Source organism: Rattus norvegicus, chromosome 1 (genome assembly GCF_021556685.1).
Source record: "Rattus norvegicus strain SHRSP/BbbUtx chromosome 1, alternate assembly SHRSP_T2T, whole genome shotgun sequence".
Lineage (NCBI taxonomy): Eukaryota > Metazoa > Chordata > Mammalia > Rodentia > Muridae > Rattus > Rattus norvegicus.
The window spans coordinates 251,609,720-251,743,971 of NC_141534.1; the positions used below are offsets into that span (position 1 = coordinate 251,609,720).

Consider the following 134,252-nt stretch of genomic DNA (forward strand, 5'->3'; position numbering starts at 1 on the left):
AGAGTGAGTGGTAGAAAGGCTCTTTAGCAAAGTCTCACTAATAGTAACTGCAGTGTTAGATCAAAATAAGAAGGATGCTATAAAAGAACACACAGAAAGGGCCCAACATAGGGAGGATGGCACATTAACTGTCATGATTGCTCTCTCCTGTTTCTTTCTGCAGACCCTCACAGCTATGATTTTTCCTCTTAGCATAGGTTTCATTGTGTCCCATAAGTTTGGGTATGTTGTACCTTCATTTTCATTAAATTCTAAGAAGTCTTTAATTTCTTTCTTTATTTCTTCCTTGACCAGGTTATCATTGAGTAGAGCATCGTTCAACTTACATGTATATGTGGGCATTTTTCACTTATTGTTATTGAAGACCAGCTTTAGCCTGTGGTGGTCTGATAGGATACATGGGATTACTTCTATCGTTCTGTATCTGTTGAGGCCTGTTTTGTGACTGATTATATGGTCAATTTTGGAGAAAGTACCATGCGGTAGTAAGAAGAAGGTATATCTTTTTGTTTTAGGATAGAATATTCTATAAATATCTGTTAAGTCCATTTGGTTCATAACTTGTGGTAGTCTGTCTATGTCTCTGTTTAATTTCTGTTTCCATGATCTGTTCATTGATTTGAGTGGGGTTGTTGAAATCTCCTACTATTATTGTGTGAGGTGCAATGTGTGCTTTGAGATTTAGTAAGGTTTCTTTTATGTCTGTAGGTGCCCTCGTATTTGGAGCATAGATATTTAGGATTGAAAGTTCATCTTCGTGGATTTTTCCTTTGATGAATATGAAGTGTCCTTCCTCATCTTTTTTGATGGCTTTTGTTTGAAAATCGATTTTATTTGATATTAGAATGACTACTCCAGCTTGCTTCTTCAGACCATTTGCTTGGAAAGTTGTTTTACAGCCCTTTACACTGAGGTCATGTCTGTCTTTGTCTCACAGGTGTGTTTTTTGCATGCAGGAAAATTCTGGATCCTCATTGTGTATCCAGTTTGTTAATCTGTCTTTTTATTGTAGAATTTAGTCCATTGTTATTGAAAGATAATAAGGAACAGTAATTGTGACTTCTTGTTATCTTCATATTTGGAGGTGAAATTATGTTTGTGTGCTTCTCTTCTCTTTGCTTTTCAGAAAAAAGATTCGTTTCTTACTTTTTCTAGGGTGTAATTTGCCTCATTATGTTGGGGTTAACCATTTATTTTCATTTGTAGGGCTGGATTTGTAGAAAGATATTTTGTAAATTTGGTTTTATCATGGAATATCTTGGTTTCTCCATCTATGTTAATTGAGGTTTTTGCTGGATATAGTAATCTCGGCTGGCTTTTGTGTCCTCTTATGGTCTTTATGACATTTGTCTAGGACCTTCTGGCTTTTATAGACTCTGGTGAGAAGTCTGGTGTAATTCTGATAACTCTGCCTTTATACATTACTTGACCCTTTCCCCTTACTCCTTTTAATATTCTTTGTTTTGTGCATTTGGTGTTTTGACTATTATGTGACGGGAGGAGTTTCTTTTCTGGTCCAATCTATTTGGAGTTCTGTAGGCTTCTTGTATGTTTATGGGCATCTCTTTCTTTAGGTTAGGGAATTTTTTTTATGATTTTGTGAAGATATTTACTGGTCCTTTGAGTCAGGAGTCTTCACTCTTTTCTATACCTATTATCCTTTGACTTGATCTTCTCATTGTGTCCTGGATTTCCTGAATGTTTTGGGCTAGTAACCTTTTCTGTTTTACATTATCTTTGGTAGTTGTGTATGGAATCTTCTTCTCCTGAGATTCTTTCTTCTATCTCTTGTATTCTGTTGGTGATGCTCGCATCTCTGACTCCTTATCTCTTTCCTAGTTTTTCTATCTCCAGGGTTGTCTCCCTTTGTGCTTCCTTTATTGTTTCTATTTCCATTTTTAACTCCTGGATGGTTTTGTTCATTTCCTTCTCCTGTTTGTTTGTTTTTTCCCATAGTTTTTTAAGGGATTTTTGTGTTTCCTCTTCAAGGGCTTCTAGTCGTTTACTTTTGTTGCCCTGTGTTTCCTTAAGGGTTATTTATGACCTTAAAGTCCTCCATCATCATGATAAAATATGATTTGAAATCTAGTTCTTGCTTTTCTGGTGTGTTTGGATATTCAGTGTTTGCTTTGGTGGGAGAATTGGGCTCTGATGGTATCATCCAGTCTTGGTTTCTGTTGCTTGGGCTCCTGCACTTGCCTCTCGCCATCAGGTTGTCTCTGGTGTTACCTTGTATTGCTGTTTCTGACAATGGTTGTCCCTCCTGTAGGCATGTGCATTAGCCCTGACTGCTCCTGGATCCCTGTGTGCAGGGGGCCCAGATGGCACTAGGTGTTTTCCTCTAGAGTCAGAATTGTGGGCAGAGAGTAGTCTCCTCTGGTTTCTCTTTTATTGGATATTTTTAAATTTACATTTAAAATGTTATCCCCTTTCTCATTTCATAAAGCCCCTATTCCATTCCCCTCCCCTTCTTCTATGAGGATGTTCCCCCATCCACCTCTCACACCTTCCTACCTCCCTACCCTGACATTCCCTTACATTGGGGGATCCAACTTTGGCAGGGCCAAGGACTTCTCCTCTCATTGGCACCCAACAAGGCCATCCTCTCCTACATATGCAGCTGGAGCCATGGGTCTGTCCATGTATACTCTTTCGGTAGTAGTTTAGTCCCTGGGAACTCTGGTTGGTAGATATTGTTTTTCTTATGTGGTTGCAAACCTCTTCAGCTCCTTCGATTCTATTTCTAACTCCTCCAATGGGGACCCCATTCTCAGTTCAGTGGTTGGCTGTCAGCATTTGCCTCTGTATTTATCATACTCTGGCAGAGCATTGCAGGATACAGGTATATCAAGCTCCTGTCAGCATTCACTTCTTGGCATCAGCAATATTGTCTGGGTTTGATCAGCCTGTATTATTAACCACTGAGCATCACTCCAATTCAGTAATTGGCCTTTTGAAGTTCATTTCTCAAAGAATCTATTTGCCATTCTCTTTGTTAGAGCTGCAATCACACTGGTTGTTCCTGTCAAGTAGAAGGGGTTAATTGTATATTTTTTTTACAGGAAAATGGATTTGTGTAAGAGAGGATCTGGCTCAAATGACATTATTTTTATTCTGCCCTACTATTTTGAAGAACTTTAATTTAAAATCTCAAGTTAACCCAAAAGAACTAATATCACTGATTTATGTAAGATATTAATGCTTAGATGCATATATATCTGCACATATACATGGGTACATTTACAACTTACTTCCAACACATGCCATATATACATATGCATTTATATGGAATTAAATAAAATTCATTGTTAAATTGAACTCATATAGCTTGTACCTTGTATTTTGCTATTTTCTATGTAAATGTAACTTTTATTCATCAGATGTAATTGCTGTCTTGCATGCTTAATGTTGAAGACTCTTACGTTTCTAGTTTTCTCTGAATTCTGGCTGGCTGGTCCAATTCAGCTATTTTGACACAAAGTACTTTCCAAACTGATTGACTCAATCTGGCTTCCCTGAATTTCTTACTGAATGGCCCTGATTGGCCTGAAACTAATTCTGGAAATATGTTCTAATCATTTGGCTTCTCATTCTCTGGCTTCAAGTTCCTCTACTGACCTGCACTGAACTGCATGAACTTATAAATGAACTCAACTCCACTGCACTGCACTCGCTGCACTGCCTCCAAGCTCACTCAAATGCTCTACACAGAACTGACTGACTCTCCTTGCGCTACTCTTAAATAGCTTCTCTTTTCTGTCCTATTGTCATGAGAGTTGGGCACATCCTACCTGGCTCTTTCTCTATAAACTTTCTCTGTTGTATCATTTTGTCTGCACCTCAATTAGATGTCACTTTCAAATATGGCTGTTTCCTTCTGCCAACTAATTTTATCTTAAAGGTGCATACCAAACATGTATTACAGAAAATTTTAATCCCCATCTGGAATTTCTACCCAGCCTTGATCTTTCAGATCCTAGATAAAAGACAAGCAATTTTGATTATTTACAATGAACCTTAAACATCACAAGAGCTTGGTAGATATCTGCTGTCTATGCTATTAAAATTTATTTTCCTATGTATAACATTGAGAAATTACTTACTATACTTCAATCTGGGATGCTCTTAAGTCCAATTGGCCCAGATATATATTACTGTCAAAGGGGAAGGAAAGGAAATATAGTAGGAAATACTGGACCAAAGTTATACTAAAAACCTGCAGAGTAAACCCCAAATTCATCATTTCCATGTCTGATGTCAAAATATTCTTCATATTTCCAATTCCTTTTGGATTTGCTGACTGTAACATACTTCATCCACTTGGTCTGGTTCCACACCTGATCTGTAGCTTTCCTTGTTAGGTATCCTACAGTTCTGGTATCTCTTACTGGGTGTAGGGCTTGAGGTTTTTGAAAATCCAAGCCAGGCCCAATGGCCTTCTCATTCTTCTGCCTGTGAATCTGTATGTACATTCGTATATATAAAATAGTAACATCAGCAAAATAAAAGGATTCATAAAACATTAACTAAAAAAAAGTCCAATTGGTCAACCCTTAGGGCCACATTTTCATGACTCACCTTACCTATCATGGTTTCTCCATCAGGCCCTTCTTTCTCTTGTGGTTCTTCCCCCAATCCAAAGCCCTGGAATCCTCAACACTACCTATGTTTCTTCTGCCCAACTATTGGTAGTTGGCGTCTTTATTTACCAATCAGAAAAAACTTGGGAGTATGGTCACATAGTATCACTTTTGTTTATCTACGTGTGTACTCTTTTGTCTCTGGGGTAACCAGGTCTTGAGGAATCAGCATTAGGCCCACCCACTACACCTGTGTGTCTAAATTCCAACCAAAGGTATTAAAGATGTGTGGTGTGTCTGCATTCCAACTAGATCACACAACCTGGGTCATTGGACATGATCCCTTGCCAGAGTGACCATGTTGCCGGATTAAAATCCTCTATACTTCTATAAAGCAGTATTCCAGGAAAAGCCTCAGGATAACAGAATGATGATAAATGATCTCAAAATCCCTCCCCACTTATTTTTGTTTTGTTTTTTGTTGTTTTTTTTTTTGAGACAGGATTTCTATTTGTAAGTCTGGCTGTTCTGGAACACTTTCTGTAGACAAGACTGGCTTGGAATTCAGAAATCAACCTGCTTCTGCCTTTTGAATACAGGGATTAAAGGCATATGCCACCACCACCTGACTGGCATTTTACTTGTTAGAGCAGTTAATATCATTGACTTATTTTGCATTATTAAAAAGTATTTCTTGGGATCTCAGAGTCTTTTTTCAGCGTCTAATGTCATGCATGGTATGTCCTCACTGATGAGTAGATATTATTTTTAAGTAGAGCATACTCTTGATACACTCATAAGCTCAAAGAAGTTAAATGAGAAGGCCTGAGCAAGGATGCTTGAATCATACTTAGAAGGGGAAACCAAATAGTCACAGGGAGTAGAGGGAGGGAGGGAACTGGAGAAGAGAAGGAAGGGAAAGGGGGACTGGGAGACAGGATCAGGTATGGGGAGAGACAAGAGAGAGACCCAGAGGACTAGGAGAATGTATTGAAATCTCCAACTGCTGGGGTTGGGGAAAGGGGAGTGGAGAGGGGAGGGGAATCTCTAAGAAGTCCCAGAGACTTGGGATAGGGGAGGCTCCTAGGAGTCAATGTGGGTGACTTTAGCTGAGATACTAAATAATGGGGACATGGAAACAGAAGAGGCCACCTCATGTAGCTAAGTGATGGAGAGATGGAAGAGAAAAAGAAGTGGAAGGATGTGTTCACAATGTAAAGAGTTGGAACTGAAGACTTGAGAGTAGTGAGGAGCACCATGATATGAATAGACAGTGATACTGCCTAAGGACATTTTGAAGTCTTGGTCTATGCTGCCACCGAAGGCCATGTTTAGGTTCATGACCCTGAGACAGTGAGAGTCTATTATCACCAAAGACCAGGAGAATGTCCCTGACCTGGGCTGACATTTGGGGTCATATTGATATCTGCAGCCTGTGAAAAACTGCCTCATTATTTGCTGGGGCCTTGTGGAAGAGCTGGCCCCATTGCTCTCCAGCTGCAGCACCCTGAGAGTAGGCTCTGCAGCTCATCCTGAAAGTACAGTATAGCTATGCCTGGTTGCTTGTGAGTACATCAGCCTTGAGTGTGTGAGAGTGAGAAAGCTGGACTTGACACTTGCCTACCATGATGTGGGGTAGACACTAGAGAGATGCCCTCTCCACTATCATGGTTTGAAGAAATAGACATGGGGTCATGAAGGTAGAAGAACTGGCCCACCCTACCCTTGCTGCATCACTGGGAGGGAGGCCCTGCATTTTGCCTGGGTAGCACAGTAGATGATATAATGACATGATGACAATGGCATGGGTGAGCCAGCTTCTACAGTATGAAAGTGTAAGAGTTGGCCTCGTTCCTTGTTGATTACAGTTTTGTGTGAGATAGCAGGTGTAATGCTGGAGAGTTTGTCCTGGTGGTATGAGTTCAGGAGAGCTGGTGGAACCATCAATTTAGCTACCACACAGCCCTAAATACAGGGCTTTGAGTTGACCCATCCCTAACATCTACCTCATCTATGAACTGCTGTAGTGTGTAAAAGGGCAGGTCCTGCAGATCCAAAGCTAAAGGATCTCTATGACATATGCCAACATCAGGGTATGTGAGAGGAGTTCCTGTCAGGGTCTTTTATTGATGATGTAGTGGAAGCCAGAGATCATCAACCAGACCAATGACTCATTGCAATGAACATTTTCAAGTAAAAATATGTGAATAAAAGGGTGTATGGTGGGACACATAGTGGTAGACTACACATGTTCTACCACAGGATTTTCTGTTTTATTTTTATTTATTTTATTTTCTATTATTACTTTTATTTTTTTATAGTCCAGTCATTGCCCTCCTCCCTGGTCACCCTCTTACAGTTCCTTATCCCATTCATCTTATCATCTCCAAGAGGATGTTCCAACCTCATATGGCCAAGCCTCCACACTTCCTGAGGCCTCAACTCTCTCCAGGGTTAGGCACTTTTCCCATTGAGGCCAGACCAGGAAGTCTGCTGTATACATGTCAGGGGACCTCAGACCAGCTCATGTATGCTGCTTGGTTGGTGGTTTTGTGAAAGAAAGATCTCAGGGGTTCAGGTTAGTTGAGATTGATGATTTTTCTATGGGGTCACCCTCCTCCTCAGCTTCTTCCAGCTTTTCCCTAATTCAAACACAGGGGTCCTCAACTTCAGTCCACTGTTTAGGTGTAATTATTGCATCTATATCAGTTGTTTGTTGGATCTCTCAGATTAATGACATGCTAGGCTCCTGCCTATAACCACACCACAGCATAAGTAATAGGGTCAAGCCTTGGAACAACCACCTGAGCTGAATCCAAAGGTGGGCCAATCGCTGAACCTCCTTTCCCTCAGATTCTTCTTCATTTTTGTCCCTGAAGTTATTTTAAACAGGAACAATTCTGGGTCAGGGGTTTCACTGTGAGATGGCAACCCCAAATGTACACTTGATGCCCGGTCTTCCTATTTGAGGTATGCTGTACAAGATCCCTATCTCTACTGTAAGGCATTTTATTTAAGGGTTCTTCATTTGAATCCAGAAATTCTCTCACCTCCCAGATTTCTGGTTTTTAGAGGGTAACCCCAGATCCCAACCCCTGAGGTCACATAATTACATTTGTTATACTGGCCTTCAGAGTCTCTATCCTATCTCTCCACCCTGTATGCGACCCTGTTCCCCCTGGCCCTTTCCTGTATTCTTCCCAAACCCAAGTTCGTCCCTCCCTCTGGCTTCTGGGATTTTCATCTTATTCTTCCTGTTTTTTTTTCTTTTTTTCCTCATCTTTATTAAATTGGGAATTTCTTATTTACATTTCAAATGTTATTCCCTTTCCTGGTTTCCAGGCCAACATACCCCAACCCCTACCCCTCTTGTATCAGTCTGGAATCCCACCAACAATGGAGGAGTGTTCATCTTTCTCCACATCCTCACCAGCATCTGCTGTTGCTGAAGTTTTTTTTTTTTCCATCTTTATGAAATTGGGTATTTCTTATTTACCTTTCAATTGCTCTTCCCTTTCCTGGTTTCCAGGCCAACATACCCCTAACTGCTCCCACTCCCCTTCTATATTGGTGTTCCCCTTCCCATCCTCCCCCCATTACCGCCCTCCCCCCAACAATCCCGTTCAGTGGTGGTCCAGCCTTGGCAGGACCAAGGGCTTCCCCATCCACTGGTGCCCTTACTAAGCTATTCATTGCTACGTATGCAGTTGGAGCCCAGGGTCAGTCCATGTATAGTTTTTGTATAGTGGCTAAGTCACTGGAGGCTATGGTTGGTTGGCATTGTTGTTCATATGGGGTCTCAAGCCCCTTAAGTTCTTTCAGTCCTTTTCCTGATTCCTTCAACGGGGGTCCTCCTCTCAGTTCAGTGGTTTCCTGTTGGCATTTGTCTAAGTATTTGTGATATTCTGGCTGTGTCTCTCAGGAGAGATCTACATCTGGTTCCTGTCAGCATGCACTTCTTTGCTTCATCTATCTTATCTAGTTTGGTGGCTGTATATGTATGGGCCACATGTGGGGCAGGCTCTGAATAGGCGTTCCTTCAGCCTCTGTTCTAAACTTTGCCTCCCTATTCCCTCCCAAGGGTATTCTTGTTCCCCTTTTAAAGAAGGAATGAAGCATTCTCAATTTGTTCATCTTTCTTGAGTTTCATGTGCTCTGTGCAGCTAGGGTAATTCAAGCATTGGGCTAATATCCACTTATCAATGAGTACATACCATGTGTGTTTTTCTGTGATTGGGTTTCCTCAGTCTGGATCCCAATTTTCCAGTTCCATCCAATTGCATATGAATTTCATAAAGTTATTGTTTTTTTATAACTGAATAGTATTCCATTGTGTAGATGTACCACATTTTCTGTATCATTCCTCTGTTGAAGGGCATCTGGGTTCTTTCCAGATTCTGGCTATTATAAAGAAGGCTGCTATAAACATATTGGAGCATGTGCCTTTGTTATATGTTGGGGCATCTTTTGGGTATGTGCACAAGAGTGGTATGGCTGGGTCCTCACGTAGTTCAATGTCCAATTTTCTCAGGAACCTCCAGACTGATTTCCAGAATTGTTGAACCATTCTGTAATCCCACCAACAATGGGGGAGTGTTCCTCTTTCTCCACATCCTTTCCAGCATTTGCTGTCACCTGAGTTTTTGATCTTAGCCATTCTGACTGGTGTGAGGTAGAATCTCAGGGTTGTTGTGATTTGCATTTCCCTTATGACTAAAAATGTTGAACTTTTCTTTAGGTGCTTCTCAGCCATTTAGCATTCCTCAGCTGTGAATTCTTTGTTTACCTCTGAACCCTATTTTTAATAGGGTTATTTGCCGCCCTGCAGTCTACCTTTGTGAGTTCTTTGTATATTTTGGATATAAGCCCTCTATCAGTTGTGGGATTGGTAAAGATCTTTTCCCAATCTGTTGGTTGCTGTTTTTTCCTAACCACAGTGTCCTTTGCCTTACAGAAGCTTTGCAGTTTTATGAAATCCCATTTTTCGAATCTCGATCTTAGAGCATAAGCCATTGGTTTTTGTTCATGAAATTTTCTCCAGTGCCCAAATGTTTGAGATTCTTCCCCACTTTTTCTTATGTCTTTTTAAATTAACCCTGTTAACTCCATGAGATAGGATTTCAGGTCAGCATCATAATTTTCATTTGCTTTGGGGTATCCAAATGAGGTCTTATGGTGCCAGTGTACATTGGCTTTCATTAATTATGCTCTTGCACTTGCTTCTCAATATCTGGTTATCTCTATTGTTAACTGATTTATTTTTCTCTGTCTTGCACCTACCTCCTGCGTCAGTGGTTTGCTTCAGTATCCTTGGGAGATCTGTGGCCCTGGTTGGAGGTCTCCTGGGAATCCTTCAGACTGTGTGGTCTCTTGCCTTAGGTGTAGCAGCCCCCCTAGTAGGCCTTCTTACTGTGGGATCTTTTGCTCTGGGTTCAACAGATCTCCTTGGTGTCCTTCAGATTGTGGAATCATCAGAAGGGCAGATATGCTGATGATACATCCTGGCAGAAGATGCAGGCTTAAAGGGAGGTGGAGTTTGAATGGAGATATCCAATGGGTTCCTCAGGGGTCCTATGTGCTGTGGTTATTTGTGAGTGTTCTTTACCTGTTGCTATGGGTGTGCAGAAGTTCTTCTGGGATGCCTTCAGACTGTGGAGTCTTCTGAGGGACTGATATGCTGATGATCTGCCCATGCAGAAGGCACTGACCAGAATGGATGTACAGTTTGTGTAAATGAGATGGGTACCTAGTCCACTGGACTCCTTGGGGGGGCCAGCTACTGAAGTTATTTGGGAGGGTACCTTCTCTGTTGCCTTGGGTGCAGCAGATCTTCTTGGAGGACTTCAGGTTGTAGAGTCTTCAGAGGGGCACACCTGCCGATGACCTCTATTTTTTATTTTTTAATTATTCACTTTACATGTGGCCCACTTCCCCTCCCAGTCAACCCCCCTCACATACTCCTTCCCCAGTCCTCTCTTACTTTCTCCTTTCCGTGGTTGGGGGACTCCTGGATATTCCCCAATCCTACACTTCAAGTCTCTGCAAGAGTAGGTGCCTCCTCTCCCACTGAGTCCTGACAAGGCAGTACAGCTAGAATAACATATCCTACATGCATCAAACAGCTTTTGGAATAGCCTCAGTTTCATTTGTTCAGGTCTCAAATGAAGGCCAAGCTGTACATCTGCTATATATGTGCAAAGAGACCTAGGTCTAGCCGTTTTATGGTCTTTGGTTGGTGGTTAAGTCTCTGAAAGCCCCAATTGCCGAGGTCAGTTGATTCTGTTGTTCTTCTTGTGGAATTCCCATCTCTAAAAAGATATTCTGTTGGTCTTCTTGTCGATTTCCCCTCTCAAAAGAGAAAGGTCGCAATCCTTCTTCCTCTTCTTCCATAAAAGTCACCAAACTCCATCCATTGTTTGGCTGTGGATGTCTGCATCTGTCTGAGTCAGTTGGTTGTCTGAGCCTGTCTGAGGACAGCCATGCTAGACTCTTGTCTGCAGGCATAACAGAGTATTAGTAATAGTGTCAGGGTTTGGTGTTTGTCCTTGGGATGTGTCTCAAGTTGGGCTGGTTTTGTTTGGCCATTCCTCAGGCTCTACTCCATTTCCAAGCCCTGCATTTCCTGTAAACAGGAAAAGTTTTGTATCAAAATTTTTGGATGGGTTGGTTTTCCTATTGCTTAACCTGGGTTCCTGCCTTCCCAGGCTCCATATACCCAAAGCTGTGAGTCACAGGTAAGGATACAACTACTGATTCTTGGATGTCTCTCCTAAACCAGGTCTCTTTCTTTACCTGAAGTTGCCCTTCCCCCTGTTAGTTGCTGCTTTCCATTCATTCTCATGGCCATCCAGCCATCTCCCCTGTTCCTCCACACAACCAACACTGAATCTCCCACCACATTTCATGATCCTTTCTCCCAATCAGTTCCATATCCCCATCTGCCTTCCACAATTCTCTGTCCCCTTCCAAGTGATCACCAAACATCCTTGATTGTGCGCTCCTTCTGTTACAGTCTCCTGGAGTCTGTGGTAGCATGGATACCCTGTAATTTGTGGCTAATATACACTTACAAGAGCATGTCCTTTGGAGACTGGGTTAACTTAGGATAAAATTCTTAAGATCCATCCATTTGCCTGTAAAATTCATGAAATATTTGTTTTTTTATAGATGAAAGTATACTGTTGTATAGACATACCACATTTTCATTAACCATTCTTCAGTTGAGGGACATCTAGATTGTTTTCAGTTTCTGACAACTACAAATAAAGCTGCTATTACATAGTTGATTAACTGTCTTTGTGGTATTGTGGAGCATCTTTTGGATATGTGCCCAGGGAGTGATATATCTGGTTATTGAGGTAGAGCCATTCCTAGTTTTCTGTGAAAGCATCAAATTGATTTTCCAAGTGTTTGTAAAAGTTTGCACTCCTACCAGCGATGGAGCAGTGTTCCCTGTGCTCTACAACCTCATCAGTATGTGCTACCATTTGAGTTTTTGATCCTAGCCATTCTGACATATGTAAGATCAAATCTTAGAATTGTTTGATTTGCATTTTCCTGATGACTAAGGACTATGAACATTTCTTTAAGTGTTCTTCAGACAATTGAGATTTCTCTCTTTTCCTCTGTACCCCATTTTAAAATTGCATTGTGGGTGTCTAACTTCTTGAGTTCAAGGACCCAAAACCATCCAGTGGGAAAAATGATAGCATTTTCAACAAATATTGATGGTTCAACTGGTGGTCAGCATGTAGAAGAATGCAAATTGACCTATTTTTATCTCCTTGTATAAAGCTCAAGTCCAAGTGGATCAAGGACCTCCACATAAAACCAGATATGATAAATCTAATAGAAGAAAAAGTGGGAAAGAACCTCAAACACATTGGCACAGGGAAAATTTCTTGCATAGAACATCAATGGTTATGCTCTAAGATCAAGAATTGACAAGTGGGAACTCATAAAATTGCAAAGATTCTGTAAGGCAAAGCACATGGTCAATAGAACAAAATGGCAATGCAAAGATGAGTTGTCTTTAACAACCCTACATCTGATACTGGGTTAATATCCAAAATATACAAATGACTCAAGAAGTTAGACTCCAGAGAACCAAATAATCCTACTAAAATGGGGCACAGAGCTAAACAGAAAATTCTCAGTTCAGGAATCTCAAACAGCCAAGAATAGAAGCACCTAAAAATTTTCAACATCCTTCGTCATCAGGGAAATGCAAATCAAATCAACCCTGAGAATCCATCTCACACTAGTCAGAATGGCTAGGATCAAAAATTCAGATGCTGGTGAGGATGTGCAGAAAGAGAACACATCTCCATTTCTGGTGGGATTGCAAGCTGGTACAACCACTGTGGAAAACAGTCTGGCAGTACCTAAGAATGTTGGAATTAGTTCTACTTGAGTACCCAGCTGTACTTCTCCTGGGCATATACACAAAAATGCCCTAACATATAACAAGGACATATGCTCATCTATGTTCTTAACAGCCTTGTTTATATTAGCTAGTAGCTGGAAAGAATCAAGATGTCTCTCAACAGAAGAATGGATTTAGAAAACGTGGTACTTTTACACAACGAGTACTACTCAGTTATTAAAAACAATGAAATTCATAGGCAAATGGATGGAACTTGAAAATATCATCCTGAGTGAGTTAACCCAGTCATAAAAGAACACACATGTTATGTACTAATGATAAGTGGATATTAGCCAAAAAGAAACTTGGCATACATATGATGTGGCCCACAGACCATATGAAACTAAAAAAAAAAAAAAGGAGATCCACAAAGTGTGGATGCTGCAGTACTACTCAGTAGGGGGAAGAGAATAATCTCTGGAAAGTAGAGGGAGACAGGAATCTGGGAAGAAGAGAGAAGGTGGAGTGAAAAGGGGGTCAGTTCAAATATGGAAGGAGATGGTGGAGAAATAGAGAGGGTTAGGAATTTGAAAGTAGATGTGTAGCAAGTGGGGGAAGGGGAACTGTTGGTAGCCCCTAGAAATTCCCAGATGCTAGGGATCCATCCAATCTGATAACACCAAACAAAGACGCTATTGCTAATGCAAAGAAGTGCTTACTGAAAGGAGCCCAGTAGAGCTTTCCCCTGAGCGGATCTGCCAGATTCAAACCAATACAGATGTGGATGTACACAGCCAATCATTGGACAAAGCATGGGGACCTGGAAGGAAAAGGGAAAGGACTATAGCAACCTCATAGGAAGAACAACAATATCAACCAATCAGAGCCCCCAATGTTCCCAAGTACTAAGCCACCAACCAAAGAGTATACTGGGGTTCCCCATGCCTCCAGGTGGATATTTATGAGAGGATTGCCTTATATGGCATCACTGGAAAGGAAACCCCTTGGTCCTATACAGGCTTGATGACCCAGGATAGGAAAATGCTAGGCCACTGAGGCCATAGTGGGTGGGCAGGTGGGAAATAGGGGTAGGGGGAGTAAGGAGAGGATAGGGGGCTTGTGGAAGGAAAACTGGGAAGGGGCATAACATTTGAAATGTAAATGAATAAAAAACCAGTAAAAAATTTAAAAAATAAGTTTCAGATATTAGCCTTCTCTCATATGTAGGTATGTTCAGATCCTTTCAAAATCTGTAGGCTACCATTTTCCCTTATTCACAATATCCTTTGACTTACAGAAGCCTTTGAGTTTCACGAGGGCCCATTTATCAGTTGTTGATCCTCAAAACTGATCTGAGACACTGGTGTTCTGTTCAAGATATTGTCTCCTGTTCCAATGTGTTCATGGGTATTTCCCACTTTCTCTTCTATGATATTTAGTGTATCTGGTTTTAATTTGAAGTCCTTGATCTATTTGGACTTGAATTTTGTACAAGGTGATAAATATGGATCTATTTTCTTTCTTCTACATATTGTCTTCCAGTTAGATCAGTATCATTTGTTGAAGATCATTTCTTTTTTCCATTGTAGGCTTTTGGCATCTTTTTATTTTTTTATCTTTATTAACTTGAGCATTTCTTATTTACATTTCAATTGTTATTCCCCTTCCCGGTTTCCAGGTCAACATCCCCTAACCCCTCCCATGCCCCTTGTACATGAGTGTTCCCCTCCCCATCCTCTCCCCATTACCGCCTTCCCCCCAACAATCACATTCACTGGGGGTTCAGTATTGGCAGGACCAAGGGCTTCCCCTTCCACTGGTGCTATTACTAGGCTATTCATTGCTACCTATGAGGTTGGAGCCCATGGTCAGTTCATGTATAGTCTTTGGGTAGTGGCGTAGTCACTGGAAGCTCTGGTTGGTAGGCATTGTTGTTCACATGGTGTCTCGAGCCCCTTCAAGCTCTTCCAGTTCTTTCTCTGATTCCCTCAACGGGGGTCCCATTCCCAGTTCAGTGGTTTGCTGCTGGCATTCACCTATGTATTTGCTGTATTCTGGCTGTGTCTCTCAGGAGAGATCTACATCCGGTTCCTGTCGGCCTGCACTTCTTTGCTTCATCCATCTTATCTAGTTTGGTGGCTGTATATATATATGGGCCACATGTGGGGCGGGCTCTGAATAGGTGTTCATTCTGCCACTGTTCTAAACTTTGCCTTCCTATTTCCTGCCAAGGGTATTCTTGTTCCCCTTTTAAAGAAGGAGTGAAGCATTCGCATTTTGGTCATCCATCTTGAGTTTCGTTTGTTCTAGGGATCTAGGGTAATTCAAGCATTTGGGCTAATAGCCACTTATCAATGAGTGCATACCATGTATGTCTTTCTGTGATTGGGTTAGCTCACTCAGGATGATATTTTCCAGTTCCAACCATTTGCCTACGAATTTCATAAAGTCATTGTTTTTGATAGCTGAGTAATATTCCATTGTGTAGATGTACCACATTTTCTCTATCCATTCGTCTGTTGAAGGGCATCTGGTTTATTTCCAGCTTCTGGCTATTATAAATAAGGCTGCTATGAACATACTGGAGCATGTGTCTTTGTTATATGTTGGGGCATCATTTGGGTATATGCCTAAGAGAGGTATTGCTGGGTCCTCAGGTATTTCAATGTCCACTTTTCTGAGGAATCTCCAGACTGATTTCCAGAATGGTTGTACCAGTCTGCACTCCCACCAACAATGGAGAAGTGTTCCTCTTTCTCCACATCCTCACCAGCATTTGCTGTCACCTGAGTTTTTGATTTTAGCCATTCTCACTGGTGTGAGGTGAAATCTCAGGGTTGCTTTGATTTGCATTTCCCTTATGACTAAAGATGTTGAACATTTCTTTAGGTGTTTCTCAGCCATTAGGAATTCCTCACCTGTGAATTCTTTGTTTAGCTCTGAACCCCATTTTTAATAGGGTTATTTGTCTCCCTGCAGTCTAAATTCTTGAGTTCTTTGTATACTTTTGACATAAACCCTCTATCTGTTGTAGGATTGGTAAAGATCTTTTTCCAATTTGTTGGTTGTTGTTTCGTCCTAACAACAGTGTCCTTTGCCTTACAGAAACTTTGCAGTTTTATGAGATACCATTTGTCGATTTTTGATCTTAGAGCATAAGCTAGTGGTGTTTTGTTCAGGAAATATTTTCCAGTGCCTGTGTGTTCGAGATGCTTCCCCACATTTTCTTCTATTAGTTTGAGTGTATCTGGTTTGATGTGGAGGTCCTTGATCCATTTGGACTAAAGCTTTGTACAGGGTGATAAGCATGGATTGATCTGCATTCTTCTACATGGTGACCTCCAGTTGACCATTTGCTGAAAATGCTATCTTTTTTCCATTGGATGGTTTTGGCTCCTTTGTCAAAAATCAAGTGCCCATAGGTGTGTGGGTTCATTTCTGGGTCTTCAGTTCTATTCCACTGGTCTATCTGTCTGTCTCTGTACCAATAGCATGCAGTTTTTACCACTATTGTTCTGTAATACTGCTTGAGTTCAGAGATAGTGATTCCCCCAGAAGTCCTTTTACTGTTGAGGATAGTTTTAGCTATCGTGGGTTTTTTATTATTCCAGATGAATTTGCAAATTGTTCTGTATGATTCTCTGAAGAATTAGATTGGTATTTTGATGGGGATTGCATTGAATCTGCAGATTGCTTTTGGTAAAATGGCCATTTTTACTATATTAGTCCTGCCAATCCATAAGCAAGGGAGATCTTTCCATCTTCGGAGGTCTTCTTCAATTTCTTTCTTCAGAGGCTTGAAGTTCTTATCATACAGATCTTTCACTTGCTTGTTTCAATTCACACTGAGGTATTTTATATTATTTGGGACTATTATGAAGCATGTCTTTTCCCTAATTTCTTTCTCGACTTGTTTCTCTTTTGTGTAGAGGAAGGCTACTGATTTATTTGAGTTAATTTTGTACCCAGCCACTCTGCTGAAGGTGTTTATCCAGTTAAGTAGTTCTCTGGTGGAACTTTGGGGATCACGTAAATATACTATCATATCATATGCAAATAGTGATATTTTGACTTCTTCTTTTCCAATCTGTATCCCCTTGATCTCCTTTTGTTGTCTGATTGCTCTGACTAGAACTTCAAGAAGTATATTGAATAAGAAAGGAGAGAGTGGGCAGCCTTGTCTAGCCCCTGATTTTAGTGGGATTGCTTCAAGTTTCTCTTCATTTAGTTTAATGTTAGCAACTGGTTTGCTGTGTACGGTTTTTACTATGTTTAGGTATAGGCCTTGAATTCCAATTCTTTCCAGGACTTTTATCATGAAGGGCTGTTGAATTTTTCAAATGCTTTCTCAGCATCTAATGAAATGATCATGTGGTTTTCATATTTCAGTTTGTTTATATAATGGATTATGTTGATTGTTTTCTGTATATTAAACCATCCCTGCATGCCTGGGATGAAGCCTACTTGATCATGGTGGATGATTGTTTTGATGTGTTCTTGGATTCGGTTTGCCAGAATTTTATTGAGTATTTTTGCGTCGATATTCATAGGGGAAATTGGTCTGAAGTTCTCTTTCTTTGTTGGGTCTTTGTGTGGTTTAGGTATAAGAGTAATTGTGGCTTCATAGAAGGAATTCGGTAGTGCTCCATCTGTTTCAATTTTGTGGAATAGTTTGGATAGTATTGGTACGAGGTCTTCTATGAAGGTCTGATAGATCTCTGCACTAATCCAGTCTGGACCTGGACTCTTTTTGGTTGGGAGACCTTTAATGACTGCTTCTATTTCGTTAGGAATTATGGGACTGTTTAAATGGTTTATCTGTTCCTGATTTAACTTCAGTACCTGGTATCTGTCTAGGAAATTGTCCATTTCCTGAAGATTTTCAAGTTTTGTGGAATATAGGCTTTTGTAGTAGGATCTGATGATTTTTTGAATTTTCTCTGAATCTGTAGTTATGTATCCCTTTTCATTTCTGATTTTGTTAATTTGTACACACTCTCTGTGTCCTCTCATTAGTCTGGCTAAGGGTTTATCTTTCTTGTTGATTTTCTCAAAGAACCAACTTTTGGTTCTGTTGATTCTTTGTATGGTCCTTTTTGTTTCTACTTGGTTGATTTCAGCTCTGAGTTTGATTATTTCCTGCCTTCTGCTCCTCCTGGCTGTTTTTGCTTCTTTTTGTTCTAGAGCTTTTAGGTGTGCTGTCAAGCTGCTGACATATGCTTTCTCTTGTTTTTTTTTTTTTTTTTTTTTTTTTTTCGGAGCTGGGGACCGAACCCAGGGCCTTGCGCTTCCTAGGCAAGCGCTCTACCACTGAGCTAAATCCCCAACCCCATTTCTCTTGTTTCTTTCTGCTGACACTGAGACCTATGCGTTTTCCTCTTAGCACAGGTTTCATTGTGTCCCATAAGTTTGGAGATGTTGTTCCTTCATTTTTATTAAATTATAAAAAGTCTTTAATTTCTTTCTTTATTTCTTACCTCACTAGATTATCATTGAGTAGAGCATTGTTCAACTTCCATGTATATGTGGGCATCCTTCCCTTTCTGTTATTGAAGACCGGATTTAGCCCGTGATGGTCTGATAGGATGCATGGGAGTATTTCTGTCTTTCTATATCTATTGAGGCCTGTTTTATCACCAATTATATGGTCAATTTTGGAGAAAGTAACATGAGGTGGTGAGTAAAACGTATATCCTTTTGCTTTAGTGTAGGATGTTCTATAAATATCTGTTAAGTCCACTTGGTTCATGACTTCTCTTAGTCTGTGTATATCTCTATTTAATTTCTGTTTCCATGATCTGTCCATTGATAAGAGTGGGGTTTTGAAATCTCCTACTATTATTGTGTGATGTGCAATATATGCTTTGAGCTTTAGTAAGGTTCCTTTCATGTAGGTATGTGCCCTTATATTTGCAGCATAGATATTGAGGATTGAGAGTTCATCTAGGTGGATTTTTCCTTTGATGAATATGTAGTGTCCTTCCTTATCATTTTGATGACTTTAAGTTGAAGGTCGATTTTATTCAATATTAGAATGGCTACACAATCTTGCTTCTTCAGACCATTTGCTTGGAAATTCGTTTTCCAGCATTTCACTCTGAGGTAGTGTATGTTTTTGTGTGTTTCCTGTAGTCAGCAGAATGCAGGATCCTCATTGCATATCCAGTTTGTTAATCTATGTCTTTTTATTGGAGAGTTGAGACCATTGATGTTGAGAGATATTAATGAATAGTGATTATTGCATCCTGTTATATTTATATTTGCATGTGAGATTATGTTTGTGTGCTTTTCTGCTCTTTGATTTTTTGCCAAGATGATTAGTTTCTTGGTTTTTCTAGGGTCTAACTTGCCTCCTTATGTTGGGCTTTACCATAGATTTTCCTTTGTACTGCTGAATTTGTAGAAAGATATTGTGTAAATTTGGATTTGTCATGGAATATCTTGGTTTCTACATCTATGTTAATTGAGATTTTTTACAGGATACAGTAATCTGTGATGGCAATTGTGTTCTCTTAGGGTCAGTATGACATCTGTCCAGGTTCTTCTGACTTTCACAGTGTCTGGTGAGAAGTCTGGTGTGATGCTGACAGGTCTGCTTTTATAAGTTACTTGACCTTTTTCCCTTACTGCTTTTAATATTCTTTCTTTGTTTTGTGCATTTGCTGTTTTGACTATTATGTGACAGGAGGTGTTTCTTTTCTGGTCCAATCTATTTGGAATTCTGTAGTCTTCTTGTATGTTCATGGGCATCTCTTTCTTTAGGTTAGGGAAGTTTTCTTCTATGATTTTTTGAAGATATTTACTGGTCCTTTGAGCTAGGTGTCTTCACTCTCTTCTATACCTATTATCCTTAGGTTTGATCTTCTCATTGTGTCCCTGATTTCCTGTATGTTTTGAACCAGTAGCTCTTTCCGTTTTACATTATATTTGACAGTTGTGTCGATGATTTCTATGGAATCTTCTGTTCCTGAGATTCTCTCTTCTACCTCTTGTATTCTGTTTGTGATGCTTATATCTATGGCTCCTTGTCTCTTCCTTTGGTTTTCTATATCCAGGGTTGTTTCCCTGTGTTCTTTCTTCTTTGCTTCTATTTCCATTTTTAATTCCTTCAACAGTTTGATTGTGTTTTCCTGAAATTCTTTCATGGATTTTTTTGATTCCTCTCTATAGGCTTCTACTTGTTTATTTATGTTTTCCTGTGTTTCTCTAAGGAAGTTCTTCATGTCTTTCTTGAAGTCCTCCAGCATCATGATCAAATGTGTTTTTAAATCTAGATCTTGCTTTTCTTTTGTGTTTGGATATTCAGTGTTTGCTTTGGTGGGTGAATTGGGCTCTGATGATGCCATGTAGCCTTGGTTTCAGTTGCTTGGGTTCCTGTGCTTGCCTCTTGCCATCAGGTTGTCTCCGGTGTTACCTCGTTCTGCTATTTCTGACAGTGGCTAGACTGTCCTCTAAGCCTGTGTGTCAGGAGTGCTGTAGACCTGTTTTCCTGTTTCCTTTCATCCTGAAGCACCCACCTCGACCAGCAAGGAAGACACGACACCGTTGGGTTCTTCTCAACAGCCGTTATTGCAGGAACACCTCATTCTTGATACTTGGGACCCCGGGGATCAAAGACACTTGCCTTAAGTACAAAACAGACAGTGGCTGTAAACTTGTCCTCTGGGGATTGGTGGAGTATGAGATACCTTATTAGCATGCATATCACCCTGGCCTTGTAAATGCCAGAGGAAATGCCAAGGACACAGCTAAATGGTTGTAATACCACAAACGACCACTAGATGTCAGCGCCATATTTAACCACTCCCAACAACTCCCCCTTTATTGTATTATAAAATTGAAACCATTAGATGGAGGTAGTGGTCTGAGAGAGATCAGACATGTCTCACAGAGTGCCCACCTCGGCCATGGCAAGCCACTCTTGCAGTTAGGACTGCACCCCAATGGCTAGAGAGGATTTATGTTGTAACACACCGTTCTGGGCTATTCGTGTGTGTTTAATTTGGGGGAGAAACTGGGCAGAGGGGCATTTGACCAGCCCGAATGTTCAAACGGGGCGTAGCCACCTCTGTCTATGACTGGTCTAGATCAGGGTGTCATATCAATATTGTCATTGCTCCTGTCTTAGGTCGTTCCTCTCGACAGTTTGGCCTTACCCGTCGTTGGATAACCCTATCGTCACCGGGCTCCTTCCTTAGGTTGGTCCAAGCCCAAGGAAAGTTGCCCGTCTCTGGATACAATGGCTTCACATAACAGTGACAAAATACGATCTAGGGCAACCTCTTAATTTTTCAAAGAGGCCAGCCATATATTGGGAGAAACACCACTTTCAATGGCAACCATAGCCTGATAAACAATCGCTTTGTGTCTGGCATGCTCTCGTTGTAAATGGCAAAAGAGCCATAGACATAATCCGCATCCCAAGAGGACAATGGCCCCCCAGGCGAACATGCCAGCCCGTTCTTTAAAAAAGGAGAAAGCATTGGTAATCCCAATCTCCAAATGTGATCAGTTCCATTCTAGTTTTGTTAAGGACAGCAATCTGCATCAGCAATTGTCTCGATAATTGCTCCGCTTTCATGGACCAGTTTTCTTTCAAATAATTCGAGATTTCTTTGCTCTGCTGAGAATACTGAGAAAGGTTAGCTTGCAAAGGAGTAATACATAAGCCTCTAAGGGAGGAAACACAGGTCAGCTGTGTCATATGATATAATGCCTCAATTTGTTCTTGAATTAAATCAATTCGTTGGTTAGCTAATAGAAAGCCAGATGCCACGTGGGCATTAAATTCTTCTTGTATCTCTAATGCCACTGCGGTTCTTTCCACAATCTGATTGATAGTCTCAGCCGTCTGTACTTGATTAGTCATAGCAATCGCGGCTGTTGTTGCTGCAGCGGCTGATAGTATAATGGCTGAAATTATTGCTGCCATAATACCAAAATCCCTTTTGGTTCTTAGTAAATGAAGTATGGGGAAATTATCTGGATTTGCTTCCACAGGGATAGGCACAAAAGAAGGAATCTTGACCATCACTGTGGTATCATTGGTGCCATCCCAGCATTCAGCTAAATAATGGACTACATCAGAGTTATTACAATTTAAAGCATTATCGCTTACATTAGTGCTTATAAGAAAGAATAAAGGTGGTCTAACATATACTGAAGCAATGGCAGCATCATTTGCTAAAAGGCCATTAATCTTTACATTTACTAAACTGGTTTTGTTATTAGTTCTAGTGGCTGAAATATTATACAATGTAAATTCTTCACCTAATAATCGAGCAAAAGGAATTAGAGATGTGCATGCTCCCTGCTCATTTGATAATGCCCATTGATACCAAGGCCAAAAATTATGCTTGCCAGTCTTATTTTTTTCCATATCATACTGTACATTGCCAAGAGGAGGGGAAAATTCAAATCCCGGTAGGAATTGTTTTGCTCTATGGAATGGACTCTGACATGGGGTAAAATTAGGTGGAAAGGCTTGATATGGGGGGCAAGTAGGCAGGACTCTACTACAGGTAGAGTTATCCAGTGTGTGAATGCCTTGCCCTGAGGGTGATGGAAAACTACAATTATGCATCATAATTAAAGTTGTAATGTTCAACTTACCAGAATTATTGATTGATGTGTCCCCACTGCCTGAAGAGTCTCCTTGGGTAATTTGACTCAAGGCAGCCAGGATGGTTCCAGTGCCAATAGCACTATTACTTACAGGATCTAACCAATTTGCCAATGTTGTCCTTCGCAGCCATATGCAAGGCAGGGAGGAATTTTTAAGAGTGAAACATAATGTATGTAACAAAGAAAGATTAGTGGCAGTATACCGTTGGGGCAATTCTCCATTTGGCACTATACAAGGAACATCACGCAAACAGGATGTGGATAAAAAGGTTGGCAAAACAGTAGAATTGCTATGAACTGGCATAAGTACTGGCTAGGATCTGGCAATAGCCCACAGCATGAGTGAACCAACCTGGATTACCATTCCCAGTAGTAATAATAAGGTTCATAGTCTCATCTTCAGGAATAGCAGGAGGCAGTTTGCGAGTCAAACGTTCAGGCACCCAGATCGGATTGTCTTGATTCTGTGGAAAAACACAAACAGCTCCCCTAGATCTCGAAATTACGGGATCTGGGCCACACCATTCACCAGTTAAGACATCCTTCCACTTTACGTCTGCATTAGTCATAGGTTTAGTAGCAGCATGGCGATCCGCAGCAGAGCAGCCATGCGTGTCCAAAATTAAGAAATTCCGAGTAAAAAGAGCTAAAGACAACTGTTCTCTTGGTGTTCTGCCATAGACAATTCCCCTTTTTGTTTTTGTAAGAGCTCTTTTAAGGTATGATGTGCTTTTTCCACAATTCCTTGACCTTGGGGATTGTATGGCAATCCTGTAGTATGTTTGACCTGCATAGTTTGGCAAAATGCCCAAAAGGACTTTGCAGTGTAGGCAGGCCCGTTGTCTGTCTTGAGACTATCAGGCTTTCCCCAGGCTGCCCACGCCTCTAAGCAATGACTAATGGCATTACGAGCCTTTTCACAGTGATCAGAGTGGCATGTATAATACCGGAGCAGGTATCAACAGAAACATGAGCATATTTTAAATTTCCAAATTGAGATATGTGTGTGACATCCATCTGCCAAAGTCTTAGCAGAATCAGACCACGAGGGTCAATTCCCACCTGAGGAGGGGGGTGAAATTGAACACAATTCTGGCAACTTAGCACCACATTACGAGCTGCAGCTCTAGAGATTTTAAATTTTTGTTGAAGAGTGAAAGCAGGAACATGGAACTTTTGATGAAATTCTCTAGCGAGATCAACTGGAGCTGCATGAAAAATAAATTCTCTATGAGTACTACCATCCACCAGGGCATTATTACTGGCCCTGGGACCAGGCAAATTAGTATGAGCTCGATTATGTTGTATGAAAAATTTATTTTTTCTGGCCCAAATCAATTTTTGTAATTCTAAAAGAATTTGACATACAGTACTAGTCGACCTAATTGGCCATGCAATTTCAAGTGAGCGCACAGGGTTAACTACATAAGCAGAATCAGAAATTAAATTAAAAGAATCATGAAATCTTATAAAAACTTTCAATACAATTTTACATTCTGTAATTTGGGGGGTGCCTGGACTGTATTGAATTAATACTGGTTCTTGAGAATCAACCATATAGGCACCTACACCTGTCTTGGAGCCATCTGTATAAATATCTAACGCTCCAGACAAAGGCTCTGAGGCAGTGACTTTAGGAAAAATCACTGGATGTTCAGTAAAAATTGTAACAAAGGATCCTTAGGATAATGATTGTCAAACTCTCCATCAAAACTACAGCATAATATGGCCCAATCATCTATTAGGGCACACAGTGTTTCCACCTGTGTTGCAGTATATGGTATAATAATTTTCTTGGGTAAAATACCAAAATGCTGAATACAAGATTTAACACATAACATAGCAAGCTGTGCAACAGCAGAAGGATAATATTCAAGGGTCTTATTAGGGGAAATATGGGGATAAATCCACAGAAGTGGTCCTTGTTGCCATAGCACTCCTGTAGACTGATGAAAAGTTCTCAGTATACACAAAAGAAGATCCTCCTTTTCCCTGTACTTTCTTAGCATTGCCTTTTCCAGTCCTTCCTCTACTTTCCTTAAGGATAATCGTGCTTCCTTGGTTAAAGCACGGGGTGAAGTAAGCTGAGAATCTCCTTTCAGGATCTCATAGAGTGGCTGTAAATCTACATTAGGCATTTTACTATAGGGTCGAATCCAATTTATGCTTCCTAGTAACTTTTGAAAGTCATTTAATGTTTTTAAATGATCTTTTCGTAATTCAATTTTCTGAGGGGAAATACTATGAGGAGTAATCTTTGTTCCTAAATACTCTCCCTTTTTGCCCATTTGAACCTTTTCTGGTGCTATAAACAATTGATTGTTTTCAAGCACCTTAACCACTTTAGCATAGGCCGTTTCTAGGGTGCTACAATCTTTAGCGGAAAGCAATATATCATCCATAAAATGTATTATTCTTAATTTTGGGAATTGGTCACGTATAGGCTGTAGGGCTTGTCATACATACAGCTGACACATAGTAGGGCTATTCGCCATACCTTGAGGCAAGACCACCCACTGATAATGCTTATCAGGTTCTTCATTATTCATAGAGGGTAAAGTAAATGCAAATCGCACGCTATCTTGTGGGGCAAGAGGAATGGAATAAAAAGCAGTCTTTAATGTCAATAATAATAATAGGCCAATCATCAGGAATACTAGAGAGCAGTGGTAAACCTCTCTGTATGGGACCCACTATTTGCATCTGAGAATTGATAGCTCTTAAATCATGTCATAATTGCCACTTTTCTGATTTTTTCTTGATAACAAATATAGGTGTGTTCCAGGGTGGATGTGGCTGGCTGTATATGTCCCAAATGCAGCTGTTCAGACACTAATTCAGCAGCAGCAGTTAATTTTTCAGAGGATAAAGGCCATTGAGGAATCCACACATGTTCCTCTGTTTTCCATGTAATGGGTGTGCCTCCCTCAATGGCCCCTAGGAAAAACCCAGACCTGTCCTGTCCCTTTTAGAATTCAGCAGCACTGGGTCAGCTTGTCCTTGTAAATTTTTTCCTAGACCTTTTCTGGGCATGTAGCCCATTTTTGTCATCATATCCTTGGCCTGTGGGGAGTACTCATTAGTCAGTTTCATGTCTAAATTTATTAATACATCTCTGCCCCACAGTGTCACAGGAATGTCTATAATATATGGAGTAATCTTTCCTGACCTTCCTTCTGCATCATTCCATGTCAACTCCTTGGAGCTAAGTAAGGGAGCCATTTCATACCCTAGACCACATAGGGCCTGAGATGATGTTTGCGTAGGCCACCTGGGTGGCCAGTCATGAACAGAGATGATACTATGATCTGCTCCAGTGTCTCACAAACCAAGGAAAGAACATCCCTCCACAGTCAAAGTTAACATTGGACGATTACCCAGTTCTAACAAGATAAAGGCAAATCGGGAGCCTGTAGATCCTAAACTTCTGTCTCTTCTGACTCTATTTTCAGCAGGAAAATGCCTATGCAAGATAGGCAGAAGCAGCAGCTGGGCAATTCTGTCTCCAGGAGAAATAGCAGTAATTCCCTGGGGAGAGGTTACCAAGACTTTTACTGTGCCTAAATAATCAGGGTCAATTACTCCAGGTACAATCTGTAAACCTTTCAGGGCAGAGGAGGAGCGTCCCAACAACAGCCCAACTGTATCTTTAGGGAGAGGTCCTCTAAAATCTGTGTCTATAGGCTGTACTCCCACTTGGGGGGTCAGTATGAGTCTGGTGGTGGAGTGGAGGTCCAGTCCTGCGGAGCCTTTAGTGGCTTCCTTGGTCCTTTGGGTGGTGAAGAGAAGGCCAAGGCCTCTGTTTGTCTTGTCCCTGCCTGTCGTTCTGTAGAGCCCCATATATTTGAGGGCCCTGGGGACGTGGGCCCCTTTGTCCGTTTTTTGGCCGTGCACCAACATATCCTGTCGCTAGGGGGCGACCATCCAAGTCTTTTATAGATTGACATTCATTTGCCCAGTGGTTCCCTTTCTTACAGCAGGGGCACAATCTAGGTTGTGGAGGTCTGCTATTACTCTGTTCTCCACTTCTGTCTGGGCACTGACTTCTTTAGTGCCCTTTACGGCCACATCTGAAGCAAATCTCTGTAGTACCCTTCCTTTTTAATTGTACCATTGCTGCAGCTAGGCCAACATTAGTCAATGGCCCTCCTATCTCCCTGCAGACCTTCATCCAAATTCTTAACCATTATGTTTATACGGTGCTATAGCAGTCCTACAATCTTTTGTACATTGTTCATACACTAGCTGCTTAATAAGAGGCATAGCTCTGGTTGCTGCCGCTGTGGAGAGCTCATAGGCAGCACCCCACGAGCAAACTTGAGCCTTGGGACCACAGGTAAGACCAACTTTTCTGCTGCAAGTGACCTGCCTGGTGATCTCAGGACACACAGAGGCAAAATTCCTCTAGGACCGGGCACTTCCAGTATGTAGCAGGGGGAGTCACAAACTGGCGGATCCCTGCCCGCAGCAGCTCTCTGTTCCCAAACCCCATGGGAGAGAGACCTCACCGCCTGGTCAGGTGGGCACTCCTGAGGCTGCAGAGCAGAAGAGAAAACCAACACTGCCTACCCCTGCTCACATCCCTGGCCCAAGAGGAAACTGTATACGGCCTCTGGGTTCCCGTAGAGGAGGGCCCAGGAGCAGCAGATCCACTGTGTCTGAGACACCGCCAGAACCTGAGGGGACCGAGCAGATAAACAGTTCTCTGCACCCAAATCCCCAGGGAGGGAGAGTTAAACCTTCAGAGATGCAGACACGCCTGGGAAATCAGAAGAGACTGCACTCTGCACACATCTCTGATGCCAGAGGAAAACACCAAACACCATCTGGAACCCTGGTGCATGGAAGCTCCCAGAAAGGGCAGTGCAGATCTTCCTGGTTGCTGCCACCACGGAGAGCTCGTAGGCAGCACCCCACGAGCAAACTTGAGCCTCAGGACCACAGGTAAGACCAACTTTTCTGCTGCAAGTGACCTGCCTGGTGAACTCAAGACACAGGCCCACAGGAACAGCTGAAGACCTGTAGATAGGAAAAACTACACGCCCGAAAGCAGAACACTCTGTCCCTATAACTGGCTGAAAGAAAACAGGAAAACAGGTCTACAGCACTCCTGACATACAGGCTTATAGGACAGTCTAGCCACTGTCAGAAATAGCAGAACAACGTAACACTAGAGATGATCTGATGGCAAGAGGCAAGCTCAGGAACCCAAGCAACAGAAACCAAGACTACATGGCATCATCGGACCCAATTCTCCCACCAAAGCAAACACTGAATATCCAAACACACCAGAAAAGCAAGATCTAGTTTCAAAATCATATTTGATCATGATGCTGGAGGACTTCAAGAAAGATGTGAAGAACTCCCTTAGAGAACAAGTAGAAGCCTACAGAGAGGAATCGCAAAAATCCCTGAAAGAATTCCAGGAAAACATAAATAAACAAGTAGAAGCACATAGAGAGGAGTCAAAAAATCCCTGAAAGAATTCCAGGAAAACACAATCAAACAGTTGAAGGAATTAAAAATGGAAATAGAAGCAATCAAGAAAGAACACATGGAAACAACGCTGGATATAGAAAACCAAAAGAAGAGACAAGGAGCTATAGATATGGGATTCACTAACAGAATACAAGAGATGGAAGAAAGAATCTCAGGAGCAGAAGATACCATAGAAATCATTGAGTCAACTGTCAAAGATAATGTAAAGCGGAAAAAGCTATTGGTCCAAAACATACAGGAAATCCAGGACTCAATGAGAAGATACAACCTAAGGATAATAAGTATAGAAGAGAGTGAAGACTCCCACCTCAAAGGACCAGTAAATATCTTCAACAAAATCATAGAAGAAAACTTCCCTTACCTAAAAATAGAGATACCCATATGCATACAAGAAGCCTACAGAACTCCAAATAGATTGGACCAGAAAAGAAACACCTCCTGTCACATAAGAGTCAAAACACCAAACGCACAAAATAAAGACTATTAAAAGCAGTAAGGGAAAAAGGTCAAGTAACATATAAAGGCAGACCTATCAGAATCACACCACACTTTTCGCCAGAAACTATGAAAGCCAGAAGATCCTGGACAGATGTCATACAGACCCTAAGAGAACACAAATGCCAGTCTAGGTTACTGTATCCTGCAAAACTCTCAATTAACATAGATGGAGAAACCAAGATATTCCATGACAAAACCAAGTTTACACAATATCTTTCAACAAATCCAGCACTACAAAGGATAATAAATGGTAAAGCCCAACATAAGGAGGCAAGTTATACCCTAGAAGAAGCAAGAAACTAATCATCTTGGCAACAAAACAAAGAGAAGAAAAGCACACAAACATAACCTCATATCCAAATATATATATAACAGGAAGCAATAATCACTATTCCTTAATATCTTTCAACATCAATGGCCTAAACTCCCCGATTAAAAGACATAGATTAACAAACTGGATATGCAACGAGGACCCTACATTCTGCTCCCTACAGGAAACACACCTCAGAGACAAAGACAGACACTACCTCAGAGGGAAAGCCTAGAAAACAACGTTCCAAGTAAATGGTCAGAAGAAGAAAGCTGTAGTAGCCATTCTAATATAAAATAAAATCAATTCTCAACTAAAATTCATCAAAAAAGATGAGGAAGGACACTTCATATTCATCAAAGGAAAATTCCACCAAGATGAACTCTCAATCCTAAATATCTATGCCCCAAATAAAGGGCACCTACATACGTAAAAGAAACCTTACTAAAGCTCAAAACATACATTGCACCAAACACCATAATAGTAGGAGATTTCAACACCCCACTCTCATCAATGGACAGATCATGGAAACAGAAATTAAACAAAGATGTAGACAGACTAAGAGAAGTCATGATCCAAATGGACTTAACAGATATTTATAGAACATTCTATCCTAAAGCAAAAGGATATACCTTCTTCTCAGCTCCTCATGGTACTTTCTCCAAAATTGACCATATAATTGGTAAAAAAAACGGGCCACAACAGGTACAGAAAGATAGAAATAATCCCATGCATGCTATCAGACCACGACTGCCTAAAACTGGTCTTCAATAATAATAAGGGAAGAATGCCCACATATATGTGGAAATTGAACAATTCTCTACTCAACGATAACCTGATAAAGGAAGAAATAAAGAAAGAAATTAAAGACTTTTTAGAATTTAATGAAAATGAAGGTACAACATACCCAAACTTATAGGACACAATGAAAGCTGTGCTAAGAGGAAAACTCATAGCACTGAGTGCCTGCAGAAAAAAACAGGAAAGAGCATATGTCACCAGCTTAACAGAACACCTAAAACATCTAGAACAAAAAGAAGCAAGTACAGCCAGGAGGAGTAGAAGGCAGGAAATAATCAAACTCAGAGCTGCAATCAACCAAGTAGAAACAAAAAGGACCATAGAAAGAATCAACAGAACCAAAAGTTGGTTCTTTGAGAAAATCAACAAGATAGATAAACCCTTAGCCAGACTAAGGAGAGGACACAGAGAGTGTGTACAAATTAACAAAATCAGAAATGAAAAGGGAGACATAACTACAGATTCAGAGGAAATTCAAAAAATTATCAGGTCTTACTATAAAAACCTATATTCAACAAAACTTGAAAATCTGCAGGAAATGGACAATCTCCTAAACAGATAACAGGTACCGAAGTTAAACCAGGAACAGATAAACCAGTTAAACAACCCATAACTCCTAAGGAAATAGAAGCAGTCAGTAAAGGTCTCCCAACCAAAAGAGCCCAGATCCAGACGGGTTTAGTGCAGAATTCTATCAGACCTTCATAGAAGACCTCGTACCAATATTATCCAAACAATTCCACAAAATTGAAACAGATGGAGCACTACCGAATTCCTTCTATGAAGCCACAATTACTCTTATACCTAAACCACACAAATACCCAACAAAGAAAGACAACTTCAGACCAACTTCCCTTATGAATATCGATGCAAAAATACTCAATAAAATTCTGGCAAACCGAATCCAAGAGCACATCAAAATAATCATCCACCATGATCAAGTAGGCTTCATCCCAGGCATGCAGGGATGGTTTAATATACGGAAAACCATCAACGTGATCCATTATATAAACAAACTGAAAAAACAAAACCACATGATCATTTCATTAGGTGCTGAGAAAGCATTTGACAAAATTCAACACCCCTTCATGATAAAAGTCCTGGAAAGAATTGGAATTCAAGGCCCATAACTAAACATAGTAAAAGCCATATACAGCAAACCAGTTGCTAACATTAAACTAAATGGAGAGAAACTTGAAGCAATCCCTCTAAAATCAGGGACTAGACAAGGCTGCCCACTCTCTCCCTACTTATTCAATATAGTTCTTGAAGTTCTACCCAGAGAAATCAGACAACAAAAAGAGGTCAAGAGGATACAGATCGGAAAAGAAGAAGTCAAAATATCACTATTTGCAGATGATATGATAGTATATTTAAGTGATCCCAAAAGTTCCACCAGAGAACTACTAAAGCTGATAAACAACTTCAGCAAAGTGGCTGGGTATAAAATTAACTCAAATAAATCAGTAGCCTTCCTCTACACAAAAGAGAAACAAGCCGAGAAAGAAATTAGGGAAACGACACCCTTCATAATAGACCCAAAGAATATAAAGTACCTCGGTGTGACTTTAACCAAGCAAGTAAAAGATCTGTACAATAAGAACTTCAAGACTCTGAAGAAAGAAATTGAAGAAGACCTCAGAAGATGGAAAGATCACCCATGCTCATGGATTGGCAGGATTAATATAGTAAAAATGGCCGTTTTACCAAAAGCGATCTACAGATTCAATGCAATCCCCATCAAAATACCAATCCAATTCTTCAAAGAGCTAGACAGAACAATTTGCAAATTCATCTGGAATAACAAAAAACCCAGGATAGCTAAAACTATCCTCAATAATAAAAGGACTTCAGGGGGAATCACTATCCCTGAACTCAAGCAGTATTACAGAGCAATAGTGATAAAAACTGGGTAGTATTGGTACAGAGACAGACAGATTGATCAAAGGAACAGAATTGAAGACTCAGAAATGAACGCACACACCTATGGGCACTTGATTTTTGACAAAGGAGCCAAAACCATCAAATGGAAAAATGACAGCATTTTCAGCAAATGGTGCTGGTTCAACTGGAGATCAACATGTAGAAGAATGCAGATCGATCCATGCTTATCACCCTGTACTAAGCTTAAGTCCAAGTGGATCAAGGACCTCCACATCAAACCAGATACACTCAAACTAATAGAAGAAAAACTAGGAAGCATCTGGAACACATGGGCACTGGAAAAAATTTCCTGAACAAAACACCAATGGCTTATGCTCTAAGATCAAGAATCGACAAATGGGATCTCATAAAACTGCAAAGCTTTTGTAAGGCAAAGGACACTGTGGTTAGGACAAAACAGCAACCAACAGATTGGGAAAAGATCTTTACCAATCCTACAACAGACAGAGGCCTTATATCCAAAATATACAAAGAACTCAAGAAGTTAGACCGCAGGGAGACAAATAACCCTATTAAAAAATGGGGTTCAGAGCTAAACAAAGAATTCACAGCTGAGGAATGCCGAATGGCAGAGAAGCACCGAAAGAAATGTTCAACATCTTTAGTCATAAGGGAAATGCAAATCAAAACAACCCTGAGATTTCACCTCACACCAGTGAGAATGGCTAAGATCAAAAACTCAGGTGACAGCAGATGCTGGCGAGGATGCAGAGAAAGAGGAACACTCCTCCATTGTTTGTGGGATTGCAGACTGGTACAACCATTCTGGAAATCATTCTGGAGTTTCCTCAGAAAATTGGACATTGAACTGCCTGAGGATCCAACTATACCTCTCTTGGGTATATACCCAAAAGATGCCCCAACATATAAAAGAAACACATGCTCCACTATGTTCATCGCAGCCTTATTTATAATAGCCAGAAGCTGGAAAGAACCCAGATGCCCTACAACAGAGGAATGGATACAGAAAATGTGGTACATCTACACAATGGATTATTACTCAGCTATCAAAAACAATGACTTTATGAAATTCGTAGGCAAATGGCTGGGACTGGAAAATATCATCCTGAGTGAGGTAACCCCATCACAGAAAAACACACATGGTATACACTCATTGATAAGTGGCTATTAGCCCAAATGCTTGGATTACCCTAGATGCCTAGAACAAATGAAACTCAAGACGGATGATCAAAATGTGAATGCTTTACTCCTTCTTTAAAAGGGGAACAAGAATACCCTTGGCAGGGAATAGAGAGGCAAAGATTAAAACAGACACAGAAGGAACACCCATTCAGAGCCTGCCCCACATGTGGCCCATACATATACAGCCATCCAATTAGACAAGATGGATGAAGTAAAGAAGTGCAGGCCGACAGGAGCCGGATGTAGATCGCTCCTGAGAGACACAGCCAGAATACAGCAAACACAGACGCGAATGCCAGAAGCAAACCACTGAACTGAGAATAGCACCCCCGTTAAAGGAATCAGAGAAAGAACTGGAAGAGCTTGAAGGGGCTAGAGACCCCATATGTACTACAATGCCAAGCAACCAGAGCTTCCAGGGACTAAGCCACTACCTAAAGACTATACATGGACTGACCCTGGACTCTGATCTCATAGGTAGCAATGAATATCCTAGTAAGAGCACCAGTGGAAGGGGAAGCCCTGGGTCCTGCTAAGACTGAACCGCCAATGACCTAGATTGCTGGGGGGAGGGCGACAATGGGAGGACGTTGGGGAGGGGAACAGCCATAAGGAAGAGAAGGGGGGAGGGTGATGTTTGCCCGGAAACTGGGAAAGGGAATAACACTTGAAATGTATATAAGAAATACTTAAGTTAATAAAAAAAAAAATTAAGAGGCATGGGTGTATTGGGGTCTCCGAAGATCTTGGTAGTGGACTCCACAATGAGGGCTACAAAGTCTGTAAATGGCTCTGTGGGTCCTTGCAGAACCTTGGTAAGGTTCCTGAAGACTGCGCCTCTATTAGGCAATGCTTTCCAGGTTTTAATGGCTATTTCATTAATCTGGCTATAGACCTGATCTGGATAACCAGTCTGGTCCAGAGCAAATCTGCCTATTCCCAATAGCATGTCAGCGTCCCAATGTCTCTGAGGGTCTGCTCCTGAAGGCAAATTGATGGCAGCTTGAGTGTTAGCATTTTCATAAAGGAAAGATTTCCAATCCAAATATTGACCCGGAGAAAGACAAGCTCTGGATAAACTCCCCCAGTCTCCAGGGGTGAGACAGTATCTGCCAAGAGCCTCAATTTGAGCGATAACAAAAGCTGCCTTGACTCCATAGGTTTTGACTGACTCTGCTAATTGCTTTATTGTCTTAAAGTCAACAGGTTCATGATGTTGCTGCCCATTTACATCCAGGAAAACTGGAAAACTCAATCCTAACTCTTTCCATACTTCTGGGCAAAAAGAGTACCTCCTGCAGGCTTCACCATCCTTTGACATTGAAAGTTATACAGAGGTGCAGGGGGTGCCATTGGTATAATTGCTTTCTTATCTAATTCTTTGACTTGTTTCTGCATAGCATAGGCGTGTGGCCAGTCAGGATGATAAATCTCTTTCTCATACAGAGTGGCTTCTTCCTCAAGGTCAACTAAGTCATTATCACTAAGCTCTGAGTCACTAGACATTCCCAAGGTCAATGCCTTTAAGGAGGGATATATTTTCTTTGTCTCTAGGTCCTGATTATTACCTCTGTCTCTGTCTATCCTCTCCTTGGTCTTTTCTGTCTTTTCCTTTACTTCTTTTCCTCCTTTTCTTTTCTTTCCTTCCTTCAAAACTTTCTCTCCTTCTGACATACTCTCTTGTTGCTCTGTAAGGATTTTCTGACCTGTCCTAACAGCTTCTTCACATCGTTTATCTTCTAAACAGGCACAAACCATACACCAAAGCACCTTTTTCCCTGGTTTAAGCTTGCTGTCTGTAGTTTCCCAATACAGATCTTTTCCTCACTTGTCCCATGCTCTTAACTTGAGCGATCCTGACACTATAAAACACGGAGCACAATGGTTACATTCATCAAGAAAACTCAACAGGATTTTCTTTTCGATTTTAAGCTTACACTGACCAAGAAGCTCCTGAAGAGCTGACAGGAGTGGGGTGGAGTGTGAGTTTCCCATGCTTTTATGACCTTATTTATGATTGATTTACGAGCAGGGCGAGCTGGCATGTTTATTTACACATGATCTTGTGGCTCATCATTAGTGGGCTCTTCCCAGCAAATGCATTCGTGTCCTGGAAGATGGCAATTCAAACAGTAGCAACACCACAACACAAAAAGAGTATAAGGCAAAAGTGCTAGTCCAACCCACAAAGGATCAAATGAGAAAGACAACATTGCTGTGTTCCACAAACCCTTTTGCCTCTAAACCAAGGCTTTCATCGTCTCTGCTTACACCAGAGAACCTTACTTTGTAGCCTGTATACCAAAGCTTTCATCGTCTCTGCTTACTCCAGAAAACCTTATTGTCCCATTAGAGAAATTTTTTGATCCCTATTCCCTGGGAGCTTTATGGTCCCTTATTCAGAAGCTAATTGCCCCTTCTGGGAACTTACCGACTTTGCCTGTCCGGAAAACTAAAGACTTCTGAACTCACAAGAAAAGAGAATTTTCTCGGGTCCCCATACTTGGTCACCAGTTGAAGCACCCACCTCGACCAGCAAGGAAGATGCGACACCGTTGGATTCTTCTCAACAGCCTTTATTGCAGGAACACCTCATTCTTGATACGGGGGACCCCAGGGAACAAAGGCACTCGCCTTATGTACAAAACAGACAGTGGCTGTAAACTTGTCCTCTGGGGATTGGTGGAGTATGAGATACCTTATTAGCATGCTTATCACCCTGGCTTTGTAAATGCCAGAGGAAATGCCAAGGACACAGCTAATTGGTTGTAATACCACAAACGACCACTAGATGTCAGCGCCATCTTTAGCCGCTCCCAACATCAGCCAATTATGGGAACAGAGTGTTCTGCTTTCAGGCATGTAGTCTTTCCTGTCTACTGGTCTTCAGCTGTTCCTGTGGGCCTGTGTCCTGAGTCCACCAGGCAGGTTGCTTGGAGCAGAAAAGTTGGTCTTACCTGTGGTCCCACGGCTCAAGTTTGCTTGTGGGGGGATGCTTTTGAGCTCTCAGTGAGGGCGGCAACCAGGAGGGCCTGCACCGCCTTTTCTGGTAGCCCCCGTGCACTGGGGTCCCAGATGGCGTTAGGTATTTTCCTCTGGTGTCAGAAAGGTGGGCAGAGTGTATTCTCTTCTGGCTTCCCAGGCCTGTCTGCCCCTCTGAAGGTTTAGCTCTCCCTCCCATCGGATATGGGTGCAGAGAACTGTTGACTGCGTCCCTTCAGGTCTGGGCGGTGTCTCTGCTTTTGGCTTCTTTATTAAAAAACAAATCAAGTGTCCGTAGGTGTGCGTGTTCATTTCTGGATCTTTGATTTGATTCTATTGATCAGCTTGTCTCTTTCTTTACCAATACCATTTTTTCACTATTGCTGGGTAGTATACCTTGAGGTCAGGGATGGTGATTCCCCCAGAAGTTCTTTTATTGTTTGGGAATGTTTTGCTATCCTGGGTATATTATTTTTTCATATGTATTTTGAGAATTGCTCTTTCAAGATCTTTAAGAAGTCATGATTGTATTTTGATGGGGATTATATTCAATCTGTAGATTTCTTTTGGTAAGATGGCCATTTTCACTATGTTAATCCTACTTATCCTTGAGCATGGGAGATATTTCCATCCTCTGATAATTGTCTTCAATATCCTTTTTCAGACACTTAAAGTTCTTGTCATATAGACCTTTCAATTTCTTGGTTAGATTTACAAGATATTTTTATTATTCATGGTTATTGAAAAGTGTAGGAAATATCCTAAATTTCTTTCTTGGCCAGTTTATCACTTGTATAAAGAGTTCTTTGAGTTAAATTTGTATCCAGTCACTTTGTTGAAACTGTATGTCAGCTGTAGAAGTTCTCTGATAGAATTTTTGGGGTCACTTATGTATACTATAATATCATCCATAAATGATGACATCTTGAATTCTTCTTTTCCAAGTTGTATCCCCTTGATCTTCTTTAGCTGTCTTATTGCTCTGGATAGGAATACAAGTATTATATTGAATAAATAGTGAGGAGCCTTTCCTATTCCCTGATTAGTGGAACTGCTTTAATTTTTTCTCCATTTAGCTTGATATTGGCTATTGACTTGCTATATATACCTTAGATTATGTGTAGGTATGTGCCTTGTATCCCTGATCTCTCTAGTACTTAAAAAAATTTATTAGATATATTTCTTCACTTAAATTTCAAACGTTAGTCCCCTTCCTGGTTTCTTGTGCATAAGCCCCCATTCCCTCCCCTCCCCCATAAGGGTATTCCCCCTATAACTCCCCCATTTTGCCCCCCCCCCATATTCCTCTGCACTATGGGTTCAATCTTGGCAGGATCTGGTGCCCCAACAAAGCTATTCTCTGCTACGTATGCAGTTGGAACCCTGGTTCAGTCCATGTATAGTCTTTGTGTAGTGGTTTAGTCCCTGGAAGCTCTGGTTTGTTGGCATTGTTGTTTTTATGGGGCTGCAAGCTCCTTCACCTCTTTTAATACCTCCTCTAATTCCCCCCAAGGGGGGGTCCTAGTCTCAGTTCGGTGGTTTGCTGCTAGCACTGACTTCTCTGTTGGACATGCTCTGGATGTGTCTCTAAGGAGAGATCTATATTCAGTCCCTTTAAGCATGCACTTCTTAGCTTCGTCAATCTTATCTAGTTTTGGTGGATATATATATATATATATATATATATATATATATATATATATGGGCCACATGTGGGTCAGGCTCTGAATGGCCATTCGTTGGGTCGCTGCTCTAAACTTTGCTTCCATATCCCCTCCTATGGATATTTTTCCCCTTTTAAGAAGGAGGGGGAGCAGCCACATCATGAAGGGGAGTTGGATTTTCAAAGCACCTAAGGAGATGATTGTAAGAATTTTTTATACAGTTTGTTTATATTGTGAACTATATTGATGAATTTTGTTATATCAAGCAATCCCCAAATCCCAGGGATGAAGCCTACTGGATATATTGTTATTGTTATTATTATTATTATTATTGTACTATTATTATTTATTTTCCTTTTTAAAAAATATTGTATATTTCTTTATTTACATTTCAAATGTTATTCCATTTCCTGATTTCCTGTCCATAATCCATCTATCCCCTTCCACTCCCCTTCTTCTATAAGGGTGTTTCCCTCCCCATCCACCCTCACTTAACGCCACCCCAAAAGCCCCTAACACTGGGGATCCAACCTTGGCAGGACTAAGGGTTTCTCTTGCCATTGGCGCCCAACAAGGCCATTCTCTGTTACATATGCAGGTGGAGACATGGGTCAGTCCATGTGTAGTCTTTGTGTAGTGGTTTAGTCCCTGGAAGTACTGGTTGGTTGGCATTGCTCTTATGGGGTTGCAAGCCACTTCAGCTCTTTCAATCTAATTCCTTCCATGGGGGTCACATTCCCAGTTCAGTGGATTGTTGCTAGCATTCGCCTCTATATTTGACATGCTCTGGCTTTGTCTCTCAGGGAGGATCTATATCCGGTTCCTGTCAGATATATTTCTTCACTTAAATTTTAAACGTTAGTCCCCTTCCTGGTTTCTTGTGCATAAGCCCCCATTCCTTTCTTAGTTTCATGAATCTTTTCTAGTTTGGTTATATATATATATATATATATATATATATATATATATATATATATATATATATATATATATATATATATATATATTGGGCTATGAAAGGCTATTCCTTCAGTTTCTGCCTAAACTTTGCCTCCATATTTTTTGGTCATTATTTTTCTTGAGCTTCATGTGGTCCATGGATTGCATCTTGGGTAATTTGTGCTTTTGGGTTAATATCCACTTATCAATGAGTGCATACCAGGTGTGTATTGCTGTGGTTGGGTTACCTCACTCAGGATGATATTTTCTAGTTCAATCCATTAACCTATGAATTTAATAAAATCATTGTTTTTGATAGCTGAGTAACATTGCATTGTGTAGATGTACAAAACTTTCTGCATCCATTCCTCTTTTGAAGGACGTCTGGGCTCTTTCCAGCTTCTGGCTATTATAAATAAGGCAGCTGTGAACAGAGTGGAGCATGTGTCTTTGTTGAGTGTTGGAGCATCTTTGGGTATATGCCCAGTACTGGTATAGATGGGTCCTCTGGTAGTGAAATATCCAATTTTCTGAGGAACTTCCAGACTAATTTCCAGAGTGGTTGTACCAGTTTGCAATCCCACCAAAAATAGAGGAGTGTTCTCTATTTCCACATCCTCGCATCTGCTGTCACGTGAGGTTTTTATCTTAGCCATTCTGACTGGTGTGAGGTGGAACCTGAGTGTTGTTTGATTTGCATTTCCCTGATGACTAAGGATGTCAAACATTTCTTTAGGTGCTTCTCAGCCATTTGATACTCCTCAGCTGAGAATTCTTTGTTCAGCTTTCTACTCCATATTTTAATAGGGTTATTTGGCTCTGTGGAGTCTAAGTTCTTTAGTTCTTTTTATATATTGGATATTAGCCCTTTATCAGATGTAGGATTGGTAAGTATCTTTTTTACAACCTGTTGGTTGCTGTTTTATCCTAATGACAGTGTCCTTTGCCTTACAGAAGATTTGCAGTCCATGAGGTCCCATTTGTCAATTCTTGATCTTAGAGCATAAGCCATTGGTGTTTTGTTCAGGAAAATTTCCCCAGTGCTCATGTGTTTGAGACTCTCCCCCACTTTTTCTTCTATTAGTTTGAGTGTATCTGGTTTGATATGGAGGTCCTTGATTCACTTGGACTTAAGGTTTGTACAGGGTAATAAGAATGGATCAATCTGCATTCTTCTATATGCTGATCTCCAGTTGAACCAGCACCATTCGTTGAAAATGCTATTTTCTTTCCATTGGATGGTTTTAGTTACTTTTCAAAGATCAAGTGACTATAAGTGTGTAGGTTCATTTATAAGTCTTCAATTCTATTCCATAGATCTTCCTGCTGATCTCTTTATCAGTACCACACAGTTTTTACTACTATTGCTTTATAATAATTCTTGATGCTGGGGTGGTGATTCTCCCAGTTCTTTTATTGTTGAGTATAATTTTCACTATCTTGGGTGTTTTGTTATTACAAATGAATTTGCACATTGCTATTTCTGTCTCTGAAGAAATGAGTTGGGATTTTGATGGGGATTGCATTGAATATATAGTTGCCTTTGGCAAAATGGCCAATTTTGCTATATTAATCCTGTCAATGCATGAGCATGGGAGGTCTTTCCATCTTCTGAGATCTTTAATTTCTTTCTTCAGAGACTTGAAAGATCTTTTCATACAGATTTTTCACTTGCTTGGTTAAAGCCACACTGAGGTATTTTATATTATATGGGACTATTGTGAAGGATGTCATTTTTACTTATTTCTATATCAGCCTATTTTTCCTTGGAGTAGAGGAAATATACTGATTTGTTTGAGTTAATTTTATACCCAGTCATTTTACTGAAGTTGTTTAAGAGGCTTAGTATTTCTCTGGTGAAACTTTGGGGTCACTTAAGTATACTACCATATCATCTTCAAATAGTGATATTTTGACTTCTTCCCTTCCAATTTGTACCCCTTTGACCTCCTTTAATTGTTTGATTGCTCTGGTTAGGATTTTGAGTACTATATTGAATAAGTAGGGAGAGAGTGGGCAGCCCTGTCTAGTCCCTGATTTTAGTGGGATTGCTTCAAGTTTCTCTCCACATAGTTTGATGTTAACTACTGGTTTACTGTATATTGCTTTTCCTACGTTTAGGTATGGGCCTTGAATTCCTAATCTTTCCAGGACATTTAACATGAAGGGATGTTGAATTTTGTCAAATGCTTTTTCAGCATCTAAGGAAATGATCATGTGGTTATTATCCTTGAGTTTGTTTATACAGTGGATTATGTTGTGCTGCATTTCCACATATAGAACCATCCCTGCATCCCTGTGGTGAAGCCTACTTGATCATGATGGATGATGGTTTTGATGTGTACTTGGATTCGGTTTGCAAGAGTTTTTTTTTATTAGATATATTTATTTATTTACATTTCAAATGTTATTCCCTTTCCCATTTTTCTGTGCATAAGCCCACTTTGCTCCCCATGCATCTCCTTTATCCCCCCATTCCCCTGCACTGTGTTCCAACATTTGCAGGACCAAGGGTTTCCTCTTCCCCTAGTTCCTCAACAAGTCTATTTTCTGCTGCATATGAAGCTGGAGCCCTGGTTCAGTCCATGTATAGTCTTTGGGTAGTGGTTTAGTCCCTGCAAGCTCTGGTTGGTTGGCATTCTTGTTCTTATCGGGTTTTAAGACTTTTCAGCTCTTTGAATCCCTCCCCTGATTTCCCCAAAGGGGGTCCTGTTCTCAGTTCATTGATTTGCTGCTAGCATTGACCTTTGTATTTGACATGCTCTGGAAGTGTCTCTCAGTAGAGATCTATATCTTGTCCCTTTCCGCATGTACTTTTTAGCTTCATCAACCTTATCTAGTTTTGTTGGCTCTCTATATATGGGCCACATGTGGGACAGGCACTGAATGGCCGTTTCTTCATTCACTGCTCTTAACTTTGTCTCCATATCCCCTCATATGGATATTTTTGTTCCCCCATTAACATTTTGGTCATCCTTCTTCTTGAGCTTCCTGAGGTCTATGGATTGCATCCTGGGCAATTCGAGATTTTGGGCTAATATCCACTTATCAATTAGTGCATACCAAGTGTGTTTTTCTGTGATTGGGTAACGTCATTCAGGATGGTATTTTCTAATTCATTCCATTTGCGTATGAATTTCATGAAGTGATTTTTTCATAGGTATGTAATACTCCATTGTGTAGATGTATCACATTTTTTGCATCCATTCTTCTGTTGAAGGGCATCTGGACTTTTTTCTAATTCTTGCTATTATAAATAAGGCTGCTATGAACATAGTGGAGCATGTGTTTTTATTGTATTTTGGAGCATCTTTTGGGTATATGCCCAAAAGAGGTATAGCTGGGTCTCCAGGTATTTCAATGTCCAATTTTCTGAGCAACCTCCAGACTGATTTCCAGAGTAGCTGTACCAGTTTGCAGCCCCACCAACAATGGAAGAGTGTTCCTCTTTCTCTATATCCTCACCAACATCTCCTGTCACCTGAGGTTTTGATCTTAGCCATTCTGACTGGTGTGAGGTGGAATCTTAGGTTTGTTTTGATCAGTATTTACCTGTTGACTAAGGATGTTGAACATTTTTTTAGGTGCTTCTCAGCCATTCGGTATTCCTCAGCTGAGAATTTTTTGTTTAGCCTGTACCCCACTTTTAAATAGGGCTATTTAGCTCTCTGGAGTCTATCTTCTTGTGTTCTTTGTATATTTTGGATATTGGAGTTTTATTAGATGTAGGATTGGTAAAGATCTTTTCTTAGTCTGTTGCTTGCCATTTTGTCCTAATGACAGTGTCCTTTGCCTTACAGAAGCTTTGCAATTTTATGAGGCCCCATTTGTCGATTCTTGATCTTAGAGCATAAGCCATTGGTGTTCTGTTCAGGAAACTTTCCCCAGCCCCATGTTTATGAGGCTTTTCCCCAATTTTTTTCCTCTTAGTTTAGGTGTATCTTGTTTGATGTGGAAGTCCTTTATCCACTTGGATTTAAGCTTTTTACAGAGTGATAAGAATGTATTGATTTGCATTCTTTTTCATTCTCACCTCTACTTGAACTAGCACCATTTTGTTGAAAAAGCTATCATTTTTCCCATTGCATCATTTTAGCTCCTTTGTCAAAGATCAAGTTACCAAAGGTGTGGGGGATAATTTCTGGGTCTTCAATTCTATTCCAGTGATTTATCTGCCTGTCTCTGTACCAATAGCATACAGTTCTTACGACCACTGTTTTATAATAGTGCTTGAGGTCAGGGATGGTAATTCCCCCAGAAGGTCTTTTATTGTTGAGTATAGTTTTCTGATGTCCTGGGTTTTTTGTTATTCCAAATGAATTTGCCAATTCTTCTTTCTTTCTTTCTCTATGAAGAATTGAATAGGAATTATGATGGATATTGCATTGAATCTGTAGATTGCTTTCAGTAAAATTGTCTATAGTTTGGAAAGTATTGGTATGAAGTCTTCTGTGAAGGTTTGATAGAATTCTGCACTAAACCCATTTGGTCTTGGGCTCTTATTGGTTGGAAGACTTTTAATAACTGCTTCTATTTCTTTAGGAGTGATAGGATTGTTTAGATGGTTTAACTTTGGTACCTGGTATTTTTCTGGAAAATTGTCCCTTTCTTCCAGATATTCAAATTTTGTTGATTATTGGCTTTTGTAGTAGCATCTGATGATTTTTAATTTCTTTTTCAGATTCTGTTGTTATGTCTCTTTTTTTATTTCTGATTTTGTTAATTTGGATACACTCCTTGTGCCTTCTGGGTAGTCTGGCCAAGGGTTTATTTATCATGATGATTTTCTCAAAGAACCAGCTTCTAGTTTGGTTGATATTTTTGTATAGTCCTTTTTGTTTCTGCTTAGTTGATTTCAGCCCTGAGTTTGATTATTTCCTGCCTTCTACTCCTCTTGGGTATATTTACTTCTTTTTGTTCTAGAGCTTTTAGGTGTGCTCTCAAGCTGCTGATATATGCTCTTTCCTGTTTCTTTGTGCAGGCACTCAGAGCTATGATTTTTTTCCCCAACTTTTGGTATGTTGTACCTTCTTTTTCATTACATTCTTGGAAGTCTTTAATTTCTTTTTTATTTCTTCCTTAACCAAGTTATCATGGACTAGAGCATTGTTCAACTTCAATGTATATGTGGGCGTTTAGTCGTCATTGTTGTTATTGAAGACCAGCTTTAGTCTTTGGTGATCTGATAGCATGCACGAGATTATTTCTATCTTCCTGTATCTGTTGAGGCCTGTTTTGTGACCAATTGTATGGTCAATTTTGGAGAAGGTACCATGAGGTGCCTAGAAGAATGCATATCCTTTTGTTTTATGATGGAATCTTCTGTAAGTATAGTTTAAGTCCATTTGGTTCATAATTCTGTTAGTTTCTCTATGTTTCTTTTCTGTTTCCATGATCTATCCATTGATGAGAGTGGGATGTTGAAATCTCCTACTATTATTGTGTGAGGTGCAATGTGTGCTTTGATCTTTAGTAAGGTTTCTTTTATGTATGTAGGTGCTCTTGTATTTGGAGCATAGATATTTAGGATTGAGCGTTCATCTTGGTGGATTTTTCCTTTGATGAATATGAAGTGTCCTTCCTTATCTTTTTTGATGACTTTTGGTTGAATGTCGATTTTATTGGATATTTGAATGGCTACTCCAGCTTGCTTCGTCAGACCATTTGATTGGAAAATGATTTTCCAACCATTTTCTTTGAGGTAGTGTCTGTCTTTGTCTCTGAGGTGTGTTTCCTGTATGCACCAAAATGCTGGGTCTTCTTTATCTATCCAGTCTGTAAGTCTGTCTTTTTATTGGGGAGTTGAGTCCATTGATGTTGAGAGATATTAAGGAATAGTGATTGTTGTTTCCTGTTATTTTCCTACTTAGAGGTCGATTTATGTTTGTGGTCTCTCTGCTCATTTCATTGCAAGGAGATTACTTTCTTGCTTTTTCTGGGGTGTAGTTTCTCCCCCAATTTTGGGCTCTTCCATCTGTTGTTCTTTGAGTGCTGGACTCAAAGAATGATATTATGTAAATTTGTTTTTTTCATGGAGTACCTTGGTTTCTCCATCTATGTTAATTGATATAGTAGCCTGGACTTGCATTTTGCTGTTTTAGGGTCTGTATGACATCTGTCCAGTATCTTATGACTTTTATAGTCTCTGGTGAGAAGCCTGGTGTAATTCTGATAGGTCTGCCTTTATATGTTACGTGACCTTTCTCCCTGCTTTTAATATCCTTTTTTGTTTTGTGCATTTGGTGTTTTGCCTATCATGTGATGGGAGGAATTTCTTTTCTGGTCCAATCTATTTGGAGTTTTGTAGGCTCCTTTTTTGTTAATGGGCATCTCTTTCTTTACATTTGGGAAGGTTTATTTTCTATAATTTTGTTGAAAATATTTGCTGGCTTTTTAAGTTGGGATTCTTCATTCTTCATACCTATTATCCTTCGATTTGATCTTCTCATTGTATCCTGGATTTCCTGGATGTTTTGGGCCATTGTTTTTGGATTTCACATTATCTTTGATGGTTGTTTCGAGATTTTGTGTGGTATCTTCTGCCTCTGAGATCCTCTCTTCTATCTCTTGGTGATGCTTGCATCTATGACTCCTGATCTCTTCCCATGGTTTTCTATCGCTAGGGTTGTCTCTCTTTGTGCTTTCTTTATTGTTTCTATTTCCATCTTTAAATCTTGGACGATTTTGTTCAATTCCTCCACCTCTTTGGTTATATTTTCTTGTAATTCTTTAAGAGCTTCTTGTATTTCCTCTTTAAGTGCTTCTACTTGTTTACTTGTGTTGTTCTTTATTTCTTTAAGGGAATTTTTATGTCTTTCTTTAAGTCCTCCACCATCATCATCATCATCATCATCATCATCATCATCATCACCAAATGTTATTTTAAATCTAAATCTTGCTTTTCTGGTCTATTTGGATATCCAGTATTTGCTTTGGTGGGAGAACTGGTCTCTGATGATGCCAAGTAGTCTTGATTTCTGTCACTTAGGATCCTGCACTTCCCTCTCAAGATCAGGTTGCCTGTGGTGTTAGCTTTTCTTGCTGTTTCTGACAGTGGCTTGATCCTCCTGTAGGCCTTTGTGTCAGCACTCCTGTAGAGATGTTTTCCTGTCTTCTTTCAGTTTTTATTTGTTGAGGAATGCCATGATGGCAAAAGCAGAGAACATGTGTTGAATAAATATGTTTGAGTTTTCACTTGTTTGGGCTGTAGCCCATATGTGTATGGAACTATTGTAACTTTGACTACCAAAAAGTATGTTTGAGAAACATGGGTGACATCAATTTTCCATAAGGTGTTTTATTAGAGGCCTCTTGGGTTGGTGTCCACCATTTGTAAAGTGAGAATGGTTATAAAGGATGCACAGGAAGAGCATGTTTTCATTATCCTTTGGAGTTGAGCCGGGGTGATGTGGGGGAAGCTGGCATGAAGCCATTTTATATTTGTATGTATGCAAATAGAATTGGTCTGTTTGTTCAATGGAGGCCCCAATATTTAGTAGAACTCACTTCATGATGGAAGTACCATTTAGGACAAAAAACTCAGAACACAGACAATACTACCAGTCAAAATGAAAACAAAACAAACAAAAACTAAAAAACAAAAAACCAAAAAAGGCTTTAGTCATCAAAGTCCAGTTCTGGGGAAGTTTCTAAATGTACTATTCTTCCTTTTTGGCTTCCATAGTTCTGTTTCTAGCTAATCATTCTTGTTAAGTGAAGTATGTCAATATAGAATATGGTTTTTGTGCTGAAAAGTTTATCATGAGGAAGACTCAGGGCTACTTTGAGATTCCAAACAATTAAAGCAGTTAGCAGATGGCTAATAGGCTTACTGTTGGCTTAAACCTATGTCTAAGCAGTCTTCCTTGGTGGGTACCTTTATGACACCTTCCTTGATGTCTTTCCAAGAAAGACAATTACTCTTCACTGTACTTCCTGATGTTGGAGGATGGATAGTTTGGGCAGCCCTTTGAAAACTAATGCTGTTTATCTTATCCTATCCTGAAACCATAGCTCAGACCAGTTCTGAGATCAGTTCAGTAAAGGGGAAGGACCAAGGTGAGCTCATGCTGCTTATGTACTGATACCTCTGACAGTGATGTGTAGCTCAAGATTTTATTTGCTAACTACAATGATTTTGGTGCAAAATACAATCGGTTAGGACCTATGTCTCTAGCTGTTCCATATTCTTTGTCCTCAGCTAGTACCCTGAACATTGATGCCATTAGGATCTCATCAGTTTAAGAGCTTACCAATTTCCAATATAAATTCCAATATAAATTTGTATATAAAGTCTCATGTTTTTTAGTCTAGTAAATGGAACTTTGTTTCTTTGGGATTTTAGGTCAACATGGGTCAGGCAACAAATTCTGATTACCTTACGCAAGATAAAAGGACAAGATGACTTTTGGTAACCAAAGGTCTAAAGATTATTAAAATAGAACTTTTCTGACATCCATGTCAGAATACAATGATCTAATTATTAACTAGATTTGAAAGATGATAAGGATCAAACTTTTTTGATCTCAATGTCAAGTATTATGATGTAATTATTAACTAAGTTCATGTTTGTTTTAAATAGGATTTAATAAGGTTGATATTGAATCACAGTACACAGTCAGTAAAGGTTGGTAGATGCAATAGAACTGAATGTCTATATGGAGAAAAAAAAGGACAAGATAAGGACTCACACCCTGGCTCAACTACCTATAGTCTCTGTCTGCCTAGTCAATGGACAGAATCTCCAAGGCTTATCTTTTAGTCCCTGGTGGTAATAATTTTGGCCTAGAAAAAGAAAGTAGAAAAAATCAGAAGAAATACTGAAGTCAGAATATGCATAATATGATTTATGAAATACTGTATAACATAGTCTTAAAAGACAATTTCTGTTTCAAGAGAGCTTATCTATATCTTTTTAGTAATTTAGAACAAATATGATGCCATCTCTACAAATTAAGACTTTGCGTGAGCTTTGCCATTATACTTAGAAAAATAGCTCCAACATACAACAAAGACACATGCTCCACTATATTCAAAGCAGCCTTATTTATAATAGCCAGAAGCTAGAAAGAAGCCAGAGGCCCTTCAACAGAGGAATGAATACAGAAAATGTGGTACATCTACACAATGGAATACTACTCAGGTATCAAAAACAATGACTTTATGAAATTCATAGGCAAATGGATGGAGTTGGAAAATATCATCTGAAATGAGGTAACCAATCACAGAAAGACACACATGGTATGCACTCAATGATAAGTGAATATTAGCCCACATGCTCGAATTACCCAAGATGCACAGAACACAGGAAACTCAAGAAGGATGACCAAAATGTGGATGCTTCTCTCCTTCTTTAAAAGGGGGACAAGAATACCTTTAAGAGGGGATAGGGAGGCAAAGTTTAGAACAGAGACTGAGGAAACACTTATTCAGAGCCTGCCCCACATGTGGCCTATACATATACAGCCACCAAATTAGATAAAATGGATGAAGCAAAGAAGTACAGGTTAACAGGAACTGGATATAGATCTCTCCTCAGAGACACAGCCAGAATATGGCAAATACATAGTCGAATGCCGGCAGCAAACCACTGAACTGAGAACTGGAGCCCCGTTGAAGGAATCAGAGAAAGGACTGAAAAAGCTTATGGGGCTTGAGACCCCATATGAACAACAATGCCAACAAACCAGAGCTTCCAGGGACTAAGCCGATATCCAAAAACTTTACATGGACTCACCCTGGGCTCCAAATTCATAGGTAGCAATGAATAGCCTAGTAGAGGCACAAGTGGAAGGGGAATCCCTTGTTCCTGCCAGGGCTGAACCCCCACTTAAAGGGATTGTTTGTGGGGAGGGCATTAATGGGGGAAGGGGAACACCCATATAGAAGGGGAGGGGAGGGACCAGGGGGATGTTGGCCTGGAAAATGGGAAAGGGAATAACATTTGAAATGTAAATAAGAACTACCCAATTTAATAAAGTTGGAAGAAAATAATAATTAGAATAACACATATCATTCCACTTAATATTTGAATTTTTATGATTCTCTTCTGAATAGTCTGGTCATTTTAAACTATGATTTGTAACATCCTTGAGTACCTACAATTTATTAAAGTCAGAGGAAACTACTCTGTCTTCAACCTCATTATTTATTATGTAGTAATTTTTATTCTTATCAATTACAGAATTATGATGACAGTTTTATGTCAAGTTGACACAAGCTAGTGTCATTTTGAAAAAGTGAACCTCAATTGATAAAATGTCTCCCTAAGAACTGGCTATAGATATAGTTTTAATTAGATATTGATTGAATAGAACCCATCTCCTGATGGGTGGGGCCAACACAGGAGGGTGCTCCTGTGTTTTAGAAGAAAGCAGGATGAGCAAGCCTTGGGAAACAAGGCAGTAAGAGGCACCCTTCCATGACTTCTGTATCAAACTATACTTCCTGAACCCTACCCTGCCTGAGTTCTTGTTTTGACTTCTTCCAACGATGAACCATGATGTGGAATTGTAAACCAATTAAAGTCTTTCCTCTCTAATTTGCTTTTGGTTATGATATTTCATCACAGCAATATTAACTCTAATTTAGACAAGAATAAAAAATACAAAACACCTTTTCTTGGGGAGACAATATATTCAAGGACTCACAGTTCCTCAAGTACTTTCTGCTTAGTTATCAGATGTTTCTATGGTCAGTTATACTGAGCTAGTTTTACTTCTAGAGTGATGTGAAGGGTGCAATCGCAATACTTTTCTTACATAGTCATGTAGCTGATAGTGTGGTGATTTTGTGGAACTCCTAACTGATGTGATGGCTCTTTTGCCTGATCTTGAATCTCTTTTCCTTTCGACTCTGTTGTCTTATCCAGTCTCAATATGAGGGCCCTTGTGTTAATTTACTGTATCCTTATTTGCCCCATTTGACTGTCATCTCTTGAAGGCCTGCACGTTTCTGAACAGAAAAAAGTGGGGGAGTAAATCTGGGGGAAGAGGAGAGGTGGGTGGAAAATGCAGAAGTAGAGGCATGAGAGGCGTGGATGTACGGTATTAGACGAGAATCTATTTTAAATAAAAAGGTATAATAAAACTACAGTGAATAACTATGGCCATAAGAAAATCTCATTGAATTCATTTTTTATATAAATTTTGTGATACTGACAGTTCTTCTGTTTGTCTTTTCACCAGTAGAACAAATAACAAGTCTTTATTTTCCATGACTTGTATTATAGGACGGGATAATACATAACCTTTTATTAAAGATGTCTGAGTAACACTAGACATACTTTATTTACTTAGTTGTATTCTTCAGTCTTTTAAATACTTTTTTTTAAAAATTATTTATACTTTTTGATTTACACTCCAGATTATGTTTCCCTCTGGGTCCACCCTCTGACTGTTCCACATCCCATATCTCTTCCACCTCAACAACCTCACCATTTCCAAGAAGATTTCCACACCAACCACTTCACAAGACCTCTTAAATCCTTGAGGCTTCCAGTCTTGTGATGGTTAGGTGAATCTTCTCTGACTGAACACAGAGCCAGCAATCCTCTGCTGTATATGTGTTGGGAGCGCCATATCAGCTGGTGTATGCTGTCTGGTTGGCAGTTCAGTGTGTGAGAGATCTTGGAGGTCCAGTTTAATTGAGACTGCTGGTCTTCCTACAGGGTCACCCTCCTCCTCAGCCTCTACTAGCTTTCTCTAATTCAACCACAGGGGCCAGCAGCTTCTGTCCATTTGTTGGGTATAAATATTTGAATCTTACTCTTTCAGCTCCTTTTTGGATCTTTCAGAGTGCAGTCATGATAGGTCAGTTTTTGTGAACATTCCATGGCCTCAGTAATAGGGTCAGGCCTTGAGGCCTCCCCTTGAGCTAGATCCCACTTTGGGACACTGAATTTAATAGAAGAGAAAGTGAGAAAGGTTCTTGAACTTACTGGCATAGGGGGAATTTTCCTAAATTGAAATCCAATGACGTATACTCTAAGATCAAGAATTGACCTCACAAAACAGGAAAGCTTCTGTAAGGAAAAGGACATAGTCAACAGGGAAAATCAGAAACCTACAGCTTGGGGAAAGAAACTTCACTAACTTGACATCTGATAAAGGGCTAATATACAAAATCTATAAAGAATACAAGAAGCTAACCACCAAAGAACCCAAAAAACCCAATCAAAAAATGGTGTATTAAATGTGTATAAATCTACAGTTATTGAGAATGCTTGTGTAAATGTTTAAGATAACAAATATTTGAAGTTAAATACACAGTTAAGTATGCCATTAAACTTGGGCATGGTGGCTCATGTATACACTTCTAACCTTGGGAAGATAAAGCAGATGAGTAGATAGTTTGAGGTATATCATGAGATATTAAAGCATGAAGAACAGCTTATTTTTGTTATTGTCACTAGAATAAAGTCCATGTAAAAGAAAGATTATAGATCAGAAGCTAGCTGATTAGTCAATTATGCCATATTGATTCTGTAGCCACATGAAAAAAAGCTCTAAGCTACCTGATCAGAGCTGTGTCAGTAAAGAGAAACTCAATGGATCTGGTCATGTTGCTGGTGCTCACTCTCTCCTGTCTCATTCTCCTGTCTATCTGGAGTCAGAGTTCTGGGAGAGGAAAGCTTCCTCAGGCCCTACTCCTCTCCCAATTATTGGCAATTTCTTTCATCTAGATTTGAAGAACATCACCCAATCCTTAACCAGTGTAAGTATGCTCCTCTAGTACCTTGCAAAGAAAGGTGAATATAACTCTTTTTAAAAGTTTCTTTTCATTTTGATATTATAATTACATAGTTATTATTTTGAGATTGTAATATATTCTTCCTCTTTTCTCTTTCCAATCCTTCCCATATACTCCTTCTTGTTCTTTTATATAATCCATGGCCATTCTTTTATTATTGTTGTTACATGCATATAGATACATTTATATACATATATTCCTAAATATAACCTGTAAAGTCTGTATAACATTATTTTTGTGTACATTTTCAGGACTTGCCCAAACGGCATTGTAATCAATGATTATAAAGCTAAAAACCTGTAAAGGTCATTTTTATCCCCATCAGAAATTGAAGAAAAAGCAATTTCTATGGTGAATTAGAGAACTTTGGGTATTTGCATATTATAATGACATTTGGAAAATTGCAAAAACTATGTATACTTCTCATCTTTATTTTATTTCTGTTTCCATATTTTTTGCTAAGTCTCTGGAAAGGGACACATGATACCATCCACCAAGTCAGGCAGCACTTTAAATCTCTGTTTTTATTAGCATTTGGTGTTGAAGTTCTCTAAATAACTGATGTTTTATTAAAAGAAACTATCCGTAGATGACGCAAAACACAGGAAATAAGAGAACTAAATATATTTGATACTATCCAAATTGACTTTTCTTCTGTGCCTGGGACCATGAATGCCTCAGGGTGAATCTGTTCTCTTAGCAGATGCCCATGCTGTGTGCTGCTTCAGTGGTACACCGTCTCCACATCTCTAGTAATGATAGAATGAATTTGGAGTCCCCACTATGGATTTTCTCTCTTCTTCCTGGGGCTAAGCTGCACAGGAAAAGCCTTATAGGTGTTGCTGAAACCGTCATCTGAGCATTGATACTTATTTTATTATGAGTGAACATGGAATTAGATTGTCCAGGCATCAAGTGATAAAAATGCGTATTTTTAAATGTTGAGTACTTTTAGATTTTTAGTTTATTATTATTATTATTATTATTATTATTATTATTATTAAATTATTTACCTCCCAAATGTTGCCTATCACTCCCTTGAAGAGTTCTTCTTCATTCCATTTCCCTTTTGTTTCTGAGAGGGTGCCTCTTAGTCATCCCCCTTCCCTGGTATATAAAGTCTCTGTAGACTTAGGCTCATCCTTTCCCACTAAAGCCAGAGAAGGTAGTCCTCTGCTATACATGTGTGAGAAGCCTTGTACAAGTTTGTGTATGCTCTTTAGTTTGTGGCTTATTCTCTGGAAACTCCCAGTGGTCCAGGTTAGTTAACACTCTTTGTCTTCCTGTGGGGTTGCTATCCCCTTCAGTTTCTTCAATCCTCCCACTCTTCTTTACCCTTCTTATAGTCCAATGTTGAACTGTAAGTATATATCCTTTTCAGTCAGCTGCTTGTAGAGCCTCTCATTGGAAAGAAATGCTAGGTTTCTGTCTGTAAGCACAACATAGCATCAGTAATAGTGTCAGCATTTGGTGACTGCCCATGGGATAGAGTCTTTTATTCATGAGCAATTCATCCCCAAAATGAATTTGGAAAACTCTTGCTTCAAGTCCTTACTGAAACATGATCAAGAGACTTGCTGAATATTTTGATGTGACTCTTTATTGTAATCTAAATATCAACTGTCTGGGTCATCACATTGTGACAACACTGAAAAGTAACAATTACCCATTAGTATGCTTTTCAATTTCCAGTTCTCAAAAGTGAATGGCTCTGTGTTCACTCTGTACTTTGGCATGAAGCCCATTGTGATATTGCATGGATATGAAGCAATAAAATAAGGCTTGATTGATCACAGAGAGGAGTTTACTGAAAGAGGAAGCTTCCCAGTAGCTGAAAAAATTAATAAAGGCCTTGGTAAGTGTACATGTTTATGAGTGATCTGGGTAGCATTCACAAAGAGGAAGAAGATAGACAGCAAAGGCCAGACTTGATCCTGGGGCTCAGACTATGCCTCTCTAGGGTTGTGTCTTCGCCAATGCTCTCCTTCTTCCTGGGATCACATTGTACTTTCTATTCCCATTTGTTCAGGAATTGCTTTTAGCCATGGAAATAGATGGAAAGAAATAAGACGCTTTACACTCATGACCTTGCAGAATTTGGGCATGGGGAAAAAAGCATTGAGGACTGTGTTCAAGAGGAATCATGGTGCCTTGTGGAGGAACTGAGGAAAACCAAATGGTGATCATACTTTCCTGTTCTGACTTTTCCATCCTGATACAGGTTAGAGTCCAATGGATCTACTGGTATTATTCTATTCAAAATGATGTTTTCTCTGTTGCTTTTGAATCAGGTATCATGAACACAGCATTTATTTTAATTTTCTGATAAGTTACATCCTTAGAACAAACATACTTTATTTATTGCTAGTTGTTTTACCACAGATCAGTTAATTGGTGGCAGTGACTTCATCTACATTTAAAGATTCCAAACCAGATGTTATTTCTTTTCATTTTCTTGAACTACTTTCATCTCCCCAACTTCACTGATGTGGCAATATGTCTTGAATGCTCATTTTCATAGTCCTGGGTACTTATGAGTCAAAGTATATTTTCATTCCTTAGCTGTATTTAATAGAATTTTGTCATGATATGAAAAATTATCATAATTTCATTTTATGATGATTTGTATGCTTTAAGAATTTACACATGAAAGTATTAATCTTCAAACACAAAGAACTTAATAAAATGACTTGTTTAAGTAACCTTGAATTGTTTTCATTAACAACATCTCATTTTTGCTAAGTATATTACATATCTGTCTTCTGTTGTGTAAACCATTTCTCTCTGTATTCGCTGTTTTGGCTTAGGTGATGAACAGATCTTCAATTGCTATGTGAATGCTACTCACCCCTGAAATACCTTTCACAGAACAGTCAAGTTATCTGTTTAAATTATGAAGAAACTTGTCTTTAAGTACTTTCTCCAAAATAAAATGAAGACTGAAAATCATATTTTAGTGAAGTTTAAAATTTCTCCAGGGATTTTACCCATTAACAAAGATAAAGTGCCCTCTTGGTATATTTTAATAACATATTACAATTGTTTCCCATTCCTCAGGCTCACCCTGTGACCCTACCTTCATCTTGGGCTGTGCCCCTTGCAATGTCATCTGCTCCATTATTTTCCAGAATTCTTTTGATTATAAAGATCAAGATTTTCTTAGCTTGATGGAAAAGCTCAATGAGAACATCAAGATTGTGAGCAGTCCCTGGATATAGGTGAAGAAAATTCATCTCCTCCTGAAAGCAAAGTTATGATTATTCTTTTTCACAGATCAAATTGAAAGACCCCCAGACTTGGGGAGACTCTCGCTCCAGTCACGGGTTGGGGTACCCCCAGGAAACACGAGAAGCCGGTCTTGATGTAATCAGCAAGAGGCAGTTTTATTTATGAGATCTCGGGCTGACACGTATCTCACACAGGAGATTGAGTCAAGCCCCAAGCCTCTCTAGGCAGGAGCTTATATAGGGAAAACCAGGGGTTTCATGTTTATACACATAATTGGCTAATACAAAGGGTGCACAGTTATTTTTTTTGCGCGGAATTGTGTTAACAAAGCATTCTAGTATCTTAGCAATATGGGCAAGGTGGCTTATCTCGCTCAGCAAAGAGATGACTCATATTAGGGAGTGAATGAAGGGAAGGGGAAGAGAAGGGAGGTAGCTCCAGGGGTAGCTCAAGATGGCCAGTGTCCTTGGAGCCCTATCTCAGATTCTTTTAGGCATAGCCAGACATTGTTCATGACTAACTTTTAGAAATTTTAACCCTTCAAAATTACACGTGGACTAACAATGATGTAATGGTACCCATGCCCTGCCTAGAGTAGTATGAATGGGACCTCTGGAAGAGAGGTCTATGTCCTTCGCTAAACCAACAGATGAACAAAACACAAATGCCAAGATAGCTCAAGCTGCTTATCTTCCTATGTGATGTTATTTTTATTTGACACACAGAGAGGTTTTTCTACAAATTAATGCATTGATTTTTAGAAAGATATTCAGTCACTCATAGAAGAACATTCTTGAACTACTCACAAGTTCTTGTACTATCAATAATTAAAACCTACCCATTTATGTATTTGGCAAAAATACCTTAGTGTAGACAGAAAATATTCTTCTAAAGATATTTTGGATAATGATACAGGAAGCACTGAAACCACTGAAATGTTTGCTGCTTTATTTTGGATCCTCCATGACAAGGGAACAGGAAGAAATGATAATATGAATGGTGGATCACGAATATGTTCACAATCTTTCCCTGTGATGAATTAGATCTCCTGCTCTCTGCCTATATAGTAGTTATGGACCACAAAGAAGTAAATAATGGTGTGCAATTTTTGTCAAGGAATCTTTAGAGGCCCACACAATTCCAAATTCTCACTTCATGTCAGAGATTGACTGATTGAAAAGCTTTCTGCAGTAAATTATTTACCCTATTTTCTTAGCATGTACTAGCATCCAAAGTGTATGAATTACATTACTTCATATCATATGAAATTTAAGATTTATAGGCAAAATTGAATTATTACTGAATGTGAAAAAATTCCCTGTGAACCAGAATTATATGGGCAGAATTTTCTTCCTCAATTTTTATACTACATAGAATTTATATATAATTTTATTATGTATAAAATGGAGCAACTCTTCTTCAAGGTGAAAATAAATCATTTATGGGACTATAAATCAAAATCAGACTTGTTAGATTATAGTATGTATGTATTTCTTTATTGTACCTTATGCATTTAATAAATTCTTGGTGTTTTTCCTTGTAGTTCTGCAGTTCTTTCCCTGTTTTCATTGATTATTGTCCGGGAATTCATATGACATTAGCTAAAAAATGTGTATCATACTAGAAACTACATTCTGAAGAAAATAAAAGAACATCAAGAATCACTGGATGTTACAAATCCTCATGACTTTATTGATTATTACCTAATTAAGTGGAAGCAGGTAAAGTGTTGACATATACTCATTTATTTCATTTTTCAAGTATTTTCTCATTCACTGAATACTTAAATATTTGCCAGAGCTTTGTAAACACTCAGTTCAGTGTCATTTGAACACTAACTTGAATAGTTATTGGGTGTGTGAAAATACAATATGGATTCAGGAACACATAAGGAGAATTGGTTAATTAGAACACATTGCCATTTATCTTAGCACATAAAATAAATGAGTAGAAAGACAATGTGAAGTGCAGCAGAGATGGAAACCGACTCAAATCATGCCATAAAGTATAAGTTATTGTGACTGATAAACTTTGTATTTTTTGTTTTTCCCTGCTTTTCCAAATTCATGCCATTGTGTGATTTCATTTATTATTTATTCAATACATTGTGTAAGAAAGTATTCATTTGTAATTATCATTTTGTGCCTTAAGCATTTTTCAAACAGAAATGAGATTTTATTTTATTTTAATTTTTATGTTTTTTGTTCTATTCTTTATTTTTATGGTCCAGTCTTTATCCCTCTCTCAGTTCACTTTCTGATTGTTCTTCATCTTATTCTTCCTCACCACCCCTGTCTACAAAAGGTTGTCCCCACAAGCACTAGGCCACCAGACCTTCCCACTTCCTGGGGCCTCAATTCTCTGAAGGGTTAGGTGCATCTTCTCTCACTGAGGTCAGAGCAGGTAGTCCTCTGCTGTAGATGTGTTGGGGGCCTCATGTCAGCTGGTGTATGCTTCCTGGTTGGTGGCACAGGGTCTGAGAGATCTTGGGGATCCAGGAAGACTGCTGGTCTTCCTATGGGGTCACCCTTCTCCTTACCTTCTCCTAGTTTTACCCTAATTTAACCAAACGGGTCTGTAGCTTCTGTCCATTAGTTTCCTATAAGTATCTGCATCTGACTCTTTCAGCTGCTTGCTGAGCCTTGAATTGGATCCCAATTTGGGCCTGTCACTGGACCTCCTTTCCTTCAGTCTCTTCTCCATTTTTCTCCCTGCACTTCTTTCAGACAGGAACAAATCTGGGTCAGAGTTTTTGACTATGGGATGTCAACCCCATTCTTTCACTTGACAATCTGTCTTTCTACCAGTTCCCTCTCCTGACTGTAGGGCATTACTTTTTTTTAAATTTAATTTATCATTTTATTTATTTATATTTCAAATGTTATCTTCCTTCCCAATTTCCCCTCCAAAAGCACCCTATACCACCCTATTCCCCTGCTTGTATGAGGTAGCTCCCCTACACACCCACTCACTCCACATCACTGCCTTAGCATTTCCCTACACTGGGGCATCAAGCCTTCAAAGGACCAAGAGCCTCCCCTCCCATGGATGCCAAATAACTCTGTCCTCTGCTACTTCTGCAGCTGGAACCCTGGGTACTTCCATGCCTATTCTTCGGTTCGTGGTTTATTCCCTGGGAGCTCTGGGTGTCTGGTTGGTTTATATTGTTATTCTTTCTATGGGGTTGCAACTCCCCTCGGCTATCTCAGTCCTTTCTCAAACTCCCATGTGTGTCAGTCTCTGGATGGTCTGTCCTTCAGTCTCTGCTCCATTCTTTGTCCTTCTATTTCCTTTAGCCAGGAGCAATTCACGGTTAAATTTTTGAAGGGTGAATGGCCCTATCACCAACCAGGGGCTGTGCCTAATCTCTGGATGTGGTCTCTACAGGTTCCCCCTCCCCTTTGTTGGGTATTTCAACAAATATCATTCCTGTTGGGTCCTGGGAGCCTTTGCTTTCCTGGCATCTGGGTCTTTCTGTTGGCTTCTCCCTGTTCCCCGTCTTTCATCACTACACACCTCTGTTCAATTTCCTGACCATCTGAACATCTCCCCTGTCTCCTTCCACATCTGATCCTGGCCCCCTCTTTTGCCTCTATCCCTCCTCTCTTCCTCCTATGTCCCTCCCACTTATACCTCCTGTTGTTACTTTGCTGCCCTTTCTATGTAGGACTGAAGCATCCACACTTTGGTCTTTCTTCTTCTTGAGATTCTTATGGTCTCTGAGTTATAATGTCGGTATTCTAAGCTTTTGTACTAATATCCACATATCAATGAATACATACCATTTGTGTTCTTTTGTGATTGTGTTACCTCACTTAGGATGACATTTTATACTTTTGTGAGTTTCATTGTTTTAAATGGTGGTAAAGTACTCCATTTTGTAAATGTACCAACACTTTCTGTATCCATATTTCTGTTGAAGGACATTTGGTTTGTTTCCATTCTCTGGCTATTATAAATAAGGCTGCTATGAACATAGTGGAGCATGTGTCCTTGTTATATGTTGGAGCATCTTTCAGGTGTATGCCCAGGAGTGTATAGTTGGGTTCTCAGGTGGTACTATGTCCAATTTTCTGAGGGCATTTCTTCTGGAGTCCCTCCCTTTGTGTCCTGAGAATCTCTCACCTCCCAGGTCTCTGGTACCTTCTAGAGGGTTCATCTACAATCCATCTCCCAAGGTTGCCTGTTTTCACTTTTTTCAGCTGATCCTCAGGGCTTTAGTCCTGTTTACCCCCAATACCAGATAATGTTTCCTCTTTTGCCTGTCTTCTTTCCCACCCTAGTCCCTTCTTCCTTCTGCCCCTCATGATTGCTTTCTTCTCCCTGTCAAGTGGATTGAGGCATCCTCACTTGTGCCCTTTGACTTGTTAGCTTCCTTGAATTCTATGGACTGTATCCTGGGTATTCTGTACTTTTTTGGCTAATATGCACATATTAGTGAGTACATGCCATGCATGTCACTTTGAGTCAGAGTTACCTCACTTAGGATGACATTTTCTAGTTCCATCCATCTGCTGGCAAAACTCAGGATGTCCTTGTTGTCAATAGATAAATAGTATTTTTATGCAAATGAATCATGTTTTCCTTATCCATTCTTCCATCGTGGGACATGTGGGTTGTTTACAGCTTCTGGCTGTTACAAATAAAGCCACTATGAACAAGTGGAACACATACTCCTGTAGCACAGTGGGGCATCTTCTGGGTATATGCCCAGTAGAAGTATAGCTGGGTCTTCAGGTATATATATTTCCAATTTTCTGAGGAACCTGCAAACTGATTTCCAGAGTGGTTGCACCAGTTTGCAATCCCACCAGCAGTGGAGGAAAGTTCCTTTTCTCCACATCCTTGCCAACATGTGCTGTAATGTGAATTTTTGATCTTAGCCATTTTGATGGGCTAAGGTGGAATCATGGGGTCATTTTGATTTGCATTTTCCTGATCACTGAGGACTTTGATCATTTCTTTAAGTGATTCTCAGGTATTCGAGATTCCTCTTTTGTGAATTCTCTGTTCAGTTTTATACCTTATTTTTTCCATTATTTCCTGCATTCTACTCCTTTTGAGTGAATTTATTTCTCTTTGTTCTAGAACTTTGGTGTGCTGCCAATAGAGCAACATGAGTCAGGCAAAAGATTACTGCTAAGTGGGAGATGGGAATGCAGGGAATACCATGATGTATAAATAACATTGAAGACCTAAATATATCACATGCTTGAGCTATAGAACATGAAGAAATAAATCAGACATGATGATCTGTATGCCAGAAGATATCCATGGAGATCTGTGGGGGTGGGGGACAGCTGAAGCAAAAAACCATTACACTCTTTGAGGGGGAATGGGGAGCCATGTCAAGGTAGCCACTTTCTTTCACTGCTATAATGTTGCTGAAAGGCTAGCACAAGTAGGGAGTGGAATTGTATTTGAAGCTTCTGCTATGGTTGGCACAAAGTGGTGAAGCACTGGCAGGGGGCTAGGATACCAGGTAAAATGCAGTGGACAGGTTGGGGCTACTGGGTAGGAAGTGATTGTGGTGTGTTGCCAGGGCAGCATCTAGTGGCAGAATCTCTTGGAGAGAATTCTTCTCTACAGGAAGAATTACAGTTCTTATATGACAGCAGCTCTCAGAGCGATCCTTGATGGAGTAATTCTCACATTCTTATTCCTTCTTATACCTTATTGGTATAAGATATCATATGTATTTTGTCGTGGGTTGTGGTTTGACAGTAGAAGCTTTATATCTGCTTCGTCTGAGATATTAGGGATGTCTCATCTGCATGTGGAGGGTGTTAGCACACTGCCCTTACATGACTTATTGTCATAATCCTCCATGGAATACCACAGTCATGTGACAGGTATCTGGCCAGAGCACAGGTGAAGCACCTACCACCCTCTGGTATGAAGTTCCAGTGCTTCCAAACCCACTCAACATTACCAAGTTTCCAGGTATGGTTCACTTCCCCACAATTCCTCCTTTTGTTTTTTTATAAAGGAAAGATGTTAACAGAAGAACTGTCTTTTATATTGGGAAGAGTTTGATGTTGAACCAAACCTGATTAGTAGTGAGGTTTGTAATGTGAGTCAACAGTTATTTTATAAATTGGATAAGGTGGGTTGCAAAAAGAACCAAGGCTCATATGACTAGTATGGGGCTGATGAGAGGAAGGATCCAAGCTACCAAAAGTTTAGAGTGCTAAGAGGTAGTGGTGTTGGGAATTTAGCTTCCCTGGAGATTTCCCTGGAGCTCTTTTAGCATTTGTACATCTTTCTCTACTAGCCCAGATTTATTGACATAGAAACAACATTTCTTCCCCAGCAAAACTTACATTCCTCTCTGTCTAGTGGTCAGTTTGTCCAGGGCCCTTGAGTTTTGCAGAACAACTCCTGCTAAGGAGGTTATCTGGCACTGAAGGGCCTCAAGAGTGTCTGATGTGGAAGACATTGCCTGGTCTATCTTGTCCTCAAAGTCACTGGCCAGATGTTATGTTTGGACAAGGGCTGTTCCATTGTTTCTTGTCATACCTAGTGACAGTGAGGCCCAGTCCAATGATGAGAAGGATGAAGATATCTCTCTTCTTTTGGTTCCTCCTATCTGCAAGGAACAATTATCACAAGGATCTAGAAGCCCTGAAAATGAGGGTTAATATAGGAACCTATAGTGCCTTTGTACCAGACGATAGCAGGAGAGTTAATACATATTGATTTGGTGATGGTGACGTCATGGACATATGTAAGATGCAGTTTTATGAAGGGTCCTACAAGGCAAAAATGGAAGTGGTGGGAAAAAGAGAGGAAGGTCTTGTGTTTTCCTTGTGGGTAAGGGTCCATGAAATTCATGAAGAGAAATGCTAATGGGAACAGATGTTAATAGTGGTTGGGTGAGCAAAGCAAAGGAAAAACATTGGGGGGAGTTGGGATTGTTGGTTAAGGGAAGGAAGTCAGCTGTATATGGATGTATTGTAGCTAGAAGACAGTAGTTTGGAGTTCCTTCTGAGGTTGATTTTACTGATGAAGAATATTAACATGGGTAAAGACTGATTTGGAGATGGGAAAAAAACTCATGGAGACATGATTATTAGTTATGGGTTTTTGGCATAGCCATAATGGTAGAGTTTACTCATGACTCTGGTTCACCAATGTTCAACCCATGGGTCACTGATCGAAAGCTGAAAACAAGCTTTAACATTGGTAAATGTTGGATGGTGAATTTTAAACCTCTGTATGGTGAGACCTCATGGAGGTAGTCACCTGCACTTTGGTAAGGAAAGCAGAGAAATGGACTGGTGTGGGTTCACCTACAGCTCAGGAGGTTAAATTCTGGAAATTTGATTGCACAATATCCCACATGATCACCCATCGGTTGTGGCTGGGCTTCAAGGAATCTTGGAGACACTGCTCTATATGTGGAAAACTCAATCTGACAGGTGGGGAAGTCAAAGGTGGTTCAGGTGTCCTGGGCCTGCAATGAGTCCAGGGTCATGAGCTTCTCAGATTCTTGGAAATCCGTGCATCACTGAAAGTTGCAATGAGCTGAGAATGTAGTTGTGGCCCATAGGCTGAACACTGGTGTCTAGCCTGGGGCTGGGGGAAAGGGGAACTCTTGCTTTTTTCAGAGGTGATTGTCCTTAGTTTGGTCGTATTGTGGTTGGGAATTCAGAGAGGCCTTCTACAGGAGAATTAAGCTGTGACTTAAGAACGCCTTCTCCATGTCTCCCCACAGTGGCTCTTCATGAAAGAGACAGTCCACAGTTTTAACTGTTTATTGACTGTTCATGTGGAGAATAGTTGCATACTATACCAACTTCTCAGGGTGGAATGTCTGAGAAGGAGAGCTTATTGGCTAAGCTCTCATGGTCTCTAGGTACCTCATTAGCATGGAGAACTCTGTGCTGAGCCTATTTGACCAGAGGTCACATTTCCTTAAGTGGGGAGTGTGGCACATTTTCCATGGTGGGAATGGCAGGGAATGAAGAGTTAGGTAAAACTCAGGTGTTTGCACACCAAATCTTCAGTTCTCAAACCTGTTCTACATTACCAAACCTCCTGGCATGATTTTACCATCCCATCGTCTTGGAGAAGTGGAGATGGAATCTGGGTGTGTGGATATCTCAATCCTGATCCAGCAACCTTCAAGTGGGCAATCCTACATTCCTATGAATTTGTTATGTTCGTTGTAGGTTTCTCTAGCAAAGATACTCTAATGATAGGTCCTGGGAAGGATAGGGGTAGTCTGGACAGTAGCAGAGTTAGTATGAAGAATGATAAAAACACCCAAGAGAATGGAGGAGAGGGAAGCTTGTGGGAGTAACATGGCCTGGGCAGCATTCACCAGATCATGGATGTCCTTACAGGAGATCGTGCTTTTCCTCTGTGTTTGGAAATTCCTCCTCCTCCTCTTCCTCCTCCTCCTCTTCCTCCTCCTCCTCTTCCTCCTCCTCTTCCTCTTTCTCCTCCTCCTCCTCCTCCTCCTCCTTCTTTGCACTTGATCTGCCATATTCTTGGTTGATGGGGTGGTGTCAGGCATTTCTGTTAGGAACCAAGATAGGCTTAGGTTGATCCGGTGGGAAAACATAAGTGAACCACACCCAGTTGTAAGTTGAGGGTCTGGTCCCTTCCAAATTCCATCCAAAGGACCATGTCCATAAACTATGGCAGGGGAGATAAATTTGGTGTGTGTCAGTGGAGGAAGATAGGAGGGTGTTTGGAGTTTTTGTAGATGTTAAATTTGTTTAGTGTAGACAGAGCTATTATTAATTGTACATTAGGGGGTATGTGGTTGTCTTTTGTTTTTGAAATTGGATTTCAAGGCTTTGATGTACTTTTTATACTATTCCTTGAGGGAAATCCCTGTATGGTGAACAATTTCCCAACATGTGCAGAAGGTTTTGAAATGAGAGATAGTGAAGTCAGGGAAATTATCAGGTTTTATCTGTTGAGGAATGTCATGATGGAAAAGGTAGAGAGCATGTGGTGAATTAGCTGTTTTGACTTCTCACTTATTTGGGCTGTAACCCACATGACTATGTATCTACTGTAACAAAAGCATATGTTTGCCTAGCAAATTAAGAAACATAGATGACACCAATTTACCCTCAGGTGATTTATGAGAGAGCTCTGGGGTTGGGGTCCATCATTTTTAAAGCCGGGATGGTAATAATTGATGCACATGAGGAGCATGGTTTTATTATCCTTCAGATTTGAACCAGGGTGATGTGGGGGAAGCTGGCATGAAACCCTTTCATATTTGTGTGTATACAAATAAAATTTGTCTGTTCAATGGAGGCCCCCACAGCTTACTTCAACTGACTTCATGATGAACGTACCCTTAGGACATAAAACTCAGAGCACAGCCAATACTACTTGCCAAAATGAAAACAAAACAAACAAAAACAAAAACTGAAAAACTAAAAACAAAAAAAAACCCCTTAGTCATGAATGTCCAGTTCTGGGAAAGTCTCCCAATGTATTATTCTTACTTTTTGGCTTCTGTAGTTCAGCTTCTAGCTAATCATATTTTTAACTGAAGTATGTTAGCATAGAGTATGGTATTTGTGCTTAAAAGTTCATCATAAGAAATGCTCAGGGCTACATTGAGATCCAGAAAAACCAATGCTGTTACCAGCTGGCTAATAGGCTTACTGTTGGCTTAAACCTATGTCTGAGCAGTCTCCCTTTATGGGTACCTATAAGACACCTTCTTTTGTGTCTTTCCTATGAAGATAATTACTCTTCATTGTGCTTCCTGATGTTGGAAGAAGGATAGTATGGGCATCCCTTTGAAAACCAATGCTGTTTGTCATATCCCATCCTGAAACCATAGTTCAGACCAGTCCAGAGACAAGTTTAGTAAAGGCAAAGGACCAAGGTTAGGTCATGCTGCCTATGTATAGATACTTCAGATTGTGTTTTGTAGCTCAAGGTTTTATCAGCTACCCACAATGGTTCTAGTGGGAAATAAAACAGGTTAAGACATATTTCTCTAACTATTCCATAGGCTCTGACTTCAGCTAGTATCCTGGGCACTGAGGCCATTAGGATTACATCAATTTAAGAGCTTACTAATTTCCAATATAAATTCAAATATAAAGTTTTATGCTTTTTAGTCTAGCTTATGTCCAGTAAATGTAACTTTGTTTCTTTCGGATTTTAGTTCAATGTGAGTCAGGCAGCAAATTCTGCTTAATTTACACAAGATGACTTTTGGTCACCAAAAGTCTAAAGATTATTAACATAGCACTTTTCTGACCTCCATGTCAGAAAACAATGATCTAATTATTAACTAGATTTGAAAGATGATAAGGATCAAACTTTTTTGATCTCAATGTCAAGTATTATGATGTAATTATTAACTAAGTTCATGTTTGTTTTAAATAGGATTTAATAAGGTTGATATTGCATCACTGTACACAGTCAGTAAAGGTTGGTAGATGCAATAGAACTGAATGTCTATATGGAGAAAAAAAGGGCAAGATAAGGACTCACACTCTGGCTCAACTACCTATAGTCTCTGTCTGCCTAGGCAAAGGACAGGATCTCCAAGGCTTACCTTTTAATCCCTGGTGGAAATAATTTTGGCTTAGACAAAGACAATAGAGAAAACTCAAATGAAATACTGAAGTGAGCATTTTAAGAAAATACACAGAATATGTATAATATGATTTATGAAATACTGTATAACAGTTTTAAAAGACAATTTTCTGTGATAAGAGAGCTTAGCAATATCTTTTTAGCCAATTTAGAACAAGTATTATGTCACCTCTACAAGGATGCCATTGCGTGAGCTTTGCCATTAGAATAACATATATCATTCCATTAATATTTGAATTTTTATGATCCCATTCTGAATAGTCCGGTCATTTTAAACTATGATTTCTAACATCCTCAATTACCTATGATATATTAAAGCCAGAGGAAACTGCTCTGTTTTCAACTTTCATTATTTATTGTATAGTAATTTTTTCTTATCAATTACAGAATTATGATGACAGTTTTATGTCAAGTTGAAATAAGCTAGAGTCATTTTGAAAAAGTGAACCTCAATTGATAAAATGTTTCTCTCAAGGGTTGGGGATTTAGCTCAGTGGTAGAGTGCTTGCCTAGGAAGCGCAAGGCCCTGGGTTCGGTCCCCAGCTCCGGAAAAAAAAAAAAAAAAGAAAAAAAAATGTTTCTCTCAGTTCTGGCTATAGATATATTTTTAATTAGTGATTGATTGAAGAGGACCCAGTTCATGATGGGTGGGGCCATCTATAGGAGGGTGTTTCTGTGTTTTAGGAGAAAGCAGGATGAACAAGCCTTGGGAAACAAACCAGTAAAGTCATCTCTCCATGACTTCTGTATCAGCCTCTACTTCCTGAACTCACCTTGCTTGAGCTCTTGTTTTGACTTCCTCCAATTATGAACCATCCAGTAGAATTGTAAACCAATTAAAGACTTTCCTCCTTTATTTGCTTTTGGTTATGATATTTCATCACATCATTATTAACTCTAATTTAGACAATAATATAAAATAGAAAACACTTTTTCTGGGGGAGACAATATATTCAGTTACTCACAGTTCCTCAAGTATTTTCTGCTCAGAGATCAGATGTTTCTGTGGTCAGTTATACTAAGCTAGTTTCTCTTCTAGAGTGATGTGAAGGGGGCAGTCCCAATACTTTTTTTATGTAGACATATAGGTATAGAGCTGTACTTTGGTGGTTTTGTGGACTGCCTAACAGAGGGTGTAGCTGTTTTGCCTGAACTTGAATCTTTTTTCCTTCCTACTGTGTTGTCTTTTCTAGTCTCAAATAAGGGCTCTTGTATATTTTTACTGTATCATTATTTGCCCCATTTGACTGTCATCCCTTGAAGGCCTGCACTTTTCTGAACAGAAAATCGAGCAGTGAGAGGAGTAATACTGCGGAGAGAAGGGAGATGGAAGAAACAAGGAGAAGTAGAGGGATGAGAGGCCTGGATGTATGATATTAGATAAGAATCTATTTTAAATAAGAAGTTGTAACAAAACTACAGTAACTATGGCCATAAGAAAATCTCACTGAATTCATTTTTTTCTATGAACTGTGTGAACTGTGTGAACTTCTGTTTGTCTTTTCACCATTAGGACAAATAAAAGAGTCTTTATTTTCCATGGATTGTATTTTATGATCTTTTATTCAAGATGTCTGAGTAACACTAGGCGCACTTTTTTACTTAGTTTTATTTATCAGTCTTTTTTTATTGGATATATTTCTTTATTTACATTTCAAATGTTATTCCCATTCCTGGTTTCATGTCCATAAGACTCCTAGCCCCTTAACATCTCCCATAAAAGTGTTCCTCCCATACTGACCACTACAATCCCCCTGACATTACCCTGCACTAGGGGTTCAACTTAGGCAGGACCAAGGGTTGCCCCTTCCACTGGTGCCCCAACAAGACTATTCTCTTCTACATATGTAGTTGGATACCTGGGTCAGTCCATGTATAGTTTTTGATTAGTGGTTTAGTCCCCAGAAGCTCTGGTTGGTTGGCATTGTTGTTCTTACGGGATTGCAAACCCCTTCAGCTCTTTCAATCCTTTCTCTAATTCCCCTAAATTGTGTTCCATTCTCAGTGGTTTGCTGCTAACGTTTATCTCTGTATTTGACATGCTCCTGTTGTGTCTCTCAGGAGAGATCTATATCTGGTTCCTGTTAGCATGCACTTCTTAGCTCCATACATCTTATCTAGTTTTGGTGGCTATATATGCCACATGTCGGCAGGGTCTGAATGGCTGATCCTTCAGTCTCTGCTCTAAAATTTGCCTCTATAACCCTTCCTATGGATTTTTTTCCTTCATTTTAAGGAGTGAAAGCACCCGTATTTTGGTCATGCTACTTCTTGAGCTTCATGTGGTCTGTGGATTGCATCTTGGGTAATTCGAGTTTGGGACTAATGTAGACTTATCAATGAATGCCAACCATGTGTGTTTTTCTGTGATTGGGTTACCTTACTCAGGATGATATTTTCTAGTTAATTCCATTTCCCTATGAATTCCATGAAGTCATTATTTTTGATAGATAAGTAGAACTCCTTTGCATAAATGTACCACATTTTTTGAATCCATTCCTCTGTTGAAGTGCATCTGGGTTCTTTCCATCTTCTGGATATTGGAAATTAGGCTGCTATGAACATATAGGAGCATGTTCCTTTGTTGTATGTTGGAGTACCATTTGGGTATATTCCCAGGAGAGGTATAACTGGGTGCTCAGGTAGTGGAATGTCCAGTTTTCTGAGGAACATCCAGACTCATTTCCAGAATAGTTGTACCAGTTTTCAATCTCACCAACAATGGAGGAGTGTTTCTCTTTCTCCATATCCTTGCAAACATCTGCTGTCACCTGAGATTTTTATCTTATTCATTCTGACTGGTATGAGGTGGAATCTGAAAGTTGTTTTGATTTGCATTTCTTCGATAACTAAAGATGTTGATTATTTCTTTACATGCTTCACAGCCATTCGATATTCCTCAGCTTAGAATTGTTTAACTCTGTACCCCACTTTTAATAGGGCTATTTGGCTATCTGGAGTCTAACTTCTTGAGTTCTTTGTATATTTTGGATATTAACCCTCCATTAGATGAAGGATCGATAAAGATCTTTTCCCAATCTGTTGATTGCCGTTTTGTCCTAATGCCGGTGTCTTTTTACTTACAAAACTTTGCAGTTTTTTGAGGTCCCATTTGTCTATTCTGGTTCTTAGAGCATAAGCTGTTGGTGTTTTGTTCATGAAGTTTTCTCCAATGCCTATGTGTTCGAGCATCTTCCTCACTTTTTCTTCTATTAGTTTAAGTGTATCTGGTTTGATGTGGAGGTTGTTGATCCATTTGAACTTGTGCTTTGTACAGGGTGATAAGAGTGGATCAATCTGCATTCTTCTACATGCTGACCTCCAGTTGAATCAGCACCATTGTTTGAAAATGCTATCTTTTTTCCATTGGATGATTTTAGCTCCTTTGACAAAGATCATGTGACCATGGGTCTGTGAGTTTATTTCTGGGTCTTCAATTCTATTCCATTGATATATCTGCCTGTCTGTGTACCAATAACATACAGTTTTTATGACTATTGCTCTGTAATACTGCTTGAGGTTAGGGACGGTGACTCCCCCAGAAGTTCTTTTATTGTTGAGGATATTTTTCCCTATCCTGTTTCTTTTCTTATTCCAAAGAAATTTGCAAATTGTTCTTTCTATTTCTATGAAGAATCGAGTTGGAAATTTGATGGGGATTGCATTGAATCTGTTGATTGCTTTTGGCAAAATGGCCATTTTTACTAAATCAATCCTGCCAATCCATGAGCATGAGAGATCTGTCCATCTTCTGAGATATTCTTTAATTTCTTTCTTCAGAGACTTGAAGTTCTTGTCATACAGATCTTTCACTTGCTTAGTTATCGTCATATCAAGATATTTTTTAATATTTGAGACTATCATAAAGGGTGCCATTTCCCTAATTTCTTTCTCAGCCTGTTTATCCTTTGAGTAGAAGAAGGCTACTCATTTGTTTGAGTTAATTTTATCTCTAGACATTTTGTTGAAATTTTTTAGCTGGTTAAGAGTTCTTTGGTAGAACTTTTGGGGTCACTTTAGTATACTATCATATCATCTGTAAATAGTCATATTTGACTTCTTCCCTTCCAATTTGTATCGCTTTGACCTCCTTTCTTTGACTGATTGCTATGGCTAAGACTTTGCATACTACATTGAATAAATAGGGAGAGAGTGGGCAGACTCATGTAGTTCCTGATTTTAGTGGAATTGCTTCATGTTACTCTCCATTGATTTTAGTGTTACCTACTGTTTTGCTGTGTGTTGCTTTTACTATGCTTAGTTTGGGCCTTGCATTTCTGATCTTTCCAGGGCTTTTGTCATGAAGGGGTGTTGAATTTTGTCAAATGATTTTTCTGCATGTAATGAAATGATGATGTGGTTCTTATCTTTGAGTTTGTTTATATAGTGGATTACATTGATGGATTTCTGTATATTAAACGATCCCTGCACCCCTGGGATGGAGCTACTTGATCATTATGGATGATCGTTTTGATATGTTCTTGGATTTGGATTGCAAAAATTTATTGTGTATTTGTCAGTCGATATTCATAAGGGAAATTGGTCTGAAGTTCTCTTTCTTTGTTGAGTCTTTGGTTTTGGTTTAAGAGTAGTTGTGGCTTTGTAGAAGAAAACTGATAGTGTCCTGTCTGTTTCTATTTTGTGGAATAGTATAGACAGTATTGGTATGATGTCTTCTATGAAGTCTGATAGAATTCTGCACTATTCTTTTAAATACTTTTTAAAAATTTATTTATTATCTTTATTTAACACTCTAGAATATGTCTGCCTCTGGGTCCACCCTCTGACTGTTCCAATCCCGTATCTCCCCCACTTCAACAAACTCCCTATTTCCACGAGGATTTCCCCACCGCCACCCCATCAGACTTCTTAAATCCTTGAGGTTTCCATTCTCTTGAGGGTTAGGTGCATATTCTCTGACTGAACACGGCCTGAGAAGTCCTCTGCTGTAGATGTGTTGGGAGCCCCATATCAGCTGGTATATGCTGCCTGGTTGGAGGTTCAGTTTATGAGAGCTCTCGGAGGTCCAGGTTAATTGAGACTGCTGGTCTTCCTAAAGGGTTGGCCTCATCCTCAGCCTCTTCTAGATTTCCCTAATTCAACCACAGGGGCTGGTAGCTTCTGTCCATATGTTGGATATGAATATCTACATCTTTCTCTTTCAGCTGCTTGTTGGGTCTTTCAGAGAGCATTCATATTAGGTCCATTTTTGTGAACACTCCATAGCCTCAGTAATACTGTCAGGCCTTGGGGCCTCTCCTTGAGCTGTATCCCAGTTTGGGACACTGATTTTAATAAATGAGGAAGTGGGAAAGTTTCTTGAACTCACTGGAAAAGGAGAAATTTCCTAAATAGAACTCTCATTGCTCATACTCTAAGATCAAGAATTGATAAACGGGACCTCGCAAAATTTGAAAGCTTCTGTAAGGCAAAGGACATAGTCAATAGGGAATATCAGCAGCCGACAGATTAAGGAAAATTATTTCACTAACTTGACCTCTGACAGAGGGCTAATATCCAAAATCCATAAAGAACTCAAAAAGCTAACCATCAAAGAACCAAACAACCCAATGAAAAAATGGGGTATTAAATATTTATAAAGTTACAGTTATTGAGAATGCATGTGTAAATGTTTGAGGTAACAAATATTTCAATTAAACACCCAGTTAAATATACAGTTAAACTTGGGCATGGTGGCTCATGCATATACTTCTCACCTTGGGAAGGTCAAACAGATAAGTAAATAGTTTGAGTTATGTAATGAGATGTTTAAGAATGAAGAAGAGCTTATTTTTGTTATTGTCCCTAGGATAAAGTTCATGTAAAAGACAAAGATCAGCACGTAGCTAATTAGTCAATTATGCAATATTGATTTAGCAGCCACATGATAAAAGCTCTATGCTTCCTGGCAGAGCTATGTCAATAAGGAGAAACTCAATGGATCTGGTCATGTTGCTGGTGCTCACTCTCACCTGTCTTATTCTCCTGTCAATCTGGAGACAGAGTTCTGGGAGAGGAAAGCTCCCCCCAGGCCCTATTCCTCTCCCAATTATTGGCAATATCTTTCAGCTAAATGTGAAGAACATTACCCAATCCTTAACCAGTGTAATATGCTTATGCTCTTCTTTTACCTTGCAAGGAAAGGTGAATATAACTCTTTTAAAAATTTCTTTTCATTTTGAGATTATAATTACATAATTATTATTTTGAGATCATAATATATTCCTCTTTCATTTTCTCTTTCCAAACCCTCCCATACACTCCTACTTTTCTTTTATACAATCCATGGCCATTCTTTTATTAATTGGTACATGCAAATAGGTATATTTATATACATATATTCATAACTATAACCTGTAAAGTCTGTATAATCTTATTTTCATTTACAATTTCAGGACTTGGCCAAATGGCCTTGTAATTGATTAATGATTGTAAAGTTAGAATCCTGTGAAGGTTCATTTCTATCCCCAGAGAAATTGAAGAAAAAACAATTTCTATGGTGAATTAGAGAACTTTGGGTCTTTACATATTAAAATAACATTTGGAAAATTGCAAAAGCTATGTACACTTCTTTTCTTTATTTTATTGCTGTTTCCATATTTTTGCTAAGTCTCTGGAAAAGGGCATATGACACCATCCACCAAATCATGCAGCATTTTAAAGATGTGTATTTATTATCTTTTGGTATTGAAGTTCCCTAAATAACTGATGTTTTATTAAAATAAAATATCCATAGATGAGGCAAAACACAGGAAATAAGAGAACTAAACATATTTGATACTATTCAAATTGACTTTTATTCTGTGCCTGGGACCATGAATGCCTCAGGGTGAAACTGTTCTCTTAGCAGATGCCCATGCTTTGTGCAGCTTTGGTACTACACAGTCTCCACACTTGTAGTAATGATAGAATTAACTTGGGGTCCTCACTATGGATTTTCTCTTTTATTCCTGAAGCTAAGCTGCACAGAAAAGTCCTTACAGGTGTTGCTGAAATCATCATCTGAGCATTGACACTTATTTTAGTATGAGCGAACATGGAATTAGATTGTCCAGGCATCAAGTCATAAAAAAAGAGTACTTTTAAATGTTGAGTACTTTTACATTTTTAAAACAATATTAGTTATTATTATTATTATTATTATTATTATTATTATTATTATTATGTTATTTACCTCCCCAATATTGACTATCATCCCCCTTGCATAGTTCTTCCTCATTCTCCTTCCACTTTGTTTCTGAGAAGGTGCCCCTTATTCATCCCCCTTCCCTGGTGTATAAAGTCTCTGTAGGATTAGGCACATCCTTTCCCACTGAAGCAAGACAAGGTAGTCCTCTCCTATATATGTGCCAGAAGCCTCAGTTCAGGGTTTGTATTCTCTTTAGTTTGTGATTTAGTCCCTGAAAACTCCCAGTGGCCCAGGTTAGTTAACACTCTTTGGCTTCTTATGGGATTGCTATTCCCTTATGTTCCTTCAATCTTCCCACTCTTCCTTACTCTTCCTACAGTCCAATTTTTGACTGTAAACATCTATATCTTTGTCAATCAGTTGCTCTTTGAGCCTCTCATAGGAAAGTCATGCTAAGTTCCTGTCTGCAAGCACAACATTGAATCAGTAACAGTTGCCAGGGTTTGGTGACTGCCCATGGAATGGATCTTTTATTCATGAGCAATTCAGTCCCAAAATGAATTTGGAAAACTTTTGCCTGAAGTACTTACTGAAACACAATCAAGAGACCTGCTGAATATTTTGATGCGGTACTTTGTTGTATTCTAAATATCAAGTGCCTGGGCCATTGTGACATCACTGAAAAGTGACAAGTACCTATTGGTTGCTTTTCAATTTCCAGTTCTCAAAAGTGTATGGTCCTGTATTTACTCTTTACTTTGGCATGAAGCCCACTGTGATATTGCATGGATATGAAGCAGTAAAAGAAGCCTTGATTGATCACGGGGAGGAGTTTGCTGAAAGAGGGAGCTTCCCAGTAGCTGAAAAAATTAATAAAGACCTTGGTAAGTATGCATTTTTATGGGTGAGCTGGGTAGCATTCACACTGAGGAAGAAGATAGACAGCAAAGGCCAGACTTGATCCTGGGGCTCAGACTATGCCTCTCTAGGGTTGTGTTTTCTCCAGTGCCCTCTTTCTTTCTGAGATCACATTGTAGTTTCTATTCCCATTTGTTTAGGAATTATTTTTAGCCATGGAAATAGATGGAAAGAAATAAGACGCTTTACACTCACGACTCTGCGGAATTTGGGCATGGGGAAAAGGAACATTGAGGATCGTGTTCAAGAGGAAGCACGGTGCCTTGTGGAGGAACATGAGGAAAACCAATGGTAAGTAAATTTTTGTGTTTTGAGTTTTCCATCCTGTTAGAGTACAAAGGATCAAAGGATCTACTGGCATTACTTTATCACAGCTTTTATTTTAATTTTCTAATGAGTTCCATTCTTAGCGCGAACATAACTTATTTATTGCTGATCATTTTAGTACAGAAGAGTTGATATTGATAATGGTGGTAGTGACATCATCTACATCTATATATCCCAAACCAGATGATATTTGTTTTCATTTTGTGGACCTACTTTCATCTCCCCAAATTCACTGATGTGGCAATGTGTCTTGAATGCTCGTTTTCATAGTCCTGGGTATTATGAGTCAAAATATAATTTCATTCTTTGGCTATGTAATAGAATTTCATCATGATTTGAAAAATTATCATAATTTCATTTTATTATGTTTTGTATGCTTTAAGAAATTACACATGACAGTACTAATCTTCAAACACAAAGAACTTAATAAAATGACATGTATAAGTAACCTTGAACTGTTTTCATTAACAACATCTCATTTTTGCTAAGTATATTACATATCTGTCTTCTGTTGTGTAAACCATTTCTCTCTGTATTCGCTGTTTTGGCTTAGGTGATGAACAGATCTTCAATTGCTATGTGAATGCTACTCACCCCTGAAATATCTTTCACAGAACAGTCAAGTTATCTGCTTAAATTATGAAGAAACTTGTCTTTAAGTACTTTCTCCAAAATAAAATGAAGACTGAAAATCATATTTTAGTGAAGTTTAAAATTTCTCCAGGATTTTACCTATTAACAAAGATAAAGTGCCCTCTTGGTATATTTTAATAACATATTGCAATTGTTTCACATTCCTCAGGCTCACCCTGTGACCCCACGTTTATCCTGGGCTGTGCTCCTTGCAATGTCATCTGCTCCATTATTTTCCAGAATCGTTTTGATTATAAAGATCAGGATTTTCTTAACTTGATGGAAAAACTCAATGAGAACATGAAGATTTTGAGCAGTCCCTGGACACAGGTGAGTAAAATTCATCTCCTCCTGAAAGCAAACTTGTGACTATTCTTTTTCTCAGGTCAAATTACAAGGGGACTAATAGTGATGTAATGATACACATGACCTGCCTAGAGTAGTATGGATAGGACCTCTGGAAGGGATGTCTACATCCTTTGCTTAACCAACAGATAAACAAAGCACAAATGCCAAGATGGCTCAAGCTACTTAGCTTCCTATGTGATGTTATTTTTAGTCATTGACTTTCAGAGAGCTTTTTCTACAAATTAATCCATTGATTTTTAGAAAGATATTCAGTCACTCATGAAAGAATATTCTTGCATTACTCACAAGTTCTTGTACTGCGAAAAGTTAAGACCTATACATTTCAGTATTTGGCATAAATGCTCAGTGTAGACAGAAAATAATCTGCTAAAGGAAACTTTGGATAATGATACAGGAAGCACTGAAACCATTGGAATATTTGCTGCTTTATTTTGGATCCTCTCTGACATGGGGACAAGAAGAAATGGTGGTATGAATGGTTGTATGGTGTGTAGGTCACTAATGTCGTGACAATCTTTCCATGTGAGGAATTAGCATCTCCTGCTCTCTTTCTATATAGTAGTTATGGACCACAGAGAAGTAAATAAAGGTGTATAATTTTTGTCAAAGCAGCTTTAGAGACCCACACAATTCTATGCTTTCACTTCATCTCAGAGATTGGCTGATTGAAAAGCTTTCTGCAGTAAATTATTTACCCTATTTTCTTAACATATACTGGCATCCAGAATGTATGGATTACATTACTTTATATCATATAATATTTAAACTTTGCAGGTAAAATTGAATTATTACTGAATGTGGAAAAATTCACTATGAACCAGAATTATATGAGCAGGATTTTCTTCCTCAATTCTTCTACTAGCATAGAGTTTATATATAATATTATTATACTAAAATGGAGCAACTCTTTTTCAAGGTGAACCTAAGCCATATATGTAATTATAAATCCCAATGAGAATTGCTAGATTATAGTATGTATGTATTTCTTTACTATCCCTTATGCATTTAATAAATCCTTGGTGTTTTTCCATGTAGTTTTGCAGTTTTTTCCCTGTTTTAATTGATTATTGTCCGGGAAGTCATACGACATTAGCTAAAAATGTGTATCATATTAGAAACTACCTTCTGAAGAAAATAAAAGAGCATCAAGAATCACTGGATGTTACAAATCCTCAGGACTTTATTGATTATTACCTAATTAAGTGGAAGCAGGTAAAGCATTGATATATATATTCATTCATTTCATTTTTCAAGTAAATTCACAGTCACTGAAAACTTATTTGCCAGAGCTTTGAAAAGCCTCGGTTCAGTGTCATTTGAAAACCAACTTGAATAGTTATTGAGCCATGAAAGTACAATATGGATTCAGGAACACATAAGGGGAATTGGTTAATCAGAACACATTGACAGTTATTTCACCACAAAAAGTAACATAACTGAGGAAAAAGACAACATGAAGTGCAGCAGAGATGTAAACCGACTCAAATCATGTGATAAAGTATAAGAAATTGGGAATAAATAAGCTTTGTATTTTTTTCCACTGCTTTTCCAAATTCATGCCATCATGGGATTTTCATTTATTATTTATTTAATATATTATGTAAGAAAACTATTCATATATAATTATCATTTTGTGCCTTAAGCATTTTCTGAAATAGGAAAGAGATTTTAATTTTATTTATTTCAATTTTTGGTTTTGTTTTATTCTTTAAATTTTTTTAAGGTTTTTTTCATTTTTATTAACTTGAGTATTTCTTATTTACGTTTCGATTGTTATTCCCCTTCCCGGTTTCTGGGCCAACATCCACCTAACCACTTCCCCTCCCCTTCTCTATGGGTGTTCCCCTCCCCATCCTCCCCCCATTACCACCCTCCCCCCAACAATCACGATCACTGGGGGTTCAGTCTTGGTAGGACCAAGGGCTTCCCATTCCACTGGTGCTCTTACTAGGCAATTCATTGGTACCTATGCAGTTGGAGTCCAGGATCAGTCCATGTATAATCTTTGGGTATTGGCTTAGTCCCTAGAAGCTCTGATTGGTTGGCATTGTTGTTCTTGTGGTCTCAAGCACCTTCAAGCTCTAAAATTCCTTTCTCTGATTCTTTCAACATGGGTTCCGTTCTCATTTCAGTGGTGTAATGATGGCATTCACCTATGTATTTGCTGTATTCTGGCTGTATCTCTCAGGAGATCTACATCCGGTTCCTGTCGGACTGCACTTCTTTGCTTCATCCATCTTATCTAGTTTGGTGGCTGTATATGTATGGACCACATGTAGGGCAGGCTCTCAATGAGTGTTCCTTCTGCCTCTGTTCTAAACTTTGCCTCCCTATTCCCTTCCAAGGGTATTCTTGTTCCCCTTTTAAAGAAGGAGTGAAGCATTCGCATTTTGGTCATCCTTGAGTTTCATGTGTTCTGTGCATCTAGGGTAATTTGAGCATTTGGGCTAATAGCCACTTATCAATGAGTCCATGTGTGTTTTAATGTGATTGGGTAACCTCACTCAGGAGAATATTTTCCAGTTCCATCCATTTGCCTATGAATTTCATAAAGTCACTGTTTTTTTGTTTAGTTTTTTTTTATTATTAACTTGCGTGTTTCTTATTTACATTTCGAGTGTTATTCCCTTTCCCGGTTTCCGGGCAAACATTTCCCCTAATCCCTCCCACTCCCCTCTGTATGGATGTTCATCTCCCCATCCTCCCCTCATTGCCGCCCTCCCCCCAACAATCTAGTTCACTGGGGGTTCAGTCTTAGCAGGACCCAGGGCTTCCCCTTCCACTGGTAATCTTACTGGGATATTCATTGCTCCCTATGTGGTCAGAGTCCAGAATCAGTCCATGTATAGTCTTTAGGAAGTGGCTTAGTCCCTGGAAGTTCTGGTTGCCTGGCATTCTTGTTCATAAGGGGTCTGGAGCCCTTTCGAGCTCTTCCAGTTTTTTTCTCTGATTCCTTCAATGGGGTCCTATTCTCAGTTCAGTGGTTTGCTGCTGGCATTCGCCTCTGTATTTGGTGTATTCTGGCTGTGTCTCTCAGGAGAGATATACATCCGGTTCCTGTCAGCCTGCCCTTCTTTATTTCATCCATTTTGTCTAATTGGATGGCTATATGTATGGGCCACATGTGGGGCAGGCTCTGAATGGGTGTCCTTTCTGAGTCTATTTTAATCTTTTCCTCTCTATTCCCTGCCAAGGGTATTCTAGTTCCCCTTTTAAAGAGGAGTGAAGCATTCACATTTTGATCATCCCTCTTGAGTTTCATTTGTTCTAGGCATCTAGGGTAATTCAAGCATTTGGGCTAATAGCCACTAATCAATGAGTACATACCATGTGTGTTTTTCTGTGATTGGGTTACCTCACTCAGGATGGTATTTTCCAGTTCCAAACATTTGCCTATGAATTTCATAAAGTCATTGTTTTTGATAGCTGAGTAATATACCATTGTGTAGATGTACCACATTTTCTGTATCCATTCCTCTGTTGAAGGGCATCTGGGTTCTTTCCAGCTTCTGGCTATTATAAATAAGGCTGCAATGAACATAGTGGAGCACATGTCTTTTTTATATGTTGGGGCATCATTTGGGTATATGCCCAAGAGAGGTATAGCTGGATCCTCAGGCAGTTCAATGTCCAATTTTCTGAGGAACCTCCAGACTGATTACCAGAATGGTTGTACCAGTCTGCAATCCCACCAACAATGGAGGAGTGTTCCTTTTTCTCTGCATCCTCACCAGCATTTGCTGTCACCTGAGTTTTTGTTCTTAGCCATTCTCACTGGTGTGAGGTGAAATCTCAGGGTTGTTTTGATTTGCATTTCCCTTATGACTAAAGATGTTGAACATTTCTTTAGGTGTTTCTCAGGTATTCGGCATTCCTCAGCTGTGAATTCTTTGTTTAGCTCTGAACCCCATTTTTTAAATAGGGTTATTTGTCTCCCTGCGGTCTAACTTGTTGAGTTCTTTGCATATTTTGGATATAAGGCCTCTATCTGTTGTAGGATTGGTAAATATCTTTTCCCAATCTGTTGATTGTCGTTTTGTCCTAACCACAGTGTCCTTTGCCTTACAGAAGCATTGCAGTTTTATGAGATCCCATTTGTCGATTCTTGATCTTAGAGCATAAGCCATTGATGTTTTGTTCAGGAAATTTTTTCCAGTGCCCATGTGTTCCAGACGCTTCCCTAGTTTTTCTTCTATTACTTTGAGTGTGTCTGGTTTGATGTGGAGGTCCTTGATCCACTTCGACTTAAGCTTTGTACAGGGTGATAAGCATGGATCGATCTGCATTCTTCTACATGTTGACCTCCAGTTGAACCAGCACCATTTGCTGAAAATGCTATCTTTTTTCCATTGGATGTTTTTGGATCCTTATCAAAAATCAAGTGCCCATAGGTGTGTGGGTTCATTTCTGGGTCTTCAATTCTGTTCCATTGGTCTATCTGTCTGTCTCTGTACCAATACCATGCAGTTCTTATCACTATTGCTCTGTAATACTGCTTGAGTTCAGGGATAGTGATTCCCCCTGAAGTCCTTTTATTGTTGAGGATAATTTTAGCTATCCTTTTGTTATTCCAGATGAATTTGCAAATTGTTCTGTCTAACTCTTTGAAGAATTGGATTGGTATTTTGATGGGGATTGCATTGAATCTGTAGATCGCTTTTGGTAAAGTGGCCATTTTTACTATATTAATCCGGCAAATCCATGAGCATGGGAGATCTTTCCATCTTCTGAGTTCTTCTTCAATTTCTTTCTTCAGAGTCTTGATGTTCTTATTGTACAGATCTTTTACTTGCTTGGTTAAAGTCACACCGAGGTACTTTGTATTATATGGGTCTATAATGAAGTGTGTCGTTTCCCTAATTTCTTTCTCGGCTTGTTTCTCTTTTGTGTAGAGGAAGGCTACTGATTTATTTGAGTTAATTTTATACCAAGCCACTTGGCTGAAGTTGTTTTTCAGCTTTAGTAGTGCTCTGGTGGAACTTTTGGGACCACTTAAATATGCTATCACATCATCTGCAAATAGTGATATTTTGACTTCTTCTTTTCCAATCTGTATCCCCTTGATCTCCATTTGTTTTCTGATTGCTCTGTCTAGAACTTCAAGAACTATATTGAATAAGTAGGGAGAGAGTGGGCAGCCTTGTCTAGTCCCTGATTTTAGTGGGATTGCTTCAAGTTTCTCTCCATTTAGTTTAATGTTAGCAACTAGTTTGCTGTATATGGCTTTTACTATGTTTAGGTATGGGCCTTGAATTCCTATTCTTTCCAGGACTTTTATCATGAAGGGGTGTTGAATTTTGTCAAATGCTTTCTCAGCATCTAATGAAATGATCATGTGGTTTTGTTCTTTGAGTTTGTTTATATAATAGAACACCTTAATTGTTTTCCATTATTAAACCATACCTGCATGCCTGGGATGAAGCCTACTTGATCATGGTGGATGATTGTTTTGATGTGCTCTTGGATTCAGTTTGCCAGAATTTTATTGAGTATTTTTGCATCGATATTCATAAGGGAAATTGGTCTGAAGTTCTCATTCTTTGTTTGGTCTTTGTGTGGTTTAGGTATAAGAGTAATTGTGGCTTCATAGAAGGAATTGGGTAGTGCTCCATCTGTTTCAACTTTGTGGAATAGTTTGGATAATATTGGTATGAGGTCTTCTATGAAGCTCTGATACAATTCTGCACTAAACCTGTCTGGACCTCGGCTCTTTTTGGTTGGGAGACCTTTAATGACTGCTTCTATTTTGTTAGGAATTATGGGATTGTTTAAATGGTTTATCTGTTCCTGATTTAACTTCGGTACCTGGTATCTGTCTAGGAACTTGTCCATTTCTTGCAGATTTTCAAGTTTTGTTGAATATAGGGTTTTATAGTAAGATCTGATGATTTTTTGAATTTCCTCTGAATCTGTAGTTATGACTCCCTTTTCATTTCTGACTTTGTTAATTTGGACACACTCTCTGTTTCCTCTCGTTAGTCTGGCTAAGGGTTTATCTATCTGGTTGATTTTCTCAAAGAACCAACTTTTGGTTCTGTTGATTCTTTGTATGGTCCTTTTTGTTTCTACTTGGTTGATTTCAGCTCTGTGTTTGATTATTTCCTGCCTTCTACTCCTCCTGGGTGTATTTGCTTCTTTTTGTTCTAGAGCTTTTAGGTGTGCTGTCAAGCTGGTGACATATGCTCTTTCCTGTTACTTTCTTTAGGCACTCAGACCTATGAGTTTTCCTCTTAGCACAGCTTTCATTTTGTCCCATAAGTTTGGGTATGTTGTACCTTCATTTTCATTAAATTCTAAAAATTCTTTAATTTCTTTCTTTATTTCTTCTTGACCAGGTTATCATTGAGTAGAGCATTGTTCAATTTCCACGTATATGTGGGCATTCTTCCCTTATTGTTATTGAAGACCAGTTTTGGGCCGTGGTGGTCCGATAGCACGTATGGGCTTATTTCTATCTTTCTGTCCCTGTTGAGGCCCGTTTTTTGACCAATTATATTGTCAATTTTGGAGAAAATACCCTGAGGTGCTGAGAAGAAGGTATATCCTTTTGCTTTAGGACAGAATGTACTATAAATATCTGTTAAGTCCATTTGGCTCATGGCTTCTCTTAGTCTGTCTATGTCTTTGTTTAATTTCTGTTGCCATGATCTGTCCATTGATGAGAGTGGGGTGTTGAAATCTCCTACTATTTTTGTGTGATGTGCAATATGTGTTTTGAGTTTTAGTAAGGTTTCTTTTACGTATGTAGGTGCCCTTGTATTTGGGGCATAGATATTTAGGATTGAGAGTTCATCTTGGTGCATTTTTCCTTTGATGAATATGAAGTGTTCTTCCTTATCTTTTTTGATGACTTTTAGTTGAAAATTGATTTTATTTGATATTAGAATGGCTACTCCAGTTTGCTTCTTCCAACCATTTGCTTGGAAAGTTGTTTTCCAGGCTTTCACTGTGAGGTAGTGTCTGTCTTTGTCTCTGAGGTGTGTTTCCTGTAGGCAGCAGAATGCAGGGACCTTGTTGTGTATCCAGTTAGTTAATCTATGTCTTTTTATTGGGGAGTTGAGGCCATTGATGTTGAGAGATACTAAGGAATAGTGATTATTTCTTCCTGTTACATTCGTATTTGGATATGAGGTTATGTTTGTGTGATTTTCTTCTCTTTGTTTTGTTGCCAAGACGATTAGTTTCTCAGTTTTTCTAGGGTATACCTTGCCTCCTTATTTTGGGCTTTACCACTTATTATCCTTTGTAAGGCTGGATTTGTAGAAAGATATTGTGTAAATTTGGTTTTGTCATTGAATATCTTGGTTTCTCCATCTATTTTTTATTGAGAGTTTTGCTGGATACGGTAACCTGTGCTGGCATTTGTGTTCTTTTAGGATCTGTATGACATCAGTCCAGGATCTTCTGGCCTTCATAGTGTCTGGTGAGAAGTCTGGTGTGATTCTGATTGGTCTGCCTTTATATGTTATTTGACCTTTTTCCCTTACAGCTTTTAATATTCTTTCTTTGTTTTGTGCATTTTGTGTTTTGACTATTATGTGATAGGAGTATTTTCTTTTCTGGTCCAATCTATTTGGAGTTCTGTAGTCTTCTTGTATGTTGATGGGCATCTCTTTCTTTAGGTTAGGGAAGTTTTCTTCTATGATTTTGTTGAAGATATTTACTGCTCCTTTGAGCTGGGAGTCTTCACTCCCTTTTATACCTATTATCCTTAGGTTTGATCTTCCCATTGTGTCCTCGATTTCCTGTATGTTTTGGACCAGTAGCTTTTTCCATTTTACGTTATCTTTGAACGTTGTGTCAATGATTTCTATGGAATCTTTTGCTCCTGAGATTCTCTCTTCTATCTCTTGTATTCTGTTTGTGGTGCTTTTATCTATGGCTCCTTGTCTCTTTGTTTGGTTTTCTATATCCAGTGTTGTTTCCCTTTGTGCTTTCTTTATTTCTTCTATTTCCGATTTTAATTCCTTCGCCTGTTTGATTGTGTTTTCCCGGAATTCTTTCAGGGATTTTTGTGATTCCTCTCTATATGCTTCTACTTGTTTATTTATGTTTTCCTCTGTTTCTCTAAGGGAGTTCTTCATGTCTTTCTTGAAGTCCTCCATCATCATGATCAAATGTGATTTTGAATCTAGATCTTGCTTTTCTGGTGTGTTTGGATATTCAGTGTTTGCTTTGGTGGGAGAATTGGGCTCCGATGATGCCAGGTAGTCTTGTTTTCTGTTACTTGTGTTCCTGTGCTTGCCTCTCACCGTCAGGTTTTCTCTGGTGTTACCTCGTTATGCCATTTCTGAGAGTGGCTAGACCGCCCTATGTGCCTGTGTGTCAGGAGTGTTGTAGACCTGTTTTCCTGTTTTCTTTCAGCCAGTTATGGGAACAGAGTGTTCTGCTTTTGGGCGTGTAGTCTTTCATGTCTACTGGTCTACAGCTGTTCCTGTGGCCTGTGTCCTGAGTCCACCAGGCAGGTTTCTTGGAGCAGAAAAGTTGGTCTTACTTGTGGTCCCCTGCCTCGAGTTGCTTGTTGGGGGCTGCTTTTGAGCTCTCTGTGAGGGCAGCAACCAGGAGGGCCTGCGCAGCCTTTTCCTCAGGCCCCGTGCACTGGGGTCACAGATGGCTTTAGGTGTTTTCCTCTGGAGTCAGAAATGTGACAGAATGTAGTCTCTTCTGGCTTCCCAGGCGCGTCTGCTCTTCTGAAAGTTTAGTTCTCCCTCCCATGGGATTTGGGTGCAGAGAACTGTTGACCAGTTACCTTCAGGTCCGGCTGGTGTCTGGACTGCAGGGAATCTGCCATTCGAGTGCCTCTATCTTCTGGTTCCCAGAGGCCGTATACAGTTTCCTCTTGTGCCAGGGATGTGGGCAGGAATGGACAGTATTCATGGTTTCTCCCACCCTGCAATCTCAGGAGTCCCCACCTGTCCAGGTTGTGAGCTCTCTCTCCCAAGGGGTTTGGGAGCATTGAACTCTGGGCAGGAATCAGTGGGGTTAGGGCTCCAGCTAAGAACCGGAAGTGTCCAGTCCCAGAGGAATTTTGCCTCTGTGTGTCCTGAGTCCACCAGGCATGCCGCTTGGAGCAGAAAAGTTGGTCTTACCTGTGGTCCCTCGGCTGAAGTTGCTCATGGGGGGCTGCTTTTGAGCTCTCTGTGAGGGCGGCAACCAGGAGGGCCTGTGCTGCCTTTTCCCGGGGCCCCTGTGCACCAGGATCCCAGATCGAATTTGGTGTTTTCCTCTGGAGTAAGAAATGTGGGCAGAGTATAATCTCTTCTGGCTTCCCATCCATGTCTGTCCCTCTGAAGGTTTAACTCTCCCTCCCAAGGGATTTGAGTTCAGGGAACTTTTGATCGGGTCCCTTCAGTTCTAGGCAGTGTCTGGACTGCAGGGGACTTCATTAATGTTTTTTACAGTCCAGTTTTTATCTCCCTCTCAGTCTGCCTTCTGATTGTTCTTCATCCTATATTTCAGCAGTGCCCCTGTCTCCAATAATTTGTCCCCAACAGTATCATGTCATTAGATATTCACTCACCCTGGAGCCTCAATGCTCTCAAGGGTTAGGTGTATCTTCTCTCCCTGAGGCTAGACCAGGTATTCCTCTCCTGTATATGCATTGGGGGCCTCAAATATGCTGGTGTATGCTGCCTTGTTGGTGGCACAAGGAAGACCTTGGGAGTCTAGGAAGACTGCTCGTCCTCCTATGGGGTTCCCCTCCTCCTCCTCACTTTTTTCCAACTTTTCCCTAATCGACCACAGGGTCCACAGCTTCTGTACTTCAGTATCCTGTAAGTATTTCCATCTGACTCTTTCAGCTGCTTCCTTAGCCTCTCAGACAGCAGCCATGCTAGGCTCCTGTTTGCAAATGCACCATAGTATCAGTAATAGTGTTAGGCCTTGGTGCTACCCTTGAGCTGGATCCCAATTTGGGCCTGTAACTGGACCTCCTTTCACTCAGTCTCTTCTCCATTTTTGTCCCTGCAGTTCTTTCAGACAGGAACAATTCTGGGTCAGAGTCTTTGACTGCGGGATGGCAACCCAATCCCTTCACTTGACATTCTGTCTTTCTACCTGAGGTGGACTCTACCTGTCCCCTCTCCAACTGTAGGGCATTTCCTTTTTTAAAATTTTTTACTTGTTCTTTTATTTATTTACATTTCAAATGTTATCCTCCTTCTCAGTTTACCCTATTCCCCTGTATGAGGTAACTTCCCCACCCACTGATTCACTCCCAACTCACTGCCTTAGCATTCCCCTACACTGGGATATCAACCCTTCATAGGACTAAGGGCCTCCCCTCCCATGAATGCCAGATAACTCTGTCCTCTGCTACATATGCAGCTGGAGCCCTGGGTCCTTCTATGTGCCTTCTTTCATTGGTGGTTTAGTCCCTGGGAGCTCTGGACTGTCTAGTTGGATGATATTGTTATTTTTACTATGGGCTTGCAACCCCCCTCAGTTACCTCAGTCCTTTCTCAAACTCCCATGTGTGTCAGTATATGGTGGTCTGTCATTCAGTCTCTTCTCCATTCTTTATCCTCTGTTCAATTTCCTGTTCTTCTGAACATCTCCCCTGTCTCCTTCCAAACCTGAGCCTGGCCCCCTGTTTTTCCTCTCCCCCTCCACTATTCCTTTCATGTTCCTCTAACACTAAACCTCCTGTGATTACTTTGCTCCCCTTTTTAAGTAGGACCGAAACATCCATACTTCAGTCTTCTTTCTTCTTGAGCTTCAATGGTCTCTGAGTTGTGTTGTTGGTATTCTGAGATTTTGTCCCAATATCCACTTGTCAATGAATACATACCCTGTGTGTTCTTTTGTGACTGTGTTAACTCACCCAGGATGATGTTTTCTAGTTCTGTGAATTTCATGAAATCATTATTTTTAATGGCTCTGTAGTACTCCATTGTGTAAATGTACCACATTTTCTGTATCAATTTTTCTGTTGAGGGACATTTGGGTTGTTTCCATTCTCTGGCTATTATAAATAAGGCTGCTATGATCATAGTGGAGCATGTGTCCTTGTTATATTGGAGCATCTTTCCGGTATATACCCATGAGTGTATAGCTGTGTCCTCAGGTAGTTCTATGTCCAATATTCTGAGGGCATTTCTTTTGGAGTCCCTCCCTTTTTGTCCTGAGAATCTCTCACCTCCCAGATCTCTGGTACATTCTAGAGGGTTCCCGTACAACCCATCTTCCAAGGTTGCCTGTTTCCATTTTTTTATTTGACCCTCAGGGCTTTAGTCCTGTTTTCCCCCAATACAAGATAATGTTTCTTCTTTTGCCACCTCAGCTTCTTTCCCAGACTGGTCTCTTCTTCCATCTGCTCTCCCGCCCACCATGATTGCTTTCTTCTCTCTGCCATGTGGATTGAAGCATGCTCAGTTGTGCCCTTTGGCTTGTTAGTTTCTTGAATTCTACGACTGTATCCTGGGAATTCTGTACTTTTTGGCTAATATGCATATATTAGTGAGTACATGCCATGCATGTCCTTTTGGGTCTGAGTTACCTCACTCAGGTTGCCATTGTTGTTAATAGGTAAATAATATTTCATTGTGCAAATGAACCATGTTTTCCTAACACATTCTTCCTTTGGGGGACATATGGGCTGTTTATAACTTCTGTTTGTCACACAGAAGGCCACTATGAACATAGGGGAAGACACACCCTGTGGCATGGTGGCACATCTTCTGCGGGTATGCTGGGTCTTCAGGTAGATATATTTCCAATTTTCTGAGGAACCTGCAAGTTTATTTCCAGAGTGGTTGTGCCAGTTTGCAATCCTACCATCAATGGAGGAAGGATCCTTTTCTCCACATCCTTGCCAACATGTGCTGACACCTGAATTATTTATTTTAGCCATTCTGATTGGTGTACTGTGGAATCTCAGGGCCATTTTGATTTGCATTTTTCTGATCACTGAGGACTTTGATCATTTCTTTAAGTGATTCTCAGGCATTCGAGATTCCTCTTTTTTGAATTCTCTGTTAAGTTTTATACCTCATTTTTGATTGTTTTTTGGGGTTTCTTTTTGTTTTTTTTTTTTGTTTTTGGTTTTTTAGTGGTTAGCTTTTGAGATTTTTTTTTTTTGTACTTTCAATACTAACCCCTATCAGATGTCAAGTTACTGAAGATTTTTTTCAATCTGTTGTATTTCAATTTGTCCTAATGACAATGTCCTTGTCTTACAGAACTTTTCAGTTTCATGAGGTCCCATTTATCAATTCTTTATTTTAGAGCCTGAGCCATTGTAGCCATTCTATTTAGGAAATAGTCTCCTGTGCACATGAGTTCCATGCTCTTTCCAAATTTCCATTTTGTTACATTGTACATTCAAAGTATCTTGTTTTAGGGTTGAGTTGCTTGACTCACTTGGACTTGAGCTTGTGTAATGTGACAAATATTGGTTATTTTTGTCTTCTTTGTCAAAGATCAAGTGTCTGTAAGTTTGTATTGGTACAGGGACAGAAACACTGGTCAACAGAATAGAATTCAAGACCCAGAAATAAAATTATAAACTTACAGACACTTGATCTTTGACAAAGAAGACAAAAAATATACAATGGAAAACAGACAACTCCTTCAAAAACTAGTGTTGGTCTAACTGGCAGACTGTATGTAGAAAAAAGAAAATAAAAATCAATATTTGTTGGGATATTACTGGGGATTGCATCGAATCTATTGATTGCTTTGGTAGTGTTATTTTGTTAATTCTACCAATTCATGATCATAGGAGATCTCTCCATTTTCTGAGATCTTCTTGATTTCTTTCTTGAGAGTTTGTTTGTTTACTTATTCATTCATTCATTCATTATTTATTTATTTATTTTTACACTCCAGATTTTATTCCCCTTGTGATCCACTCCCTGGGAGTTCTACATCCAATACCTGCTCCCTGCTTCCCGATACTCCCCACCCACCAGTTTCAAGAAAGATGTCACCATCGTACCCATCCCAACAGACCTTTAAACTTCCTAGGGCTTCCAGTCCCTTAAGGGTTTGATGCATCTTCTCTGACTTAACCCAGACCTGGGAGTCCTCTTCTGTATATGTGTTGGAGGTCTCATCTCAGTTGGTGTATGCTGCCTGGTTGGTGATTCAGTGTCTCATCTCAGGGTCCCAAGTTAATTGAGGCTGCTGGTCCTCTTACAGGGTTGCCCTCCTCTTTAGCTTCCTACAGCTCTTCCCTAATTCAACTGGAGGGTAAGCAGTTTTTTCATTGGTTGGGTACTCATATCAGCACCTGACTCTTTCAGCTGTTTGTTGGGTCTTTTGGAGAGAAGTCATGGTAGGTCCCTTTTTGTGAACACCCCATAGGGTCAGTAATGGTGTCAGGTCTTGGGCTTCCCCTTGAGCTGGACCCCAATTTGGGCCTGTCACTGGACTTTCTTTTCCTCAGGCTCTTCTCCATTTTCATCCTTGCATTGCTGTTAGACAGGAAGAATTATGGGTCAGAGTTTTGGCTGTGTGATAGCAACCCCATCTCTCATTTAATGACCTGTCTTTCTGCTGGTGGCGAATTCAATAATTTCCTTCTCCCCATGTGGGGCCTTTCATCTAGGGTATCTGCCCTCTCTGATTCCAGAGAGTCACTCACTTCCCATGTCTCTGGTACATTCTAGAGTGTCCTCCCAACCTCCTACCTCCTGAATTCACCTGTTTTGATTCTTTCTGCTGGCCTTCAGTGCTTCAGTTCTTTCACCCACACAATATAAGATTAAGCTACACTCTCCCCCAACACCTATCTCCTTTTCCCAACCTGTAGGATATCAATTTGTCTTATTGACTATGTCTGATGCCTTACAGAAGCTTTCCAGTTTCATGAGGTCCCATTTATCCATTCCTGAATTTAGTGCATGAGCCATCGGATTTCTCTTTAGGAAATTTCTGCCTGTGCCAATGAGTTCAAGGCCCTTTCCCCTCTTTATGTTCTATTAGATTCAGTGTATCTGGTTTTATATTGAGGTCTTCGAAACACTTGCACTTGAGCTTTGTGCATCGTGACAAATATGGGCCTATTTGTAATTTTTTACATACAGACATCCAGATAGAATGGCACCATTTAATGAAGATGCTTTCTTTTTTCCTTTGTATATTTTTGGCTTCTTTGTCAAAGATCAAATGTGCATAAGTGTGTCATTTATTTGCACATCACTTCACTGCATCATATCCTCTAATTCTTACAGCTTTTCTACCACTTCTTAGCAGGAATATGGGGTTAATAAAGGGCTGAGTACTCGGACTCTTATTTTTTGCACTTTTACAATACACACATCTCTGCATAGACTTCTAATCTGTAAACAGAAACTTATTGTACCTAAATTTATAACAGCCCAAGTTTGTGTACACACACACACACACACACACACACACACACACACAGAGTAGTTGAACATTATGACCATTAGCATTATAGCATTATAACATCAGTAAGCTGTAACCTCAGGTTTTTGGCTTCTCCATCCATGGGCTTTTAACCAGCAACACATTTCTGGGTACTAAATTCCTTGCTGCAGTCTTTAAAACTAATCCAAATGTAGTTAGGTATCTTGTAATGCTCATAGTTTTATTGTACCAGTGAATATCCAAGATGGTGATGTTATATGACCAGTGATATAGACCAGAGGTTCCAGATGCAAATTAGGGATAAGATTTGACCCTGGGTAAGGTCCACAGGTGAGGGAGGAGTTTCTCAATCTTTGGTAGTGGAAGCTATGGACCTGAGTGGAAGTATAAGCTATTCTGGACTAAGGCACACATAGAGTGGCAGTTGAACAACTCAGTACAAGTTGCATTGAGCCAGATAAATCTGAGTAACATAGAAAATGTGCACAATAGTAAAAATGTAGATGGGAAATTGAAAACTACCTAACCAAATTAAGCTAATGAGAAGTAAGTATAAGTCAGTCTTATTATCTTTACTGCTATCAATACTTTGTATTTAGCACTTATGAACAAGCAACCAGGGTCACAAATTAATTTTATTTGTAATAAAATGCCAAGACAAGGTAGTCACTTTATTATTTGTAGTATAGGACTACTAATTATATGGAATGTGTGCCTGCAAAACTGACATATGTATATGGGTGCATATGTGTATATGCACATGCATGTGTACAACTCTGTATATGAATATATGATCATATATACATATAACCTAACTGTGAAAGGTTAGCATCATTTAAAAGCTTCTCAGAAATGACTGTTTTGAGCTCAAATGCTGATCTCTGTGAACAGCAATATTTCGTGATCTGGAATGTAAACTGAGAAAGACATACTTCTTAAGAATATTTAGGAGAAAACCAATGAATATCCTATATATCATTTAAGTAATTTACGCACATGTATTACATTGGCAATGAAGTCAGAAGGCATAGTATGCAATCAACTTTTAGATTCTACATTTGCATCCAGACACACTGTTAAGTGGACTTAGAAAACTGTGTATGTAGAGCAGCACTTAGTTATTGTCTGCTATGTAGCATTTGGTAAGTAGAGAATATGTAGCAGAGGGTGGCATTGTCCAGCATCAATAGGAGGAAAAGCAATTGGTCCTTGGAAGTCTCCTGTCTTCAATGTGGGGTAATGTAAGAGTATAGAAGTTGGAGTGGGTAGGTGGGAGTGGGAGCATCTTCATAGAAGGAGAGAGACAGGGGAGGAGATTCTGGGAGAGGAGGGAAAGGGGATAACATTTGAAATGTAAATATATAAAGTGTCCAAGAAAATTTAAATGAAAATTAAAATAAATAATAGAAGTTTTTTTGTTGGATATTTTAAAATTTACATTTGAAATGTTATAGCCTTATCCAGTTTCCCACGCATAAACCCCCTATTCCATCTACCCCTTCCTCTGTTTCTGGGAGAGTGTTCCCCCAGCCTCCCACCCACCCCTACCCAACTCTCTGCCCTGACTTTCCCCTTCAATTGGGTACCAAGCCTTGGCAGGACCAAGGGCTTCTCCTCCAACCGGGGGCTGACAATGGCATACTCTGCTACATATGCACCTGGAGCAATGAGTATGTCCATGTATACTCTTTGGATGGTGGTTTAGTCCATGGAAGATTTGGTTTGTTGGTATTGTTCTTCTTATGGGGTTGCAAACCCATTCAGCTCCCTCAATACTTTCTCTAACTTATCCAATTGGGACCCTATTTTCAGTTCAATGGTTGTCTGCAAGCATCTGCCTCTGTATTTGTCATGATCTGGCAGAGTCTCTCAGAAGACAATTATATCAGGCTCCTTTCAGCATGTACTTCTTGGAATCAGCAATATTGTCTAGGTTTGGTGACTATATATGGGTTGAAACACCAAGTGCAGAGTCTCTGGATGGCCTTTCCTTCAGTCTGCGCTCCCAACTTTGTCTCCATATTTACTCTTATGAATATTTTTGTTCTACCTTCTAAGAAATACTGAAGCATCCACATTTTGGTTGTCCTTCTTGAGCTTCATATGGATAGTCAATAAGGTAATCTGAGCTTTTGGGCTAATATCCACTTATCAGTGAGTGCATACCACTTGTGATTTTTTTGTGTTTGGCTTACCACACTGAGGATGATATTTTCTAATTTCATCCATTTGTGTAAGAATTTCATTTTCATGAAGTCATTCTTTTTAATAGTTGAGTAGTATTCCATTGTGTAACTGTACCAAATTTTCTGTCTCCATTCCTTTCTTAAAGGACATCTGTGTTCTTTCCAGCTCCTGTCTATTATTAAGAAGGCTGCTATGACCATAGTGGAGCATGGGTCCTTGTTATACAGTGGAACATCTTTTGGGTATATGCTGAGGAGTGGTATAGCTGATTCCTCAGGTAGTCCTATGTCCAATTTTCTGAGGAAACTCCAGACTGATTTCCAGAGTGATTGTATCAGCTTTCAATCCCAGCAACAATGGAAAAGTATTCCTCTTTCTCCACATCCTTGCCAGCATCTGCTGTCACCTGAGTTTTTTATCTTATCCATTCTGACTGGTATGAGGTAGAATCTCAGAGTTGTTTTGATTTGCATTTCCCTGATGTCTAGGGATGTTCAACATTTCTTTAGGTACTTTTCAGCAATTCCATATTCCTCACTGAGAATTCTTTGTTTAGTTCTGTACCACATTTTTTAATAGGCTTATTGGAGGTAGGTGGGAAGGGGCTTTTGGTTGGTTGGGGAAACACCCTCATAGAAGAAGTGGAAGGGAAATGATCTAGGGGCTTATGGATTTCAATCCAGGAAAGGGGATAATATTTGAAATGTAAATAAAAATATCCTATTGAAAAAGCAGAAACAATAAATAATTATTATTAAGGAAATGAAACAATTTGGATTCTTCTACCTACTGACTGCCAGTTTAAAAACACCATATGTTGAAAATGCTGTCTTTTTTCCCATTGGATGTTTTTAGTTCCTATGTCAAAGATCAAATGACCATAGGTGTGTATGTTCATTTCAGTTTCTTCATTTCTATACCATTGATCTACCAGTCTGTCTCTGTCCCAATACCAAACAGATTTTATCACTATTACTCTGTAATACGTCTTGAGGTCAGGGACTGTGATTAACCCAGAAGTTCTTTTATTGTTGAGAATAGTTTTTGCTTCCCTGGATTTTTTTGTTATTCCAAATGAATTTGCAAGTTGCTCTTTCTAATTCTATGAAGAATTGAGTTGGAATTTTGATGGGAAATGCACTGAATTTGTAGATTGCTTTTGGCAAGATGGCCAATTTTACAATATTAATCCTGCCAATCCTTGAGCAGGGGAGATCTTTCCATCTTCTGAGGTCTTTCTTCAGAGACTTGAAGTTCTTGTCATACAGATCTTTTACTTCCTTGATGAGAGTTCCACAGAGTTATTTTATATTAATTGTGACTATTATGAAGGGCGTCATTTCCCTAATTTCTTTCTGAGCCTGATTTTCCTTTGTGTAGAGGTAGGCCACTCATTTGTTTGAGTTAGTTTTATATCCAGCCACTTTGCTGCCATTTATCACATTGAGGATTTCTCTGGTAGATCTTTTGGGGTTATTTAAATATACTGTCATATCATCTGCAAATAGTGATATTTTGAGTTCTTCCTTTCCAACTGTATCCTCTTTGCCTCATTTTGTTTTCCAATTGCTTTGGGTACAATTTGAGTACTACATTGAATAAGTATGGAGAGATTGGGCAGCCTTGTCTAGTTCCTGATTTTAGTGGGATTATTTAAAGTTTCTCTCCATTTAGTTTGATGTTGGCTACTGGTTTGTTGTATAGTGCTTTTACTATGTTCAGGTATGGGCCTTGAGTTTCTGATCTTTCCAAGACTTTTAACATGAAGGGGTGTTGGATTTTATCAAATGCGTTTTCAGCATCTAATGAGATATTCATGTGGCTTTTTCTTTGAATTTGTTTATTTAGTGAATAATCTTGATGAATTTCTGTATAATGAACCATCCCTGCATCCCTGGGATGAAGCCTGCTTTATCATGATGTATGATCATTTTAATGTGTTCCTGGATTTGGTTTGTAAGATATTTATTGTGTAATTTTTCATTGATATTCATAAGAGGAATTGGTCTGAAATTCTCAAAGAGACCAATCAGTATGACTGTGCTAGAGCATAGACTTGTAAATTTTTTTCTGTGTAGGGTCAGCTCATGAATACTCATTTTCCATAGAATGAACATATGGCCACAATCATTTGGTGCCATCTTTCTATTAAAAAATGGACAACAGGATGTGACATAGATTTGTAAAAACTTATTCATAAGTGCAGGTGCAGGTTATGATTTGTTGTCTTTCATGCCATACTTTGTTGTCTGGAATAAAGAATTAGAACTGAAGAATGCATGCTTTTACTAGCCTTTCCCAGCCAATTGCCTTGATCTGTACTACTGTACTAGGGCTAATTAAATAAGAAAAAAAGACAATATATGACTTCTCATGATTTTTCTGAAGGATCCACCAGAACAATAAGATAAAATGAATTTCAGGAAACAAAAGTACCTGAAGTAATATGAGAAAGGGAGATTTTTCTGTATTTTTCACAGATACTAACATAGAGAAGGTGATTTAAATTGTGTTAATAGTGTTATTACATAATATTAAACACTGTAGTGTTACTTATTTTTAAATTAGGATATATGAATAATGATATCCTGACTAAATATCCATAGATATAATATGATGAAATCCCTATAATATGCTATCTGCTAGGCTTTATTCCTCATTTTCATAATTATGTTCTATATACTCTCTCCTTCATCCTAGTAGAGCTATTTGTGTGTATTTCCCCTGTCTTCATGACCTATTCTCTCCTCAGGTTATACTGTCCAATTATTCTGCCCTATACATGGCATGTTACTAGTGGACTCGCTTATGGAATGGAGCCATGGTATTTTCACATTGTGAGACTATTTTTCCCCATTCCTTCTAGATATTTGAACTTTTACACTTTTTACAAGTTCAACTTTGGTGCAAATTTGCAGCAATACTGAGTCCATAAAGTTGTGAACAAAGCAATGAATAACAAATGTGTAATATAAGCTTGTAACATCTTGTACAGTGTGTAACCACTTTCTCAATTCTATTGATTTAAGAGTAGCATAAATACCTTAAAGAAAGAACTGGTTTATTTTACTACAGTGCAAGCAGTTTGGATTATAGACCAGTCGTAGCATAACAGAGATCCCCATATTGTTAGAGTCAAATGCCTTTGATTTTTTCTCACTATATTTAGCATATGGATTTTTGTTTTTAATGAATGAACAACAATCTTGTTTACACCCTTTTAAATCTTAATGCTAATTTTATCATACAAATTTAGATGTAGAGTATCCCTGAATTCAAGCAAAAATATATGAGTGTACGGAATGAAATTTAGATCCTCTGTATTAGTCTCTGCAATGTTGTGTTAATTTCTTCTGGCACTACATTTTCAGTTCTGTGTTGGTAACCATGCAGAAAATGGGGTGATATTGTAGAATCATTGTTATCATAGGTGCTTGTAAAAAATTTACCAGAAAATTACATCAACCAATTCTTAGGAAAGTCACAATCCACATTCGGAATTTACACTTGAAAACTTATCAATCACTGTGACTGATTTGTTTGGTGCTGGGACAGAGACAACAAGCACAACACTGAGATATGCTCTTTTGCTCCTGCTGAAGTATCCAGAAATCACATGTAAGGACACAGGTGGTGAACCTTGGCATTCTCATAGTATGCTGGGAAGATGTTGTTGATGTCCTGTGTATTATTCTTAGAAAAGTCTGCCGTTGACTTTTTGTGCTACTGGCCAGAAAGTGTAGGATGAATGAGAAGAATGAAGAGACTGTGCACATAGGAAAAGAATGTTGTTAAGTGTCTGGGTTCTTTTGGAGATAATCTGGGACAGGCACTTACAGCCTTCTTTGGCTTGTTTTGCCTATACATTTTTTTTGTCCCCAAATTAGGTTTTCAGAGCAGGCAACTTTTTGTACTTACCTTCTATGTTTCTAATTAACCTAATTTTGAGGTATACAGAGGTAAAAACTTACTTCACTGAAACAAGCATGAATTCGGGAATTTCTGAGCTTATCTGAGATAATGTCTACTCTGAGAAGGAGTAAAAATAATCAATTCATTAGAAAGTTATTTCCATATAAGGCAATAGTTATAGAAAAAGGAATGTTATTATTTCAAATATCCATTTCCATGAAACCTATATTGCTCACACTTATTCCAGTTGTACCAGCAGCATTTATTTTAAAAATATTATTATAGGAAAGTTATTCTAGTATTATTATTTTACAATATTTATTAAATTATCTATCATGTTTCTGAATAGGTCTGTATCCTTAACATTTAAGAAAAAAATATATTACTGGATAGAACAAAAGTTTCCCTATGACATGTAGCTTTTTTTGGGGGGGGGAGGCATACATTTTATTGATTATCCCTGCATAAACAACCTTACATCTTTTTTTAATTTATTTTTTTATTAACTTGAGTATTTCTTATATACATTTCGAATGTTATTCCCTTTCCCGGTTTCCAGGCAAACATCCCCCTCCCCCCTCCCCTTCCTTATGGGTGTTCCCCTCCCAACCCTCCCCCCATTGCCGCCATCCCCCCATAGACTAGTTCACTGGGGGTTCAGTCTTAGCAGGACCCAGGGCTTCCCCTTCCACTGGTGCTCTTACTAGGATATTCATTGCTACATATGGGGTCAGAGTCCAGGGTCAGTCCATGTATAGTCTTTAGGTAGTGGCTTAGTCCCTGGAAGCTCTGGTTGCTTGGCATTGTTGTACTTTTGGGGTCTCGAGCCCCTTCAAGCTCTTCCAGTTCTTTCTCTGATTCCTTCAACAGGGGACCTATTCTCAGTTCAGTGGTTTGCTGCTGGCATTCGCCTCTGTATTTGCTTTATTCTGGCTGTGTCTCTCAGGAGCGATCTACATCCGGCTCCTGTCAGTCTGCACTTCTTTGCTTCATCCATCTTGTCTAATTGGGTGGCTGTATATGTATGGGCCACATGTGGGGCAGGCTCTGAATGGGTGTTCCTTCAGTCTCTGTTTTAATCTTTGCCTCTCCCTTCCCTGCCAAGGGTATTCTTTTTCCTCATTTAAAGAAGGAGTGAAGCATTCACATTTTGATCATCCGTCTTGAGTTTCGTTTGTTCTAGGGATCTAGGGTAATTCAAGCATTTGGGCTAATAGCCACTTATCAATGAGTGCATACCATGTATGTCTTTCTGTGATTGGGTTAGCTCACTCAGGATGATATTTTCCAGTTCCAACCATTTGCCTACGAATTTCATAAACTCGTTGTTTTTGATAGCTGAGTAATATTCCATTGTGTAGATGTACCACATTTTCTGTATCCATTCCTCTGTTGAAGGGCATCTGGGTTCTTTCCATTTTCTGGCTATTATAAATAAGGCTGCGATGAACATAGTGGAGCACGTGTCTCTTTTATATGTTGAGGCATCTTTTGGGTATATGCCCAAGAGAGGTATAGCTGGATCCTCAGGCAGTTCAATGTCCAATTTTCTGAGGAACCTCCAGACTGATTTCCAGAATGGTTTTACCAGTCTGCAATCCCACCAACAATGGAGGAGTGTTCCTCTTTCTCCACATCCTCGCCAGCATCTGCTGTCACCTGAGTTTTTGATCTTAGCCATTCTCACTGGTGTGAGGTGAAATCTCAGGGTTGTTTTGATTTGCATTTCCCTTATGACTAAAGATGTTGAACATTTCTTTAGGTGTTTCTCAGCCATTCGGCATTCCTCAGCTGTGAATTCTTTGTTTAGCTCTGAACCCCATTTTTTAGTAGGGTTATTTGTTTCCCTGCGGTCTAACTTCTTGAGTTCTTTGTATATTTTGGAAATAAGGCCTCTATCTGTTGTAGGATTGGTAAAGATCTTTTCCCAATCTGTTGGTTGCCGTTTTGTCCTAACCACAGTGTCCTTTGCCTTACAGAAGCTTTGCAGTTTTATGAGATCCCATTTGTCGATTCCTGATCTTAGAGCATAAGCCATTGGTGTTTTGTTCAGGAAATTTTTTCCAGTGCCCATGTGTTCCAGATGCTTCCCTAGTTTTTCTTCTATTAGTTTGAGTGTGTCTGGTTTGATGTGGAGGTCCTTGATCCACTTGGACTTAAGCTTTGTACAGGGTGATAAGCATGGATCGATCTGCATTCTTCTACATGTTGCCCTCCAGTTGAACCAGCACCATTTGCTGAAAATGCTATCTTTTTTCCATTGTATGGTTTTGGCTCCTTTGTCAAAAATCAAGTGACCATAGGTGTGTGGGTTCATTTCTGGGTCTTCAATTCTATTCCATTGGTCTATCTGTCTGTCTCTGTACCAATACCATGCAGTTTTTATCACTATTGCTCTGTAATACTGCTTGAGTTCAGGGATAGTGATTCCCCCTGAAGTCCTTTTATTGTTGAGGATAGCTTTAGCTATCCTGGGTTTTTTGTTATTCCAGATGAATTTGCAAATTGTTCTGTCTAACTCTTTGAAGAATTGGACTGGTAATTTGATGGGGATTGCATTGAATCTGTAGATTGCTTTTGGTAAAATGGCCATTTTTACTATATTAATCCTGCCAGTCCATGAGCATGGGAGATCTTTCCATCTTCTGAGGTCTTCTTCAATTTCTTTCCTCAGTGTCTTGAAGTTCTTATTGTACAGATCTTTTACTTGCTTGGTTAAAGTCACACCGAGGTACTTTATATTATTTGGGTCTATTATGAAGGGTGTCGTTTGCCTAATTTCTTTCTCGCTTGTTTCTCTTTTGTATAGAGGAAGGCAACTGATTTATTTGAGTTAATTTTATACCCAGGCACTTTGCTGAAGTTGTTTATCAGCTTTAGTAGTTCTCTGGTGGAGTATTTGTTTACATTTCGAATGTTATTCCCTTTCCTGGTTTACCGGCCAACATCCCCCTAACCCCTCCCCCTCCCCTTCTTTATGGCTGTTCCTCTCCCCATCCTCCCCCCATTGCCACCCTCTCCCCAACAATCACGTTCACTGGGGGTTCAGTCTTAGCAGGACCCAGGGCTTCCCCTTCCACTGGTGCTCTTACTAGGATATTCATTGCTTCCTATGAGGTCAGAGTACAGGGTCAGTCCATGTATAGTCTTTAGGTAGTGGCTTAGTCCCTGGAAGCTCTGGTTGCTTGGCATTGTTGTTCACATGGTGTCTCGAGCCCCTTCAAGCTCTTCCAGTTCTTTCTCTGATTCCTTCAACGGGGGTCCCATTCTCAGTTCAGTGGTTTGCTGCTGGCATTCGCCTCTGTATTTGCTATATTCTGGCTGTGTCTCTCAGGAGAGATCTACATCCGGTTCCTGTCAGCCTGCACTTCTTTGCTTCATCCATCCTGTCTAATTGGGTGGCTGTATATGTATGGGCCACATGTGGGGCAGGCTCTGAATGGGTGCTCCTTCTGTCTCTGTTTTAATCTTTGCCTCTCTATTCCTTGCCAAGGGTATTCTTGTTCCCCGTATTAAAGAAGGAGTGAAGCATTCACATTTTGATCATCTGTCTTGAGTTTCATGTGTTCTAGGCATCTAGGGTAATTCAAGCATTTGGGCTAATAGCCATTTATCAATGAGTGCATACCATGTGTGTTTTTCTGTGATTGGGTTACCTCACTCAGGATTATATTTTCCAGTTCCAAACATTTGCCTACGAATTTCATGAAGACATTGTTATTGATAGCTGAGTAATATTCCATTGTGTAGATGTACCACATTTTCTGTATCCATTCCTCTGTTGAAGGGCATCTGGGTTCTTTCCAGCTTCTGGCTATTATAAATAAGGCTGCTATGAACATAGTGGAGCACGTGTCTTTTTTATATGTTGGGGCATCTTTTGGGTATATGCCCAAGAGGGGTATAGCTGGATCCTCAGCTATATTTTCTGAGGAACCTCCAGACTGATTTCCAGAATGGTTGTACCAGTCTACAATCCCACCAACAATGGAGGAGTGTTCCCCTTTCTCCACATCATCACCAGCATTTGCTGTCACGTGAATTTTTGATCATAGCCATTCTCACTGGTGTGAGGAGAAATCTCAGGGTTGTTTCCATTTGTATTTCCCTTATGACTAAAGATGTTGAACATTTCTTTAGGTGTTTCTCAGGTATTCGGCATTCCTCAGCTGTGAATTCTTTGTTTAACTCTGAACCCCATTTTTAATAGGGTTATTTGTCTCCCTGCAGTAAAACGTCTTGAGTTCTTTGTATATTTTGGATATAAGGCCTCTATCTGTTGTAGGATTGGTAAAGATCTTTATCCAATCAGTTGGTTGCTGTTTTATCCTAACCACAGTGTCCTTTGCCTTACAGAAGCTTTGCAGTTTTATGAGATACCATTTGTCAATTCTTGATCTTACGGCACAAGCCATCGGTGTTTTGTTCAGGAAATTTTTCCAGTGCCCATGTGTTCGAGATGCTGCCCTAGTTTTTCTTCTATTGGTTTGAGTGTATCTGGTTTGATGTGGAGGTCCTTGATCCACTTGGACTTAAGCTTTGTACAGGGTGATAAGCATAGGTCGATCTACATTCTTCTACATGTTGACCTCCAGTTGAACCAGCACTATTTGCTGAAAATGCTATCTTTTTTCCATTGGATGATTTTGGCTCCTTTGTCAAAAATCAAGTGCCCATAGGTGTGTGGGTTCATTTCTGGGTCTTCAATTCTATTCCATTGGTCTATCTGTCTCTCTCTGTACCAATACCATACAGTTTTTATCTCTATTGCTCTGTAATACTGCTTTAGTTCAGGGATAGTGATTCCCCCTGAAGTCCTTTTATTGTTGAGGATAGTTTTAGCTATCCTGGGTTTTTTGTTATTCCAGATGAATTTGCAAACTGTTCTGTCTAACTCTTTGAAGAATTGGATTGGTATTTTGATGGGGATTGCATTGAATCTGTAGATTGCTTTTGGTAAAATGGCCATTTTTACTATATTAATCCTGCCAATCCATGAGCATGGGAGACCTCTCCATCTTCTGAGGTCTTCTTCAATTTCGTTCTTAGAGGCTTGAAGTTCTTATTGTACAGATATTTTACTTGCTTGGTTAAAGTCACACCGAGGTACTTTATATTGTTTGGGTCTATTATGAAGGGTGCATTTCCCTAACTTCTTTCTCGGCTTGTTTCTCTTTTGTGTAGAGGAAGGCTACTGATTTATTTGATTTAATTTTATACCCAACCACTTTGCTGAAGTTGTCTATCAGCGTTAGTAGTTCTCTGGTGGAACTTTTGGGATCACTTAAATATACTATCATACCATTTATATATAGTGATATTTTGACTTCTTCTTTTCCAATCTGTTTCCATTTCATCTCCTTTTGTTATCTGATTGCTCTGGGTAGAACATCAAGAAATATATTGAATAAGTAGGGAGAGGGCGGGCAGACTTGACTAGTCCCTGATTTTAGTGGGATGGCTTCATGTTTCTCTCCATTTAGTTTAATATTAGCAACTGGTTTGCTGTATATGGCTTTTACTATGTTTAGGTATGGGCCTTGAATTCCTATTCTTTCCAGGACTTTTATCATGAAAGGGTGTTGAATTTTGTCAAATGCTTTCTCAGCATCTAATGAAATAATCATGTGGTTTTGTTCTTTCAGTTTGTTTATATAATGGATCACGTTGATGGTTTTCCGTATATTAAACCATCCCTGCATGCCTGGGATGAAGCCTACTTGATCATGGTGGATGATGGTTTTGATGTGCTCTTGGTTTCGTTTTGCCAGAATTTTATTGAGTATTTTTGCGTCAATATTCATAAGGGAAATTGGTCTGATGTTCTCTTTCTTTGTTGCGTCTTTGTGTGGTTTAGGTATAAGAGTAATTGTGGCTTCATAGAAGGAATTCGGTAGTGCTCCATCTGTTTCAATTTTGTGGAATACTTTGGATAATATTGGTATGAGGTCTTCTATGAAGGTCTGATAGAATTCTGCACTAAACCCGTCTGGACCTGGGCCCTTTTTGCTTGGGAGACCTTTACTGACTGCTTCTATTTCCTTAGGAGTTATGGGTTGTTTAACTGGTTTATCTGTTCCTGATTTAACATTGGTACCTGTTATCTGTTTAGGAGATTGTCCATTTCTTGCAGATTTTCAAGTTTTGTTGAATATAGGCTTTTATAGTAAGATCTGATGATTTTTTGAATTTCCTCTGAATCTGTAGTTATGTCTCCCTTTTCATTTCTGATTTTGTTAATTTGGACACACTCTCTGTGTCCTTTAGTTAGTCTGGCTAAGGGTTTATCTATCTTGTTGCTTTTCTTAAAGAACCACGTTTTGGTTCTGTTGATTCTTTGTATTGTCCTTTTTGTTTCTACTTGTTTGATTTCAGCTCTGAGTTTGATTCTTTCCTGGCTTCTACTCCTCCTGGGTGTATTTGCTTCTTTTTGTTCTAGAGTTTTAGGTGTGCTGTCAAGCTGGTGACATATGCTCTTTCCTGTTTCTTTCTGCAGGCACTAAGTGCTATGAGTTTTCCTCTTAGCACAGCTTTCTTTGTGTCCCATAAGTTTGGGTATATTGTACCTTCATTTTCATTAAATTCTAAAAAAGTCTTTAATTTCTTTCTTTATTTCTTCGTTGACCAGGTTATCTTTGAGTAAAGCATTTTCAACTTCCATGTATATGTAGGCGTTCTACCCTTATTGTTATTGAAGACCAGCTTTAGCCTGTGGTGGTCTGATAGTACACATGGCATTATTTCTATCTTTCTGTACCTGTTGAGGCCCGTTTTTTGACCAATTATGTGGTCAATTTTGGAGAAAGTACCATGAGGTGCTGAGAAGAAGGTATATCCTTTTGCTTTAGGATAGAATGTTCTATAAATATCTGTTAAGTCCATTTGGCTCATGACTTTTCTTAGTCTATCTACGTCTCTGTTTAATTTCTGTTGCCATGATCTGCCCATTGATGAGAGTGGGGTGTTGAAATCTCCTACTATTATTATGTGAGGTTCAGTGTGTGTTTTGAGCTTTAGTAAGGTTTCTTTTATGTATGTAGGTGCCCTTGTATTTGGGGCACAGATATTTAGGATTGAGAGTTCATCTTGGTGGATTTTTCCTTTGATGAATATGAAGTGTCCTTCCTTATCTTTTTTGATGACTTTTAGTTGAAAATTGATTTTATTTGATATTAGAATGGCTACTCCAGCTTGCTTCTTCCGACCATTTTCTTTGAAAGTTGTTTTCCAGGCTTTCACTATGAGGTAGTGTCTGTCTTTGTCTCTGAGGTGTGTTTCCTGTAGGCAGCAGAATGCAGGGTCCTCATTGCGTATCCAGTTTGTTAATCTATGTCTTTTTATTGGGGAGTTGAGTCCACTGATGTTGAGAGATGTTAAGGACTAGTGATTATTGCTTCCTGTTATATTCATATTTTTATATGAGGTTATATTTGTGTGCTTTTTCTCCTCTTTGTTTTGTTGCCAAAAGGATTAGTTTCTTGCTTCTTCTAGGGTGTAGCTTGCCTCCTTTTGTTGGGCTTTACCATTTATTATCCTTTGTAGTTCTGGATTTGTAGAAAGATATTGTTTAAATTTGGTTTTGTCATGGAATATCTTGGTTTCTCCATATATGTTAATTGAGAGTTTTGTATGATACAGTAACCTGGGCTGGCATTTGTGTTCTATTAGGGTCTGTATGACATCTGTCCAGGATCTTCTGGCTTTCATAGTCTGCCAGATAGCTTTAAATGTTACTATTGCACATGTGGTAAGTATGCAGTTTTCATTAGTCTAACATCTGGAGATAGAAAAAAAGGAAATAACAAAGTGCTACAGACTTTTTTCTTATATTGTTGTCATCAGAGTAAATAGAGCATCCATGAGAACTGTCTTAATTTCTTTCTAAGGGGACGTGGCTCCCTCTGTTTCCTCTTAAAGGGGAGTGTGTACCCTGCAGAAAGCATCTGATTGTGCTAACCCAAAAGTTACTTTTAAATACATTCAATATTTTAGCATATATGAAGTTCACCTCTCAATTTTATGTAATTTACATTAAAGTGACTCTAGCATAAATATGAATAATAATTAATAATTAAAGGGTAGGAGAAATGGAAAATGGCACATGATTAATAGAGCTTCACAAAAATACTTAAATACAACAGTGTAATGAGGAACAAAGAAAAATGGGGCAGGGAAGATGACACTGTAGCATAGATATCAGATGAACATGTAAGCTACATTTCTACAATTACAGTATGGATGTCGATTGAAAACAATACAGAGTCAACATACGGTTATAAAAGGTTTAGAAAAGGGGTCTCTTCTTGCTAGGGCTCCCTTTCTATCCACAGTCCTGCAGTGACTAAGTGTCCCCCATGGAAGAAGACAGAGTTGCTTTTAAGGAGTCAGCCTAAGTAGCCTTGTATTCAAAGATCTTTAGTGGCTGACAGAGAAAGAGCAGTCTACAGAGATGAAAGGGGAAGAGTGACCATGTTCCAGTTCCAGAATTGAGAGGATCAGAGCACCTTTCTCTAATTTGCTTGTGAATTTTAGTGGCAAGATCTACCTCTTAGTTAAGTTAGTAACTGTGTGTGTGTGTGTGTGTGTGTGTGTGTGTGTGTGTGTGTGTGTTATCTATCATCTTAATAAACCATTCTAAATACTCTGCAATGTGAAGAGAATAAAACCACTAATCCAAGAAACAGTCACAGAGTTTCAGAACATAAGACTAAATATAAGCATGACATCCTCTAGAAAGACCCCTGAGTCACATGTAAACACTTGCCTTGAGACTGCTGAGCAAAAATGTAAGCCTGGACTCCAGTATTCGTAGAAATGTGTCTTTTCTTAATGAAACACCTGAGAATATTTTTATCTACTTCTCTGAATCAGGGTCAAGGAAGTCATGGGCTTCAGGAATCAGAACAGCCCACATAGAAAGATAAGGTAAAGGCTAGGTTTCTGGACACATTACCTATAGAGATCTCTATTCTGTTTTTACCATGTGGATCCTGCATGCATGAACAAAGATGAGGGAAAAAGGAGAAGTAATATGTGGTCTGATGCCTACATCAACTGAGCTTTTATTTCAAGAGCTATGAATTTAAATACTTAGAAACAATTTTAAACTCATAAAATGGAATATTACAAACTAAATATAAATGACTAGTACTAGTAGAAGATGATCAAATTTTTCATAATGGAGAATCATATTTATATACTGTCAATGAATCTCACAGTGAAAATTGGAATAACTGAATTCTGAAATTCAACACATTGTTCATGAAGTAACAGAAAGTGTGATGCTTGTGTTGTCTTTTTGAAGATGTCTTTTAGTATTTGGAATATAACTGTAATTCATGTTTTTCATCTTTCACAACAGAAGATATTTTATGTAATTGGCTACATAGCAAACATTAATTATTTACAAATATGGTTATACTTCAGAAGCACTTGTTGACTTTGACGGTGACCTATTATGAACATTATATCCCATCAAATTTCTCTCTCTGTCTCTTTGTCTCTCTGTCTCTCTGTCTCTCTCTCTCACACACACACACTAAAGATATTTTAAGATATATTTTTGACAAAAATTCAATGTTTGATTTCTAATTATCTTTATCAGACTATGATATGTTATGCTATTTGAAGTATTTACTTAATCCTTTTGTTCTTGTTATTATAATGATACATAGCGATGTAACAGCTATTAGTGAGATAGTGGTATGCATCTATATATAGCATATCTGCATGTCTTAATGTACTCCTGCATATAAAATGCATTTGTAATGCTACTTTTGTGCATCATGTACTCATGCATTGTGATAAACAGTTTACTTCTTTCCCATTTCAACACTTCTACTGTGACCAACCAGCTAAAGTCCAGGAAGAGATTGATCGTGTGTTTGGCAAACATCGCAGCCCTTGCATGCAGGACAGGAGCCGCATGCCCTACACAGATGCCATGATTCATGAGGTCCAGAGGTTCATTGACCTCATTCCTACCAACCTGCCACATGCGGTGACCTGTGACATTAAGTTCAGGAACTACCTAATACCCATGGTAAGCTTTCCTTTTCTCTGCTGCACATCTGTGCTGTGTGCTCCAGTCTTCTCAGTCACACTTTACCTTTGATTCCTACATTTTTCTCCCCATTCTTTCACGGTGTTCCCTGAGGATTGAGGATATGATTGAATCCTTAACCCTTATTTTTTTCTTTTCCTTATTTCTCTATCCATGCTTAAACTTATCACTTCTATCATACTTGCCCTGTTCTTTGATAGTATACACATTCAATTATACCCCTTTATTACATATTTTTCCTTGAGTTTCCCATTGGGAATGGTATGTAGGTTTCCACATAGCTTCTTACATACATCACATGTTGTTTAAGCCTTCATTTTTTTGCCAACTTTCCCTTTACTACCTCTTTGAATCCTGCCCCCAGTATTGTCCTTTCTACTTTCATTTAACATGTATTCTACTACCCCCATGCATTTCCACTGACAATCACCTGCATTTAGCTATCTAGTCTCCACATATACACTAAGTTAAAAAGCCTAAAACACACAAATATTTTAACCAAGACTCTCAAGATAGAGAAAATATGTAGCATTTGTATCTTTGAACTATATGACCTAAGTAAGTATACTTTTTTCTCATGAGTATGAGAAGTGTTTTCTTCTTTTGGGTAGGGTCATCCCAGCATTTCTGGATTTAACCAGTCTGGTTGTGATGAATAATCTTTTTTATATGAACTTTGTATGGGTAAATTTTATTCACCTGATGAAGTTGTCATCTAGGTTTACTGCTAACTAAGCACATCCTTTCTAGTTCTTTTTGAACTCTGGTTGGCTGGTTTAACTCAGTTCTTTTGGCCCAAATTCTCTCCAAGCTGACTGATTCAATCTGACGTCTCTCAGATTCTCACCCAATTCCTCCTCTGCTTGGTATCAAACTAACTCTGGCAATCTATTCTAATCTTTTGACTCTTTCATATTGTCTGAGTCATTCTGCCTTTAATTGTGTCTAACTTGTTCTCCTTGAAGCCTGTCTCTGTAAATCTGCCCCTGTTAAAAACTGCTGCTGATCTCCACAAAATGAACTACCACTTTCTCCTGTCTTTTAGATCACTGAACTAATGGAACTAATTGAATGGAACTCAGAGATTTATATGTCTCTCTCTCCTGAGTGCTGGGATTAAGGGTGTATTCTACCATTCCTGGACCTATGCTTTGGTTTAACTGAAACTTGCTCTATGCAATACTGGTCTTGATCTCAGAGGTTTGCTTGCCTTTGTCTCCTGGAATTTAAGGCATATCTGTATTACAGCCAGATCACACAGATCGAGAAGGAGTTTGGATATTATCTCTTGCCCAAGCAGCCATGTCGCTTGCTTAAAATTCTGCTAGAGATGATGATTTCACTACTGAAGTAGTGACCTAAAATTGATCTGAAGGCACTTTAGTAACATCACTGTCACTGTCCTCATACTCTTCCTATGATCTCTCTGCCATAAATATACCCGATATTCTTTAAACTTAATCTTACCTATGGACCAGAAGATTGAACTATGTTATTTACTATTTTCCTTATAAGTCATGAATTTTTGTAACTTGTTTGTTTGTTACTCTTCTGTGTGTCATTACAGGGAACAACAATAATAACATCACTCTCATCAGTGCTGCATGACAGCAAGGAATTCCCCAACCCAGAGATATTTGACCCTGGGCACTTTTTAGATGGGAATGGAAAGTTTAAGAAAAGTGACTATTTCATGCCTTTCTCAGCAGGTAATAGAAACTCCTTTCCATGGTTCCAGTAACATGCAGATCCGTGGGGACTTAGAGTATGACTCCTCATGTGCTGATAGATTTGCATCTGCATGATAAGGAGCATAATTTTCATTGTGTATGCACTGCCTTGATGTGACCACCTTCTTTGTCAGGGTATGAAAATGAGTGTTTTGATTGTTTATCAGTTGTTCATAAATCGAGAAACCTAGAGTATAGGGAATTTGCTTTCTTCCTTTAGGTACATTACAGAAATACCAAGGATACCATTCTAGAAACTAAACTTCACTTACATTTTACTTACTCCCCATGAAAATGGAGACTTCTTCAAAATTAAATTCCTTCTTTGCTCTTACTCACCTCCAGACTGGATAATAAGCTATGTCTCCTAAAACATAGAAAGCACCAAGGGGCCTAAAACATATACGGGAAACAGAGGAGTGATTACTTCATGCAAATACATTATGGTTAATGCATGTGAGATTATCACATATCCCCAGGTCAGAGGGATACTGGGAAAAGTTCATACCTTGCTCTTTCATACATTACATTTTGTACAAAACATAGAGCAGCATTCTCATTAAAATGTCTAGCTTACTCAAAGGGTATAGGTCACAAATAATATTCAAAAGAAAATGGAGATCATTTCATTGAAGTTTCTTAACCAATTGAACAGGACATTTTCTCTCTTTTGAAAAATTTTCAGAACACCTTAGTTTGATGAAAATATTGTAGATATGCCATCATGCCCTGCAGTGGCCTCAGGGTTCCCCTCTCCCAAATTCAGGGTATGAACAGTGGATATAAAGTACATTTCTTAGTGTGTGTGCTACCTAAGTTTTATGTTCTTTATGAAAAAATTAAAAACCTCCCCCTCTACAACTTTCCTAGTGCTTTGAATATAGGTAAGATCATAGCATCTATCTAGCTGACTAGTACTTTTGAATGATATATTCTTTGATATCATATGTTAGTTTGAAAAATGACTCTTTTTGTCTAAAATGTTTTTCCTTTAGCCATCGATTAATCTAAAAAATGTATGCTTTAACTCAGTAGTTACTGTTATTCCCTTGTATTTTTTGTACCAGTGCAATACATCTCAGGTCAACACCATATACAAGGAATAATTACCTTTTTTGGCATTTCCCTCCTAGGAAAACGGATGTTTGCAGGAGAGGGCCTAGCCCGCATGGAGTTATTTTTATTCCTGACCACAATTTTACAGAACTTTAAGCTGAAATCTGTACTTCAACCAAAGGATATTGATACAACTCCAGTTTTCCATGGATTTGCCTCTCTACCACCATTTTATGAGCTGTGCTTCATTCCTCTCTAAAGAGATCAAATTGCCTGGCTCCTGATGTGTTGTATTTTCTCCCTTCAAATAACTCCTATATTCCTCAAGATTCAAGAAATATCCATATTGCATTTTCCAGTTTCTGGAGTCACTGCTCACATATATCTGCACTTCCATATTCTCTGTAACAGTCTCCCCATCTCATGTACCTATGTATATCTAAATTTGAGTTCTTACTGTGGTTTAGCTGTAGCACTGGTAATTCACAGAAATTTATCTTCTTTATGTTCTCAAAAATAAGATCTTTTGATTGAGTTGCCTTTGTTCAGTGTTTCCTTACAATTCAGGCTAAAACCAAAACACTAGATTCTCAATATATCATTTTGTTCCGTATAATGATAACAGAGCATGTAAAGTGGCAGTTCTGGGGAGGAACAGGTTCCTCCTGTTGCCCTTTTCATTCAAGTCTGAAGACCCAACCTTCATCTTCAGTGCATGTCTCAAAGTCAGTGCATGTGCTCGTTATACCAGAGTTTGGGAGGCAGGCACAGGAGGATCCCTTGGGTTTCCTGGTCACCCACACTAGATTAATAGCCATACTAGGGAGATAAACTGTCTCGCATAACAAGACAAGATGTTTCTAAAAGAAACAGTACTAGTAAAAGTTTTACTTCTGGCCTTTACATAGATATGGCGCTCTTCTCAAACATGCAACTAGTCATGCACACACTATCTTCCCCTTTAACTAATATAAAAAGGAATGTGAATGGGAGATTAGTAAGAAAGCTTTTTTTCCTGAATGTTAAGTATAGCCACTAGCAGTATTTGTGTTTGAAACATATAAATGCTGATGAGAAACTGAAGTACTCTGTAGACAAATATAATGAAGACAACTCACAGGGAGGAATAAACATGCAGGTTGTGCCAAGGTTTACTTTCAACAACACTGACAAAAGGCTCTTAGTACTTTTTCCTTTGATTTATTCTTTCTTCATATAGCATCTCCTCACTGTAGCCCCTCCCCCAACATTCCACTTCTTCAAGTTCCTCTACTACCATTATTCTTCCCCAGATTCATTGTTCTTTCATTTCCCTTCAGAAAATAGCAGGCCTTCTAGGGATATCAAGCCAACTTGGCATTAAAAGGTGTGGCGAGATTAGCTACAAATCGTCATATCAAGGTCCTACTCGACAAGGAAGAGGAAAATGGTCCAAAGAGTAGACAAATGAGGCAGAGATACCCAGACTCCTCCTGTTAGGAGTCCCCAAAACACTAAGCTATGCAACCACATCATGTATGCAGAGGACCTAATGCAGACCCATTTGGTCTTTGCTTCCATCTATGTGAACTGTTATGGCTCTGAATAGTTGATTATCTAGGCTGTGTTCTCATGATGATTTTTTTTTGTATACATGTGCTTTTAGGACTGACCACTTGGTATTTGTGCTAGTAAGAACCTTTTCCCATGGGATTTGGGTGCAGGAAACTGTGGGATGTTCACTTCCGGGCAGAGCCAAAAACAGGAAGGGCTCTGACCCCGAGGAATTCTGCCTCTGTGTATCCTGATACAACCAAGCAGGTCACTTGGTAGCAGAAAAGTGGGTCTTATCTCTGCTCTCAACTGTGGTGGTGCTTCTGGGACTGTCTTCCAGCTCTAGGCGTGGGCAGGAATTAAAGGGTCCTGCCTCTGATTGCTCCTATAGGTTCTTGCACCCAGTGGCCACAGATGGCACTGTGCAATTCTCTTGGGTCTGGACTGTGGGCAGAGGATCTTCTCCTCTCACTTCTCAGAAGTATCCACACTTCTGAATGTCCAGCTCTCTCCCCCATGGGATATTGGTGCAGGGAGTTGTTTGGCCAGTTCATTAAGGTCCTGGGCACAGTAAATTAATTATTCCATTTGTTTACACTTCAAATGGTATCTCCCTTCCCAGTTAACTCACTATACCACACCCATCCCATCTACCATCTCCCCTCTCAGCTTTGCCTCCATTAGGGTGCTTCCTACCCCATCCACCCACTCCTGCTCCACCATTCCAGCATCCTCTTATGCTGGGGCATCAAATCTCCCCAGTACCTCTGGCTTTCCCCCATTGATGTTAGATAAGGCCATCCTTAGCCATATATGTATCTGGAGCCGTGGATCCTTCCCTGTACACCCCTTGGTGCTATAATTCCTGGGAGCACTAGGTAGTCTGGATAGCTGATGTTGCTCTTCCTATGGGGCTGCAATCCCTCTCTGCTACCCCATTGCTTCTGCTGTCTCCCGTACCGGAGGCCTGGAGCTCAGTGTGATGGTTGGCTCCAAGCTTCTACATCTGCACTGATCAGTTGCTGGCTGAACCTCCCAGTTAACAGCTAGACCAGGTTCCTGCCCCGCGCTACGTCTCGCCAGCAGGAACGACGCGGCACACACAGGATCCTACTGCAGAAAAGCTTTAATGCGTCTTGAGAGGGAGAGCATAAGCTTACAATGCGGAGACGCCGAGTGAGGAATAACCATCCCTTATATAGGAAACTATCCTCGCCTAGGACGTGTCACTCTCTGACTGGTCGCTGCCAATTATGCCAGATGACGTACCAAAACGTACGTGTCCCTTTGAGTAGGGAAGTTACCAGGTGCCTGCGTATTGCCCTTTTTACTAGGTGCATTCTGCCGGATGCCGGTGTCATCTTGTAATGGAGTTTGTGAGGACAGCTCCTCACATATGTGAGGACAGCTCCTCGGACAGCTCCTCACATCTGTGAGGACAGCTCCTCGGACAGCTCCTCACATCTCACCCTTTTCTGTTTTTTTTTTTTTTTAAGCAAACAGGACACCCAGATATAGGAGGGCGAAGACAGAGGTCATATCCTTGTACAAAGTTGGCGAACCTGTACAAGAGAGATACCCTTAGGCTGTTGTTGGGACCCAGGGCACTCCCGACCCGTCGCACTGCCATTTTTCGAGGGAGGGAAAACTGGGGCAGAAACCCTCATGTAATATGACATGCCTTCCAGGGAGCGTATTTGGTAGAACTTCCCTGTGCGATGCTAAGCTCGTCACCCCTCATGGGCTGCTCAAGCCAGACACTCTAATCCTGTGCAATGAACCAAGGTTCTAGGAGTGCAAGAGCTGTCCAGCCGGCGACCTGTTGCTTGAGCATGGTCAACCAGATATCGGCTGACGCTCCTTGTTCAAGGGCTACAAGCGCCTGGGCGATCACTACTTTATCCTTTCTTGTTTGAGATCTCAATTTGCAAAGCAACCAGAGGAGTAACACTAATCCACAGCAGAGGATCACTCCAAAAAGTCCCACTCCCACCCATTCCTTGAAATAAGAGACTGCTGAGGTGATCCAGGACGACAATCCCTCCATCAAAGACAGGTCCAGTCAGGTAGAAATTACTTGAATGATGGTCGCTCTCAGCTCCCGAAGTGTCTGTTCAAACTCCGAGGTCCAATTCTGTAACAGATGCTGTGAAAGACTCTTAGACAGATTAGCAGCTCGGGTAAATTTGTCATATTATATGGAGGTGACACAAAGGCCTGGGAGTTTTTGCTCACAGCCAAGCTGGGCCAGTTGCCATAGAATGTCTAATTGCTCTCGGACCAGATCTATACGTTGGTTGACAAGCATAAGGCCTCCCTATGTCTGAGTATTGGCCGAGGCCTGTCTGTCCCGAGACACCAGAGATGGTGGCCGATAAATCATTGATAGTTTGGGTTGTCTGTACTGAATTTGACAAGGCCAATGCCGAGGCAGTAACCGAGGCAGCGACTGCTGTCGTAGCAATAATGCCAGCAATAATTGCAGAAGTACCAAAATCTCTTTTTCCTCTAAATAAGGTCATGGTCCCCGAGGTATCAACAGGGATCGGGATAAAGCGCGGCATGCGGGTAACTACTGCGATATTTTATATGAGTAGCTGTCCAGACAGAGGCAGCAGGTTTGATGTTCCCCGTCCAGGAAAATGACAACCGTCCCTTTTCGCCCTTTCCTCCAAGTAGCATCGCCATGGGTGTAAGATCAGTGCAGCTACCATTAACGCAATGTAAGGCCACCACCATAGAGAACTGTGGTGTTAGCCACAATGTCCTCCTCAACAGTTCCCCATGTGGCCTCCCTTAACCAAGCAGAAGATTGATTATATAACATAATGCAAGGGAGATCAAAAGATGTTTTGTTGAATATGCCAAAACAAAGGCTGCCCTTAAGGGGAATAGTCCTATTTTCTTTTAGTCGTTCAACCTGTGGATCCTTAGGTAAATAGGCCAACCCTAAATCCCTGTTAGTGGTACATCACCGGCATCGGGAGTGGAAAGGTTGACATTACTCCCCATCGTAGCTCGCCCTGCACCGTTGCTGGCATCCATGGAAGAAGAGTGAGGAGGTGCAGGAGTCCCAGTCCCTTCTTGATCACTTGCTGTGATGCTCTGAGTAAGTCGTCCTGGGATCCATATGGGATTTTCATTGTCCTGTGGAAAAACACAGACAGCTCCCCTGGATCTTATTAAAACAGGATCCGATCCGGGCCTTTCCATTCATTTGTTAATACATCCTTCCATTTGACTAATTCTTTTGTCCTCTTGGGCTCTGAGCAATGTGGCTCAGCCGTTGTTTGTCCAGCTTCATCAAGATTTAAAAAATTTAAGGTAAAAAGGGCCAGAGCAGTGGCCACTCGGGGTGTTGGGGGGAGTTCTATCATAATTCCCCTTCTTTGTTTTATTAAATATGATTTGAGCGTCCGATGAGCACGCTCTATGATTCCCTGTCCTTGAGGGTTGTAGGGCAGGCCCATCAGGTGGGTAACCTGCACCTGAGCACAAAACTGACGGAATTTTTGAGATGTGTAGGCGGGGCCATTGTCAGTTTTTACACATTTTGGCTTTCCCCAAGCACTCCATGCTTCAAGGCAGTGCTGAATGACATGTGTTGTTTTTTCTCCTGTAAGTGGGGTGGCATGTAGAATGCCAGAACATGTGTCTATAGATACATGCACATACTGTAATTTTCCAAAAGTAGAATTATGAGTAACATCCATTTGCAAGATTTGCAAGGGCTGTATTCCTCTCGGGTTGACCCCGATGTGAGGACCTGGGAGGAACTGGCAGCACTGTTGGCATTGGGTGACTATATCACGTGTCTCTTTTCTAGTTATAGAGAAGCGGCGGTGTAAAGTTTCTGAGGTGACATGGAAATTGCCATGAAAGGCTTTAGCGGCCTCTAAAGGAGAGGCCAGGGCCACAGCTATCATTTTTGTGGCTTTGTCAACCAAATCATTCTCTGAACTCATTGGGCCAGGGAGTCCAGAATGGGCCCGTATATGAATAATGTATACAGGGAATCTTCTATTTAATAGGATAATTTGGATTTTTCGGAAAATATCTGCCACCTTACTAGTGGTTTTAATTATACCGGCGGTTTCAAGAATACTAACAGCATTAACCACATAGGAGGAATCTGAAACAATATTTAGAGGAACCTGGAATTTTTCAATGACCTCCATGACCACTAGGCATTCTACCACTTGGGGTGAGGTTTCAAAATATTGTCGAGAGAATACTTGGGAGTTTACCACATATGCTCCCACCCCTGTTTTTGACCCATCCGTATACACCGTTATCCCCTCCTTTAATGGTTTGTGGGATGTGATGCGAGGGAAAACAATAGGTTGTGATCTTGCGAAACACAATAGGGGGTGTTTAGGATAATGATTATCTATCTTCCCTGTAAAGGATGTGAGCAGCACTGCCCAATCATCAGAGGTAGCGGCTAGAGTTTGGACTTGGTAGGGTGTATATGGGATAATCAAGGATTGGGGTGGAGTCCCAAAGTGACAGATGGCAGCTTTTAGGCCCTTAATAGCCAGATGTGCTACTGCGGTTGGATACCAATCAATAATCTTCACAGGGGAAGCATGTGGATGGATCCATAACAGTGGACCTTGTTGCCATAAAACGGCAGTGGGTAAATCCTTGGTATCTAGTACACAGAGTGAAAAAGGTAGAGACCAATCAATGTGTTGCAATTGGGCCTGTTTTATGGCATCTTCTACTTTTAGTAAGGCCTTGGTTGCAGCGGGAGTTAGCACACGAGGGGAGGTGATGTGGCCGTCCCCTTCCAATATTTCGAACAAAGGTTTTAATTCCGCGGAAGGGATTTTCAAAAATGGTCTCAACCAGTTGATATCTCCCAAGAGCTTCTGAAAGTCATTAAGAGTATGGAGGTGGTCTCTACGGATTTCCAGTTTCTGGGGTATAATCTTATCAGGGAAAATAATGGATCCTAGAAAATGGCCTGTGTCAGCAATTTGGACCTTTTCTGTAGCAATATGTAAGTCCCATTGTTTAAGGGTTTTTTTGTAATAAGGAATAGGCTTGTTTGAGGAATTCTAAGTCTTTATGACACATCAATATATCATCCATGTAATGGATTAACAGTAAATTTGGATAGGTCTCCCTGACTGGTTTGAGGGCTTCCTGAACATATAACTGACACATCGTAGGGCTGTTGGCCATGCCCTGAGGTAGGACCTTCCACTGGTATCTTTTATCAGGTTCAATATGATTAATTGATGGGAGAGTAAAAGCAAACCTGGGCCTATCTGGGGGGTAAAGAGGAATAGAGAAAAAACAATCCTTGATATCTATTATTACCAAATTCCAATCTTTTTGTAGGGCCGAGAGTATAGGAAGGCCCCGCTGAATGGGTCCAAGGGATTCCATCTGATCGTTAATGGCCCTCAAGTCATGGAGTAGTCGCCATTTTCCTGATTTTTTCCTTATTACAAAAATTGGGGTGTTCCAAGGAGAGGTAGAGGGCTCCAAATGTCCCAATCTTAATTGTTCATCCACCAGTCCTGTAGCTGCCTGTAATTTCTCAGAGGTTAATGGCCATTGGGGAACCCACACCGTGTCCTCCGTCCTCCATGGTATGGGTCGTGCTGCCCCAATGGCGCCTAGGAAAAACCCAGGCCTTGTTTATGGGGGTTGGCAATCGGTTCAATGGGCGTGAGACAACCCTGTTCTAATCGCCCTAGGCCTTTCCCTTCCTTATAGCCCATCCTTGACATCATGTGGGCCACTTGTGGGGGGTATTCATTAGATAAGGTCAGTCCCATGGTCTGCATAACATCCCTCCCCCAAAGATTAACTGGCAGGGGAAGTACATAAGGAATAAATTGTCCCTGTCGGCCATCGGCAGTTGTCCAAGTTAGAGTGGCAGAGCTGATCATAGGGCATGACTGGTAGCCTAATCCTTGTAGTGAGTGAGAAGATTTTGTGGTAGGCCATGATTGAGGCCACCATTTTGAGGAAATTATACTTTTATCAGCCCCAGTATCCAGTATGCCTTCGAATTTCTTTCCATTAATTTCTAAGCTCAATTTTGGGCGGTTGTTAAGGTGAACCACCAAATATGCCGAATCATGACCAGTGGACCCCATGGGTCCCTTGGTATCTTGTATCGTGGCCTGGAAGCACAGAAGGAGTAATAACTGTGCTATTCTATCTCCTTTACTTATGGAAAAAACCCCATCGGGACTTGAACAAAGAATCTGAATATCAAGAGAGCGCTGAGCTTCAACAAGGCCTGGATGGACTATCAGTCCTTGTAGGGCAAGAGATCCTCTCCCAAGGACAAGGCCTATGGTTCCCGGGGGTAGAGGCCCCACAGTCTGAGCAGGAATTGGCTGAATGCCCATCTGGGGCATTAGAAAGAAGTCTGAGGCGGCACGCAGGTCCAATTTTGTGTCGCCTCTTGGGGGACCTCCTCTGCCGGGGTCGTGGCCCTGTGAAAGCGGTTCCCATATCTTTGAGGGCCCTGGGACCGGGGGCCCACCAGCCCGTTTTTTGACATCTCATTAGGTCGAGTCTCCAAAGGAGGGAGTAGTTTGCCTTTAATGTCTCTCACTGATTGGCACTGGTCAGCCCTATGGTAGCCTTTGCCACATCGGACACAGAGGGTTGCAGACCCCCTGTCTCTTTTTGTCATCCTGCAGTCTCTTTTTAGATGGCCTGTTTTCCCACATTGAAAGCATGATCTTTTATCCGTCCCTTTAACGGGGCGTTGCTGGAACTGGAGAATGGCAGCCGCCAGGCCTGAGTTAGTAAGGGGCCCTCCAAGTTCCCTGCAAACTCTAAGCCAATCCTGTAGCCCTTTATTTCCTCGGGGGGGCTATGGCTGTTTGGCACTCCTGGGTGGCTTGCTCGAAAACGAGCTGTTCTATTAGTGGTGCTGCTTGTTCAGGATCGCCAAAGATTCGTCCTGCAGCCGCTGTCATTCTAGCTACAAAATCTGAGAAATTTTCCTGGGGTCCCTGAACGATTTTTGTAAGTTGATTATCAATCCCTCCTCTCCTGGACAGTGCCTTCCAGGCTCTAATAGCTGTGCTGGAGACCTGAGCATAGGCGCCCCAGTGGTAAGCAGACTGATCAGCTGCAAAGCGGCCCTGTCCTGTTAAGAGTTCGAAAGTCCATTCTTGTTGCTCAGGTATTAAGGCCGTAGCATTTGCTCTGGCCTGTGTTTGGGCTGCCTCATACCAGAGCGCTTTCCATTCATGTATTAGCCCATGCTGGCAAGGGCTGCCTTAGCAATCATCTGCCAATCAGCTGGTGTCAATGCTGTCATGGCCAACCTGTCGAGTTGTGTTAGAGTAAAGTTGGCCGTGACTCCATACTTTCTAACTGATTCCGCTAATTCCTTAATCTGATTATATTCAACAGGGGCATGGACCCGTCCTCCCTCCGGAGTCTCAAAGATAGGAAATGTCATACTCAGCTTTCTTTTCACCCTCTCGGGGACTAGTGAGAAGGCGCGTGAGCGTGTCTCATATGGAGGAGGCGCCGTTGGTGGCGGCCGCGCTAGAAGGCTTCTATTACTTCCCCTACATTCATCTGGGTAATATCTTTCCTCCTCATATTTAGCTGCTTCCTCATCTAGCTCAGCCTCCTCCTCTGAGTCTAAGGTTTCATTTTCAGAGCTTTCAGAAATGTCGAGGTTCAGCGCTTCTAGCTCTTTCACAGGGTATAGGCTGGCTCCCCCTCCTGGTTTATGTGTAGAGGAGGAAGTATTGGAATCTGAAAATTTCAACGCTCCCTTGTCTTTGGACTTACCGGGAGGGCACTTTTTCTTTCTTAGGACGTCTTTTTTCTTGCGCGCGCCCAACCTCTCACTACGTTCAGTTTCTGACAGACTTTCCCGGACTACCTCGAGAGTGGCCTGTCCTTCTACTACTGCTGCCTTACACGTTTCATCCTTTAAACAATTCTTAACCAGCTTCCATATAGCTTTGGTCCCTAGGCACAGATCCTCTTCCGCCAATTTTCTGTCAAGGTCTTTTCCAAGTTTGTTCCATGAGGCAATCGTAAACGAGCCTGAACAGGCAAACCAAGGCGCCACCCTCTCCACCTCCTTCACAAAGTTTTTAAGTGTTCCTCCTCCAATTTTGATGTTCCTCTGCTTTAACACTGTTTCCAAGGCTGTGACCACAGACTGTGAGGATCCCATGATGGGCCAGGAACGCCGGCGGCTTACCTACGTCCGTCTGACAAGGCGTGAGGTGAAAGGGTAGAGACGGACACGCTGCTCTCTTATGTACGGGAGTCTTACACGCGCCTCCCCAGATGGTGCCGCTTATGTACGTCGGCCTTATCGCGTCCTTGTTAAAAGGGAGCTGCGCGAAGCTCACTTATATACGAGAGACTGAGACGCGCCTTCAGCTGCTGTGATCGTCCTTTTAACAGCGAAAACGGTGAAAACAGAACACAAAGAGTAGGGTGGCTCCCAGGACAAATACTATAGCCTCAACAAATCCTTCCCAAGGCGGTGACAACCCCAGACCAAAGTCCAAGGGAGGGCTGCCTCTCCGAACGTATCTACCTGCAGTTCTGAATCCTCCTTGTCGCCAAGGGATCTCCGAAGGTGCTGACGATGGTGAGGTCTTTCCCGGGTTTTTGGCACCAGATGTCCCGCGCTTCGTCTTGCCAGCAGGAACGACACGGCACACACAGGATCCTACTACAGAAAAGCTTTAATGCGTCTTGAGAGGGAGAGCATAAGCTTACAATGTGGAGACGGAGAGTGAGGAATAACCGTCCCTTATATAGGAAACTATCCTCGCCTAGGACGTGTCACTCTCTGACTGGTCGCCGCCAATTATGCCAGATGACGTACCAAAACGTACGTGTCCCTTTGAGTAGGGACATTACCAGGCGCCTGCGTATTGCCCTTTTTACTAGGTGCGTTCTGCCGGATGCTGGTGCCATCTTGTAATGGAGTTTGTGAGGACAGCTCCTCACATATGTGAGAACAGCTCCTCGGACAGCTCCTCACATCTCTGTGAGGACAGCTCCTCGGACAGCTCCTCACAGTTCATAACTTCTTTTGATTTTTCAGTGCCCATGTTTAGTTTCTCTTTCCATGATCTGTCTACTGCTGAGAGAGGCATGTTGAAGTCTCCCAGTATTATTATGTGAGGTGCAATGTGTGTTTTAGCTTTAGTAATGTTTGTTTTTGAATGTAGTTGCCCTTGCGTTTGCATCATAGTTATTCAGGACTGGGAATTCATCTTGGTGTCAATTTTTTGATGAATATGAAGTGTCCCTCCTTACCTTTTTTGATAAGTTTTAGGTGAAAACCAATTTTAATCTATATTAGAATGGCTACTTCAGATTTTTTCTTGGGATCATTAGCTTGGAAATATTTTTTCTCCATCTTTAGTAAATTGGGTATTTTTATTTACATTATAATTGTTATTACTTTCCCGGTTTCCAGGCCAAAATCCCCCTAACTCCTCCCCTTCCCCTTTTATAAGGGTGTTCCCCTCCCCATCCTTCCTCCATTGTCACCCTCCTTTCAACAATACCATTCACTGAGGGTTCAGTCTTGGCAGGACCAAGGGTTTCCGTTCCACTGGTGCCCTTAGTAGGCTATTTATTGCTATCGATGCAGTTGGAGCCCAGGGTCAGTCCATGTATCATCTTTGGGTAGTGGCTTAGTCCCTGGAAGCTGTGGTTGGTTGGCATTGTTGTTCTTATGGGGTCTCAAGCCTCTTCAAGTTCTAAAAGTCCTTTCTCTGATTCCTTCCATGCGGGTCCCATTCTCAGTTCAGTGGTTTGCTGCAGGCATTCACCTATGTATTTGCTGTATTCTGGTTGTGTCTCTCAGGAGAGATCTACATCTGTTTCTTGTCAGCTTGCACTTCTTTGCTTAATCCATCTTATATAGTTTGGTGGCTGTATATGTATGGGCCACATATGAGGCAGGCTCTGAATGGGTGTTCCTTCAGCATCTGTTCTAAACTTTCCCTCTTTATTCCCTCCTAAAGGTATTCATGTTCTCCTTTTAAAGAAGGAGTGAAGCATTCCCATTTTGGGGATCCTTCTTGAATTTCATGTGTTCTGTTTACCTAGGGTAATTCGAGCATTTGGGCTAATATCCACTTATCATTGAGTGCATACCATGTGTATTTTTCTGTAATTGTGTTACCTCACACAGGATGGTATTTTCCAGTTCCACCCATTTGCCTATGAATTTGCGGAAGTCATTGTTTTTGATACCTGAGTAATATTCCATTGTGTAGATTTACAGCATTTTCTATATCCATTTCTCTGTTGAAGGGCATCTGGATTCTTTCTACCTTCTGGCTCTTATAAATAAAGCTGCTCTGAACATAGTGGAGTATGTGTATTTATTATTTCTGGGGGCATCTTTTGGGTATATGCCCAAGAGAGGTATAGCTGGGTCCTCATGTAGTTCAATGTACAATTTTCTGAGGAACCTCCAGACTGATTTCCAGAACAGTTGTATCAGTCTGCAATCCCACCAACAATGGTGTGTTCCTCTTTCTCCACTTCCTTCCTAGCATCTGATGTAGCTGGAGTTTTTGATTTTAACAATTCTGAATGGCATGAGTAGGAATCTCAGGGTTGTTTTGATTTGCATTTCCCTTATGACTAAAGATGTTGAACATTTCTTTAGGTGTTTCTCAGACATTTGGCATTCATCAGCTGTGAATTCTTTGCTTAGCTTTGAACCCCATTTTTAATAAGGTTATTTGTCTCCCTGCAGTTTAACTTCTTGAGTTCTTCGTATATTTTGGATATAAGTTCTCTATCAGTTGTAGGATTGATAGACTTCTTTTCCCATTCTGTTGGTTGTTGTTTTGTCCTAAAAACAGTGTCCTTTGCCTTACAGAAACTTTGCAGTTTTATGAAATCCCACTTTTCAGTTCTTGATCTTAGTGCATAAGCCATTGGCGTTTTGTTCGAGAAATGTTCTCCAGTGCCCATGTGTTCAAGGTTCTTCCCCAATTTTTCTTCTATTAGTTTGAGTGTATCTGGTTTGTTGTGGAGGTCCTTGTTCCACGTGGAATTAAACTTTGTACAGGGTGATAAGAATGGGTCGATCTCCCACACCCGCGGATCCCGGCCCGCAGCAGCTCTCTGCTCCCAGACCCGGTGAGAGAGAGACCCAACCGCCTGGTCAGGTGGGCACTCCTGAGGCTGCAGAGCGGAAGAGACCACCAACACTGCTCACCCCTGCCCACATCCCTGGCCCAAGAGGAAACTGTATAAGGCCTCTGGGCTCCCGTGGGGGAGGGCCCAGGAGCGGCAGGACTTCTGCGCCTGAGACACCACCGGAACCTGAAAGAAACAGATCGGATAAACAGTTCTCTGCACCCAAATCCCGTGGGAGGGAGAGCTAAACCTTCAGAGAGGCAGACAAGCCTGGGAAACCAGAAGAGACTGCTCCCTGCACACACATCTCGGACGCCAGAGGAAAAAGCCAAAGACCATCTGGAACCCTGGTGCACTGAAGCTCCCGGAAGGGGCGGCACAGGTCTTCCTGGTTGCTGCCGCTGCAGAGAGCCCCTGGGCAGCACCCCACGAGCGAACCGGAGCCTCGGGACCACAGGTAAGACCAAATTTTCTGCTGCAAGAAAGCTGCCTGGTGAGCTTGGGACACGGAAGCAGAATTTCTCTAGGAGGCACGGTCTGTGTTTACCGGAAGTCCCACACCCGCGGATCCCGGCCCGCAGCAGCTCTCTGCTCCCAGACCCGGTGAGAGAGAGACCCAACCGCCTGGTCAGGTGGGCACTCCTGAGGCTGCAGAGCGGAAGAGACCACCAACACTGCTCACCCCTGCCCACATCCCTGGCCCAAGAGGAAACTGTATAAGGCCTCTGGGCTCCCGTGGGGGAGGGCCCAGGAGCGGCAGGACTTCTGCGCCTGAGACACCGCCGGAACCTGAAAGAAACAGACCGGATAAACAGTTCTCTGCACCCAAATCCCGTGGGAGGGAGAGCTAAACCTTCAGAGAGGCAGACAAGCCTGGGAAACCAGAAGAGACTGCTCCCTGCACACACATCTCGGACGCCAGAGGAAAAAGCCAAAGACCATCTGGAACCCTGGTGCACTGAAGCTCCCGGAAGGGGCGGCACAGGTCTTCCTGGTTGCTGCCGCTGCAGAGAGCCCCTGGGCAGCACCCCACGAGCGAACCTGAGCCTCGGGACCACAGGTAAGACCAAATTTTCTGCTGCAAGAAAGCTGCCCGGTGAACTCAAGACACAGGCCCACAGGAACAGCTGAAGACCTGTAGAGAGGAAAAACTACTGAAAGACCCCAGCTTAGCAGCAGTAACGCCATTTTGCAAGGCTGTACTTAAGATGACTGGTTCAGGGAAAGGTTAGAACACTGAGTACACAGCGGCTGCCAAGCAGGATGTGTTTGGTTGAAGGCCTAGCAACAGGACGACTTCGGTTGAGCACCTGACAATGAAAAAAAGCCCCAGGAGAGGTCCCACACCCTGGTGGGGGGCCGAGTCAGTCGTTATGTTCCAAGAAGGTAGCTAAGAAACTTGCCCCCGGGCTGAACCCTTGGGGGGCCGAGTCAGCCGTTATGTTTCTGGAAGGTAGCTAGGAAACTTGCCCCCGGGCTAAACCCTTGCCATATTAGAATCCACCAATTATATCCCTGTAACCATGCATCTGCTTCTGTATGCTTGCTTCTGCTCCCCAAAATCCTATAAAAGCCCATCCTTGGTTCTGTGGGGCGCGCCAGTCCCCCGAGTGACTGAAGCGCCTGCAGGTGCCTGTGCCTGTGTATCCCGACAATAAACCAAATCCTCTTGCTGATTGCATCCTGTGGTGTCTCGGTCTGGTCTTTGGAGTTGGAGGGTCTCCATCCCGAGGGAAAGTTCTCCCTGAGAGCTTTTCATTTGGTGCGTTGGCCGGGAAAGGAGATCCTCCACCCAGGGACCACCGACCACCCACTGGGAGGTAAGCCGGCCGGCGTCTGTCTGTCTGTCTGATTTTGTCTCGTTCTGCCTTATTCTGTCTGTTCTGTGAGCGCTCAGCCAAGTCTGTTCTGTGAGCGCTCAGCCAGGTCTGTTCTGTGAGCGCTCAGCCAGGTCTGTTCTGTGAGTGCTCAGCCAGGTTCTGTGAGCGCTCAGCCAGGTCTGTTCTGTGAGCGCTCAGCCAGGTTGTTTGGAATTTGGGCGGGACGAAGAAGGAACTGACGAGCTCGGACTTCTCGCCCCGCAGCCCTGGAAGACGTTCCAAGGGTGTTAGGGGCCCGACTTTTCGGGGCCCAATCTGGGAGAGGAGAAAGATCCGGACTAACGGCACTCTGTCTGTATTTTTGGCTTTCAGAGGGCCCCGGACCTTTGCCACCTCCATCTGACTTTTTGCTTTCAGTTTGGTACCAAAGCCGTGTAGCACGCCTGTCTGTTGTTTGTTTGACTGTTGGTGTTGTTTGTTTTCTCTGTGTCCTAATCTTCCTTAGAACTAACATGGGACAGTCCCTAACAATGCCCCTAAGTCTCACTCTTGATCATTGGGAAGACGTCCACGACCAGGCACACAACCAGTCCGTCGAGGTTAAAAAAAAAAAAGGAAAAGGGCAGACTCTCTACACATCCGAGTGGCCCACTTTCGGAGCAGGATGGCCAGTGAATGACACATTTAATAAGATCATTATTTTACAGGTTAAAGATCGGGTCGTCCACGGACATCCTGACCAGGTTTCTTATATTATCACTTGAGAGAGTCTCGCCTTAAAACCCCCCTCCTGGGCGGAACCCTTCGTGGACCCGAATTGGCCTCCCCTCAACCCCCAGCCTGTCCCCTCGGCCCCGCCCGGTCTGCCGGCCACGTCTTAAGAAACCTGTCCTCCCGGCAGACCCAAACTCCCCTCTCATAGATCTTCTCTCTGACAGGGCCGGCTGAAACGGAGGAGGCAGAGCCGCCGGCCAGATCATTGCCGGGCCACAGTCTGATAAGGGTTTCTCCCCTGTCGCAGGGAGATTGCGCAATAAGCGCGAGGTGATGCCAGATACAACCTCCCAGGCTTTCCCACTTAGACAGGGAACCAGTGGCCAGACCCAATACTGGCCGTTTTCAGCAGCTGACAGCTGACATTTACAATTGGAAACAACACAACCCTTCTTTCTCCAAAGATCCGGTGGCACTCACCGACCTAATAGAATCTGTTTTACTTACCCACCAGCCTACTTGGGATGACTGCCAACAGCTCTTACAGGCCCTCTTAACCTCAGAAAAAAAAAACAAAGAGTGATCCTAGAGGCCAAAAAGCATGTTCTGGGAGATGATGGGCGTCCCACCCAGCTGCCTGAGGACCAAACTGGGATTTTAATACAGCTGAAGGTAAGGGACACCTACGCCTTTATCGCCAGTTGCTTCTAGCGGGTCTCCGAGGGGCTATACGACGCCCTACTAATTTGGCTCAGGTAAAACAGGTATTACAGGAAGCAGGGGAAACTCCCTCCGCCTTTCTAGAGAGACTTAAGGAGGCCTACCGTATGTACACTCCCTATGACCCAGATGACCCAGGACAAATGACGAGTGTCTCTATGTCCTTCATCTGGCAGGCTGCTCCAGATATCAGGACTAAGTTACAGAGGTTAGAAAATTTGCAGGGCTATACATTACAGGATTTACTTAAAGAAGCTGAAAAGATTTTTAATAAGAGAGAGAATTGAGTCGAATCTTGGCCGCCGTAGTTCAGAGCCAAGAAAGGAAGGGAGATAGGGGGGAGCTCGAAAGGGGCTGAAGCTGGATAAAGATCAATGTGCCTATTACAAAGAGAAAGGGCACTGGGCTAGAGAGTGCCCCAAGAAGCCTGGCGGACCCCGAAAGCCTCGACCACGAACCTCCCTCTTGGCTCTAGATAAAGATTAGGGAGGTCAGGGCCAGGAGCCCCCCCCTGAGCCCAGGGTAACGCTTAAAGTTGGGGGGCAGCCGGTTACTTTCCTGGTAGACACAGGAGCCCAGCATTCAGTCCTCACCCAAGCTTCAGGACAACTCAGCGACCGGACGGCCTGGGTACAAAGAGCTACTGGTGAGAAACAATACCGATGGACTACGGACCGCCGGGTTCAGCTGGCTACTGGTAAGGTGACCCATTCCTTCTTACATGTTCCAGACTGCCCGTACCCTCTGCTGGGCCGTGATCTGCTCACCAAACTAAAAGCACAAATTCATTTTGAGGAAGGAGGGGCCCAAATAACTGGCCCCCACGGAACTCCCCTTCAAGTTCTAACCCTATGAACCGGGACAGGACACTGGCTTGGGCAGAGACTGGTGGGATGGGGTTGGCGCTCCAACAGCCCCCATACAACTCCAGTCTCCATAAAACAATACCCCCTGTCACATGAAGCTTATCAAGGTATAAGGCCTCACATTACGAGGCTTCTAGATCAAGGCATCCTAATCCCCTGCCGGTCGCCTTGGAATACGCCTCTTCTGCCTGTTAAGAAACCCGGCACTGGAGATTATAGGCCAGTACAAGACTTGAGAAAGGTCAACAAGAGGATAGAAGATATTCATCCGACTGTTCCAAACCCTTACAATTTGCTCAGTAACTGTTCATCGATGAGAAACAGGGGTATGCTAAAGGGGTCCTAACACAAAGGTTGGGACTCTGAAAACGCCCTGTGGCCTACCTGTCTAAGAAATTGGACCCTGTGGCCTCCGGCTGGCCACCGTGCCTAAAGATGGTGGCTGCTATTGCTGTCCTGATCAAGGACGCTGGAAAATTGACTTTGGGACAGCCACTCACCATCCTAGCACCCCACGCAGTGGAGGCCTTGGTAAAGCAGCCCCCAGACCGCTGGCTCTCTAATTCTCACACCAAGCCTTGTTACTGGATGCAGAACGGGTTCAGTTTGGGCCCGTAGTCGCCCTCAATCCTGCCACCTTGCTTCCTCTACCAGAGGAGGCAAAACAGCATGACTGCCTACAAATCCTCGCAGAAGTACATGGAACCAGGCCGGACCTATCGGACCAGCCTCTTCAGAATGCTGACCACACATGGTACACGGATGACAACAGCTTCTTGGCAGAGGGAGAGTGAAAGGCTGGAGCTGCGGTCACTACGGAGGACAAAGTGATTTGGGCGAAAGCCCTGCCTGCTGGTACCTCCGCACAACGGGCTGAACTCATCGCCTTGACTCAGGCGTTCAAGATGACAAAAGGTAAGAGGCTAAATATATATACAGACAGCCGTTATGCCTTTGCCACGGCACACATCCACGGGGAGATCTACCGGAGGCGGGGGCTGCTCACATCTGAGGGTAAAGATATGGCTAAAATTCTGGCCCTCTTAGAAGCCCTATTCTTGCCCAAAAGACTGAGTACATTGTCCAGGACACCAGAAAGGGCACAACCCAGAGGCACGAAGAAACCGGCTGGCCGATGCCACGGCGCGAAAAGCGGCCATGAGCAAACAAATCTTGCCCTTAAATAGCCCAGACCAACCCACGCCCCCACCAGTGGGACAAACCAGTTGGGTTTATGCCCATGAGGACATAGAGCTCCTAAAAAAATGGGGGCCATCTACCACCCTCAACTAAAACAGTGGGTCTACAAAGGACTTTTGAATTGATCTCCTTTTTACATAAGAAGATAAAAACCTTACTAGATCGAGAAGAGATAAATCTGTTTTTTTTTTAATTGGGACAAAGCGATACAAAAGGTGACTGAGAGTTACAAAGCGTGTGCTCAGGTTAACCTGGGAAGGACCATGATTGGACAAGGAGTTCGTCCTAGGGGACACCGTCCCGACATCCATTGGGAAATTGATTTTACTGAAATTAAACCAGGTATATATGGATACAAGTATCTCCTAGTGTTTATAGACACCTTCTCAGGATGGGTCAAAGCCTTCCCCACGAAGCACGAGACTACAAAAATGGTCACCAAGAAGCTCCTCGAGGAAATCTTTCCCAGGTATGACATGCCTCAAGCGTTGAGGTCAGACAACGGGCCCGCTTTCGTCTCCCAAGTAAGTCAGTTGGTGGCCAAATTGCTGGGGATTGATTGGAAATTACATTGTGCCTATAGACCCCAGAGTTCAGGTCAGGTAGAACACATGAATAGAACAATTAAGGAGACTTTATCCAAACATACGCTTGCAACTGGCTCAAAGGATTGGGTGGCCCTCCTTCCCCTAGTTCTATATCGGGCCCGGAATACCCCGGGCCCCCATGGTCTAATTCCTTTTGAAATAATATATAGAACACCACCCCCATTTGTCCATTTCTTTGATTCAAACATTGCTGATTTTGCTGACAGCCCTTCTCTGAGGGCCCATTTACAGGCCCTACAGATTGTGCAGAGAGACGTCTGGAGACCTTTGGCCGCTGCTTACCAGGACAAGCTTGAACATCCGGTGGTGCCACACCTGTTCCAGATTGGAGACACCGTGTGGGTGCACAGACACCAGACCAAGAATCTCGAGCCACGGTGGAAAGGACCCTACACCGTCCTCCTGACTACCCTGACCGCCCTAAAGGTAGACGGAGTCTCGGCTTAGATCCACGCACCACACCTCAAGGCAGTCCGGTCTGAGGAATTGACTAATCACAACACTACACCCCAGACATGGAGAGTTCAGCGCACTCCAAACCCCTTAAAGTTAAAACTCCTACGTGGCTCCTCCTAGCCCTTTTGTGGCCTAGAGTCAGTGGGGGAATAAGCCCCCACCAGACAGAAATTTCTTGACCAAGTCGAGTGAAAGATTTCACTCAAAGTTAACAAAAAAAATGGGGGAATGAAAGACCCCAGCTTAGCAGCAGTAACGCCATTTTGCAAGGCTGTACTTAAGATGACTGGTTCAGGGAAAGGTTAGAACACTGAGTACACAGCGGCTGCCAAGCAGGATGTGTTTGGTTGAAGGCCTGGCAACAGGACGACTTCGGTTGAGCACCTGACAATGAAAAAAAGCCCCAGGAGAGGTCCCACACCCTGGTGGGGGGCCGAGTCAGTCTTTATGTTCCAAGAAGGTAGCTAAGAAACTTGCCCCCGGGCTGAACCCTTGGGGGGCCGAGTCAGCCGTTATGTTTCTGGAAGGTAGCTAGGAAACTTGCCCCCGGGCTAAACCCTTGCCATATTAGAATCCACCAATTATATCCCTGTAACCATGCATCTGCTTCTGTATGCTTGTTTCTGCTCCCCAAAATCCTATAAAAGCCCATCCTTGGTTCTGTGGGGCGCGCCAGTCCCCCGAGTGACTGAAGCGCCCGCAGGTGCCTGTGCCTGTGTATCCCGACAATAAACAAAATCCTCTTGCTGATTGCATCCTGTGGTGTCTCGGTCTGGTCTTTGGAGTTGGAGGGTCTCCATCCCGAGGGAAAGTTCTCCCTGAGAGCTTTTCACTACACGCCCGAAAGCAGAACACACTGTCCCCATAACTGACTGAAAGAGAGGAAAACAGGTCTACAGCACTCCTGACACACAGGCTTATAGGTCAGTCTAGCCACTGTCAGAAATAGCAGAACAAAGTAACACTAGAGATAATCTGATGGCGAGAGGCAAGCGCAGGAACCCAAGCAACAGAAACCAAGACTGCATGCCATCATCGGAGCCCAATTCTCCCACCAAAACAAACATGGAATATCCAAACACACCAGAAAAGCAAGATCTAGTTTCAAAATCATATTTGATCATGATGCTGGAGGACTTCAAGAAAGACATGAGCACACTTAGGGAAACACAGGAAATCATTAATAAACAAGTAGAAGCCTACAGAGAGGAATGGCAAAAATCCCTGAAAGAATTCCAGGAAAACACAATCAAACAGATGAAGGAATTAAAAATGGAAATAGAAGCAATCAAGAAAGAACACATGGAAACAACCCTGGATATAGAAAACCAAAAGAAGAGACAAGGAGCTGTAGATACAAGCTTCACCAACAGAATACAAGAGATGGAAGAGAGAATCTCAGGAGCAGAAGATTCCATAGAAATCATTGACTCAACTGTCAAAGATAATGTAAAGCGGAAAAAGCTACTGGTCCAAAACATACAGGAAATCCAGGACTCAATGAGAAGATCAAACCTAAGGATAATAGGTATAGAAGAGAGTGAAGACTCCCAGCTCAAAGGACCAGTAAATATCTTCAACAAAATCATAGAAGAAAACTTCCCTAACCTAAAAAAAGAGATACCCATAGGCATACAAGAAGCCTACAGAACTCCAAATAGATTGGACCAGAAAAGAAACACCTCCCGTCACATAATTGTCAAAACACCAAACGCACAAAATAAAGAAAGAATATTAAAAGCAGTAAGGGAAAAAGGTCAAGTAACATATAAAGGGAGACCTATCAGAATCACACCAGACTTCTCGCCAGAAACTATGAAGGCCAGAAGATCCTGGACTGATGTCATACAGACCCTAAGAGAACACAAATGCCAGCCCAGGTTACTGTATCCAGCAAAACTCTCAATTAACATTGATGGAGAAACCAAGATATTCCATGACAAAACCAAATTTACACAATATCTTTCTACAAATCCAGCACTACAAAGGATAATAAATGGTAAAGCCCAACATAAGGAGGCAAGCTATACCCTAGAAGAAGCAAGAAACTAATCGACTTGGCAACAAAACAAAGAGAATGAAAGCACACAAACATAACCTCACATCCAAATATGAATATAACGGGAAGCAATAATCACTATTCCTTAATATCTCTCAATATCAATGGCCTCAACTCCCCAATAAAAAGACATAGATTAACAAACTGGATACGCAACGAGGACCCTGCATTCTGCTGCCTACAGGAAACACACCTCAGAGACAAAGACAGACACTACCTCAGAGTGAAAGGCTGGAAAACAAATTTCCAAGCAAATGGTCAGAAGAAGCAAGCTGGAGTAGCCATTCTAATATCAAATAAAATCAATTTCCAACTAAAAGTCATCAAAAAAGATAAGGAAGGACACTTCATATTCATTAAAGGAAAAATCCACCAAGATGAACTCTCAATCCTAAATATCTATGCCCCAAATACAAGGGCACCTACATACGTAAAAGAAACCTTACTAAAGCTCAGAACACACATTGCACCTCACACAATAATAGTGGGAGATTTCAACACCCCACTCTCATCAATGGACAGATCATGGAAACAGAAATTAAACAGTGATGTCGACAGACTAAGAGAAGTCATGAGCCAAATGGACTTAACGGATATTTATAGAACATTCTATCCTAAAGCAAAAGGATATACCTTCTTCTCAGCTCCTCATGGTACTTTCTCCAAAATTGACCATATAATTGGTCAAAAAACGGGCCTCAACAGGTACAGAAAGATAGAAATAATCCCATGCGTGCTATCGGACCACCACGGCCTAAAACTGGTCTTCAATAACAATAAGGGAAGAATGCCCACATATACGTGGAAATTGAACAATGCTCTACTCAATGATAACCTGGTCAAGGAAGAAATAAAGAAAGAAATTAAAAACTTTTTAGAATTTAATGAAAATGAAGATACAACATACTCAAACTTATGGGACACAATGAAAGCTGTGCTAAGAGGAAAACTCATAGCGCTGAGTGCCTGCAGAAAGAAACAGGAAAGAGCATATGTCAGCAGCTTGACAGCACACCTAAAAGCTCTAGAACAAAAAGAAGCAAATACACCCAGGAGGAGTAGAAGGCAGGAAATAATCAAACTCAGAGCTGAAATCAACCAAGTAGAAACAAAAAGGACAATAGAAAGAATCAACAGGACCAAAAGTTGGTTCTTTGAAAAAATCAACAAGATAGATAAACCCTTAGCCAGACTAACGAGAGGACACAGAGAGTGCGTCCAAATTAACAAAATCAGAAATGAAAAGGGAGACATAACTACAGATTCAGAGGAAATTCAAAAAATCATCAGATCTTACTATAAAAACCTATATTCAACAAAATTTGAAAATCTTCAGGAAATGGACAATTTCCTAGACAGATACCAGGTATCAAAGTTAAATCAGGAACAGATAAACCAGTTAAACAACCCCATAACTCCTAAGGAAATAGAAGCAGTCATTAAAGGTCTCCCAACCAAAAAGAGCCCAGGTCCAGATGGGTTTAGTGCAGAATTCTATCAAACCTTCATAGAAGACCTCATACCAATATTATCCAAACTATTCCACAAAATTGAAACAGATGGAGCCCTACCGAATTCCTTCTACGAATCTACAATTACTCTTATACCTAAACCACACAAAGACACAACAAAGAAAGAGAACTTCAGACCAATTTCCCTTATGAATATCGACGCAAAAATACTCAATAAAATTCTGGCAAACCGAATTCAAGAGCACATCAAAACAATCATCCACCATGATCAAGTAGGCTTCATCCCAGGCATGAAGGGATGGTTTAATATACGGAAAACCATCAACGTGATCCATTATATAAACAAACTGAAAGAACAGAACCACATGATCATTTCATTAGATGCTGAGAAAGCATTTGACAAAATTCAACACGCCTTCATGATAAAAGTCCTGGAAAGAATAGGAATTCAAGGCCCATACCTAAACATAGTAAAAGCCATATACAGCAAACCAGTTGCTAACATTAAACTAAATGGAGAGAAACTTGAAGCAATCCCACTAAAATCAGGGACTAGACAAGGCTGCCCACTCTCTCCCTACTTATTCAATATAGTTCTTGAAGTTCTAGCCAGAGCAATCAGACAACAAAAGGAGATCAAGGGGATACAGATCGGAAAAGAAGAGGTCAAAATATCACTATTTGCAGATGATATGATAGTATATTTAAGTGATCCCAAAAGTTCCACCAGAGAACTACTAAAGCTGATAAACAACTTCAGCAAAGTGGCTGGGTATAAAATTAACTCAAATAAATCAGTTGCCTTCCTCTATACAAAAGAGAAACAAGCCGAGAAAGAAATTAGGGAAACGACACCCTTCATAATAGACCCAAATAATATAAAGTACCTCGGTGTGACTTTAACCAAGCAAGTAAAAGATCTGTACAATAAGAACTTCAAGACACTGAAGAAAGAAATTGAAGAAGACCTCAGAAGATGGAAAGATCTCCCATGCTCATGGATTGGCAGGATTAATATAGTAAAAATGGCCATTTTACCAAAAGCAATCTACAGATTCAATGCAATCCCCATCAAAATACCAATCCAATTCTTCAAAGAGTTAGACAGAACAATTTGCAAATTCATCTGGAATAACAAAAAACCCAGGATAGCTAAAGCTATCCTCAACAATAAAAGGACTTCAGGGGGAATCACTATCCCTGAACTCAAGCAGTATTACAGAGCAATAGTGATAAAAACTGCATGGTATTGGTACAGAGACAGACAGATAGACCAATGGAATAGAATTGAAGACCCAGAAATGAACCCACACACCTATGGTCACTTGATTTTTGACAAAGGAGCCAAAACCATCCAATGGAAAAAAGATAGCATTTTCAGCAAATGGTGCTGGTTCAACTGGAGGGCAACATGTAGAAGAATGCAGATCGATCCATGCTTATCACCCTGTACAAAGCTTAAGTCGAAGTGGATCAAGGACCTCCACATCAAACCAGACACACTCAAACTAATAGAAGAAAAACTAGGGAAGCATCTGGAACACATGGTCACTGGAAAAAATTTCCTGAACAAAACACCAATGGCTTATGCTCTAAGATCAAGAATTGACAAATGGGATCTCATAAAACTGCAAAGCTTCTGTAAGGCAAAGGACACTGTGGTTAGGACAAAACGGCAACCAACAGATTGGGAAAAGATCTTTACCAACCCTACAACAGATAGAGGCCTTATTTCCAAAATATACAAAGAACTCAAGAAGTTAGACCGCAGGGAAACAAATAACCCTATTAAAAAATGGGGTTCAGAGCTAAACAAAGAATTCACAGCTGAGGAATGCCGAATGGCTGAGAAACACCTAAAGAAATGTTCAACATCTTTAGTCATAAGGGAAATGCAAATCAAAACAACCCTGAGATTTCACCTCACACCAGTGCGATTGGCTAAGATCAAAAACTCAGGTGACAGCAGATGCTGGCGAGGTTGTGGAGAAAGAGGAACACTCCTCCATTGTTGGTGGGATTGCAGACTGGTAAAACCATTCTGGAAATCAGTCTGGAGGTTCCTCAGAAAATTGGACATTGAACTGCCTGAGGATCCAGCTATACCTCTCTTGGGCATATACCCAAAAGATGCCTCAACATATAAAAGAGACACATGCTCCACTATGTTCATCGCAGCCTTATTTATAATAGCCAGAAAATGGAAAGAACCCAGATGCCCTTCAACAGAGGAATGGATACAGAAAATGTGGTACATCTACACAATGGAATACTACTCAGCTATCAAAAACAACGAGTTTATGAAATTCGTAGGCAAATGGTTGGAACTGGAAAATATCATCCTGAGTGAACTAACCCAATCACAGAAAGACATACATGGTATGCACTCATTGATAAGTGGCTATTAGCCCAAATGCTTGAATTACCCTAGATCCCTAGAACAAACGAAACTCAAGACGGATGATCAAAATGTGAATGCTTCACTCCTTCTTTAAATGAGGAAAAAGAATACCCTTGGCAGGGAAGGGAGAGGCAAAGATTAAAACAGAGACTGAAGGAACACCCATTCAGAGCCTGTCCCACATTTGGCCCATACATATACAGCCACCCATTTGGACTAGATGGATGAAGCAAAGAAGTGCAGACCGACAGGAGCCGGATGTAGATCGCTCCTGAGAGACACAGCCAGAATAAAGCAAATACAGAGGCGAATGCCAGCAGCAAACCACTGAACTGAGAATAGGTCCCCTATTGAAGGAATCAGAGAAAGAACTGGAAGAGCTTGAAGGGGCTCGAGACCCCAAAAGTACAACAATGCCAAGCAACCAGAGCTTCCAGGGACTAAGCCACTACCTAAAGACTATACATGGACTGACCCTGGACTCTGACCCCATAGGTAGCAATGAATATCCTAGTAAGAGCACCAGTGGAAGGGGAAGCCCTGGGTCCTGCTAAGACTGAACCCCCAGTGAACTAGTCTATGGGGGGAGGGCGGCAATGGTGGGAGGGTTGGGAGGGGAACACCCATAAGGAAGGGGAGGGGGGAGGGGGATGTTTGCCCGGAAACCGGGAAAGGGAAAAACACTCGAAATGTATATAAGAAATACTCAAGTTAATAAAAAAATAAATAAAAAAAATAAAAAAAAAATAAAGCCAAAAAAAAAAAAAAAAAAGCTCATGCCAGTCCCAGTTAGCTTTTTCTGTCTCTGCCCTTTTCTGTAGATCAGAATGTCAGCTAATCTCTCAGCTACTGCTCCAGAGCCATGGCTGCCTGTCTGCTGCCAGACTCCCTACCACGACGATCATATATTCTGACTGATTGGAATCATGAGTCCCAATAAACTTTTTTTCTAAGTTGTCAAAAAAAAAAAAAAAAGAATGGGTCGATCTGCATTCTTGTACATGCTGACCTCGAGTTGAACCAGCACCATTTGCTGAAAATGCAATCTATTTTCCATTGGATGGTTTTGGCTCCTTTGTCAAAAATCAAGTGACCATGGGTGTGTGGGTTCATTTCTGGGTCTTCAGTTGCATGCTACTGGTTTATCTGTTCCAAGAGTATACAGTTTTTATCACTATTGCACTGTAATACTGCTCGAGTTCAGGGATAGTGATTTCCCCGGAAGTCGTTTTATTGTTGAGGATAGTTTTAGCTATCCTGGGTTTTTTGTTATTCCAGATGAATTTGCAAATTGTTCTGTCTAATTCTCTGAACAATTTAATTGGAATTTTGATGGGGACTGCGTTGAATCTGTAGATTGCTTTTGGTAAAATGTCCATTTTTTACTATGTTAATCCTGGTAATCCATGAGCATGGGAGATCTTTCCATCTTGTGAGGTCTTCTTCAATTTCTTTCTTCAGAGGCTCGAATTTCTTATCATACAGATCTTTTACTTGCTTGGCTAAAGTCACACCAAGATATTTTATATTCTTTGGGACTATTATGAAGTGTGTTATTTAATAATTTCTTTCCCAGCTTATTTCTTTTTTGTGTAGACATAGGGTACTGATTTATTTGAGTTAATTTTATACCCAGCCACTTTTCTGAAGGTGTTTATCAGTTTCAGTAGTTCTCTGGTGGAACTTTTATGATCACTTAAATCA

General features: G+C 40.6%; 1 long non-coding RNA gene and 2 pseudogenes across 12 annotated transcripts; 2 read left to right on the forward strand and 1 right to left on the reverse strand.

The window, feature by feature from the left end:
* Nucleotides 1-9,519: 9,519 nt before the first annotated feature.
* Nucleotides 9,520-35,396, reverse strand: LOC120100032 (uncharacterized). 10 transcript variants are annotated; one of them, XR_015653326.1, is made up of 5 exons: nucleotides 35,196-35,379; nucleotides 22,558-23,033; nucleotides 20,463-20,569; nucleotides 13,665-13,765; nucleotides 9,520-11,202 (listed from the first exon to the last, which is right to left on the reverse strand). It is a non-coding gene; the product is annotated as an uncharacterized LOC120100032 (long non-coding RNA). The 10 variants fall into 10 exon arrangements; XR_015653332.1 differs by having other exon boundaries at nucleotides 22,931-23,033; nucleotides 35,292-35,377; XR_015653328.1 differs by having other exon boundaries at nucleotides 35,292-35,377.
* A 15,485-nt stretch (nucleotides 35,397-50,881) lies between these two features.
* Nucleotides 50,882-54,237, forward strand: Cyp2c6-ps1 (cytochrome P450, family 2, subfamily C, polypeptide 6, pseudogene 1; annotated as a pseudogene). The gene is made up of 4 exons (XR_015653314.1): nucleotides 50,882-51,063; nucleotides 52,792-52,954; nucleotides 53,129-53,320; nucleotides 54,157-54,237. The product of XR_015653314.1 is annotated as a cytochrome P450, family 2, subfamily C, polypeptide 6, pseudogene 1 (transcript).
* A 1,715-nt stretch (nucleotides 54,238-55,952) lies between these two features.
* Nucleotides 55,953-108,103, forward strand: Cyp2c6-ps2 (cytochrome P450, family 2, subfamily C, polypeptide 6, pseudogene 2; annotated as a pseudogene). Its single transcript, XR_015653311.1, has 9 exons — nucleotides 55,953-56,048; nucleotides 72,762-72,924; nucleotides 73,099-73,249; nucleotides 74,088-74,248; nucleotides 75,323-75,499; nucleotides 94,285-94,426; nucleotides 104,575-104,762; nucleotides 106,351-106,492; nucleotides 107,647-108,103. The product of XR_015653311.1 is annotated as a cytochrome P450, family 2, subfamily C, polypeptide 6, pseudogene 2 (transcript).
* The last annotated feature ends 26,149 nt before the right edge of the window (nucleotides 108,104-134,252 follow it).